Genomic DNA, 144179 nt, shown 5'->3' on the forward strand with positions numbered 1-144179 from the left:
ATCCATGCTGTGCACACTTATAGGGGACCTCCACTCCGTATCTCTCCTGCTTTCTGTTCTCTGTCTGTTTCTTATTCCATTCAGTGTTTGGTTGAGTTCTTTATCTCTTCCGTTGACTCAGGGTTTCAGGATTAACGTTTGCCTCTGTTTTACTTAGATTTTCAGGCCTTTGCCGTGGAGAAGCAGCTTTGTGCTTCTGTCAATAGTGATATGTTGGCTCTGCTCTCCTTTATTTTTTGATGAAGTCCGATTTATCAATCTTTTATGGATTGTAGTTTTAAGTTCTATGTTTATGAAATCTTTGCATAACCCAAAGTAACAAGATTTTCTTTTAGAAATTGTATACTTTTAAGATTTATATGAGGTTTAGGATCTATTTTGGGTGGTGCAGTTAAGCATTTAACTATCAGCAGAAAGGTCGGTGGTTAAAACACATCCAGAGGTGCCGTGAAATACAGGGAAGACAGTCCTGGCAACCTGCTTCCAAAGGTCACGTACTTGAAAAGCCTATGGAGTAGTTCTGTTCGAATTGACTCAACAGCAACTAACAACAAAAACAACAACATGATCTAATTTGAGTTCTTTTTTTTTAATTATATGATGGAAAGTATGATGGAAATTGTTTGCATTTGAGCATACGATTGTCCTAGCACCATTTGCTGAAAAGTCTATCTTTTGTCTACTGAATTGCCTTTGCACCTTTGTCAGAAATTGGTAGTCCATATATATTTGGGTCTATTTCTGGATCCTTCTGTTCTTTTGATCTATTTGACGACTTTTATGCAAATACCAGACCCCATTCATCAGCATAGCTTTATAATAAGTCTTGAAATGAGATATTATTACCATCCAATTTGTCTTTCTTTTTCAAAGTTGTCTTGGCTATTCCAGGGCTTTTGTATTTTGATTTGAATTTTAGAATCAACTTGTCAGTTTGTGAAATAGAAATCCTGCAGAGGTTCTGATTAGAATTCTGTTGAATAGATAGATCACATTGGAGATTGTTGTTATTTTAACAATATTGAGTCTTCCACCCTGTGAACAAGTTATACCTCTCCATCTATTTAGAAATTGTTTAATTTCTCTCAGCAATGATTTGTGGTTTTCAGTGTATAAGTCTTACACATCTTTTGTCAGTTTTTTCGCTACTTTATATATTTTAAAGTTAATGTAAGTGGTATTTCTATGTTCAATTTTCATTGTTTATTGCTAGTATATAGAAATACATTTCATTTTTATATATTGATCTTATATCCTGCAACTTTGCTAAAATCACCTCCTACTGTGACTAGCTTTTTTGTACATTCTATCAGGTTTTCTAAACGATCAAGATCTTTGCAAATAGTTTCACATCTACCTAATTGTCGTTTATTTCTGGTTGGCTTTTCTTTCTTTTATTTTTGGCTGATTGCACTGTTTACATCTTCCAGTGCAATGTTGAGTATATTAAAATATTTGAGTAACTCCCAAAACTAAATAATAATAAACACTAAATTTCAACTAAAAATGAGCAAAATATTTGAACAGATGTTTAACCAAAGGTGATATACAGGTTCATGCCTGCACATGAGAAGATGTTCAGCATCATTAGTCATTAGGATAATGCAATTAATAACACAGTGAGATGTCACTGCACACCTCTTGTTTTTGTTGTTAGCTGCTATCCAATGACTTCAACTCATGGTGACCTTACATATAATAAAACAAAATATTGCCTGGTCCTGTAATCGTCATGATTGTTCGTGTGTTTCTACACCAAGTTTTGGCAAGCATTTGAAGGAACAGGAAATTTTATACGCTGTTAGCAGGAATATAAAACTGCACAGCCACCTTGATAATCATTTTTGCATTTTTTAAAAAAAAATCAGCACTCACCGACCATTTTAGCCATTCCACTAATAGGTTCTTAACCAAGAGAATACATAACATGTGTCCAAACAAAAACATTTTCATGTATGTCCTGAGCAGTTTTGTGTTAGTTCAAAACTGGAAACAAACCAAATGCCCATCAAAGGGTGGATGGATAAACACATTGTAATATATCCACACAGTGGACAGCTACTCAGCAAAAAAAAAAAAAAAAAAAGAAAGAGAAAATTATCCATTGATGCACACAAGAAAGAAGGTGGATGAAATTCAAAAATAATTATGCCAAGTGAAAGAAGCTTCAGAAAACAGACAATGCATAGTGACTGATTCTATGCATATAGAACTAATCTTTAGCTCAATCACAGTTATGGTGATTCTTTCACTTGCTCACACCCTCACGTTTTGTAATACAGATCAAGCTGTAAAAGTTACTTGACACACTAGACCAAATGGGCGGCTCTTGTCCAGAGTCAGGATTAGAAGGCAGGAATCAGCAGAAGCTGGTTGGATGGACACGGAAACCCAGGGTGGAAAGAGGGAGTGTGCTATCACATTACAGGGATTGCAACTGGTGTCACATAACAATATGTGTATAAATTTTTGTTGTGAGAAATCAACTTGAGCTGTAAACTTTCACCTAAAGGACAATTAAAAAAAAAAAAAAAGCAGTTACTTGAGGAGGGGATGAAGAGAAGAGCTCTTAAGGTACCTAGGAATTTCTGCATCCTGTCTCCCCACATAAGGAACCCTCATGATACAGTGGTTAAGTACTTGGCTGCTAATCAAAAGGTTGGCACTTTGAACTCATGAGAAACAGATGTGGCAGTCTGCCTCTGTAAGGATTTACAGCCTTGAAAACCTCATGGGGCAGCTCTACTCTGCCCTATAAGGTCGCCATGAGTCAGAACTGACTCAACGGCAAAGGGTTTTTGGTTTTGGTCGTCCCACATGGAATCAATCACTAAACTGTGTTGAATTCCCTCTGTAAATCCTCTTCTAATTTGTACAGTATTCACCATGTAGTTTTATGTTCCCTTACTCTAGATTACTTTCCCTTCCTATTATAGCATCAGCTTCCTAACTAATATTCCTTCTAACCTCCTATTTTTTACTCTTTCCAATGAATTTTCTGCCCTGAAGAAATACTAGACTTTTCTTACTTGCAAACATAATTACCCTAAGAGTCAAGAACAGTGTCTAGTATCACAGTAGGCACTTAATAAATATTTGTTGAATGAAAGAATGAATGAGTGCTGGCCGTTCCCTAGATTAAAATTCTTCAGTAGCTCTGCATTTCACTGAGATTAAAATTCAAATTCCTAAGCATAGCCTAGTAGGCCATTCGAATCTAATTTATTGCACCACCCCAAGTAAAACTGAATACCTTAGCTGTTTTTTAATTAAATGCAGTTACCTAAAAACACCCTACTTTCCTTTGCCTCTGGATTTCATACTTATTACTCTAACTTCCTGCATCTTGCTTCCTTGCCCTTAATGGTTTGTTCTACTTATATTTCAGAACTCAGCTAAGAACTTTTCTTTAGGGAATTTTCACTGCCCCTATGCACTCCTCAGACTGCTTAAATATCTTTTCTATGCCTATGTACTCCCAGGGCACCTCAAGAACGGAGAGCCCTATTCTATTGATTCGCAAGTTCTTGCTTGCAACTTTTTTAGAATGAAGAGGTATATCTTGTCTATTGTCTTCATTGCACAGTCGCTGAACCATAGTGAGAATTCTATTCACATTCTTTTAATAATAACAGTAATAATAAACAGATTATTTTAACCCTTTTGTAATCTCTGTAGTAAGACTGGTCATAGGGAATAAGTCTGGGTTTGATAAAATATTACTTTGTACTTATCTATGAATCACACAAGCTTTACATTTAAAAATGAAAGGGGCCATCTAGTGTCCAAGGTTCTAGTTGTAAAGACAAAAAAATGAAGACTTAGAAAAATACATTGAACTAGACTTGGAACTGGTTCTGTTTTGTAGAATTGTTTGTTGCACTATCTTAAATTACCATTTCTTTCTTTCTTTATCATTCATTCAATCAATATAATGCATACTCCATGGATTATTTAATAATTTCTTATAGTATACCTTCTAAAAGCACAGACTCTAGACCCATACTGCTTGGGTTCAATACTGGCTGCACCACTTAACACTGTGTAATCTTGAACACATTGTTTTACCCCTCAGGTTTCTCAAATTTATAGTTGGCCTAATAGCAGTATCTACCTGATAACGTTTGTAAGGGGCACTTAATGGATTTAATGTAAGTTAAGCATCCTTACCCAAACCAGAGCCCTCAAGTCGATGCCAACTCATAATAAGATCCATAGTGCCAGGCATTAAAAAAAAGCATTACATAAGTAAAAAAGTTGCTGCTTATTTATTTAATACTTAGAAGAAGCTTGCTTATTTTCTATCTGGGTATAACAATTTAGGTACTTACATGGCTCACAAAACATGTGTATAGGACTTAAAAGGAGGCATTTTTGTCTGAATGAATTCAAGTTCTCTATATTCACTAGGTGTAGAATGATATAATCACATGGGAAGAATGTTAGTAGAAAAGCTCATCGAGTTTCTTTCTCCATAAAAACCTATGAATATAATAAATGATGCCTTCACAGCTGAAAATCAGCAAGCATTATACACACTCACAAAGTGGGTTAAGAAAATGTTTTTCCTTCTTATAAGGACGGCAGTTTAAAAGGTCTAATGATGCTAACTATAATAAGTAGTTAGGAAATGTTTCATCAAAAATACTGACCTATAGTCTTAGCAGGTGTTCGTTAAGTGTGGTAGATTTTGTTCTCAATAATCACTTATTCCCTTGTGATACCTACATATGTTGCAAGGAACAAGGTAGAAATAGATATTTCCCTGAAGGGATCATAGGCTGTGAAAAATAGCATGAATACTAGAGTAAATTTTTAAATTTCTTATTCATGAACACTGAAATTTAAGAAAGATACATATTTTATACATATATACTTACATATTTTACATATTGTATATATATACCTTTGAACCATAAAATGATTTTTTTTAAATGTCATTTTTATATAAACCAAAAACAAACCAAACCCGTTGCTTTTGAGTCAATTCCGACTCCTAGCGACACTACAGAACAGAGTAGAACTGCCCCTTAGAGTTTCCAAGGAGCACCTGAAAGGTCAAACTCACCACTGGAGAAAGATATGGCAGTCAACTTCCTTAAAGATTAACCAATTACAGCCCTGGAATCCCTATGGGGCAGTTCTACTCTGTCCTATAGGGTGCCTATGAGTCAAAATCGACTTAACAGAAACAGGTATGGGTATTATCTAAGAAATGATTTCCTCTATCCCCTTTATCCCCATCCATCTCTTTTAATCACTGGTCTCTGTATAAATATCTATTCTTGTCTTCTTATAAAAATGAAATCATACGATATTTTTCTTTTTGCAATGGACTTATTTCACTCAGCATAATGACCTCCAGATTCATCCACATTAAAATGTGTTTAAAAAACTCATCATTATTCTTCATGGCTACATAGTATTCCATTGTATGTATGGACCACATTTTGTTCATCCATTCATTCACTGATGGACACTTAGGTTTATTCCATCTTTTTGCCTTTGTGAATAGTGTGATACTATTGTTGTGCATATGTCTGTTTGCATATCTTCTATTAAATCTCTAAGTTATATAGTTAGAAATGGGATTGCTGGATCATAAAGTAGTTCTATTCCTAGTTATTCGAGGAAGTGCCATACTGTTTTCCTTAGTGGTTGTACCGTTTTAATAAACTGTTAAATGAATTTTAATAATATGCCATAATATCTGTAGGATAAATTCTCAGAAGTGGGTTTATGGGGTTAATAGGTAATCTCCATAGAAACAGGTAAGATTAATTTAAGTTTTCTATCAGTTAGTAACTGAAGAATTTAAAACAGAAAGTGAATAACAATCTTAGCGTCATCCCTCCGCCAGCACTCCCTGCTCTTTGTGCAAGTACGTTTTGCAGGGAGCTGGAACTCTCATGGCTGTTCGGAAGGTATTCACAGTTTCTGGTATATTTTTTCCTGTTCACGTATGTGACTTAAAGTGAAAATTTTCTAAACTACTGAAATATTTTCATCAGCAAATAGCTTATAAGAAACAGAGAAATCTTCCTGCCCAGGCCACACAGGAACGCAAGCATAAACAAGCGCTGCCTAAATTAGGTGTTTGGAGACCTGTGTTTAGCAGATGAGGGAAATTAGAAATTATAACACCTTTGTTTATATTTAAGGAGAAGCATCAAACTCTGTTAGCTGTGTTTATATAGTTAGCTTTAAGGCAAAGCCATTTTCCCCAAATAATGCTGAGTTCCTTTCAAAGTATCAAAAATTCTGAATAAATGTAGTTCAAATGAATAACTAATTCCTATTCAAGTAGCAGTCAAATAATATACTACCCACACTATTCCCAAATTGATTCTGAAGAACATCTCCAACTTACAAATTTTACTGTATAGAATTGTAACCCCAAACAACCAAACCCACTGCCGTTGAGTCAATTCTGACTCATAGCAGCCCTACAGGACAGAGTAGAACTGCCCCATAGAGTTTCCAAGGAGCACCTGGCGGATTCGAACTGCCGACCTCTCGGTTAACAGCCGTAGTACTTAACCACTACGCCACTAGGGTTTCAAAGGTATTGTAAAGGTGCATTTATATGCACTTATTGTGTTGATTTTCTTGCATCTAACAATGGGTGGGATATTTTATTTATTTTTATTTCTCACCATCTTCCAAAAGAAACTTAAAATAATAAAATAATACAATGAATTTTTCATGATATATTTGTAAATTAAACTGAAAATAATTTACAAAATATTATAGTATAATGCCAGAAAATGAGTAAGATTGTTCTTCATACTCCAAGAGCTGAAAAAATTAAATCTTATTACTGTATGATGCTTCAATCACTTTGTTCAGGAAATTGCCATTTATGTTTCAGGTATCCACGTTCTAGGCCACAGGATGGAGGCAGAATTGAAGAATAAAAGGGAAAACTTAGGCCAATTTTTACTGAAGAAAAGTTCCTGGGAGCTGCTACATAGCAGTTTTCACAAACGTTCCACTGACTAGAAATAAATCACTTGTCCACACTGCCAACCACAAGTGAGGCTGGAACACCTGTTTTCTATAGGACAACCCTTTTCCCAGATGAATATTAATAAGGTCAAACAGAAGAGGCCAACTGCTCTTGGGAGACAACCAGAAATTTCTGTCCCATGTCCTTAGTAGTTCTTGAGAAAATATTACATTGTATGTAGAGAGTATTTTTAAGGCTAGTTTTAATGCCAGTAGATGGGGTCTGCAAGTAATCATTTAACACTAGAGTATATCTTTCAGAATAAAATATTGTCTGTCTAACAGTTCCTGAAGTTCTGACAAAACAAGGGAGAAAACAAACAAAAAAAACATTAAAAAGAAATTCATGAAGCACCAAAAATTAACACGTTTGTAGGTTAAATTCTTCAAGAATCTGGGAGGATTTGCAGTAAGCTAAAAAGCTTGGCTGGGAGATAGATGTGGCAAGCTTAAATGCATTTTCCCATTTGGCCTTTACTAGGCTAACCAGGAAAACTTGCCACTATAAGTACAAGGTTTGAGCATTTATGCTCGTCTCTAAATCTCCAGATTCTCAGAAACTACAATTTCCACAAAAATCAAGGTGGTGAACTAGTCTGTGGTGCAGTACACACTGAGAAATAAAATTCTTACAAGTAAAACAAAAAGCAAACCAAACTCATTGTCATCCAGTTGATTTCTGACTCATAGCAACCCTATAGAACAGGGTAGATCTGCCCCACAGGGTTTCCAAAGACATTTTGGGTAGCGGCTGAGCCCTTAAGCACTGTGCCCTATGTAAAGCAGTAAAAACTTGATCACGGTACATGCTGGGAATTGTTGGGGTGTGTGTGCTTGTATGTGTGTGTGTGCTGTGTGTGTACTTGTGGGGATGGAGTTTGTTTTTATTTATTTGCTTCACAAGGTCATGAAATCATGGGAATAGGGATAAAGGTGTACCTCAGATCCGTAAAGTTGTGTTAGATTAATGCCTGATTGATCCTGTTAATTGGACCAGAAGCTGTGCATGTCAACTGCTTCTTTAGTTAAATGTCTAAGAAGGTAATTTTAATATTTATTCATTCAAATATACATTGAATAACTTTGTCGTGCACTGGGTAAACAATAGTGATCAATAAATGTGATGTACATCTAAATGAAAGATGTCATCCAGTTTGTTGGGCAAGAGAAAAATTAACCCTCTCTATCCAAATCTTTGCCTTTCAAATATTGGGAAAGTCCTGTACTAGATAGAATTTTTTAGTGGATATCATCACTCTTAGCAGATGATCCTTTTTTCCAGCTTCCTACACAAAAAGGAAACTAGCACTTGTAAACTTTCTTCTCTTCTTCCCAAACCTACAGTCTTAAGTGCACCCAGAGACAGCTTCTGCTTCTACCTTAAGCTCCTATCAATGATTTTTTTCTTTCTTTCTTTTTTGCACATCTTCCTGCCTTCTTAGGCATTGGTATTTTAATCATTTTCCATGGCCAAATTTTACATTCAAGCTCTGCCCCCCATGGCTCATTCTTATGATATTTAAATTTTAGTTTCTTTTTTTAAAAAACAATATGAAACTGTTTTTAATTTCACATCCATCCATATTTCCACCTTCTGCCCAAACTTTACTCACTCATCCACATGCTGTAATAAGGACTCCACACTCCTACCCCCACGTCTTCTACCAAAATTTCTCATATAAAGATGACTGGTAATTTCCCAGTCACTGAATTCAATGGCACTTTTCAATCCTTACCTTCCTTGGCCTGTGCTGAATGCATATTTTCCCATTATTCTCATTCTTTAAACACTTTATTTCCTTGGGTTTCATGACATCAAACTTTAAAAATTGTACTGATCTTGCTATCATCTGTGAAGAGAAAGTGTTGGTCTTTCTTGACTGTCATGGTATTCCTAACACTTGACAGAGCTCCTGGTACATAGCAAGCACTCTATAAATAATTGTTGAATCTAAAGTTGAATATATATATATATACACACACGCACACACTTATACCTTTTGCTAAGCTCTTTCTAGAAATTCATAGAAGAGAACTCCTGAATGGTTTGTACTTCACAATGATCATGGACAAACTATCAGGCATGTAGATCTCCTTAATGAGATATAAATTTTACCCACTTACTCAATCCCTCTTGCTTTAAAAGAAAGAAGAGTTGGTAATGAAGCATATGACCTAGTCTTTAATATCAATATACTTTGCTTCCCCTTCTTCTCTAGCAAACAAACTGATATTGATCCTTTCCCTGGCTTAATTAGAAATTTATCAAAATCTAATCTAGAATGCCTTTTTACATCAGACTTTCTATTCTAGTTGATAGAATATGATAAGAAGAAATATTTTTTTCCTCCAGGTGATAATAGAGTGGGAGACAGAAAATGGATACATAAACAAATGCATATGTAAGATCATGGTCAGTAATAATTCAATAAACCAAGGGCATGGTAATGTCAAGAGTATTTAGGTACATAACTGAGTAGATAAAGAAACTATGAAATGAGTTGGGAGAATCTTCAAAGGACCTTGATATTCAAATCACCATGTATGTCAATCTTAGTTGTGAGGTAGAAGAGTCAGTGAACCAGGTGTGGAAGGCGTTAGTGAAAGATGGAGATGGACTGGAAGTCAATAAATGCTAGCAGTCAGGAAAAGAGGAGACGTATTTGAGTTGGGGCTGGGAAACCCTCTGCTGAGTTTCCTCCTCATCTTCAAAAATGTGGATCTCGAATTTTCAGAAAAAGGTGAATGCCTACACTAATGCCTATTGTTACTTACAATCTAATGATATATTTTACCAGGAGATATAACAGACTTTTAGCTAAATGGAAGTAAGCAGCCTATTTTTTTTTTCTTGGTCTAAATGTAAATTAAATGTTGGTATTGCTCAGGAATTCAGGCGTTACTTTTTTATTGATTATTATGCAGGCATTACTCTGATTTCAACTCGCTAAAAAGATCTCTAAAATATATAAATGTATCTCTCTGTCTCGGTAGAGGACATGGAACATTAGAATATATCTTTAATAGTTGAAGATGTTGTAGTGCCTCTTATCATGATTCTGAGGATAAATTTATGAGCAGATTCATAGTGAGTCTGAGCCAACATAACTTCAGAATTGGTCCATTCAAAATATATGTTTTGTAGATAAAAAAAAAAAAAACATTTTTATCATTTGAGCGAAGCTGCAATAAAGAATACATTGAGCATTACATTTAATCTTTTAAATATATTTGCCTTTGGAAACATCTTCTAAGAAAATAAGAGCTTTTTAAAAAATCTGTACAAACTACCTAAATTTTAAGTGCATTCTATTAAAATGTTCCAACAGAGCACATGAGGAAAAAGAGTTATTTCCAGCTCGAGTCTTACAACATTTTGCTTCAAAACAAAAAAAACTTTAGGTATCAAAATATTATTACATTTTAATATGATCACACAATAATTTCAATTTTAATTCTGAAGAATGATAATGGTACTAGTGACATGAAGTAGAAATATTAGTCTAAATATGGAGAAAGAAAATGGGAAAATACATGAGGCTGGCAAACTTGTTCCTGATTAAAATGCAGAAAATATCTTTAGTTTGGGTAGTTTAACAGTTATATTGAAAAAAATACTCTCTAAATTGTTTCAGAATGTTCAATTTTAATACATTTCCTTGTTCACTGATTTTTTCCTATCTTTAGTCTTCTCACTGAACTGGCACCATAGAAATACCTCACATTATTGTTATTGTATTTCTTAATGGATTCCTTCTTCATTGAAAGGTGTTTGAAATTGCGGTTTGATTAAAAAAAAAAATTCTCTTCATTGATTTTTTTCTTCTCGTAATGTGAACCTGAAGAGAATTATGAACTTCTGAATTCTTTTACCAGGAGAGTTTACCTTACTTTTTTTTTTTTTTAACTATTCAATTTGATGTACGTAAATGCTTTCTGAAAATAATTGGACTTTTTTTCTTTTGAAAATAAAAATGAATTTACCTTATTATTATTAAGCAGGCATTCTTAATGGTACCCACATACTGAACCCCAATGTGTCAAGCACTATATCAAATGCTTTACATATCTGTAAATGGGTTCTTGGTGGGTACTCTAAATAAAGGCAAATTGAAAAGTTGCCCATTTAACAGTTCATAATTATAGCTATGTTGTAAGATAGAAAATGTCATGAACACCCTTTAAAAAGATTTGAAAATAATTTGTTTTCATTTTATAAAACAACTATAAAACCCATTTAAAAAAAAAAAAGTTGTCATTGAGTTAATTCTGACTCGTAGTGACCTAGATAAATTAGGCTATTTCTGCTTCCTAAAAAATACCTTCAGTTCATTGTTTGATAATCATGATGCTTCACAGATAGGCTAAGTGATTACCTCAAATTTCTGAGAGCATAAATTCAACTCAGAAATAAAGGAATCAAAGTGGATAGAATACATAACATGCTGCACACACTGTTGTTAACTTTGGTATAGTTCTTTTAATAATTTATACTTCAGGAGTATTCAAATATGTGTTAGGCTCTAAACAAATATTTAACTTTCTGATTAAAAAAAAAAAAAAACTCAGAAAGGGGAAATAACTCCACACAAAGGAGTAAGTCTCTGTAGGTATAACCTGAAAGAGGTAAGTTGAGGTAGAGTATAACACACACAAAAATCGTAAGTAGTGTTAGAATCTCAAAGCACAAATATATATACATATGTTGTTAGCTGCCATCTAACTGACCCTCGACCCATGGCAACATCATGCACAATGAAATCGAAGGCTGCCTGGTGCTGTGACATTTGCATAACTGGCTGCAAATTGGACTGTTATGATCCCTCGGGTTTTCAATGGCTGATTTTCAGAAGTAAATGGCCAGGCCTTACTTTCTAGCTCATCTTACTCTGGAAGCTCCACTGAAACCTGTTCAGCATCATAGTCATATGACTGGTGGGTGTTGGTGACATATGAGGTGCATTAGCTGGGAATCGAACCCTAGTCTCTCATACAGAAAGGGAGAATTCTACCACTAAACCGCCATTGCCATATATATACATACATGCTTGGTTTTATTTTTTTTTCCTTCAGCATAATACTTCACGAGTCTTTGCAAAGAGCCTCAAGTACGGCCGTTTGTGTGAGCTGCCACAGTATATTGGGTATGACACTCTCCTTCTCTGCACACCACCTTACATCCATCCTCAGCTATTGGATATTGTCGTTGTTAGATTCCCTCTAGTTGGTTCTGACTTATAGTCATCAAGTGCGTAACAGAAGAAAACACTGCCTGGTGCTTCACCATCCTCACAATCTTTGTTATGTTTGAGCCTATTGTTGCAGCCACATGTTAGTATAACCCTGACACACACCTATCTTGATTTTAAACTATGCAGTATCCCCTTGTTCTGATCAAACTACTGCCTCTTGATCTATGTACAGGTTCCTCAAGAACACAATTAAAGGTTCTGGAATTCCCATTCTTTACAATGTTATCAATAGTTTGTTATGATCCACACAGTTGAACGCCTTAGAATAGTCAATAAAACACAGGTAAACAACTTCCCGATGTTGTCTGCTTTCAGCCAAGATCCAACTGATATCAGCAATGATTTGCCTGGTTTTCCTTCTGGAATCAATATTTGATCCAGAATAGTATAATGGCTGTTAAGCCGTGTTATGCAAGTTTGGAACCTCCAAAAAAAAAAAAAAATATCAGATTATGAAAATGCAAAGATGCATTATTTTTTTGTGATTTCATGTTAGGCACAATCTATGCACTAGCTGGTTTTTATTTTAATTTTCACTTTTCAGTTAATACCTCTATTCAATTGGGTTTTTCTAATTTGAAACCTAAGATGACTTGCACAGATTAAATTCAGAACAAAATGTTTGCATGTTTAGGAGCAATATACAAGGCTCTGGAAATTGATGGAGCATCAGTTGAGACATTTCAACAAACAGATGCAGTACTGGAAGTGCTCACTCGTCTATGCCAAGAAATATGGAAGACAGCTACCTGGCCAACCGACTGCAAGAGATCCATATTTATGTCTATTCCCAAGAAAGGTGATCCAACAGAACGCAGAAATCATCGAACAATGGCATTACTATCACATGCAAGCAAAATGTTGCTGAATATCATTCAAAAGCGATTGCAGCAGGATTTGGACAGGGAACTGCCACAAATTCAGACCGGTTTCAGAAGAGGACATGGAATCATGGATATCATTGCTGATGTCAGATGGATCCTGGCTGAAAGCAGAGAATACCAGAAGGGTGCTTACCTGTGTTTTATTGAATATGCAAAGGCATTTGACTGTGTGGATCATAACAAATTATGCATAACAATGTGGAGAATGGCAATTCTGGAACACTTAATTGTGCTCATGAGGGGTCTGTATGTGGATCAAGAGGCAGTTGTTAGAATAGAACAAGGGGATACTGCATGGTTTAAAGCTAGGAAAGACTTTAAATATACCTATTCCTATTCAATCTCTATGCTGAGCAAATAATCTGAGAAGCTAGGCTATATGAAGAAGAACGGGTCCTTTAAATCAGAAGAAGACTCATTAACAACCTGTTATGCAGATGACACAACCTTGCTTGCTGAAAGTGAAGAGGACTTGAGGCACTTACTAATGAAGGTCAAAGATCATAGCTTTCAATCTGGATTACACCTCAACGTAAAGAAAACAAAAATCCTCACAACTGGACCAATAAGCAACATCATGATTAATGGAGAAATAATTGAGATTGTCAAGGATTTCATTTTACCTGTATCCACAATCAACGCCCATGGAAGCAGCAGTCAAGAAATCAAAAGACGCATATCTGCTTCTCTTTAAAGTGTCGAAAACCAAAGATGTCACCTTGAAGACTAAGGTGCACCTGACCCAAGCCATGTTGTTTTCAATTGCCTCATATGCATGTGAAAGCTGGAAAGTGAATAAGGAAGACTGAAGAAGAATCAATGCCTTTTAATTGTGGTGTTGACGAAGAATATTTGAATATACCATGGACTGCCAAAGGAAGGAACAAGTCTATCTTGGAAGAAGTACAACCAGAATGCTCCTTAGAAACAAGGATGGCGAGACTATATCTCGCATACTTTGGACATATCATCAGAGGGATCAGTCCCTGGAGAAGGACATCATGCGTAGTAAAATAGAGCGTCATTGAAAAAGAGGAAGACCCTCAATGAGATGGATTGACAGAGTGGCTGCAACAATGGGCTCAAGCATAGCAACGGTTGTGAGGATGATACAGGACTGGGCAGTGTTTCGTTCTTGTGCGTAAGGTTGCTACGTGTCAGAACTGACTGGACAGCACCTAACAACAATGACCTAACAACACATCCTCTTCTGAATTTGGCTTGAATTTCTGGCATTTCCCTGTCAATGTACTGCTGCAGTGTTTTTTTGAATTATCTTCACAAAATTTTACTTGCATGTGATATTAATGATGTTGTTCAATATTTTCCACACTTTGTTGAATCGCCTTTGTTTGGAATGGGCACAAATATGGGTCTCTTCCAGTCAGTTATTTAGATTGCTTTCTTTCAAATTTCTTGGCATAGATGTGTGAACACTTCCAGGACTGCATGTATTTGTTGAAATATCTCAATTGGTACGTATCAATTCTTGGAACCTTGTTTTTCTTCAACGCCTTCAGTGCAGCTGGGAATTTCTGCTCAATTACCATTGGTTCTCGATCATATGCTACCTCCTGAAATGGCTGAACATGGACCAGTTCTTTTTGGTATTTAGTGACTCACTGTATTACTTCCATATTCTTTTAATGCTTCCTGTGTCTTTCAATATTTTGCCCATAGAATTGTCCAATATTGCAACTTGAAGCTTAAATTTTTTCTTCAGTTCTTTCAGCTTGAAAAATGCCGAGTGTGTTCTTCTCTTTTGGTTCTCTAACTCCAGGTCCTTGCACATTTCATTATAATACTTTACTTTGTCTTATCTAGCCACCCTTTGAAATCTTCTGTTCAGCTCTTTTAGTTCATTATTTCTTCCATTCGTTTTAGCTGCTCTCTGTTCAAGAGCAAGTTTCAGAATCTCTTCTGACATCTATTTTGGTCTTTTCTTTCTTTCCTGTCTCTTTAATGACCTTTGATTTTCTTCATGTATGATGTCTTTGAAGTCATTCCACAACTTGTATGGCTTTGATCATTAGTGTTTGATGTACCAAATCTTTCTAGAGATGGTCTCTAAATTCAGGTAGGACATATTCAAGGTCATACTTTGGCTTTCATGGGCTTGTTTTAATTTTCATAAGCTTCAACTTGAATTTTTTTATGAGCAATTGAAGTTGTGTTCTGCACTCAGCTCCTGGCCTTTTTCTGACTGATAATATTGAGCTTCTCCATTGTTTGCCACAGATATGGTTGTTTTGTGCCTGTGTATTTCATCTGGTGAGTCCAACATGTATAGTTGCCATTTACATTGCCGAAAAAATGGTATTTTCCATCCTGGATCACCAGCATTGTTTCTGTCACCAAGGCCATATTTTCCAGCTACGGTTCCTTCTTGTTTCTAACTTTCACATTCCAATATCCATTTATTATCAATGCATGTTTGATCAATTCAAGACTGCAGAAGTTGGTAAAAAAAATCTTCAGTTTCTTCATCTTTGGTATTAGTGGTTGGCATGTAAATTTGAATAATAGTCATATTAACTGGTCTTCCATATAGTTACAAGTATATAGAAACTCACCGATGACTAGGTTATCGATCCTTATGTGTCCCATTTCATTTTTGATGACTTCTAGTTTTCCAAGATTTGTAATTCGTACTTTCCACATTCTGATTATTAATGATGGTTGCAGCTGTTTCTTCACATTTTGAGCAATGCCACATCAGCAAATGAAGGTCTGCAAAACTTGGCTCCATCTACTTCATTAAGGTTGACTCAACTTTGAGAAGATATCTCTTTCCCAGTCATATTTTGAGTGCTTTCCAACCTGAGGAGCTCATCTTCTGGCACTATAACAGACAGTGTTCTACTGCTATTCATAAGTTTTTCACAGGCTAATTTTTTTCAGAAGTAAACCACCGGGTCCTTCTCCCTAATCTGTCTTAGTCTGGAAGCTCAGGTGAAACCTGTCCATCATGGGTGACTCTGCTGGTATTTAAAATACCGGTGGCATAGCTTCTAGCATCACAGCAACATGCAAGCCACCACCGTAAGACAAACTCATCTGTCCCATCACTCAACTGTCAGTTTGTCATACTGTGGGGCTTGTGTGTTGTGTATTATGTGTACTTAGGAGGGTATCTCACTTATATATAACCTTAACTTCTGATTTTCATGGAGTCTGAGAATTCCATGGAGTGAAAAAAAAGGAATTGTGTCTATAATCATGTTCAATTTCTATAAAAATCAATTTAATGAAATTAGGTGTAGGGGATAGGCCTTAAAGAAACTAGATTACTGAATGATGAAGTCTGCCATAGTTTCCTTGGGCTGCTGTAACAAAGTACTAAAAACTGAGCAGCTAGTAAGAACATTTATTATCTCACAGTTCTGGAGTCTAGAAGTTAGAATTCAGGGTGTCAATCATGTGAATTCCTTCTGAAGGCTCTGAGGGAGGATCTGTTCCCTGTCTGTCTCCTAGCCTCTTGTGGCTTAGAGCTCTACCTCCTACAATCTCTGCCTCCATTGTCACATGTCTGTCTTCCCTCTGTATGTCTCCAAAAAAAAATCTGTGTTAGATTTCTGGGGTTGAGGTAACAAAAACCACAAACTGGGCGTCTTATAAGAACAGAAACTTACTGTCTCACAGTTCTGGAGGCTAGATGTGGGAATTCATGGTGTTGGTAAGTCCATGATCTCTATGAAGGCCCTGAGAGAAGATCCTTTCTTGTGCTCCGGCATCCCTTGACTTGCAGCAGCAACACCACAGCACCACAGGATATTTTTCCCTTTTTGTCTCTCTGGTTCTGTGTCTCCTCTCCTCTTTTATAAAGATACCACTCAGGTGGGATTAGAACTCTTGTTAACTGACAACATCTTCAAAGACTATTTCCTAATAAGGTTACATTCACAGGTACCTGGATTAGGACTTCAACCTATACATTTGAGAGACACAATTCATTCTGTGACAAAGTACAAAATACAAAAGTTGCCAAAGCCAAGGAAAACTGTACTTTAGTCATAATGCAATTATGTTGTAAGAGAGCAGGGAGTTCACATACCGCATAAATATTTATCTAAACCAGTTCCATTCAAACTTCTGCAAGAAGCATGGCTTAGAAAGTAAAGTTGAAGTAAAATTGTGAGGTAAAATTGAATAAATGGTAAGATTAAAGGTCAAGTAATTTCTGTAGTGGAACCCTCTCAGTACTGTATAATAAAACTATAAGCCCTAAATCACTAGGGTGTATCAGAGTATCAGGCACCTGTTGTGAACCATTTCAGATCCTTTTGGAGCCTCTTCTCTCTTATTCTAGCCACCCCCGAAGTAATAAGCTAAATGTAGGTGTGCATCTGCATTATGAAGGTATATCTGACTACCTCACCAAAGCCTTTCATCCCCCTGCTGTGAACTATCCCGGAGATGGGAAAACTTGAGACACCTGTTTGGCATCCATGTTTTTAACTGAGAAATATGGAAAGAATAACTCTCTATGGGCTGAACCTTTGATCAATGGAAGATAGAAGCTGATGAATGTATTTAACACCATTTTTTCCACATTCCCACCACCATGGACTGTTCTGAGATGTAGTTCAGCGATGTCTTGGCCTCTTTGAAGAAGATCTCAAATAATGGAGAATCAGTTACTCCTAAGGGCCTCAAATGATCACAGGTCAGATCTAAATTCATATTTTGGGTCTCCATTGCCCAGCTCCATTCATTTTTCTCTAATTTTTTTTTTAGAGTCTTTTTTTAATTTAGAATGTCTTCCTTTTTGTTCCTGGATTGGAAAATATATATATATTTTTGAAATTTACCGAAACAAACATGTCTATAACTTTGACTTCCCATGAATGTTTTTGCCCTGGGAAATAGGAATTTAACTAGATCATGTTGTAGTTATTTGCCCTCAATTCCAACTCATGGTGACCCTGTGTGTGCAAAGTAGAACTGCCCTATAGGATTTTCTTGGCTATCATCTTAATGGAAGCAGATTGGCAAGCTTTTTCTTCTGTGGTACTACAGTGTGGGTTCAAAACACCAACACTTAAGATAGTAGTTGAGTACAAACTGTTTGCACCATGTAGGGGTGTACCAGTTCATGTTGTTGTTGTTGTTATTAGGTGTAGTTGAGTTGGTTCTGACTCATAGCAACCCTATGTATAACAGAATGAAACACTGCCTAGTCCTGAGCCATCCTTACAATTGTTTTTATGCTTGAGCTCATTGTTGCAGCCACTGTGTCAACCCATCTCATTGAGGGTCTTCCTCTTTTGCACTGACCCTGTACTCTGCCAAGCATGATGTCCTTCTGCAGGGACAGATCCCTCCTGACAACATTTCCAAAGTATTTAAGACGCAGTCTCACCGTTCTTGCTTCTAAGGAGCACTCTGATTGTACTTCTTCCAAGACAGATTTGTTCATTCTTTTGGCAGTCGATGGTATATTCAATATTCTTCGCCAACACCACAATTCAAAGGCATCAACTCTTCTTCGGCCTACCTTATTCATTGTCCAGCTTTCACATGCATATGATGCGACTGAAAATACCACAGCTTGAGCCAGGTACAGCTTAGTCTTCAAGGTAACATCTTTGTTCTTCAACACTTAGAAGAGGTCTTTTGCAGCAGAATTACCAGTCCATGTAATTAAATCATTAAAGATAAAGATGAGAAAGAAAAGTTGGGTTTTAGATATGTGTTGGCCTATAACCTGAAACATCATAAGCATGTAAACTATGTATGGAGAAAAAAAAAAAAAAAGACACATTTGTGTAAATCAAGTTTAAGTGAAAAATGCATCTGTTCGATTAAAAATTCTTATCCTTCAAAGATAAGCTTGCTACGCTAGCCTACAAATTCTAAATTGTGCTCACATACAACAAAAAAAGTGCTCAAAAATACATCATTTAAATCCATTTTCTTATGGGTTTGCAAAGATCAACAATAAACTAAGCAAATTATAGCCTATTAGCTATTATGAGGGAAACTACATATATGTGTATGTATGTATTAAAATAACTTGGAGTTAACATTTTTTATTTTTGTCTATTTTTCTTAACAAAAACTTTTCTTAATATGAGCAAACTTAGAGTCAAGCATATTTCTTTTTTATATTTAGTGGGCATTTAAGCCTTCAGTGCCAGAACAATATAACTACAATTATTTTCCCCAAAGTTCTCATGATGTCTGCTGCTTTCGAACAGTAAAAACTGGGTAAAGGAAAGACAGCCTCCATATAAACTCTGAAAAAATAAGAAACATTCTCATGAGTACGTTTTAACATTGATATTGCCTCTGAGATTCCAAAAGATGAAGTGAAATATTTGTTACCATCTGCTGTCATTTTTAGTGCATGTTTTAGCTTATTCATTTATATATTCATTATATTCTTTACTGACTCACATGCACATACAAACATTTGTTCAACGTACATTAATGAGCCCTTCTAAACTTCAAGGTTCTATGCTTTTGTTATTGTATTTGGCAGCAACAATAAATAACATCTACATAATGCTTATCAAGTTTCAAGTACGCATTTCCAGCCCTAAATAATTCCTTTGTTTAGAAAAGGAACAGACAAGTCATTGTGATTCAGCATGGCATGTTAAATTAGATTTAGGTGGAAGGAAGGGAGGGATTTGGAACAAAGAAAGGCATGATCATCTCTACTTTGTAAGCTAGTTCAGGGAAGGTGGTAAAGACTTTTTTTGAGGGGGGGAGGAGGAGTGGTTACAAGGAAAACAGGTATTTGTAGGCTCAAAGTGTAGAAATAACATGATTTAGGTGATGAGAAGTTTTTTTGAACTGTACTTAAGTATTTCAAGAATTCTCCTTCTTCTGAGTCATCCCGCATAAGAAAATGAAGGCCCCAAAAGCTTTACTCCATCCATGTCATTAAGGTCGACTCTACTTTGAGAAGACAGTTCTTCCCCAGTTGTATTATGAGTGACTTTCAACTTGAGGGGCTCATCTTCTAGCACTGTATCAGACAATGTTCTGCTGCTACCCAGAAGATTTTCAGCAACAGTCAAGAAATCAAACAACATATTGCGTTAGGCAAATCTGCTGCGAAAGACCTCTTTCAAGTGTTAAAATCAAAGATGTCACTTCAAGGACTAAGGTGTGCCTGACTGAAGCATAGTGTTTTCAACTGTCTCATGTGCATGCAAAAGCTGGACAATGAATAAAGAAGACCAAAGAATTCATGCATTTGAATTGTTGGCAAAGAATATTGAATATACCATGAACTGTCAGAAGAATGAACAAATCTGTCTTGGAAGAAGTACAACCGCAATGCTCCTTAGAAGTGAGGATGGTGAGTCTTTGTTTCACTTACTTTGGCCCTGTTATCAGAGGGACCAGTCCCTAGAGAAAGACATCATGCTTGGTAAAATAAAGGTCACCAAAGAAGAGGAAGACCCTCAATGGGAGAGATTGACACAGTGGCTCCACCAATGGGCTCAAACGTAGCAATGATTGTGAAGATGGCACAGGACTGGGCAGTGTTTCATTCTGTTGTACATAGAGTTGCTGTGAGTCAGAAATGACTTGACAGCAGCTAACAGCACTAATTCAGGAACTGCTGCAATTGGTAGAGAAAAGTTTAGCCATTGAATGCTTATTTAGGAAGGTGATACACTCAAACTATCATTTTAGAAAGATCGTTCTGCTTGTACTATAGGGAAATCAGACAAAATAGGGTGTCGAAAATCAGAAGCCTACTGTTGTAAACCAGGTATGAACTGAAAATCATTGAAAAAAGGAAGAAGTAAAGAGGGTTGAGAGAAGTTGCTGAAATTTATAGTGTTAAAGCATTATGTTTGAAGGAATATGTGATTGTTTGAAAACTGGAATGAAGAAGAGTTGAATTCTAACTATGGCCAAGCTCTGTTCTTGGTAGGAAAGGGAAAACAAATGAACAGAAAGCAGATAGTACAAAGAAAATGATAGTAGATTAACTATATCAACAAATGTATTGAATGTAAAGGAACTAAGCATTCCAATTAAAAGAGAAATTGTCAGACACACTTTTTATACATACCCAGTTGTAGGCTGTTTACGTTAGACACACTTGAAAGATGTAAAAGATGTTGAGATAAAGTTCCAAGGTAGACTAATTGATGTGGAGAATGATCAGTGTAAGAGGAATTTACTGCCTTGGGGGATAATTAGTGATTCAAAGAGAAAGAGGAAAACAAAATTGTTATTGTTCAAAGATAAGGCAAGATAAAGAGTTGAGATTCATTCGTATGCTTCAATCAGAGAGAAGCAAGAGCCAGAAGGATGGCAACTAGAAAGGATTAAGCCGGGCTTTCACACTAGGAAGAAAGGTTTGAAGATTTTGAATCACAAAAATCGCCAAAGAGAACCTATGGATAACAAGGGAATATTTGAAGCATTTGAATTGTGGTGTTAGTGAAGAAAAATGAACAAAATCAGTCTTAGAAGAAATACAGCTAGAATATTCCTTAGAAATGAGAATGGGAAGATTCCAGCTTGTTTATTTTGCATATGTCTTAAGGAAGATTAATCACTAGAAAAAAGTACAGGGTAAATGAAAATGAAGAAAACCCTCTGTCATGGATTGAATTGTGTCCCCCCCAAAATGTGTATATCTATTTGACTGGGCCGTGATTCCCAGTATCGTGTGGTTGTCCTCCATTTTGTGATTGTAATTTATGTTACAGAAGATTAGGGTGGGATTGTAACACCTTTACCTAGGTCATATCCCTGATCCAATGTAAAGGGAGTTTTCTGGGGTGTGTGGCCTGCACCACCTTTTACCTCTCAAGAGCTAAAAAGGAAAGGGAAGTGAACAGAGAGGGGGAAAGCTCATACCACCAAGAAGGCAGAGTGTGTCCTTTGGACCTGAGGTTCATGCACCTGAGAAGCTCCTCGATCAAGGGAAGACTGATTACAAAGACCTTCCTCCAGAGCCGACAGAGAGAGAAAGCCTTCCCCTGGAGCCAGTGCCCTGAATTTGGACTTCTGGCTTACTGGACAGTAAGAGAATAAACTTCTCTTTGTTAAAGCCATCCACTTGTGGTATTTCTGTTATAGCAGCACTAGATAACTAAGACACCCTCAAAGAGTTCAATTAACATAATAGCCACAACAACATAGTCAAGCATTCCAATGATCTTGAAGATGGCACAGGGCCTGGCAAGGTTTGATTCTGTGATACATAAAGTCATCAGAAGTCATGGCTAACTCAAAGGCAACTAAAACCAACAGTATAAACTAAAATTTTATATTCATTATAATCTGTATACACGGTCTATATCATCATGAATTAAAGCTAAAAAAATTGTAAGCAAACATAAAATTTTGGTAATCAGTAATTCATAAATTATGGATGAAAATGTATATGGAAACTTATATGCACAAAAATATATTGCTCACCCCTCAACAAGTGACCAAAGATGTTGGTCTAGGAAAGTGGAACAAGGTGGTGATTTGAGAAAATCTATAGGGATGTCGGAATCCCTGGGTGGAGTAAATGGTCAGTGCGTTCTGCAGCTCACCTAAAATTTGGAGGTGTAAGTCCGCCCAGGGGCATCTCAGAGGAAAGGCCTGGTAATCTACACTTGAAAAATTGGCCAGTGAAACCTTAAGGAGCACAGTTCTACTCTGAAACACGTGAGCTTTCCACGAATCAGACAACTGAGAGGCTTTTAGCTATTTAATTGAAATCAATATCGATTGTTAATAACTTACACATTTAAGAGATTTCTGTGGAGAGTAACCAAAATTTTTCCTCCAAAGTCTACATCTAGAGGGTGTTAAGTCAAGTGCATAAAGATAGCTATTACATCAAAATTTGCAAAGAGCATATGACAGATTCAAATATCATGCTGTGGTGATTTAAAAAAGTCCCAGGATGGTAGGGTATCCTTATTCAGTCCTTCTGTCGCCCCATGTGGTGATAAGAAATTTGTTCTTTGGTGACAGTAAGTTTGCAAACTCTATCAAAGACAAATAGAACTCCTTTAGAATGGAAGGAGCTGCTGACAGCCCTCATTGCTGTTTTGAAAATATCAAAGAAATAGGAGGATGGATAACTTGTCCCAGAAAATATTTCTCTAGATTGCCTTCTGAAAGTAAGTGCTAAGAGTCAAGGAAAGAACACAACTGGATACAATCAAAGCATGTCAAATCACAGTTCTGCCTTTTCATACACTATACTCCAGTTAGAGTACCCAACATGCGCTAAACTCCTGCACAGGGCGATTAGAGGGTCTTAGAAATTTACATATTTGGACTTAAGGAAGGTTGCATTCATACATTATGAACACTGACATTAAAAATTTTATACAGGTTATAAAAATAAGTGTTATTTTCTGTGGCATTGGGATTTTGACATTCTGGCAGGGCCTGTGATGAAAACTGTGAATTGCCAGATGGATGGGTACATACCATCTTGAGTGACAGATTATCTTTACTATCTAGATAGAACTTAACATTGAAAAAACAGAACAAAGTGATTCTAGTTTCCTATCCATTTGCAAAAACCATTAGTGAAATCAAATTGTGAAATATTTGTATAGATCAGAAAAAGTCTGGAAAAGTCAGAATGTTGCCCATGAGAGATTTCAATTACTTAAATATTGGCCTAAATAGCAGCTATGCAGAAAACGTTAGAGTATGATTTTTAGAGAAAACTCTGTTTGTTCGTAATTCAATTTGATGAAGAACTATTCAGGAAGAATAGAAAGAAACAGTTATAGATTCTAAGGCTCTCAGCCAGGAATTATAAATAAATAAACATGAAATCAGTATCTGAGTGCATGATAGTAATCATAACTTATATATACATATATGTATATATATATATATATATAATCTCAATTTACAAACCCACTGATTATAAATGCTGTTTCATTTTATACATTTCTTACATTAAATTCTCTTCCTCAGGAAAGGCTATATTCAACTAAGTCCTCAGTCAATCCAATTTTGTATAGGGACAAGGCGAACTGAGTTAAGAGGGAGCTAAAAGAGAATAGAAGAGGGAGACAAAGAAAAGAGAGAGGGAAGAGAGAGAGTGAGAGAGAGAAAGGCAGACAGAATGAATAAGGTACTCCCCAGGTTACCAACGAGATTCCTTCCGAAGCTTGTCTTTAAGAAATTGTAGGTAAGTCAGACCAGCTGCATAAAGTTCTTATTTAGCCTTACTTTTTTTTTTTTAGTCCTTGGAAACTCTATGGAGCAGTTCCACTCTGGCCTATAGGGTCACTATGAGTCGGAATTGGGTTTTGGGCTTAGTTGAAGGAATGATTTGAAGTCTTTTCAATGATTTAAAAGCTGCATGTGCAGCAAAGGAAGGTGACTGTGATGAAGAATTTCTTGGTAGTAGGGATTGGTTCAATCATTTCAAAGAAAGGGCAAATTTATCTAACGTTAAAGGGCAAGTAGGTGTTGTCCGTAAGTCAAACATTCCTTGTAACCTGGGAACTGCCTGTATGTCAAGTATGATATTTGTTGAATTAAAAAGAGAGCCAAGTCTGGTAATAATTTTTACTTGTTGGTACCAAGCATCTTTACTAGGCCACCTTTTCCATTTTCTCTCCAAGTAGAATGCCCTTAAATTTTCATGTTTAGCAATCTTATTAGAGAATATACAAATGGATTTATTTACATGATTCTGTGAAAGACCTATCTGCTGTAAAATACTCCCCCAAGTATATTTATATTCTAATTAAAAAAAAAAAACCAAACCCACTGCCATCGAGTTGATTCTGACTCATAGTGACCCTATAGGACAGAGTAGAACTGCCCCACAGAGTTTCCAAGGAGCACGTGGAGGATTTGAACTGCCGACCTCTTGGTTAGCAGCTGTAGTACTTAACCACTATGCCACCAGGGTTTCGGTAATAAATCTATAAAACCAGCCCCTTCACCATCTTCACTATCATTGTTATGCTTGAGCCCATTGTTGCAGCCACTGTCTCAGTCCATCTAGTTGAGGGTCCTCCTCATTTTTTTGACCCTCTTCTTTACCAAGAATGATGCCCTTCTCCAGGGACTGGTCCCTCCTGATAGCAAGTCCAAAGCATGTGAGATGAAGACTTGCCATCCTTGTTTCTGAGGGGCATTCTGGTTGTACTTCTTCCAAGACAGATTTCTTCCTTCTTCTGGCAGTCCATGCTATATTCAATATTCTTCACCAACACCATAATTCAAAGGCATTAATATTTCCTCGTTCTTTCTTATTCATTGTTCAATTTTTGCATGCATATAAAGCCACTGACAATACCATGGCTTGGGTCAGGTACACTTTAGTCCTCAAAATGACCCTTTTGCTTTTTAATACTTTAAAGAGCGTTTTCCTAAACCAATATGTCATTTGATTTCTTGACTGCTGCTTCAAGAAATGAAGACATACCTTAGAGCATATCTGTAAAGTATTAAGTCCCCCCCCTTTGCCTGTCAGTTTGGCGTACTGTGGGGGCTTGTGCGTTGCTGTGATGCTGGAAGCTATGCCATCGGTATTCAGATACCAGCAGGGTCACCCATGGAGGACAGGTTTCAGCTGAGCTTCCAGACTAAGACAGACTAGGGAGAAGAACCCGGCAGTCTACTTCTGAAAACCATTAGCCAGTGAAAACCTTATGAATAGCAGCAGAACATTGATACAGTGCTGGAAGATGAGCCCCTCAGGTTGGAAGGCACTCAGAAAATGACTGAGGAAGAGCTGCCTCCTCAAAGCAGAATCGACCTTAATGACGTGGATGGAGTAAAGCTTTCGGGACCTTCATTTGCTGACGTGGCACAACTCAAAATGAGAAGAAACAGCTGCAAACATCCATTAATAATTATAACCTAGAAAGTATGAAGTATGAATGTAGGAAAATTGGAAATCATCAAAAATGAAATGGAACACATAAACATCAATATCTTAGCCATTACTGAGCTAAAATGGACTGGCATTGGCCATTTTGAATCGGACAATCATATAGTCTGCTATGCTGGGAATGACAACCCGAAGAGGAATGGTGTTGCTTTCATCGTCAAAAAGAACGTTTCAAGATCTATCCTGAAATACAATGCTGTCAGTGATAGGATAATATTCATACGCCTACAGGGAAGACCAGTTAATACTACTATTATTCAAATTTATGTACCAACCACTAGGGCCAAAGATGAAGAAATAGAAGATTTTTTATCAGCTGCTGCAGTCTGAAATTGACCGAACATGCAATCAAGATGCATTGATAATTACTGGCGATTGGAATGCGAAAGTTGGAAACAAAGAAGAAGGATCAGCAGTTGAGAAATATGGCCTTGGTGATAGAAACAATGCCAGAGATTGAAAGATAGAATTTTGCAAGACCAATGACTTCTTTATTGCAAATACCTTCTTTCACCACATAAACGGTGACTATACACATGGACCTCGTCAGATGGAACACACAGAAATCAAATTGTCTACATCTGTGGAAAGAGACAATGGAAAAGCTCAAAATCGTCAGAACAAGGCTAGGGGTCGACTGTGGAACAGACCATCAATTGCTCCTATGCAAGTTCAAGCTGAAACTGAAGAAAATCAGAGCAAGTCCACGAGAGCCAAAATATGACCTTGAGTATATTCCACCTGAATTTAGAGACCATCTCAAGAATAGATTTGACTCATTGAACACTGGTAACCGCAGTCAGACGAGTTGTGGAATGACATCAAGGACATCATCCGTGAAGAAAGCAAGAGGTCACTGAAAAGACAGGAAAGAAAGACAAGACCAAGATGGATGTCAGAGGAGACTCTGAAATTTGTTCTTGAACATCGAGCAGCTAAAGCAAAAGGAAGAATTGATGAAGTAAAAGAACTGAACAGAAGATTTCAAAGGGCCTCTCGAGAAGACAAAGTACAGTATTATAATGACATGTGCAAAGAGCTGGAGATGGAAAACCAAAAGGGAAGAACACACTCGGCATTTCTCAAGCAGAAAGAACTGAATAAAAATTTCAAGCCTCGAGCTTCAATAGTGAAGGATTCCGTGGGGAAAATATTAAATGATGCAGGAAGCATCAAAAGAAGATGGAACAAATACACAGAGTCATTGTACCAAAAAGAATTAGTTGATATTCAACCATTTCAAGAGGTGGCATATGATTAGGAGCCGATGGTACTAAAGGAAGAAGTCCAAGCTGCTCTGAAGGCATTGGCGAAAAACAAGGCTCCAGGAATTGATGGAATATCAATTGAGATGTTTCAGCAAACATGCAGTGCTGGACATGCTCACTCGTCTATGCCAAGAAATACAGAAGACAGCTTCCTGGCAAACTGACTGGAAGAGATCCATATTTATGCCTATTCCCAAGAAAGGTGATCCAACCTAATGTGGGAATTATAGACCAATATCATTAATATCACACGCAAGCAAAATTTTGCTGAAGATCATTCAAAAACAGCTACATCATTATATCTACAGGGAACTGCCAGACATTCAGGCTGGTTCAGAAGAGGACATGGAACCAGGGATATCATTGCTGATGTCAGATGGACCCTGGCTGAAAGCAGAAACTACCAGAAGGATGTTTACCTGTGTTTTATCGACTATGCAAAGGCATGTGACTGTGTGGATCATAACAAACTATGGATAACACTGCAAAGAATGGGAATTCCAGAACACTTAATTGTGCTCATGAGGAACCTTTATATAGATCAAGAGGCAGTTGTTCGGACGGAACAAGGGGATACTGATTGGTTTAAAGTCAAGAAAGGTGTGTGTCAGGGTTGTATTCTTTCACCATACCTATTCAATCTGTATGCTGAGCAAATAATCTGAGAAGCTGGACTATATGAAGAAGAATGGGGCATCAGGATTGGAGGAAGAATCATTAACAACCTGTGTTATGCAGATGACACAACCTTGCTTGCTGAAAGTGAAGAGGACTTGAAGCACTTACTAATGAAGATCAAAGACCACAGCCTTCAGTATGGATTACACCCCAACATAAAGAAAACAAAAATCCTCACAACTGGACCAATGAGCAACATCATGATAAACGGAGAAAAGATTGAAGTTGTCAAGGATTTCATTTGACTTGGATCCACAATCAACAGCCATGGAAGCAGCAGTCAAGAAATCAAAAGACGCATTGCATTGGGCAAATCTGCTGCAAAGGACCTCTTCAAAGTGTTGAAGAGCAAGGATGTCACCTTGAAGACTAAGGTGCGCCTGACCCAAGCCATGATATTTTCAACCACATCATACGCGTGTGAAAGCTGGACAATGACTAAGGAAGACTGAAGAAGAATTGACGCCTTTGAACTGTGGTGTTGGAGAAGAATATTGAATATACCATGGACTGCCAAAAGAACGAACAAATCTGTCTTGGAAAAAGTATGGACAGAATGCTCCTTAGAGGCAAGGATGGCGAAACTGCATCTTAGGTACTTTGAACATGTTGTCAGGAGGGATCAGTCCCTGGAGAAGGACATCATGCTTGGCACAGTACAGGGTCAGCAGAAAAGAGGAAGACCCTCAATGAGGTGGATGGACACAGTGGCTGCAACAATGAGCTCAAGCATAACAATGATTGTAAGGATGGCGCAGGACCTAGCAGTGTTTTGTTCTGTTGTGCATAGGGTCGCTATGAGTTGGAACCGACTCGACAGCACCTAACAACAACAAAGTATTAAGTGTGCAGTGTGATTAATAGTGACAATTTTATGCACCTGTATAGCCACCAACTAAAATACGATATAGAATATTTTCATTATTGCCAGAAAATCTCTTTATACCTTTCTGGTCAATACTCACTCCTCCAGAGGGGTTGTCTGTATGTCCTATCAGCTGCTGAGAGAGGAGTGATAAAATCACCGACTATGATAGTGAACTCATCTATTTCTCCTTCATCTCTGACACTTTATTTTACTTGATGCATGGTTAAGGTTTGTTTCTAAAGTTATACACATTTATGATTTTTATGTCTTCCTGTTGATTGCCCCTTTATCACTGTTTAATGTACCTGTTTATTTTTAATAATGAGTTCTATCTTGAAGTCTATCTTTTACAGTTAACATATCTTTGACAGCTTTCTCGTGAACATTGTTCTCAAAATATTTATTTCTATACTTTTCTAGTTCCTCCACAACTTTGCTAACCCTATGTTCATTTTTAACTATTCTAATAGGTATGTAGCAGTATTTTACTGTGGTTTTAATTTGCATTTCATAGTGACTAATGAGGTTGAACATCTTTTCATTTGTTTATTTGTTACTCATATATCTTCAACGATGAAGTTTCTTTTCAAATCTTTTGCCCCAGGTTTATTGGGTTGAATTTTGAGATACGATATGTCTTTTTTTTTTCAAATATATGATTTATAAATACTTTTTCTAAGTTCATGTTTTGTATTTCCATTCACTTGACAGTATTTTTCAAAGAATAGAACTTCTTAATTTTCTATAAAGTCCAATTTATCATTATTTTTCTTTTCTGGATTGTGCTTTTGGTGCTGTATCTAAAAATATATATACCTAATAATTTTGGAGGCCTGGTTGCGCAGTAGTTAAGAACTTGGCTATTAACCAAAAGATTGGCAGTTCAAATCCATCCGCCACTCCTTTGAAGCCCTATGGGGCAGTTCTACTCTGTCCTATAGGGTTACTATGAGTTTGAATTGACTGGACAACAACTGGTTTGGGTAATACCTTTTTACACAAATATCCTTTCCTATGTCGATGGCACTAGTTTTTTGTTTTTTTTTTTTTATGTTACCTTCTAGAAGTTTTACAATTTCAGGTTTTACCTTTACATCAATGATTCATTTTGAGTTAATTTTGGTAATAGTGTCAGGTACAGACATGTTTTGCCTAGGGTTACCCTTTTTTTTTTTCCAGCACCATTTGTTGAACAGACTAACATTTTGTCACTGAATTACCCTGTCTCTTTGTCAAAAATATTTTGTCTTTATACCCTATGGGACAGTTCTACTCTATAGGGTTGCTATGAGTCAGAAACAACTCAACAGCAATAGGTATGTTTTTGAATTGTTTATTCTGTTGATCTGTTTTTCTGTCTTTATGCCTATACCATATTATCTTAATGTGTAAGCTCTTTGGTATGAATTGAAATCTGTTCCTGTTAGTCCTCCAATTTGGTTCTTCTTTTTAAAATTTGTCTATTCTAGATCTATTGCATGTCCATTTTATTTGAATTGTAGAATCAGCTTACCAATTTCTGTTATGTGTAATCTAAAGATCAATTCTCTGAGGACTGACATGTTAACAATATTTAGTCTTCTGATCCATGAATATGGTATACATCTCCATTTGTTTTGGTCTTGTTTAAAGTGAGGAAATAAATAAATAATGTGAACCCTGCAAGTGCCAAGAAATACTGCCATGACAGAGTTTCTAATCAGTGATACAGAGAGGGAAAATTCAGGTAGAGACCAGCGAATACAGATTTGTGGAGACAGAGCTGACAGTTACGTAGTCCAAAGGAGCTAAAGCTTGCAGGACAGAGTACTCAAAAGTTGGAAAGAGGTAGAAAGTTGAAAATCTGCATAGGCTCCTTCTGGAATATTAGTAGTGTACTGCTGAGCACACGTGTGTGAGGAAAATACATGACACAATGGAAACAGCTACCCAAATAGATAAGAAGAAACAGTAACTAAAGCTCACATAGGGCTGAGAATATTATTGTTACCCAGGCTGGAAAATCTCATAATTCATACAGAATTGGATAATATACCCAAAAGGAACTTTCATCAGTAGCAGGGAAAAAATGAGCATTAGATTAAATGCTGCTTTTAATCCACCTAATAAGCATTTAAAACAAGACTCAAAGGGATCAAACAATTTCCAAGTAATGTAAACAAGTAGAAAAAAAAATCTCAAAATTTGTAAGACTACAAAAATTTCCACTTCCCAACAAGGTTAAATCTCACAATGTAATTTATTTAATCTGTCTTCTGTCTTTTTTAACATGTGGAATGCAGTTATTACAACTGTTTTAAAATTCCAGTAATTTGAGCATTTATTTTCATTCTGAGTTGGCTTTGATTGATCAATTTTTCTACTCATTATCAGTGGTTTTTCCTGTTTATTTGCATGCATATCACTCAAATGAAATTATGCCAAAAATCCTTCAAAAGCAGTTGCAACAGTACATCAACAGAAAGCTGCCAGAAATTCAAGCTGGATTCAGAAAAGGCCATGAAACAAAGGATATCATTGGTGATGTCAGATGGATTTTGGCAGAAGGGAAAGAATACCAGAAAGATGTTCACCTATGTTTTATTGACTATGCAAAGACGTTCGACTGTGTGGGTCATAACAAATTATGGATAACATTTCAAAGAATGAGAATTTCAGAACATTTCATTGTGCTCATGCAGAACTTATACATAAACCAAGAGGTAGTTCTTCAGAAAGAACAAGGGGATAGTGCATGGTTTAAAGTCAGGAAAGGTCTGTGTGTCAGGGTTGTATTCTTTCACTATATTTATTCAATCTGTATGCTGAGCAAATAACCTGAGAAGCTGGACTATATGAAAAAGAACAGGGCATCAGGATTGAAGAAAGACTCATAAACAACCTGCAATATGCAGGTGACACAACCTTACTTGCTGAAAGTGAAGAGGACTTGAAGCACTTACTGATGAATATCAAAGGCCACACCGTTCAATATGGATTACACCTCAACATAAAAAAAAAACAAAAAAATCCTCACAACTGGACCAATAAGCAACATCATCATAAATGGAGAAAAGATTGAAATTGTCAAGGATTTCATTTTACTTTAATCCACAATCAATGTCCATGGAAGCTGCAGTCAAGAAATCAAAAAATATATCGCACTGGGCAAATCTGCAAAAGATCTCTTTAAAGTGTTAAAAAGCAAAGATGTCACTTTGAGGACTAAGGTTCACCTGACCCAAGCCATGGTGTTTTCATTCTTCTCATATGCATATGAAAGCTGTACAATGAAGAAGAATTGATGCCTTTTAATTATGATGTTGGCAAAGAATATGGAGCATGATATGAACTGCCAGAAGAAGGAACAAATCTGTCTTAAAAGAAGTACAGCCAGAATGCTCCTTGGAAGCAAGGATGGAGAGACTTTGTCCCACATACATTCCACATGTTATCAAGAAGGACCAGTCCCTAGAGAAAGACATCATGGTTAGTAAAGTAGGGATTCAGCAAAAAAGAGGAAGGCCCGCAATGGGATGGATTGACACAGTGGCTACAACAATGCACTCAAGTATAGCAATGATTGTGAAGATGGTGCAGGATGAGCAGTGTTTCGTTCCATTGTACACAGGGCTGCTATGAGTTGGAACTGACTTAATGGCACCTAACAACAACATTTACATGCATAGTAATTTTTATTTAGGTAAATAACATTGTGAGCTTTATCTTGTTGAGTACTGGACATTTTTGTAGTCTTATAAAGTATCTTGAGTTTTTGTTGTTGTTGTTTTTGTCATTATTTTCTGAGACTTGTTTATGTTACACACACATGCTGAGCAGTGAACTACTAATATTCCAGAAGGATCCTCTGCAGATCTTCAGATTTTTTCTCTGTCCAGCTTCAACTCTAGAGTATTCTGCCCTGCTAACTCTAGCCACTTTTGTTCCCCTGAACTGTCAGATATGTCTCCTCAATTCACCATCCACTGGTCTCTGCCTTATTTTCACTCTCTGCATTACTGCTCAGAAACTCTGTCAAGGCAGTGTCCTTTGGCATTTGCAGGGCTTACTTCATTTGTTTCTTGTCTATCAGTAATCACTGCCTTTATTGCTTAGTAATCACTGTCCTGAATACAGTTATTTCACATACATTTTATCCAGTTGACTTGGTTGTTTCAGGTGGAAGGTAAAATTTCTATACTATTACTTGTCTTGTTTGGAAGTGGAGGTCTCTTGGTTTTTAATAGTAGAAATCCACAGAAACTAACAGCACAGACATTGAAAGTAGACCTTCTGGGTTTAAAACCTGGGCCTAGCAAAGTACCTTGAGGCAATTTCCTTGGATATCTATATTTCACTTACCTCATGTGTCCAACAAAGGTGACGACAGTAACCACTTCACTAGATAAATATGTGGATTATATGAGTGTATGTAAAGTACATACAGCACTGCATGTTTTATGGCAAACACTCAATAAGTACTATTTATTATCATTATTAGGCATAACAGTATAGTAGCTATTTTTATTGTTATTAGCTAAGTGAACAAAGTACAGTAAGACCTCTTTTGCAACTAAAGAGAGAAAATGAAAATGCATCAGTAACCAAGGTTATTTTCTTTCTCTCTGACACTGGATGTACCTGATACCTACTTCTGTATGTGTCTTTTGTTGTTGTTAGGTGCACTTGAATCAATTTCGACTCATAGCAACCCCATATGATAGACTAGAACTGCCCCATGGGGTCTTCTGTGTCTAGATTTTGATCTCTCCCTCTGAAAACCAGTTTTCTCTGTTTCCTCTACTTCTGGTGATTGTTACTAAACGCCACTGCCCTGGAGCTGTTGAAATTCTATGTACCAATGTAAAGCAATCTACCAACTTTCCAGAATTTTATTGAGAGAATGCAAATGATCCAGCTTACGTCCTGTGTTTATCACATGACAATTACCTATAGCCATTAAATACAAATGACTGACTAGGGGGAAGGAGAATTCTTAGATAAAAAATACTGACAGCTAAAGAGGTTTTAAGGGGTTTTGGTAGAGCAATGTTTAAGTGCTCAACTGATAACCAAAAGGCTGGCAGTTGAAACCTACCTAGTGGCTCCATGGAAGAAAGATCTCACAATCTCTTCCCTTAGAGATTTCCCTTAAAGATTACTGCCTAGAAAAGCCTATGGGACTGTTCTACTCTATCGTGTGGGGTTGCTATGAGTCAAAATTGGCTCAACTGCACCTACCAACAAAAAGAAGAAAGGTTTTACTATTGGGGATAAAGTTCCAGTCAAGACCGTAAAATACACATTAGATTCTTGCATCTGAGTGTGAAGGTAGAAGGGTGGAATGCTTCCCTTCAGAGATTTTGGGTTCTTTACAGCCTGAGATTTCCTAGTTAAATAATTTGAGGATCATAAAAGAACAGGGCTTGACAGATGAATTGGGCGTAATCTGGGAGGGGAGAGAAGGCCACAGAAGTGAGAAACTGTGCTTTCCATCTACTCAACAAATATTTCACTCCATATATATATATTTTAATTCAGCAAATCTTACTGTGAATAAATGTGTCACGACAGCAAAGCCTTTTCTTACTAGCTGTCTAATTTTTCAGATAGATAAGTGAACCTCATGAGTAATAATTAAGAAGCAGCAAACTTTAGCTATGTTTTTTTAATCATGAGAAGAGATTGAATTTCTCCCATTATTTGTTTAAAAAATATTGTTAATTGGTCTTTTCAAAAAGAAATGAGCTGTCATCCGTTAACGAACTTCTAAAGAGCAATTTCAATGAGAGTCAAAGTATGTTAATAGTATTCTTGTGGCGGTTAATTTTGTGTGTCAACTTGGTTAGGCTGTGAGGCCTACGTGTTTGGTCAAACACTAGTCTAGATGTTACTATGAAGTGTTTAAATGCGATTAAATCAGTTGGCCTTAAGTAAAGCAGATTACCCTCCATAATGTGGCTTTATCCAATCAGCTGAAGGTCTTAAGAGCAAAATGGGAGGTTCTTCCAGGGAGTATTCTGTGTCCTGACTATAAATAGATATTTTTCCAGAATTCTTTCTCTCTCCCCTCACCACTTAAACTACAGATTCTAGGGCACAAGATTGCTGGAATTTTCGGCCTGTCACTTAACCTACAGATTTTAGGCTTGCCAGCTCCCCATAAATGCAATAGTCTCCTCTTTCATTCTCCCTCAGTGTATATATATATATACATATGTATAAAACTGTTGTTCTTTCCCTAGGAAACACTAAGACATTCCAGGATGGTATACATACTGTTGTTGTTAGGTGCTGCTGAGTTGCAAATTGCCGTTTCTTTGTCCTTTGGAGCTGCTGGGTGGATTTGAATTTCCAACCTTTTGGTTAGCAGCCAATCACTTAACTATTTGCACAACCAGAGCACCTTTTTGTATATGTGTTAGGATCTGAGTTGGAGATTATAGACTGAAGCTGATTGCAGGTCTTCATAGGCTCCAGTCCATCTTGTAGATTTCAGCTTGTCTTCACAGGTTCCAATTTGTCCTTACGTCCTTCAGTTCACATCCATCTTCTTTTCCTAACCTCCTGCTTTGCGAACGTCAGGATATAGCACAAGATACAAAAGCACAGCCTCATATAAACTGTTTAGCTGGGTCCTACAATTGTATAAGGCAAAATCCCTTTAAAAATTATTGTATTATAAAGATGTGTATATATGAGCGTGTGTATGTACCCTAGTGGTTTCTCTTCTGTGAATAAGCCTTTACTGATATACGTTGTTATATTACTTGAGGTGATCAGGAAATACTTCTCTGATGCCATAAAATCTGAGTAAAGTAAGGAAATGAGGAATGAATAAGTATAAAGGATTTAAGGTGGATGTATGTTCAGTGTTTTGAAGAACTCCAAGGAAGCTAAAGTGGCTGTAGCAAAGTAATCAAGAAGCAAAAGATGAGATAAAAATATATCCAGGGGAAAATCTATTTAACTACTTGTTAGTCATGTTTAGTAGTCTGGCTCCTAAATGAAAGTGGAAGTCATTGAAGGATGCTGAGCTAAAGAGCGACGTTATCAGGTACATTTTAAAACATTACATGAGAAGACTTCCGCCTCTAGTTAAGATGGAAATCCTTGTGACAAATATTTCCATCAAGAGCAACTAAAAAACGTAGTTAAAAAAAACAACCAACCAAACAGCAACAAACAAAATTAACTATAAGATCTCAGAGAAAAGGAAGGTTGAGTTGGACTGACCTGCCATTTTTCACCCAAGGTATTAGACAGATTGATCAGCTATTCAGGGCAAGAGTCTAAGAAACAAAGCAGAAAACCAATGAAATACAGAACAGAGTTTTAGGCTGCCTTAGGGTACTGACATGAGAAAATTTAGATTTTGGGGAGCTCTCACTGATCCCCTGGTCCTATTAAAAACAGGTTCTCTGCTGGGACTTCTAAACCTGGGTGAACCAGATGTAGACCAAGCCTTAGAAAACTGAGCCCTCACTTTGAGTCAACTGAGTTCCTGATTGGATTATAATGAATCAATTCAAACCTAAATGACTACAGGGGACAAGGTGAACTACTCCTGGAAGGAGATAACATTATTCAGATCCTTGTCATTTTTGGTACAAATCTCCCAATATTCAATCAAGGGTTGCCACACATACCCAGAAGCAAAACCATAAAAAAAAGCAGACAAAAGAAAAAAATTCACAGATGACCTAGTACTTGGAATTATAGGGCATGGACTTTAAAATAACTGTGACCAATGTGTTGAAGAAAATAAATAACAAGAGAGAGAATTGTACCATTAAGGGGGGGGGGGAACTCTTAACTATTAAAAAATCAAATGAAAATTCTACAACAGAAAACAAAACCATAATTGATATTAAGAACCGCATGGAAATTTTCACATAAAATTGGGCACAATGAAAATGAGGGTTAATGAACAAAATTAAAGAGCAGACTGAAGCTTGAAGGAATAAGAAGATAGAAGATACTGAAAAGAGCATAAGAGATCTCTCCCACATGGTAAATACTTCTAACATACGTGTGCTTTGAAGTTGCAGAATTATGGGGCAGAAGCAACACTTGAAAAATAATGACTCTAGGAGATTTTTTTCCCAAACTGATTACAGTCATCAGCCTACAGATTAAAAGGACCCTGCTCACAATGACATGTGGGATAAATTATAAAAACAAGGGGACTAATTATTGACTATTACAAAGGTTTAGATGAAAGATTATGTAAATAAGTCAGCTGCGATAATGTGAAGGTGGTGAAAAGTAAGCTGATTCTGGGTATATTTCAAAGTAGAGCAGAAAGGGTTTGCTGATAGAGCAGGACACCAGGCTTTTGGCACGACAAACTAGAAAAATGGATCTGTGTTTCCTGAGATGGGAAAATTGCAAGATGATCCAAATGGAGTTTAAGGATGATGTAAACAATGTATAACAATACAGTTTCAGATCAAGGATAGGAACCCTATTAAGAGTAGGCAGCACTGATCAAAACCATCAGTCACACAATATAACCATATCACTTGTAAGCAGTTGTGGTCATAAAAAATAATCAAGTAGATAAACAACGACAACAAAAACCCATTGTCATCGAGCCCATTTCAACTCATAGCGACCCTATAGGCCAGTGTAGAACTGCCCCATAGAGTTTCCAAGGCTATAATCTTTATGGAAACAGCCTTCCACATCTTTCTCCTACAGAGCAGCTGATGGGTTTGAACCTCTGATCTTTTGATTTGCAGTCAAGTGCTTAACCACTGTGGCACCAGGGCTCCCATCAGATACAAGTTTCTAAAATGTATTATGAGGCAATGAATTAGAGGCTATTTAACTGAAAAAGCCATGATCTTCTGGAAGTCTGTAAGTAAACTTACAGTGTTTGTTTTAAATGGCTTTGATTTTTTCCCACTGGTGATAGAAACCTAAATGGAAAAATTATTCACTCTAACCATTATGGAGATACTATTTTATTGTTTTCCCCCACTTACAGTGTGCTAAAAGTCAACTACTAGCCTAATTGACATTTCTTGGCTGAGAATATGTTTTTAAATTCACTTATTCTTTTTTTATTTAATGTTTTTACAATTTTATTAAAATATGCCTATGAATGTGTTTTATTCTTTTTATTTTTTTGCTGCTTGGAATTGGAACAATTCTAAAATCTGGAGGTTCGTCTTTTATCAATTCTTGAAAATTTGTAGCTATTCATTGCCTTATTATGACTTCTATATTTTATCCTGCTGAGGATCTTATTAGATACACGATGAAATATTTCATTCAGGCTAACAAATATCTTTGAAACTTTTTACATTTTACATTTTTAAAAATCGCTTGGTTATTCGTTCTGAATAATCTAATTAAATCTACTATCCAACTGATAAGTTGTCACTCATGCTTCTCTTTTCTAATATCTAATCCATTTACTGATTTTTTATTTTAATAACTGTTTAAAATTATAGATCGGTTTCAATCTTTCTGTTTATTTTTCAGACTTTTCAATTATTTCCCAGTCTAGTGATATTAATCTTTTTCACATGTTGTATCTTTTGTCACTTCCACATGGTATTTTTTTCCTTATGAAGCATTACTTTTTCAAAATACTATTTTATTGCATTTTAAGCTAAAGTTTACACAATGCATTAGATTCCCATTTGACAATTTCTGTACAAATTTTTCAGTGACATTAGTTATCTTTCACAATGTGTCAACATTCTCTTTAATTGCGTTTCTTATTTTTCAGTTTCTAGTACTCAAATTTTCTAGTCCCCTTATCTCTTTATCTTTGCTTTAGAGTAATTTTTGATGTTTTGGTCTCATATAGGTGGTCTTTCAGTACAGAACTGTACTCATGGGTAATATCCTTTATTTTGTGTGTCACTCTGTTATTTTGATAAAAAGTGATCTCAGGGAATAGTTTCAGTTCAAAGTTTAAAGAGTACCTCAGAGAGGTACTCTTAGGTAGTCCTCTGGTCTCCACTGGTCCAGTAAATCTGGCCTTTTTAAGAATTTGAGTTCTGTTTCATGTTTTTTCTCCTCTTTTATCAGCATCCATATATCGTGGCCCTGATCAGAACCAAGTCAGTAGTGGTAGTGAGGAACCATCTAGTTATTCTGGTCTCAGGGTAGACAAGGCCATGGCTTGTGTAGGCTATTAGCCCTGTAGATCAGTTTCTCTTCTGAGACTTTGGTTTCCTTTTTACTCTTTTGCTCCTGATGAGTAGAGACAAGTAGCTGTGTCTTAGATGGCTGCTCTCAAGCTTTTAAGACATCAGACACTACTCACTTCACTAGGATGCAGAATATGAACTTTGTGAACTGTAATATGTCAGTTGACTGAGTTGTCCCATGAAATTATGATCCTAAGCCTTCAAACCTAGAAAACCAATCTTGCAAGGTGTTTGATTATGTCAAGAAGTATCTGTAATTTTTTCTTCTATGAATATAAGTACCCGCACACATTTCTCTACTTACACTGACATATAGATACCTCTATCTGTGCACATATATATATACATACATATATATCTATACCTACACTTACACCTATGTGCCTATATATGTATATATGTGACCATACACTAGTTTTTTGGTTATGTTGGTGTTGTTGCCAAATTATACATGTATAAACATTATTTTCCCACGGGCACTTCTTACTGAAATTATTTACTTTGGTCACTCTGTGCTCACTACACCCACATTCAGTGCTACTTTTCTTAGCACTAAAAATAACAATATCTACAATCTAGCATGTGAGCCCCCCGGTCCCCACCCCTTCATCATAACCACCAATGAACATTGGTCTTCTTACACAAGTGGGATCACAGTATTTGTTCTTATGTGATTGACTTAGTTCACTCAGCACTATGTCCTCCAGGTCCATCATGTTATAACATGTTTTGCAGATTCATCATTGTTCTTTAGGGTTGCATAGTATTCTACTGCATGTATGTATCACGATTTGCTTATCCATTCATCTGCTGATGGACACTTAGGTTGTTTCCTTTTTTTTGCTATTGTGAGTAATGCTGCAATGAACACAGGTGAGAATATGTCTGTCCATGTCTCTTTTATTAGCTCTGTAGGGTATACACCTAGGAGTGGGATTGCTGGATCATAAGGTCTACTTCTAGTTTTTTGAGGAAACACCATACCATTTTCAATAGTGGATGTGCCATTTTACGGACCCTGCAAAAATGGATAAGTGTTCCAATTTCATCACCTTCTACCCAGCATTTTTTGCTGTTTTTATTTTATTATTTAAAAAAAATATTATTAGTGCTATTTGAGCCAGGGTTAAATGACATCTCATTGAAGTTTTCAAAAGACACATTGCATTGGGCAAATCTGCTGCAAAAGACCTCTTCGAAGTGTTAAAAAGCAAAGATATCACTTTAAGGACTAAGGTGCGCCTGATCCAAGCCATGGTATTTTCAATCACCTCATATTGCATGTGAAACCTGGTCTATGAATAAGGAACACCAAAGAAGAATTGATGCCCTTGAATTATGGTGTTGATGAAGAATATTGAATATACCATAGACTTCCAGAAGAAGAAACAAACCTGTCTTGGAAGAAGTGTAGTCAGAATGTTCATTAGAAGCAAGGATGGCAAGACTTTGTCTTACATACTTTGGATATGGTTAGGTGTTGCAAGGGGTTTGGTTATGTCAAGAAGAAATCCTGGTGGCATAGTGGTTAAATGTTACAACTGTTAACCAAGAGGTTGGCAGTTCAAATCTGCCAGGCACTCCTTGGAATCTCTACGGGGCAGTTCTACTCTGTCCTGTAGTGTCGCTATGAGTCGGAATTGACTCGGAGGCAGTGGGTTTTGGGTTTTATATATATATATATATATATATATATATATATATACTTGTACCTACACTTACACCTATGTGCCTATACATGCATATATGTGACCATACACTAGTTTTTTTGTTATTGTTGGTGTTGTTGCCCTGGAGAAGGACATCCTGGTTGGTAAAGAAAAGGGTCAGCAAAAAAGAGGAAGAAGCTCAATGAGATGGATTGACAACAGTGGCTGCAACAATGGGCTCAAAAATAACAACTATTGTGAGGATGGCACAGGACTCAGCAATGTTTTGTTCTGTTGTACGTAGAACTGACTTGTCAGCACCTAATAACAACGGCTAACGGTCATAAGCATCTTTTTATGTTTGTTGGCTGCTTGACTGTCCTCTTTGATGAAGTTTCTGTTCATGGCTTTTGGTTATTTTATAATTAGGTTATTTGTCTTTTTGTTGTTGAGTTGTTGAAGTTTTCTATAAATTTTAGAGGTTAGGCCCTTATCAGATATGTCATTTCCGAAGATTTTTTCTGCCAGTCTGTAGGTTGTCTTTTTACTCTTCTGATAAAGCCTTTTTTGAAGAGCATAAGTTTTTAATTTTTGTGGGGTCCATTTATCTAATTTGTCTTCTGCTATTCGAGCATTTGTTGTTATGTTTGGTATCCTGTTTTTACAAAACGTTAGATCTAATAGTTCTCTCCCTGTGTTTTCTTACCAAAAAACCAAAACCAAACATCGAGTGGGAACTTCATAATTTTAGGTTTAACATTTAGGCCTTTGATTCATTTTCAGTTAGTTTTTGTGCATGGTGTGAGGTATGGATCCTGTTTCATTTTTCTGCAAGTAGTTATCCAGTTTTGCCAGCACAGTTTATTTAAGAGACTATTTCTTCCCCATTGAAAGGCTTTGACTCCTTGTTAAAAATCGGTTGACCATAAATAGATTAATTTATTTTTGAGTTCTTCATTCTATTCCTATGGTTTATGTGTCTATCGTTGAACCAACACCAGGCCGCTTTGAGTACAGTGACTGTATGGTATGTTATGATATCAGGGAGTGTGAGGCCTCCTGCCTTGCTCTTCTTCAATATTTCTTCAGCTATTCAGAGTCTCTTTTCTTTGCACATAAAGTTGACCATTAGTTTACATATTTCAGTAAAGAATGTTGTTGGAACTTGTACTGGGATTGCATCGTATTTGCAGATTGCTTTAGGTAGTACTGACATTTTCACTGTATTAAGCTGTCCAATCCATGAGCACAGAATGTCCTTCCATTTATGTAGGTCACCTTTAGTCTCTGGTAGTAGTATTTTATAATTTTCATTGTATAAGTCTTTTATGTCCCTGTTTAGGTTAATTTCTAGGTATTTAATCATTTGGGGGACCATTGTAAATGGTATTGTTTTCTCGATTTCTTTTCCAGAGTACATTTTGTTAAAGAAACTCAAATGATTTTTGAGAGTTGATATTGTACTCTGCAACGTTGCTGATTTCTTCTATTAGTCCCAGCAGTTTTTTGTGTGGAATTTTTAGGTTTTTCTAGGTATAGGATCATGCCATCTGTGAATAGAGATAGCTTTACTTCTCCATTTCTGATTTGGATCCCTTTTATTTCTCTTTCTTGCCTTATTGCTCTACCTAGGACTTTCAGTCCAATATTGAATAAGAGTGGTGATAATAGGCATCCTTGTCTTATTCCCTTTCAGGTGGAAAACTTTCAGTCTTTCTCCATGGAGAATAATGTTAGCCGTTTACACATATGCCCTTAATTATGTTGAGAAATGTCCTTTCTATTCCAATTTACTGAGAGTTTTTAACAGGAAAAGGTATTGGATTTTATCAAATGCCTTTTTCTGAATCAACTGATATGACCACATAGTTCTTTTCCTTTTTTTATTTATGTGGTGAATTACATTGATTGATTTTCTAGTGTTCAACCACCCTTGCATTCCTTGTATGAATCCTGCTTGATTGTCTTGTATGATTTTTTTAATCTGTTGTTGAATACTTTTAGCTGTATTTTGTTGAAATATTTGCATCTATATTCATGGGGGATATTGGTTTGTGATGTTCTTTCTTTTTCTTTTTTTTTGTGTGATGTCTTTGCCTGGCTTTGGTATCAGGGTGATGCTGGCTTCATAGAATGAGCGACAGAACATTCCTTCCTCTTAAATGTTTTTGGAGAGTCTGAGTAGAATTGATGTCAACTCTTCTCCACATGTTTGGTAATATTCACCACAGAGTCCATCTGGTCCTACGCTTTTTATCTTTTTTTGGCAGTTTTTTTATAGCATCTTCATTATCTTCTTTTGTACTGGGTCTGTGTAGATTTTCCCCCACCATTTGTGTTAGTTTAGGTAGAAAGTGTGTTTCTATGAATTTGTCCATTTCATCTGGGTTTCTAAGTTTGTTGGAGTACAGTTTTTCATAGTGTACTGTTATGATCCTCTTTATCTCAGTTTGATTTGTTGTAATTTCTACTGTTTCATTTCTTGGTTTGGTTGCTTGCCTCTTGTTTTTTTGTTTGTCAGTCTGGCCAGTGTTTTATCTATTTTATTGATCCTTTCAAAGAAGCAACTTCTGGTTTCTTTGATTCTTTCTTTTGTTTTTCTGTTCTCTATGTGTTTATTTCTGCTCTGATCTTTATTATTTCCTTTCTACCAGGAGCTTTGGTCTTTTTATGCTCTTCCTATCATCTTTTTTAACAGAGGCATTTATTGTTATGGAATTGCCTTTGAGTACTGCTTTTGCTATGTCCCAAAAGTTTTGATATGTTGTCTTTTCGTTTTTGATTTAAGTATTTTTTGAATTTCACTTTTGATTTCTTCTACGACCAGTAGTTTTTAGTAGTGTGTTATTTAGTCTCCATGCAATTATTTCAATTTTTTCTTTATTTTTCCTGTTGTTGATTCTAGGTTCATACCATTATGATCAGAAAAGACACTTTGTATGATTTAAATATTTTTAAATTTGTTGAGATTTGTTTTGTGCCCTAGCATATGGTCTGTCCTTGGGAATGGTCCATGTGCACTTGAGAAAAATGTGTATTGTTTTGACAATGGGTTGAAGTTTTACATTCTAATTGTAAAGTACCTTGTGTGTGTATGTGTGTGCCTGTGTGTTTATTTGGTGGTAGTACTATGAGACTGGTTTTAAGAAGAATCCCAAAAGAGTAATTTTGTGACCATATACCCAAAAAACAAACCCGATGCTGTCCATTCAATTCAGATCTGTGGGGATACCATGTGTTGTAGAGTAGAACTGCTTTCTAGATTTTTCTTAGCTGTAATCTTTACTGAAGAAGATCATCAGGCCTTTCTTCCAGGGCACCACTTGGTGGGTTCAAGCTATCAACCATTAGGTTAGTAGTTTAGCGGTTTGCACCACCCAAGGACATTTTGGGATCACAAAATGCAAAAGCCAATGAAGGCAAAAGCCAACGAGTAAGTGTAGAAAGGATAGGAATCAAATGGACAATCTCTTTATGGCCCTAAAGAAATAATCATGCCACCACTTTTATTGTTGTTATTTTATCTTTCTACACATGATTAAAATATGAGGAAATACAATATCATGAACCTCATCTTAGTCCCGTGGCCATCCCTAAGCTAGGGGAGCATTAAGGTTCAAATAATGTTCCTATCTAGACTAAACGAACTTAGAAAGGAGAAATATTATAACAAGAAGAAAGACAAAATCCTTAGAAAATAAAATAAAACAAAAGAGATAGCTATATATTGCTTATCAAATTTAGTTTAAGTACTGACATCTTTGTAAACAGTGATGAAAGGAAAGAAAAATAATGCTTATATTTGTTTAATTCACATTATCTGTTGTTCTAAGGTGCCATCCAGTCGGTTCCAACTCTTAGTAATGCTATGTACAACAGAAGGAAACACTGCCCAGTCCTGTGCCATCCTCATGGTTATTGATATGCTTTTGCCCTTTATTGCAGCCACTATGTCAATCCATCTCATTGAAGGTCTCCCTCTTTTTCACTGACCCTCCACTTTACCAAGCATGGTGCCCTTCTCCAGGACTGATCCCTCCAGATAACATGTCCAAAGTATGTGAGACATAGTCTTGCCATCCTTGTCTCTAAGGAACATTCTGGTTGTACTTCTTCCAAGACAGATTTGTTCCTTCTTCTGGTAGTCCACAGTATATTCAATATTCTTTGCCAATACCACAATTCGAAGGCATCAATTCTTCTTCAGTCTTCCTCATTCATTGTCCAGCTTTTGCATGTACATGTGGCAAATACCAGTGGCCAATACTTGTATGTTTCAGCTCACTAATGCCTAGAATATCAGTGTTTATGCATTCCATTACATTTTTTATGATTTCAAATTTTCCTACATTCATAATTTGTGCATTCCACATTCTGATTATTGATGGATGTTTACAGCTCATTTTACATCGTATACATCAGAAAATGAAAGTCCTGAAAGCTTGACCCCATCCACATCATTAAGGTTGACTATTTGAGAGACCACTCTTTCCTAGTCATATTTTGAGTACCTTCCAACCTGAGGGGTTCATCTTCAGGAAGTATATCAGACAATGTTCTACTGCTATTCTTAAGGTTTTCACTGATTAATTTTTTTCAGAAGTAGACCGCCAGGTCCTTCTTCCCAGTCTGTCTTAGTCTGGAAATTCAGCTGAAACCTGTTCACCGTGAGTGACCTGTTGTTATTGAAATACCTGTGGCATGGGTTCCAGCATCACAGAAGCATGAAAGCCCCCATAGAATGACAAACGAACAGAATTGTGGGACTATATTTTATCAGGTATCAGAAAAAGTGCTCTGTAAAATCGTTAAAAAGCAGTGCATACAGTAATTATTCCTGTTACTTATGCTTTAAAGGTTATTACAGGTAGAGACGTCAAGGAGGAAAAAAATTCAGTATCTTTTTCAATTTACATCCAATGAAAATGGACCCAAAATAATGAAAGACCTAATCAAATTTAACTGCTATTTTTACAAGTCTAATTTTTATAAATTTTAAACATTATGCTCTTTTAAAAGAAACTTAGGATGAACCCAATATGCTTCTTTGAAAAGAAAATCCTGAATTTTAGCAGAGAAGAGGGATACGTCTATGCCATCCTTTTCTGCGGTGTTAATACAGATTTAACCCAACATCTTCTGTAGATCTGGATATTAATTCAGTGATTAAGAAACTATGTCTCAGAAACTACAACAAAATATGAAATTTTATTTTAACTTTTCACTGAGCTTATTCTTAGATCCTACAGGTATTTTATTATACTAGGTGCTTATAGAAATGACAGTGGATTTAATAATATAATTAAAAAACTAATATTTTTATATTTTACTAAAATCTTTAAAAACTGCCTTCCAAACTAATGGCTCTTGTTTTTTATAGCACGTGATTATGACCCAAATGTGTGTGTGTTGTTTTAGTTAGAAAATACATTTTCATAGTTAAAACATATTTTTCAAAAGTATACTCAAAAGCTGGGGAGTATAAACAGTACAGAAACTGAACTGATTAGGTAATGCGACGCTGAAATGAGAAATAGATATTTCCTCAATGATATTTTTTTGTTTTTTCCATCCACCAATGTTAAACATGCAGAATGTTATTTGCTTTTTTGGATGCAAAGTTTTCATAAGGTTTCTATTTTTGTGTTGAGTTTTTCTTTTGATCTAATTCTAGTAACTTTTCGAAGAGCCTGATCCTGGTCTTCTGGACCTCCGTCAACTCCTTCTATATAGTTCGTACCAATTCTTTCCACTTGCTACCTGAGGCTGCCTAAAGCCTGTTTCAGATGAGGTGTGGCTATTGCTGTCAGCTCCATCTATATATTGTTGTTGTTGTTAGTTAGTTACTGTCAAGTCAGCTCTGACTCATTGCAACCTTATGTATAACAGAAGTAAATGTTGCCCAGTCCAGTGCCATGGTCATGATCTTTGATGTGTTTGAGTTCATTGTTGCGGCTACTGAGTGTCATTTATCTCATTGAGGGTTCCTTATTTTTGTTGACCCTCTGCTTTACTAAACATGATGTTCTTTTGTAGTGATGAGTCTTTCCTGACAACGTGTCCAAAATTAGCAAGATGAATTCTCGCCATCCTTACTCTTAAGTAGCATTCTAGTTGGATTTCCTCAAAGACTTACTTGCTTGGCCTTCTGGATTTGCATGTGGTATATTCAATAATCCACATAGTCACTATTCCACATATTCAATATTTAATAACTGCACACAAATGCATCTGTTCTTCTTCTGTTTTCTTTTTTTTCACTGTACAACATTCATGTGCATATGATTTTTGAAGTACATTGTCAGGCCTTTCTTTCTAGTCTGTCTTGGACTGAGCTCCTGTGAAACCTGGGTGACCCTACTGATATTTGAAATACTGGAGAGACAGCTTCCAGCATCAGAGTAACGTGTAAGCCACCACAGTATGACAAACTGACACACAGGTGGTGTCACCGATCATCTAAAATGTTAATGTTCCATTAACTGTCGTATTCTCTCAAGATAGACTGTCTGAAAGTGCACATTCATGTTTTACATGTGGCCTCATTATTCTGTTACCTAGACTGCTCATTAGCATCTTTTAGTTAAAAAGAAGGGAATGCAAAATACTTTCTCTACTACTCACTCATTTTTATAGAAATAAAACTCTAACTTAAATAGCAAAACATACACTTTATCTAGTTTCCATAATTTGAACATAATTTAAGACATGAAACACCTTGATAATATTTGAAGGGATCTTCACGTATTACTTACTCTAACTCTGATTTTCCTTTAGGTGTAACTAAGTTAAATCTGCTCAATTTTGTTTTGGAGTATTGGTAATAACTCATGGCTCTGGAATTGTAACCTTTAACTTCTGACATGAGAGAAATTTAGGCTCCTTCTTGTGATAAATTTCCTTTGTCCTCTACAATGTAAAACAGAGACCGTAGCTGTTTGGTACATGTACTCAACAGACATATGAATTTTCATGAATAGTTTTTTTCAGACTAAAATGGACTTTCATGAACTGAGAGTACTTCTCTTAAATTTAGTCTGTTGACCCTTGAACCTAGGTTTAATATTACTTGTAATTTATATTCAATTCTTAAGTTTGCTTAATGCCATTTTCTAACAAAATCGTATAGCCAGTATTTGACATAGTCTGTACCTCTTTAGGAAACCCTGGTGGCATAGTGTTTAAGTGCTACAGCTGCTAAACAAGAGGCTGGGAGTTCCTATCCACGAGGCGCTCCTTGGAAACTCTATGAGGCAGTTCTACTCTGTCCTATACGGTCGCTGTGAATTGGAATCGACTGGATGGCAGTGGGTTTGTTGGTTTGTTTGTTTGTTACCTCTTTGAAAGCGTTATGGCTCTATTTACAGACATTATCTCTTAAATTAACCTAGGCCAAATTTATCTGCTTTAAATGAGAATAATATTATTTTCCATGATGTTCAAAGAGTGCAATGGGTAGGGAAATTCTACTGAAGGTGCTTTTTTCCAAAAGGGACATCTCTTGCTGGCAGAAGTACTATGTAAGTACTTTCCCAATTTTTAGGTAATTAATTAGGAAAAGTTTAGATCCACAAAGAAAACTATTTCTGAAAATGTTCCCTCCTAACTTACATGTCTTATTCTCTTTTCCTACATATGCCTATTTACCCTTAACTGAAATAATTTAGATTTTTCTGTGTCCCAAATAGTGTGTACCACTTATTAACTGTGCGAACTTATACAAACCTTATCAGAAAAATGACCAGAACAATACTAACCTTTCAGAGCTGTAATTGAGAAGATTAAAAATGACAAGTCTATAAACCACCCAGCAAAATTCCTGAAGATATGTCCTTAGTAAGTGTTATCTCTTTTCCCTCATCACTAACACTCCCACTTAAGGGAAGGTGTGAATTTATATATAATCAGAATAGAGAACATGTAAAAGCTGCTGCACAAACAACACTCATGTGAGGTCACTAAAGTTTGAATTCAACATTTTGTCACCTAATGCATTTCAGCCTCTTTAATGGCAGGTGTAGTGCCTTACTTGTGTCTGTAGTCAGGAGCCATCTCTTAGCGTAGAGTCTTACACATATAAAAAAAAAAAAAAAAATTTTTTTTTAATAGAGGCAATAGAATATGTTCTCAGGATGAATCACCTTTACTTCTGCTGCTCAGAATGCTTTTGAATGTTATTTTACTTATTTAAATTTGTTATAAAAAACCATACACATATGATTGAAAGCTTCTCTTCTTCCATAACAATGGCTTAAATTTTTGTACCTAGCTCAGTTGCCTTTCTGAAAGCCCCAGGAGTATCTTCTGAGACATGCCTATATCACAAAAGTTTTAGGACTGGGAAGGTAAGGATGTAGCACAGATGACTCCACTATCCAGCAAGAGCAATCTTTTTATCTGAACCTGGATGACATTTCATAATCCTTCAAATAACCACTAATGATTGAAGTTTGCTCATGTTTTAATGGATCAGCATTTGAGTTGCCTGTGACCTATCTTTAGAAGCTTCGCAATGAATATCACTGTGATTTACTACATTATATGTAGTAAAAAGGCAACCTGTGCAGATAGCAAGAGGTCTACTGCATTTTTCCACAGACAGCACATGCGTTATATGTTTTTGCCAACTGTGCCATGTCACCCCCTGGATTATTTTCATAAATGTGTTATGCCAATTTTTGTTTTACATATTCTACATTTGTAAAATATTTTACATTTTACATGATGACTTCAATTTCTATTTCTGGTCACATGGGCACTTCACTTAAAGTAGGTATTGATTAAGTATTCACTGTTAGAGCAACAATGATATAGAAAATTTAACCTTTGTAATTTCCTGATAAAATATCATCATCATTCTCATGAAGGAGTAGTGGGACATCATGTTGAAGCCAAAGAGCTTGAGTGCACAAAAAAACTTCAAATTAGTAAGAAATGATCCTGAGACTAAAATTAAAAGAAAAATGAGTTGTTTATTTTTTATTGCTTTCACAAATTTAAACTGAAACATAATTATCAAAAGTAAAAATTTTGGACTATTTTTATATACATAAGCAAGAAATTAAAATGAGTAAAATGAAAAAAAAATGAAGAGAATGATACCATTTTATGTGTAACATAGGAGGACGGGTGAAAGATGCCAAAATTCACTTCCAAAAATGTCACAAAACATGTGCAATATGATTGGGCACACTATCCCAGCACTGTCTTACTTAATTTCATAATATCTGTGCTTTGTGTATGTCTGGGCACGTTATTTGCAAAAATACGTTACTTCTGTGTCACAATTTCTGCATACATAATGTGAAGAAGTTTACCAACAGGATTTTGGTTTCCTTCCAGTTATAATAGTTCATGACTCCTTAACTGAATCCCTAAAACACACCTTCAGTCTGGCTAAATGTTTGTTCAACTTCAAACACACATTTTCTTCCAGAGCAGCCCCTAAGGTATTGACCAAGAAAGAGGAAAAAACTGAAACTAATCTTGGTCAAATTTTGCCTTAACAGCCCAGCTGATATTTGTACATTTTAAAGCCCAATACAAAGTCCATACCCCTGAATATTAGAGCATGTTTTGCTGGTAGCTACATCCAGGAACACAAAGGCAAGTTAGGGCAAATTGACACATATTTTTTAATATAATTTCTCTATTAGTGTCTAAGAAGGAGTTAAATCAACTAGTATGTATTTTGTGATTAGTTAACACTCTGTGTGTTTCTGTGGGCTGCAAGATCTGCATAAGACACTTTTTCTTCTCATAGAGACCAGATACTCTAAATGGGAAGGTAAATCATATGTACATGAAATAGTGGATGAGAAAGAGAGAGAAAATGGTATTCTTGATTCTCCTACCTAGTGAAAACAGGGAAAAGATTGTGCAAGTCACTCCTATTGTAATAATTTTCTAAGATCTAAAACATCAAACAGAATTTCTTATTTTATTGAACGCACTTCTGTGATTAATAGCCGTAGCTATTTCACGAATAATCCTCAGAAAATATTGTCTGGTCCTCTCAGGCACTGAAAACTCATCAACTTGTGACTATTTAATATGAGTCGATCTTTGTCTTAATCACCATGGATTTTGCCCACAGTCACGTCTTCAGAAGTCAGGTGCCAGGGAAGGAGCTACATGAACAGATTCCAAGAATATTAATGAAGCCAATTTCCCACCCTCCTTCCAACTTGGTGTGTGGCCTCAGAATAAGTTTCTAAGTATTCTGCTACTCTATTTATACTACGTCTGTAAAAACTCTTACCACTTGTCTTTGTCCTTGTGATCATTTCCTTCTCCACAGTTCAATATCAGCAATGTTTTTTTATTTCACATTAAAAAAATAAAAATAGAATTCTATCAGTGTCTTTACCACATGTATTGATTTTTGATAAAAGTGCCAAAAGTTAGTGTGCACTTCCTTTATATGTTCACATGATCTGATGGTCTGCTAGTTCAAACACAAGTTACTTCTCTACAAATAATAGAATTTCTTAAGAGAATAGTATTATACTTCTTGGCCTTCTCAACAAGCAGGCATCTCTTCTCATTTTTAGACATCTGCTTTATTTCTCAAAGTCCCTGGATGATGCAAATAGTTAATGAGCTTGACTGCTAACTGAAATGTTGGAGGTTTGAGCCCACCCTGAAACACTTCAGAAGAAAAGCCTCGCTGCCTACTTCCAAAACGGAACCACATGATCATCTTTATTGATGAAGAAGAAAATCATCTGATAAATTTCAATGCCATTTCTTGATGAAAACCCTAAAGAATATTGGAATAGAAAGGAAATTCCTCAAACTCATTCAACATATGCATGAAAAGCCAACAGCCAATATACACTTAATAGAGAAGTACTGAGAGTTTTCCCCTTAAAACTGAGAATAAGACAAGGATGGTCTCCCCCACACCACTTCCATTCAATACTATATTTGAAGTCCTAGTCAGAGCAATAAAACAAGAAAAAGGAAAAAAAGTTATCCAGATTGGAAAAGAAGATGTAAAATTATCTCTATTTGTGGATGATATGTTCCTGTATATAGGAAATCCCAAAGAGTTCCCAAGAAAACTTCTAGAGATGATAGAGAAATTTAGCAAAGTTGCAGGGTACAAGGTTAACAAATAAAAATCCGTTAGGTTTGTATACATCAACAATGAGAAATCTGAAAGGGAAAGTAAGGAAATCATTTCATTTATAAAAGCGTCTAAGGGAATAAAATACCTAGGAATAAATTTAACCAAGAATGTGGGGATTTTTACAATGAAAACTACAAAACACTGCTGAAGGAGATTAAAGAAGTCTTAAATAAATGGAAAGATGTTCTGTGATCATGGATTGGAAGACATGATATTGTTAAGATATCTATATTATCCAAAGAAATTTATAGATTCAACTCAATCCTAATCAAAATTCCCAAAACCTTCTTTACAGAATTAGAAAAACAATTCTTAACTTTATATGGAATGACAAGAGGCCCTGAATTGCTAAAGCAAAGTTGAACGAGAAGAACAAAGTAGGAGGACTCATACTTCCTGATTTTAAAACATAGTCTGCAGTCACAGTAATCAGAACAGCTTGGTACTGGTATAACAATAGACACAGATCAATAACCCAATCATAAAATGGGCAAAGGACTTGAATAGACATTTCACCAAAGAGGATCCTTAAGTGGCCATCAGAGTGATGTAAATCAAAATGATAATGAGATACCATTTCACTCCCACTATGATGGCTAAGATTAAAAAAAAAAGAAAATAACAAATGAAAATCCAATTTTCCCAGCACCATTATGGAAAGACTTTTCTTTCCCCTTCGAATGGACTTATACCCAAATCAGTTCACCATAGATGTGTGGGTTTATTTCTAGGCTGTGTGTCTACTCAAAGAATGTAATCAATGTCACTAAATGGTACATATAGAAACTATTGAATTGGTGTGTATTTTTCAGTGTATATTCTCAACAGCAACAAAATAAAGAAAATAGATATGTATCGCCGTGAGTCAGAGTTGATTCAAAGGCAATTAACGGAGCTTTGTTTCTAGAACATAGATTGAATACTGTCTGTTTGCCGGGTATGGAACTAGCCAATGAGACTACAGAGTTGATTAAGGAGGCATGGTAGGATTTCGTATTCAAGAATTTTGCATTTTGTCCTATGGCTTTTCAGGAGTTGAAAAAACTCTAAGAAATTTTAAAACAGATTTAGATAAGTTAGACACAAGCATGCATATGAAAGTGGAATTTGATAGGAGCAGTGTTGAAGGTGGATTATCAAAGTAACCAACTATTGAATAGTCTAGGGGAAAAGAACTAGGCTTGAACAGAGGCAGTAGGTTTGGGGATAGAAAAGAGTTATTAGATTTGAGATATACTTAAAGAATTGAATCAACAGGTTTTGGTAATATTCTTGAATGTAAGGGATATTGATTATGAGTTTGTAAAACTATGCATAGATTTTAAAGAATAAACAAGCGTATTCAAGGACAAAAGACCAATTAATTATCTATCTATAGAAACAGTTTTCAGCTGATTAGCTGCTCACATCAGATCACAAAAGGAGAATGATTACATATTAACTGTCAAACCACTGAGAATCATGGCTTAGCCAAGATGACACATAACCTTAACCATCACAGGACTGTTCTAAATATAGCCAACACTTGAAGAATTTACAAATTTAACATTCTAACAAGACGCAGACTTTAACAGCAAATAAGCTAAAATGCATTTTTAAAAGTCATTACACTTTCAATTAACTCTGGAGGTAGATTTTTGAAACCCAATGCTTTATACTTATTTTTTTTTGTAGTCTTTCCTCTCCCCTCCCCCCCCCCGTGGCTTTTTTTTCTCCGTGCTCTCTATATGTTTATGTTTATTGTTATTATTCACTAACGTAATGTTAATGAAAACAACATGTCAAGTGATAGGTTTATTCAACGGTTTTGCTGACATGGATTTAAAAGAGGACTGATTTTGTAGGACGGACTGGATTAATACCTGGCATTCCTGCCTTGCTCCCACATTTTAATGTGTTCTCAGATCAACCGCAAAAAGGAAATATGAGCTCCTTCACAGGAATTTAAACTTGGATAAGTAACAGTGGTTAATAAATAAAAATGACCTGACATTTATTACAGAATCCCACTCTTACTTATGGTTTTGGCTTTAGTTCACAAAGCACGTGACTCGCTCCTCCTGATAAGATGCTGTCTCCTCTAAACTGCAGCTCTTATCTTTTCTTACCTGATGTGGGAGGAATTTTCTGTGCTTCAATTCATTGCGAAATGTGCATCTCTCTCCCATTAACATCTGTTATAGTCTGTCTTTGCCCTACTGCTTATCAGGGGTGCCTGGTGTATTTCCAAGATGAAGAGTTGTACTTTCTTCTTGCTGCTTACTGCAGACAGTGAATTTAGGCAACACCTCTATGGTGCCAATAATCTTAGAAATTTTGCCTCTGAAAAGTTTTTAAAAGTTGGCTCCAGTAGAATAGGACGTACAGCAGGACTTCCCATGTGGGAAAATAGTCAGTTACAGACACAACTTCTGCTCACATGTTGTTAGATGCTATGGAGTTGACTCGGATTCATGGAGACCCCATGTACATGCAGGACTCATCAGTGTTTCATTCTGTTGTACATAAGGTCACTATGAGTCAGACCTGACCTGATGGCACCTAACAACAACAACAATCATGTACAACAGAATGAAACATTGGCAGGGCCCGCATCATCTTCACTACCATCTACAACCATGTACAATAGAATGAAAATTGTCAAGGCCTGTACCATCTTCCCTATCATTGGTATGCTCAAGCCCATTGTTGTGGCCAGTGTGTATTTTGAGTGCTTTCCAACCTAGAGGGCTCATCTTCCAGTATTATATTGAACAATATTCTGTTGTGATCCATAGGGCTTTTATTGGCTAATTTTTTTAAGTAGATTGTCAAACTTTTCCTCCTAGTCTGTCTTAGTCTAGAAGCTCTCTTGAAACCTATCCACCACGGGTGACTCTTCTGGTATTTGACTTACCGGTGGCATAGCATCCAGGATTGCACATTCCGGCAACATATAAGCCACCACACTATAACAAACTGACCAATGGTGGCAGTCCAGTCATATTCTAAGTGGCTTATATCAATTTTCCTAATTTCTAATTACGCGCTGAATAGGTTGATTTTATTGATCATTATAACTAATGACCTTCCAGCATCCGACATTTCCCTGTAACTTTGTAATGTCTTCACATTGAGAAATTGGGATCGCTTTTACTTTGAGCGACACAATGAAGTCAAAGTGATTGGATGCCACTTGGAGCTTCAGTCTATAAAGGGCACAAATGCTTCTCCTCTGTCTATATGACCCCTCCCTGTGGCATGATGAAAAGCTTGGGCTAGCCTTCAGGAGGATACAAGACTACACGGAGCAGAATTGAATGAGCAATACGAAGGCCATCCTAGATTAGCAAGCCCTCAGTTGATCTGCCAGCTGCACAAGGGCACATGAGAACGTTTAATCAAGATAAACCAAGCCTGGGCCAGAATAGTAGTATGACCCAACTAACCCATAGACTCAGGAGCAAAAATTAGCATGCAATACACATCAGTGATTTTCTCCTCTGTTCAGTTTTTGGTCTGTAGTGAGAATGACTGTCTGAACTGACAGCCTACTGGTTCTATTTTGCGTGGGAGAAAGGAGGAGAAATGGAACTCTGTGAGTGTATGTGTATACTCATGGGCATACATCAGGACAAGAGGAGTTGATTCTAGGCAGTGGCTGATTTCCTGTCAACATATTTGAAATCAAACAGAGATTGTCACCCAAAGATAAATTTCCTTCTAAAGAGCATCCTGTATACTCTAAATGAGGAATTCATTTTACTTCTAAACATCTTTGAAACTATTTTTGAAATTATATCCTTGGATTTATTTTTCTAAATGGACACATATCCTTCCCATTTTTTTTCCATTTCATAAAATATGTCTTTACAAAATCTTAAAATGAAAGTCACCACATACAAAATATCCTTCTCCAATCTGTAGGTTCCTATCCTGTGCACAAGAGAAGAGAAGGCTGTAGAAATTTCGTATGTCCTTGTTCTCCCAGCTTTGAGACCTTGGGAAAGTAATTTAATCTTCTCAGGCTAAGTAAATTTCCTAATCTGCAAAGTGGAAAGAAGAATGCTTGTCCTGACTTCCTTGGAGAGTTTTTATAAAGAGCAAGTAAGACAATACATGAAAAACTCCTTGAAAACTACATTGTGCTTAAAAATATCTAATGGTCATGACTATACCCATAATGTAAATTATCATCTCGGAATGCCCTAGACCTTTATATCTAAAAAACAAACTACTGTATGTCATTATATTTCATGGAAATCCAGAATAGTTCTGAAGATTTCTTCAAATTCTTAGGGGCTGACAACCTCCTTAAATTTTCTTCTATAAAAGCACTCATAAAACTTAGGTTCTTTCTCATTTTTTACATAGCTAAATAGTAAACCTAGTCATGCAAAACATTCATGAGTGTAAGAGTTTTAGTGAAGATTCAATTGGGGTGATCTCCTGAGTAGGGAAAAGTTAACACTGTAACAATCAAATTATTTGAATTCATCGCTATTCATCCCAGGTTCTTTAAGTGTTCTCTGAGTAAACAGCTGGAAACCCTGGTGGTGTAGTGGTTAAGTGCTACGGCTGCTAACCAAGAGGTTGGCAGTTCAAATCCGCCAGGAGCTCCTTGGAAACTCTATTGGACAGTTCTACTCTGTCCTATAGGGCCACTATGAGTCGGAATCGACTCGACGGCAGTGGGTTGGCTGTTGGTTGAGTAAACAGCTATAGAAAAAAACGCCACTGATTATTTCTCCAGGTAGTCCTATACATCACATATCCTTCCCTCTTTGCTTGAATGCCCTCTTTGTCTCCTTCAATAATTCAGAAACAGAATAAATTATTCTCTTAGTCTCAAAAAACACCTTGTCCATTTTCCTTTATGTCTCGTGCTTTTCAGAAACACTTTACTCATCAAGTCTTACATTATTTCATGAGATATTGAGACATGGTTAACTGTGCTAGCAGAACAAAAGAGCTGTTAAAAGATTACCATCTAGAAGTTGGGTAAACAGGAACCACACCTTGTTAACATGAAATAAGGTTGAAACAACCCACGAATTATTATCTCCTACTTAGTGTTTTTCTAGTTCTTTCCCCCTTTACAGGCTCCTGCATGTGCAGAAGAACAAAGTGTGACCGCTGTTTAACCTTCTTTAGCCCTCCAAAGATGGTGATGTAGTGCCAAAGATCAGTGCACTTGCACTATATTCCATAATAAGTGATGCCAAGGGCTGCCGAGAGGACTCCATCTTGAATATCAGTGGGTTCCATCTTGGATTCCAGATGCATGTGACCGAATTAACATGTACCACCACTCTGAGAAGTACCTGCCCCTTGAAAGAAGCTCGCTAAATATTCATTACTGTATTGTCTGCACTGAACCCATATAAGCCCTAGCCTTGCTTCCCTTTTTGAGTCAGCCTTTTTTTGGAAAGGCTTAGATCCCCGCTGACTCCTTTTGCTTGACTCAAGCAAAATAAAGCTTTCTGAAGATAAAGTTTGTCTTTCATGTGTATTCTTACTCAGGAAAAGATAAGGACCTTTTTTGTCAGATTGGGGATTAGTAATAGTATAACAATGCATTTTCCAAAAAATAATACATTTCCTTCCTGCCTTAGTTTTCTAGTGCTTCTGTCACAGAAACACCACAAGTGGGTGGCTCTAACACACATAAACATATTTTCTCTCAGTTTTGGAAGCTAAAAGTCTGAATTCAAGGCAGCTGTTCAGGGGTGGGGGGAAGGCTGTCTACTCTAGAGGAAAATCCTTGTATCAGCTTCTCTGGCCCTGACACTTTTAAGTTCCTTGGCAATCTCTACATAGCATCTATCTATCTTTCCCGAAATTGTACTTATTTATCTCTGTGACTAATCTGCTCTTTTTAGTTACCAAAAGTTTAAAACACACCCAAAACCGATATGGTCTTGTTAACACAACAAAGAAAAATCCATTTCTAAACAGTATTAAATCCATAGGCATGGGGATCAGGACTCCAGCGCACATTTTGAAGGAACACAATTCAATCACAACACTTCCCAAAAGTAATCCTCATTTTATCTGTTTAATACATATACATATAATTTATATTTTCGATAACGTTAACTGAAAACTATAATACATCTGACTTACTGTCTAAAATGTTAACTAAATGATATTATTACCCTCATTTTCCTTTTGAGGATACTGAGTCAAAAGGAAATTAAATCCCTTGTTTTATGTCAGGCAACTAGTAAATGGGAAAGAAGATTCCAAAGATAAGAAGCATGCTTTGTATCTTTATTCTTAATAATTACACGTAATATTTGTATAGAATTTATTAGACTGTTAATGTATTTTAGAATAAAAATGAAGATTTGACCACAAGAATGAATAGAATGTATGAAGCAAAGAACAATTCATTAGTTCTACATCAGAGGACAAAGATGTTTACTGTATACTAGAAACATTCCTTCCTGCCTCTTCTTTTTTTTTACTAAATTTTTATTGTGCTTTAAGTGAAAGTTTATAAATCAAGTCAGTCTCTCATACAAAAATTTATATACACCTTGCCATGTACTCCTAATTGCTCTCCTGCTAATGAGACAGCACACCCCTTCCCTCCACTCTCTATTTTCATGTCCATTTGGCCAGCTTTGAGCCCATTCTCATCTCCCCTCCAGACAGGAAATGCCAACACAGTCTCATGAGTCTACTTGGTTCAAGAAGCTCATTCTTCACCAGTATCATTTTCTATCCCATTGTCCAGTCCAATCCCTGTGTGGAGAGTTGGCTTTGGGAATGGTTCATGTCTCAGGCTAGCAGAAGGTCTGGGGACCATGACTACCGGGATCCTTCTAGTGTCAGTCAGACTATTACGTCTGGTCTTCTTACAAGAATTTGGGTCTGCATCCCGTTTTTTTTTTTTTTTAATCCCACTGCTCTCCTGCTCCCTCAGGGGTTCTCTGTTGTGTTCCCTGTCAGGGCAGTCATCGGTTGTAGCTGGGCACCATCTAGTTCTTCTGGTCTCAGGCTGATGTAGACTCTAGTTTATGTGGCCCTTTCTGTCTCCTGGGCTCGTAATTACCTCGTGTCCTTGGTGTTCTTCATTCTCCTTTGATCCAGGTGGGTTGAAACCAATTGATGCATCTTAGATGGCCGCTTACTAGTGTTTAAAATCCCAGACATCAATCTCCAAAGTGGGATGCAGAATGTTTTCTTAATAGATTTTATTATGCCAATTGATTTAGATGTCCCCTGAAACCATGGTCCCCAAACAGCCATCCCTGCTACACTGGCCTTCGAAGCATTCAACTTATTCAGGAAACTTCTTTGCTTTTGGTTTAGTCCAGTTGTGCTGACCTTGGCTGTATTGTGTGTTGTCTTTCCCATCACTTAAAGTAGTTCTTACCTACTATCTAATTAGTGAATACCCCTCTCCCACCCTCCCTCCCTCCCCTGCTCTTAACCATCAAAGAATATTTTCTCGTCTGTTTAAACTATTTCTCGAGTTCTTATAACAGTGGTCTTATACAGTATTTGTCCTTTTACAAAACTGACTAATTTCACTCAGCATGATGTCTTCCAGATTTCTCCATGTTATGAAATACTTCACAGATTTCATCCTTGTTCTTTATCGATGCATAGTCCATTCATCCATTGATGGGCATCTTGGCTGCTTCCATCTTTTTGCTATTGTAAACAGTGCTACAATGAACATGGGTGTGCATATATCTGTTCTTATAAAGGCTCTTATTTCTCTAGGATATATTCCAAGGAGTGGGATTGCTGGATCTTATGGTAGTTCTATTTCTAGCTTTTTAAGGAAGTGCCAAATTAATTTCCACAGTGGTCGTACCATTTGACATTCCCATCAGCAGTCTATAAGTGCTCCATTCTCTCCACGACCTCTCCAACATTTATTATTTTGTGTTTTTTGTATTAATGCCAGCCTTGCTAGAGTGAGATGGAATCTCATTGTACTTTTGGTTTGCATTTCTCTAATGGCTAATAATTGTGAGCATTTCCTCATGTATGTGTTAGCTACCTGAATGTCTTCTTTTGTGAAGTGCCTGTTTTTTCTTTTGCCCATTTTTTAATTGGGCTGTTTGTCTTTTTGTAGTTATTGCACTTTCATGTAGATTTTAGAAATCAGGCGCTAATCAGAAATGTCATAGTTAAAAACTTTTTCCTAGTTTGTAGGTAATCTTTTTACTCTTCTAGTGAAGTTTTTGGTTGAGTATAGATGTTTGATTTTTAGGAACTCCCAGTTATCTAGTTTCTCTTCTGCTTTGTTGGTAATCTTTTCTATACTGTTTATGCCACATTCCTAACATTATCCCTATATTTCCTTCCATGATCTTCATCCTTTCAGGTTTTATATTTAGGTCTTTGATCCATTTTGAGTTAGTTTTTGTGCATGGTGTGAGGTATGGGTCTTGTTTCATATTTCTGCACATGGATATCCAGTTACGCCAGCACCATTTGTTAAACAGACTGTCTTTTCCCCGTTTAACTGACTTTGGCCCTTTGTCAAATATCAGCTGCTCATATCTGGATGCATTTGTGTCTGGATTCTCAATTCAGTTCCATTGGTCTAAGTACCTGTTGTACTAGTACCAGGTGTTTTGACTGCTGTGGTGGTATAATAGGTTCTAAAATCAGGTAGAGTGAGGCCTCCCACTTTGTTCTTCTTTTTCAGTAGTGTTTTACTTATCCAGGGCCTCTTTCCCTTCCATATGAAGTTGGTGATTTGTTTCTCCATCTCATTAAAAAATGTTATTGGAATTTGAATCGAGATTGTATTGTACCGATAGATCACTTTTGTAGAATAGACAAGTTTACAATATTGTCTCTCTACACATGAGCAAGGTATGTTTTTCCACTTAGGTAGGTCTCTTTTAGTTTCTTGCAGTAGTGTCTTCTAGTTTTCTTTATTTAGGTCTTTTACATCGCTGGTGAGATTTATTCCTAAGTATTTTATCTTATTGGGAGCTACTGTAAATGGTATTGATTTGGTGATTTCCTCTTCAATTTTTTTTTTTTTGTTGTTGATGGTGGTGTAGAGGAATCCAACTGATTTTTGTGTGTTTATCTTGTATCCTGAACTCTGCTGAAATCTTCTATTAGTTTAAGTAGTTTTCTGTGTATAAGATCATGTCATCTGCAAAAGAAGATACTTTTGCTTCTCCTTGCCAATCTGGATTCCCTTTATTTCTTTATCTATTGCTCTGGCTAGGACTTCTAGCAGAATGTTGAATAAGAGTGATAATAAAGGGCATCCTTGTCTGCTTCCAGATCTCAATGGGAATGCTTTCAGGGTCTCTTCATTTAGGATGATGCTGGCTATTGGCTTTGTATAAATCCCCTTTATTATGCTGAGGAATTTCCCTTCTATTTTGCTGAGAGTTTTTTATCATGAATTTGTGTTGAACTTTTTCAAATGCCTTTTCTGCTTCAATTGGTAAAATCACGTGATTCTTGCCTTTTGTTCTACTTATATGATGGATTACATTAATTGTTTTCCTAATGTTGAACCATCCCTGCATACCTGGTATGAATCCCACTTGGTCATGGTGAATTATTTTTTTGATATGTTGTTGAATTCTATTGGCTAGAATTTTGTTGAGGATTTTTGCATCTAAGTTCATGAGGGATATAGGTCTGAAATTTTCTTTTTTGGTGGTATCTTTACCTGGTTTTGATATCAGGGGTATGCTGGCTTCATAGAATGAGTGTGTGAGCATTCTGTATTTTTCTATGCTCTGAAACACCTTTAGTAGTAGTGGTGTTAACTCTTCTCTGAAAGTTTGGTGGAATTTTGCAGTGAAGCCATTCGGGGCAAGACTTTGTTTGGTTTGGAGTTTTTTGTTTAACTTTTCAATCTCTTCTTTTCTTATGGGTCTATTTAGTTGTTCTACCTCTGTTTGTGTTAGTTTAGGTAGGTAGCGTGTTCCTAAAAATTCATCCATTCCTTCTAGGTTTTTGAATTTGTTAGAGTACAATTTTTCGTAGTAATCTGATATGATTCTTTTAATATCAATTGGGTCTGTTGTAGTATCACCCATCTCATTTCTTATTTGGGTTATTTGCTTCCTTTCCTGTTTTTCTTTTGTCAGTTTGGCCAATGGTTTATCAATTTTGTTAATTTTTTCAAAGAATCAGCTTTTGGTCTTGTTAATTCTTTCAATTGTTTTTCTGTTTTCTGTTTCATTTATTTCTGCTCTAATTTTTATTATTTGCTTTCTTCTCGCACCTGAGGGTTTCTTTTGTTGCTCTGTTTCTGTTTATTCAAGTTGTAGGGATAATTCTTTGATTTTGGCCCCTTCTACTTTTTGGATGTCTACATCTATTGTTATAAATTGACCTCGGAACACTGATTTCGCTATTTTCCAAAGGTTCTGATAGGAAGTGTTTTCATTCTCATTGGATTCAATGAATTTCTTTATTCCAACCTTAATGGCTCCTATAACCCTTTCTTTTTTGAGCAGGGTGTTGTTCAGTGTCCAAGTGTTTGCTTTCTTTTCTCTGCTTTTTCTGTTATTGATTTCTACTTTTATGGCCTTATGGTCAGAGAAGATGCTTTGTAATATTTCAGTGTTTTGGCGTCTGCTAAGGCTTGCTTTATGACCTAATAGGTGGTCTATTCTAGAGAACATCCCATGTGCACTAGAAAAGAAAGTAAACTTGGCTGCTATTGGGTGGAGTGTTCTGTATATATCTATAACGGCAAGTTGGTTAATTGAGGCATTTAGATCTTCCGTGTCTTTACTGAGCTTCTTTCTGGACGCCCTGTCCTTCACTGAAAGTGGTGTGTTGAATTCTCCTAGTATAATTGTAGTGCTGGCTATCTCACTTTCTAATGCTGTTTGAGTTTGTTTTATATATCTGGCAGCCCTGTCATTGAGTGCATAAATATTTAATATGGTTATGTCCTCCTGGTATATTGTCCCTTTAATCATGATGTAGTGTCCTTCATTATCCTTTGTGGTGGATTTAACTTTAAAGTCTATTTTGTCAGAAATTAATATTACTACTCCTGCTCTTTTTTTGGTTGTTGTTTGCTTAATATATTTTTTTTCCATGCTTTGAGTTTTAGTTTGTTTGTGTTTCTATGGTGTGTCTCTTGTAGGCAACATATAGACGGATCATGTTTTTTAATCCATTCTGCCATTCTCTGTCTTTTTATTGGTGCATTTAGTCCATTTACATTTAACATAATTATGGATAAGTATGAATTTAGTGCTGTCATTTTGATGTCTTTTTTTGTGTGTTATTGATAGTTTCTTTTTCCCACTTAATTTTTTGTGCTGAGTAGATTACATTTATATATCATGAATTCCTTATAGTCATTGTTGATTTTGTTTCTTCTGAGTCTCTATTTTTTTTTTTGTATTTTATTTTGATATGTAGGATAGTTTGTCTCCTTTGTGGTTACCTTATTATTTACCCCTGTTTTTCTAAATTTAAACTAAATTTTATTTCTCTGTATTACCTTGTCTTCCTCTCTATATGAAAGATCTATGACTACATTTCTTAGTCCCTCTTTGTTGTTTTAATGTTGTCTTCTTTTACATAATAACATCGCTGTTTCACTGTTTTGAGCATTTTTTTTTATCTTGGTTTATTTTTGTGATTTCAGTGTCTTGACATCTGATTTCTCTGTCCAATGTTCTAGTCTTGGGTTGACACCTGATATTATTGATTTTCTAACCAAGGGACTCCCTTTAGTATTTTTTGTAGTTTTGGTTTGGTTTTTACAAATTCCCTAAAATCTGTTTATCTGGAAATTGCTAATTTCACCTTCATATTTAAATGACAGTTTTGCTGGATATATGACTCTTGGCTGGTGATTTTTTTTTTTCAATACTTTATATACATCATCCCATTGCCTTCTTGCCTGCACGGTTTCTGCCGAGTAGTCCCAGCTTATTCTTATTGACTCTCCTTTGTAGGTGACTTTTTGTTTATCCCTAGGTGCTTTTAAAATTCTGTCCTTATCTTTGGTTTTGTCAGGTTTGATTATGATATGTCTTGGTGTCTTTCTTTTCAAATCTACGTTATGTGGAGTTTGATGAGCATCTTGGATAGTTATCTTCTTATCTTTTACTATATCAGGGAAGTTTTCTGCCAACAAATCTTCAAAAATTCTCTCTGTATTTTCTGTTATCCCTCCCTGTTCTGGTACTCCAATCACTCGTAGGTTATTTCTCTGGATAGAGTCCCACACGATTCTTGAGTTTTCTTCATTTTTTTAAATTCTTTTATCTGATTTTTCTTCGAATATATTGGTGATATATTAACTTGAAGATAATATGTTATCTTCAAGTTCACAAATTCTGCCTTCCACTTGCTCAGTTCTGCTCCTCTGACTTTCTATTGAGTTGTCTAATTCTGTAATTGTATTGTTAATATTCTGAATTTCCAATTACTGTCTCTCTATGCATTTTGCAGCTTATTAATTTTTTCATTATGTTCTTGAAGAACCTTCTTAATTTCTTCAAGTATTTTATCCTTCCTGATGTCTTGAAGAGTTCTGTTATTATAGTCTTTGTATTCTGCATGCGATAATTCCAGGAAGGCACTTTCGTCTAGAAGTTCCCTTGATTCTTTGTTTTGAGAGGTTATTGAGGTGATCATGGTCTGTTTCTTTATGTGACTTAATATTGACTGTTTTGTCTGACCCATCTACAAGTTATTGTATTAGTTTATTTTATGTTTGCTTACTGTACTGTAGCTTCTTGCTTTGTTTTGTTTTGATATGCCCTAATGGGTTGCTTGAGTGAGCTAGCTTGATTATTTTTGCCTTTGAAGCTTTGACGTCCTATCACAAGATGGCTAGAGATGTTATCATGTATATCAGTCTATGAGTCCATTCACATTTCTCGTATGTTCAGGTGTCCAGCTATCTGGTCATCAAGAGTGTGGTAAAGTCTCTGTCCTACAGTCTTAGAGGGGCAGTGGTGATTGGTGTAGGTACCAGCGTCTGGTTTCAGCAGGAGGTTGAGCTCTGAACAAGGCAAGGGACTAAGAATTGTCCTCAAGTGTGTCTGAGGAAAGTTCATCCCTGTTCCCTAGAGTGTATAGGTGGGTGGGTTCTGCAGACAGACCATGGTCATCCAATGCTTATGGTCATAAGTACTGAGAGGCACCAGTTATCCTTGGACCCCTGTCATGGGTGGCTGGGTGATCTGAGTGGAGCCACCAGTCCTTAGGCCCCTGATGTGGGTAAGTGAGGACCCTGTTTAATTGGCAAAGCAGTTTCAAGTATCGAACACCCACCTCTCCACCACATAGGTGAAACAGTTGTAGTCTGCCAGTAAGGGCCTATTCTCCCAACATAGGCTCACAGAGGTCCATGCAGATGGGAAAGGTAGTCAAAGTCCATGGACCATTTATGCCTGGGCAGGAGAAGCTTCTGTCCAGCACTCCCCAGGTTAGTGGAGCTGGCAAATTATCTTTCCCCCCAATTGTGATTTTATTCCTTCTCCAAGTCCAGGAGAGTGTTTCCCAGTACTCAACAGGGCCTATCTCAAGCCCAGGGAAATCAACAGCCTCTTAAGCTGGTATGGGGGTAGGGGGGCATGGTAAAATATATGCAAGTACTTAGCTTTTGCTGACAGCACCGTTCTTCTCTGGTTCTGGAGGTGTGAGTAGGCTGTGCGTCTGGCTATTTCTCCCTGAGGAAACTGTGGCTGTACACTACTACCAACCTGCTGCAGCTGCTCCTGGGAATGGTGCCTGAGGGATCCCAGTGATTCAGGTCCAGCAACTCCTCTCTGCTTCTGAACCATCTCTCACTCCCCTGCCACTCAGTCTGTTTTATAATTTTGCCTTTGATTTTCAGTGCTCCTAGCTTGTCGTGAACATAATCATGTCACTTGTTTTTTTTCTGGTCTTTGTTGTAAAGGGGATCTCCAGGAGCATCTGTCTCCACCTCCTTCCTTCCTCTTTAAAACCAAACCAAACCCATTGCTGTCATGTCAGCCTTTGTCATTTACACCATCTGAGTGTAAAAAGAAGAATTAAAACATTGAAAAATGAAAATCTTCATGCATATTTGCTGTTTTTGGTTCAGAAAGTTTACAGATGTACAGTTTCACACCTAGTTCATCTGAATTAAAAAAGTTATAGAATTAATAATGCTTTAGCAGAAAACTCTACAATGAAGATTGACTCTTCAACCATTGGTCATAACTCAGTGCTATTAAAGTGGATCCTGGATAATGCTGCTTAAGTGATGAGACTACGTAGTGCATATGGTCAATGGCCAATGAACATTTAAATACAAATAATGGTTTACTATTAACTAATCAGTTTTTAGAACCCTGGTGGTGTAGTGGTAAGAACTCTGGTGCTAACCAAAAGATAGACAGTTCAAATCCACCAGCCCCTTCTTGGAAGCTCTATGGGGCACTTCTACTCTGTCCTATGAGTGGGAAGCATTTGTACGGCACCTAACAACAACAGTCAGGTTTCAAGATAATAAAATCAATAGGTGATGAGTAACTGCTAACATAAGAGCATACATTACAACTGAAGCCCTGGGAAGTTTTGTTTTGACTTACAAAAGGATAAGAAGTTTAGGAGGAAGTGAGTTTAAGAAAACAATGGTGGAATAATTTAGAAAAGAATGGTGAGAATGGCAGCACATCCTGAAGAATGTAATCAATGCCACTGAATTGTACATGTTGAAAGTGTTGAAATGGTGTATCTTTGATTGTGCATACTTTCACCAAAATTAGAAGAAAAAAATTTTTAAAGGCACTTCAGATATTAACACTATTGCATTAAATATTTTCTCCTACCAGCATTCATGATCACAAATTTACTTCCTCAAAAAAAAAAAAAAAAAAAGAAAACTCTATAGAGGAAGAGCTTATAAAAAAAAAAAAAAAAACTGTGCTAAATCTAATGAAATGGACAAATTCTAGAACTATAACGTGAAAAAATTCCACTATGGGAATTATTTCATATTTGTCAGTGTTTTATTATGTTCTGTTTCTAGAGTTTGATATTAAGAAAAAAAAAGACTTTCATTAGGAAAAATATTGACACACTCAAAAAAAAGAAAAAAAATGCATCAATGAAAATTGCTTAAATTTCACTGAGAGAGAAAAGTTCTATCACTAACATTTCCAAGCATTTCTTTGTTTTATAAGTATTAGACTTCTAATTAATCCAAATAATTGAAAGATGAAAACTAATTATTTTAAATTTATTCCCATGGGTTCAGAATTTAACTTTCCTTTAAAAGAAGGGAGGTCAGGATTTAATAAGGATTGCTTTTTAAAAAAATCCTGATCTCCCTTTTTCTCTATAGATAATAGGTAATTAAATGGATATACTAAACCCAACCAAACTCTTTGCCATTCAGTCAACTCTGACTCATAGCGACCTTATAGGACAATGTAAAACTGTGCCATAGGGTTTCCAAAGAGCAGCTGGTGGACTCAAACTGCCAACCTTTTAGTTAGCAGCCTAGCTCTTAATCACTATGAAATGAAAAATAGAGATTTCTTGTTTACAACATTTTTTCAAACACACACACATAAATTGTGCTAGTTGGCAAAAAGACTTTAATTTACTTGACTAGAGCCCTTCAATGTAAATCCATTCCTTGGCAGTATAAAGATATTAAGATGTATTATATAAATTAAAACTACATATATTACTATAAATTAGGGCTTACAGTAATTAATTTGCAAAGGGAGATTTTGCTTTCAGCTTTTAAAATTTTTTAAGTCCCTGTTTCACCATCTCAATAGTAGTAACTCGCTTTTGACAGAAGGTGCATCTCAACCTGGTCTTGTATAGAGTTATGATCTTTAGTTCCTGCCATGGATTGAGTTGCATCTCTCAGAAATATGTGTCAGCTTGTATTGTGTGGTTGTTCTCCATTTTCTGATTGATGTAATTTTCCTATGTGTTGTAAATCCTAATCTCTGCCTGTGGTTAATGAGCAGAGATTAGATTATGATAAAGAGGATTAGGGTGGGATATAACATCCTTACTTAGGTCTCATCCCTGATCCAATGTAAAGGAAATTTCCCTGGGGTGTGGCCTGCATCACCTTTAACCTTGCAAGAGACAAAAGAAAAGGAAAGCTAGCAGAAAGTTGGGGACCTCACATCACCAAGAAAGCAGCACCAGAGCAGAGCACATCCTTTAGACCCAAGGTCCCTGTTCCAGAGAAGCTCCTAGACAAAGGGAAGATTGATGGTAAGGGCCTTCCTCCAGAGCTGACAAAGAGAGAAAGCCTTCTCTTGGAGATGACACCCTGAATTTGGACTTCTAGCCTATTAGACTGTGAGAGAATAAACTTCTGTTTGTTGAAGTCATCCACTTGTGGTATTTCTGTTATAGCAGCACTAGATAACTAATAGAGCCCCCTAAGTTAATACATGGTTTATCGTTTTTGGGTGCCCATGAGTTGATTCCAATTCATAGCGACCCAATGTGACAGAGGAAAGACGGTTTTCTTGGCTGTAATCTTTATGAGAGAAGATCGCCAGGTCTCTCTCCCGCAGTGCAAGTGGGTGGGTTTGAACTGCTAACTTTTCAGTTAGCAGTCCAGTGCTTAAGCATCTTGTGGCCATGGCTGCTTAACATGTAGTTTAAACAATGAGATTTGATATCACTAGAAATAATAGGTTTAGGACTCTGGTTCATGACTAATGCAGCTAAAGAGCTTGATCATTAGGCATTTCAAAAATGTTTGTTGTATGAATGAGTTACTATAATTGGGTCATGGACATTTCAAGTTCTGAGTAAACTGAAGTATAATGACGCAATTAAAATCACCAGAATCAGTGGAAATGTTACATTTCTGTACGGCATTTGGATATATTCTACCATTAGTTTATGGAACAAACTAGAGTTTGTAACCCCATGTAAATTGGTTTCAACCTCAGCTCGACTTTATTAGTTTGTCAGTTTTAAGAACTGAACTGTAAGTATAAAAAAAAAAAATAGACTGAGAATATTCATTTCCATTCCATGAAATATTAATTCCTATCCCACAAGGAAATTAATTCCTCTACCACAGGGCTATGTGAGAATTAAATCAGACTGCCAGAAGAACAAATAAACCAGTCTTAGAAGGAATACAATCAGAATGTTTCTTCAAAGCCAGGATTGCGAGACATTGGCCACTCACTTTGGACTTGCCATCAGAAAAGACCAATTGCTAGAAAAGGACATCATGTTTGATAAAGTAGAGGGTCAGTGAAAATGATAGAAACTCTCAATTAGATAGACTGACACAGTGGCAACAACTTGGGCTCAAATATACCAATGATCATGAAGATGGCATAGAACTGGGAAACGTTTCATTCTGTTATAGATAAGGGCACCACGAGTTGGAGCTCATTTGAGGGCAACTAACAAGAACAAAAATCTTATTTAATGCAATGTGTGGTATTCATATTTATTGTGCCTATCAAGTGCCTAGTACAGCTTATGGCATGAAATTAATATTCAACATCTTATAGCCCTTATCAAAATATTATCAGATAATAACCAGATGTCTAGCACTTCACATATGTGGAAGATATGGATCTATAGTACTTATTAAAGCAAGAAAGCTAACTCAACATCTGCAGGCTCTAGGAAATGTGGTATTTTCATTCTTTTCTGTCATCTGGTAAAATATTTTAGCTTCCTCAGAGTTGGGGCTGTATGAGTACTGGTCTTTTCTTATGAAACTGTCAAAAGTTACTAAATTAAGTGATTGTTCTCTTGGGATAGACAGACAGTTCATGGCCAAGAATAATGGTGCTGTCTTAGTTCTTGCTCATTTCCCTTTCGAGAAGAAGGGTTTTTTTGGGGAGCGGGGCGGGGGGCTTGCACTGGAATCTACTTTGTGCTGGATTTTACATCAGCAGTGCAGTGTAGCATGTAAAAGCCAAATCATGTGCTCATCATTTACAATTTGGCCTTAGGCATATGATTTAACTTTCCTGCGATTCAGTTTGCTCATCTCTACTGCAGGGATCGTAACAGTACATACCTAATAGTATTGGTGTGAAGATTGCAACAGGAAAATGCAGTTTGTGTACCTTCTTTAAAACAATCTCTGCTATTAATAAACATTTTACAAGCAGTGTTCATATGTTTAATTTGATTCTAAATTATCTTTTGATAAATTTTAAATCAATCTGTGTACTTTGCAGCTATTAAAATGATGCCATAGGTATATTTATTGACTTAAAAAATTGAATATATTAAGTTTAAAGAGAAGGATATAAAACACTACATAAAATATAATCCTATTTTTGTAAAAGTGAATACACATATACACTACATATGCACAGGAAAGTAGGGAATTACATTCCCTAGATGTTGATAGTGATTTTATCTAGCTGAGTAAAATAATTTTTATATGTAATATACTTTTAATATAAAGGTACCACTTATCTCATTAAAGTTTACATATATATCATATATATTATAAGTATATATACAAATATATATATATGTATATGCCACCCACTGCCATCAAGTCTATTCTGACTCATAGCGACCCTATGGGACAGGGTAGAACTGCCCCATAGAGTTTCCAAGGAGCGCCTGGTGGATTGAACTGCCAGCCTTTTTGTTAGCAGCCATAGCTTTTAACCACTGCGCCACCAGGGTTTCCATAAATATATATATACATATATACATATACATACACATGTATAGAAACCCTGGTGGTGTAGTGGTTAAGTGCTACGGCTGCTAACCAAGGTGTCGGCAGTTCAAATCCACCAGGTGCTCCTTGGAAACTCTATGGGGCAGTTCTACTCCGCCCTATAGGGTTGCTATGAGTCGGAATCAACTCGATCACACTGGGTTTGGTTTGGTTTATATATATATGTATGTGTGTATGTGTATATATGTATGTATGTATATATATACATATATAATAATCAATGGAGAGAATTTTTAGTAGCTTTTCTGGAGAAAACACAAATATGTGAGTTTTTCCATTCAAGGTCCTCCATTAGTAACCATAGGAGATGTCAGGAGCTACATTTGAAAATAAATACTAAAAAATAATGTTGAAATTCTCCAGCAAATTTATCTTTAGCCTTCCCCGCTTAGCACATGATGAATATCTAGTATTAGGGAAAAGTGATTTATTATCAGTTCAAAGAACAACCATTTCAGTTTGCATTATAAACCTTGTTTGATAGCTTTCTGATTTATATTAAACTTGGCCTGTGGGTTTGTGCTAATATGCATAAATGAATTAAATATATTGCATAGATTAAGTAACTGTAAGGAGCCCTGGTGGCACAATGGTTAATCTCTCAGCTGCTAACTGAAAGGTCAGCCAGTGCCAATAATTGGAAACTCAACAGGGCATTTATCTCAACAGGAATTTCTACTGAGATTTTTTACCAAAATTTTTTGTTGTTCCTCAGACAATATAATGCAGAACTTTGACGATCATTGTGAAACTGGCCATGGGAGTGATTCAGTTTTCTATTTTATAGCATTAGGCAAGAATTAACTTAATGAATAATGCCAGAGAGTGCATCTAACAATGCTAAATAATATGTGCATTCTATTCTCAATTCAGAAAATATTATGACTAATTTCCACATAATTTATCAATCTCTTTCTCTTGCTTGAGAAAGATTAATTGCCTAATACGAGCTAGGCATTGTTCTAGATATTGAGAAAGAAAGAGGAAATAGATTAAAAAAGCCTAAATTGAAAGAGTTCGAAAATTGGGTAGCTAATCATTGAAAAGTTAATTACATTGTAATTTGACAAAGGCTAGAGTAGAGATATTAATATTATATCACTTGAGCACATAAGAAGGATCAAGTGACTTACGGAGGGCTTCATACCCATTGCTGTCGAGTCGATTCCAACTCATAGCGACCCTATAGGACAGTGTAGAACTGTCCTATATGGTTTCCAAGGAGCAGCTGGTGGATTTAAATTGCCAACCTTATGGTTAGCAGCCATAGCTCTTAACCACTACACCACCAGCATTTCCAAAACTATGGAGGGCTTCATAGAAGAGGAAAAATAAACTGCAAATATTATTGCCTCTACTTTGGAATATATTATCACTTTCTATCTGCATTGCTGCCACTATCATTCTGTTGTTAGGTTCCTTCGAGTCAGTTCCAACTCATAGTGACCATGTACAATAGAAAGAAGCACTGCCTAGTTCTGTACCATTCTCACAATTATTGCTACGTTTAAGCCCATTGTTGCAGTGACTGTGTCAGTCCATCTCATTGAGGGTTTTCCTCTTTTTCACTGAGCCTCTACCAAGCACGATGTCTTCCAGGGACTGGTCTTCCTTGATAATATGTCTAAAGTATATGAGAAAGACTCTCCATTCTCAGTTCCAAGGAGTGCTCTGGCTGTACTTTTCCCAAGACAGATTTGTTCACTCTTCTGGCAGTATATGGTATATTCAATATTCTTTGCCAACACCGTAAGTCAAATGCAATTACTCTTCTACAGTCTTCCTAATTCATTGTCCATATGAAAAGGCAACTGAAAATACCATGGCTTCCGTCAGCTGTACCTCAGCTCTAAAAGTGACATCTTTGCTTTTTAATACTTTAAAGAGGAGTTTTGCAGCAGACTTGCCCAGTGCAATTTGTCCTTTGACTTCTGGACTGCTCTTTCTGTGGGTGTTCACAGTAGATCCAAGTAAAACGAAATCCTTGACATTTTCAGCCATTTCTCCTTTTTTCATAATGTTGCTTATTGGTCCAGTTTTGGGGATTTCTTTTTTTTTCTTTATGTTGAGGTGTAATCCATACTGAAGGCTGTAGCCTTTGATCCTCGTCATTAAGTGCTTCAAGTCTTCTTCGATTTCAGCACGTTTTTGTCATCTGCATATTGCAGTTTGTTAGCGAATCTTCCTCTAAACCTGGTGCTAACTTCTTCATATAGTCTAACTTCTTGTATTATTTCTGAATTTACAGATTGAATAGGTACGGTGAAAAGATACAACTGATTTTAAATCACACAGTATCCCCTTGTTCTGTTATCCTCTTTGTCTATGTATAGGTTCTGCATGAGCACACTTAAATTCTGGAACTCCCATTTTCACAAAGTTATCCAAGATCTGTTATGATTCACACAATCGAATGTCTGCATAGTCAATAAAAAACAGGTACACATCTTTCTAGTATTCTCTGCTTTGAGTCAAGATTCATCCGGCATCAGCAATGACATCCCTCAGTCCATGTTCTCTTCTGAATCAGGCCTGAATTTCTGCCAATTCCCTGTCAAAGTACTGCTGCAGCAGCTTTTGAATGATCTTCAGCAAAACTTTACTTGCATGTCATATTAAACATATTGTTTGACAATCTCCACATTCTGTTGGATCACCTTTCTTTGGAATGGGCCCAAATGTGGATCTCTTCCACTAGGTTGGCCAGGTGGCTGTCTTCCAAATTTCTTGGCATAGGCAAGTGAGCACCTCCAGCATTGCAATGGTTTATTGAAACATCTCAAATGGTATTCCTTCCATTCCTGTAGCCTTGTTTTTCACCAATGCCTGTTGGGACTTCTTCATTCAATACCATCAGTTCTTGATCACATGCTACCTCCTGGAATGGCTGAATGTCGACCAATTCTTTTTGGCACAGTGATTCTGTGTATTCCTTTCATCTTCTTTTGATGTTTTCTGGATTGTTTAATGCTTTCCCTTTGTTGTTGTTGTTAGGTACCGTTGAGTCTATTCTGACTCATAGCGACCCTATATACCACAGAACAAAATGCCGCCTGGTCCTGTGCCATCCTTACAATCATTGTTATGCTTGGGCCCATTGCTGCATCCACTGTGTCAATCCATCTCATTGAGGGTCTTCCTCTTTCCCAATGACCCTGTACTTTACCAAGCACAAGGCCCTCCAGGGACTGATCCCTCCTGACAGCTTGTCAGGTATAATGACTCTGTGTATTCTTTCCGCCTTCTTTGGACGCTTCCTGCATAGTTTAATAGTTTCCCCCATAGAATCCTTCACTACTGTAACTCAAGGCTTGAATTTTTTCTTCAGCTCTTCCAACTTGAGAAACACGGAGCATGTTCTTCCCTTTTGGCTTTCTATCTTCAGCTCTTTGCACATGTCATTGTAATACTTTACTTTGTCTTCTCAAGCCACCCTTTAAAATCTTCTGTTCAGTTCTTTTACTTCATCAATTCTTCCTTTTGCTTTAGCTGCTCAACATTCGAGAGCAAGTTTCAGAGTCTCCTCTAACACCCATCTTGGTCTTTTCTTTCTTTCCTTCCTTTTTAGTGACCTCCTGCTTTCGTCATGTCTGATGTCATTCCACAGCTCGTCTGGTATTTGGTAATTAGTGTTCAACTCATCAAATCTTTCCTTGAGATGGTCTCTAATTTCAGGTGGGATGTAATCAAGGTGGTACTTTGGCTCTCTTGGACTGCTCTGATTTTCTTCAGTTTCAGCTTGAACTTGTATATGAGCAATTGATGGTCTGTTCCACAGTCAGTCCCTGGCCTTGTTCTGACTGATGATATTGAGCTTTTCCGTTGTCTCTTTCCATAGAAATAGTCGGTTTGATTCCTGTGCATTTCATCTGGCGAGGTCCATGTGTATAGTCTCCGTTTATGTTGGTGAAAAAATGTATCTGCAATGAAGAAGTCGTTGGTCTTGAAAAATTTTATCATTCAATCTCTGGCATTGTTTCTATCACCAAGGCCATATTTTCCAACTATTAATCCTTCTTCTTTGTTTCCAACTTTCACATTCTAATCACAAGTAATTACCAATGCATCCTGATTGCCTGTTTGATCAATTTCAGATCAAACAGGCAATGCAGAAGCTGATAAAAATCTCCAATTTCTTCATCTTTGGCCTTAGTGGTTGGTACATAAATTTGAATAATAGGTGTATTAACTGGTCTTCCTTTGTAGGTGTGTGGATATTATCCTATCACCGACAGTGTTGCAATTTAGGATAGATGTTGAAATGTTCTTTTTGATGATGAATGCGACACCATTCATCTTCAAGTTGTCATTCCTGGCACAGTAGACTATATGATTGTCTGACTCTAAATGGCAAATACCAGTCCATTTCAGCTCACTAATGCCTAGGATATCGATGTTTATGCATTTCGTTTTTAACTGTTTCCAATTTTCCTAGATTCATACTTCATACATTCCACATTCTGATTATTAATGGATGTTTGCAGCTGTTTCTTCTCATTTTGAGTTGTGCCATATCAGCAAATGAAGGTCTCAAAAGCTGTACTACAATCATGTCATTAAGGTTGGCTCTACTCTGAGGAGGCTTCTCTTCCCCAGTTGTCTTTCGAGTGTCTTCCAATCCGGGGGCTCATCTTCTGGCACTATATCAGGCAATGTTCTACTGTTATTCATAAGGTTTTCACTGGCTAATTCTTTCCAGAAGTAGACTGCCAGATCCTTCTTCCTAGTTTGTCTTAGTCTGGAAGCTCAGCTGAAAACTGTCCTCCATGGGTGACCCTCCAGAATCTGAACACTGGTGGCATAGCTTTCAGCATCACAGCAACATGCAAGCCCCCACAGTATGACAAACAGACACGTGGTGGGTTTTCCCTTTATAATCCTTCAATATTGCAACTTGAGGCTTGAATTTTTTCTTTAGTCCTTTCGGCTTGAAAAATACCAAACATGTTCTTCTCTTTTGGTTTCCTTACTCCAAGTCTTTGCACATTTTACTAAAGTTCTTTACTTTGTCTTCTTGAGCTATGCTTTGAAATCTTCTGTTTAGCCCATTTACTCCATCATTTCTTCCATTTGCTTTAGCTACTCTATGTTCAAGAACAAGTTTCAGAGTATCTTTTGACATCCATTTTGGTGTTTTCTTTCTTTCCGGTATTTTTAATGACATTTTGCTTTCTTTGTTTATAATGTCCTTGATGTCATCTCACAACTTGTCTGGTCTTCAGTCACTAGTGTTTAAAGAGTCAAATTTATTCTTGAAATGGTCTCTAAATTCCGAGAGGATTTTGTCTAGGTCATACTTTGCCTCTTGCAAACTCGTTTTAAATTTCTTTAGCTTCAACTTGAATTTTTATGTGAGTAGTCAGTCCCTGGCCTTGTTCTGACTAATGATACTGAGATTCTCCATCATCTCTTTCTACAGGTGTAATCCATTTGATTCCGGTGTATTCAGTCTGGTGAGGGTCACTTGTATAGTCTCTGATTTTGTTGTTGAAAAAAGGTATTTCCAATAAACAGGTTGTTGGCTTTCCAAAATTCTACCATGTGATCTCTAGCATCATATTTATCACCAAGACCATATTTTCCAACTATTGATCCTTCTTCTTTGTTTCCAACTTTTGCATTCCAATCACCAGTCATTATCCTTGCATTTTGATTGCATGTTTAATCAATTTCAAATTGATTAAAGTTGGTAAAATCTTCAATTTCTTCATCTGTGGCATTAGTGGTAGGCACATAAATTTTCATAATAGTAGTATTAACTGGTCTTCCTTGTAGGTATATGGATATTATCCTATTACTAATAGCATTGTACTTCAGGACAGTTCTTACAAAGTTCTTTTCGACAGTCAGTGTGGCACTGTTCCTTTTCAATTTGTCATTCATAGAATAGTAGACCATATGGTTGTCTGACTCAAAATGGCGAAGACCAGTTCGTTTTAGCTCACTGTTGCCTAGGATATCAAACTTCAAGTGTTCTATTTCATTTTTGACAATTTCCAATTTTCTTAGATTCACACTTTATACATTCCACTTTCCAATTTTTAATGGATGTTTGCTGCTGCCTCTTCTTGTTTTGAGTTATCCCACGTTTACAAATGATTCCAGGTACTATCAAATGCTGACTGTGTTCTCATAATGGCCTCTCATCTGGCTCACTGTTGCCCCTGGTAAATGCCTACCAACCAAAGTAACCCTCATAAAAAATAAGACATGTAACTAATTTGTATAAAATCTTCCATTAATTTCCCAAATGAGTAAAATATGCATCTCTCAGTATAAAAAGAGGAAGAAGAAGAAAAAAAAAAATCTGTTGCCATCTAGTTGATTCTGACTCTTGGCAACACCATATGTTACAGAGTAGAACTACTCCATAGGTTTTTCTTGTCTGTAGTCTTTGCTGAAACCAAGTCTTTCTTCTGTGATTTTTCTGGTTGGGTTTGTATCACCAACCTTTTAGGTTAGTAGTTGAGTGCAAATCACTCAAGCCATCCAGAGACCTCAAGTACTGAATATTTGTTGAATGAATGAATGGGTGGGAATTTGGAATTTGCTACTGAGCCAGGTGAGGGAAGATCATACCAAACTGAAGAAACATATGTGTCATAGATTAAAATTGTACAAGGTGAGGGTGAAATTTAAAATATTTATCAAACAATATGACATGACCATTGACTGACCTGAATAGATATCTGACCAATCAGATTTGTCATTGACCAAACAACCATACCAGTGAATACCAGTTGAATATTGCACCAGCTGAGAAAAATGATGTTTTTGGGGATGATGTCAAATTATTTTGGCTGGAATTGAGGCATGTGATAGGGAATGGAGGAAAATGAAAATGGAGAAGTAGACTGGATCTCAAGTTATGATATGGCATGCTAAGGGGTCTATTCCAGAAGGCTAATGAATTCTGACTTTTTTTTTTCCTTCTAGAATCATAGAAATGGCTGATTTTATAGACAGTAAGGTATCTTGCAAATTTCTCCATTTGAAGATGAGGAAATGTTAGTCTCCAAACTCCACACAAACAGACACTCTCAGGACCTGGACCTTAACACAAGTATCCAGAATCTCTGGCCAGCAACTAAATTCTGTACGCTCACAAAGCCCATTGCCTTAATGGTCCAAAGCCATTAAGTCAATTCTAACTTACAACTGCCCTATAGGACAGAGTAGGGCTGTCCCAAGGGGATTCCAAGGCTGTGAATCTTTGCAGAAGCAGACTGTCACATCTTTCTCCCCTGGAGCAGCTGGTAGGTTGGAAGCACTAACCTTTCAGTTAACAGCCCAGCACTTTTACCACTGCACCACCAAGTCTCCTTAAATTCTGTATACTTTAGCTAAATTTCTTAGTGTTAGCAATGGCTTCAACAGTTAAACAGAGCTGTCTTTCATTAGACTTTGAAAACAACAATTTAATTTACTATAAAACCCACTGCTGTGGAGTCGATTCCGACTCATAGCAAACTTATGGGACAGAGTAGAGCTGCCCCATCGAGTTTCCGAGGAGTGCTTGGTGAATTTGAACTGCCAGCCGCTTGGTTAGCAGCTGTAACACTTAACCACTACTCCACCAGGGTTTCCGAGTTTACTGTATGCCTATATATTTAAATGGCCCATAGTTTTCTTTTCTTTTTTTTTTTTTCAAGTAAATTATAGGCAAAATGGCAGACAATAAAATTTTTTTTTTTTTTTTTTTTTTTACCATGTAATGAATGGTAGTTCAAAACTAACTAATCTATCCTCCCAAAAATCCTAGGAAATGGGAGCCCATTATTATGCCCATTTTATGCAAAAGAAAGTAAGAGCTCCTCTAAGATAACATACCTGGTAAGTTTTACACTCAAGGAAAGGTGTTTGAGCTGTAGAGACCACACTCTAAGACTGTATAATAGGGCCGATATTCCAAAAATGACAGCTAAGTGATTTGTGGAAGATTTAGGAAAATTGGGCTTACACATTTTATTTATTTAACTTTGTTGTTGTTGCTACTTGCCATCAAGTCTATTCCAAGTCATGGAGACCCATGTGTGCAGAGTAGAAAGGTTCAATAGAGTTTTCAAGGCCGCAAAATTTAAGAAGCCGATCTCAAGGTCCGTCTTCTGAGGTACTTCTGGGTGGATTCAAACCATCAACCTTTTCGCTAGTAGTAGAGTGGTTAAACTTTTATGCCACCCAGAACTTCCTTTTAACTTTAGTGACACACAATATATAATATTATATAAAAAAAATTTTTATATACTATTATATAAAAATATTATATAGTATCTATTAAAATAGTTATGTTATTTATATTCTTAGTACATGTCGTTAATTATTAAAATATGTAATGCATCTAGATAAATGAATTTTTATGTCTATTATTATACCAGTATAATGCTATTTTGTTAGAGTTTTGGGGTTTATTTTGATATTGAATATTTTTCCTCATTACTCAGCTTTCCTGAATTTCCTTAGCTAATCTCATGACTTATCCTTCAAAACAAGCTTTAAAATGAATTTGTCAAATCCTGTTTACCCCAAAACACAAACCTAGTAATTCCTGTATTCACAGTGACACCTTATTTAACCTTATTGTTATCAACAACAAATTACTAATAACAAAAATTCGCAATATTATTACATTAAATAACAAAATATCCAATAACTTAAAATATGATTTTGACTTTTTGAAATTTATTTACTTTATTCCAGAACAGTAGACTAATGTGTGTTTTTAATTTTACTGTTTAGCCCTCTATTCCTTCCCCCTGCCCAATCCTTACTAACCACTTTCTCTGGTCTCGATGGATTTTCCTATTTTAAATATTTCATGAAGTGGAATCATATAATATTTGGCTCTTTGTTTCTAGCTTATTTCCCTGAGTATAAAGTTTTCAGGGTTCGTTTTGTAGTGGCATATACCAGAACTTCGTTTCTTCTTATAGCTGATTGTATGTTTATATACATTTTATATCTATTGTACACATATATCACCTTTTATTTATCTATTTATTTTTTAATACGTATTTGGGTTGTTTCACCTTTTGGCTATTGTGAATAATGACACAATGAACACTGGTGTACATGTGTCTTTTTGTGTTACTCTTTTCAATTCTTTTGGGTACATACCTAGGTGTGAAGTTTCTGGGTTATGTGGTAATCCTGTATTTAACTTTTTTAGGAACCTCCAAACTCTTTTCAACAGTGGCTGCACCATTTTATATTACCACCATAAATGCATGAGTATTCCGATTCTCCATGTCCTCACCAATAGATTTTTATTTTAAAAAATAAATAAATAAAAACTTTTGTCTATACTTTCACATCTTCAATATGCCCCTATGAGAAACTAGAGCCAGGTAAGTTCCTTCCCAGTGGTGCAGGGGGAAATGACCAATTTTTCTCTGCTCTCATGTTTGGAACATTTTGAGTTGACAGTAATAAAAACCTAAATTGAACTGGCTTAAACACAAAGGGAAAAACATTTTATAGTATATAACGTTTTATAGGATACAAGGTTGCTTCATAGGACCTAAGGACAGAGCTGGGTCTCAGAACCAATGGGAAATAAGCTAGCAAGTCTCTCCATCTTTCATATTTGCTTCTCACTGCTGGTCTGATTCATTTTTCATCTACAGACAAACTATCTTCCAGAATAAAAGCAGAAAAATAGCTGCCACCAAGGTCTCTTGAGTTTATATGTCATCTATCAGGCAAAAAGCCAGAACCTTCTACTCTAAATTTACATTCCTATAGAATGTCACTGACTGGCCCAGCCTTGATCAGCTTCTGAATCCTGAGCCGATCAGATATAGCCAAGGAAAAGTAGCGCAACTGTGGATTGGGGAAGGTATTCTTTCCTAAAAGGACAAAGAAATGTGTCTAGGGAACCATGTCACATTTTTTTAAGCCCATAATATTGAAGTTACAGTCATAACACCACAGAAATATATTGACATAGATACCTACTATAATTGGACAGTAAACATCCAGGAGTTATCATCAACATTTGGTAAAATTTCTTGCATTTAATAGACCCTCCATAAATATTTACAGGATTTATAGACTCTATCTCTGCTCCTCCACTAAATGCAAATAGGGAGAATACTGATCAATATCAAAAATATAATGGGTAACAATATATTGTGATGCTTAATAATGGACACCCTTTGTGGAACTCCCAGAGTGTAAATCCTGGATTTGCTTCTCAATAGATGTGTAATCTTAAGCAAGTAATTCACCTCTCCTTATTCCTCAGTTTTCGTAGCTGTGAAGTGGTCAATATATTATCATCACTTCACAGGTCTGCATGAGTATCACATGAGGTGAATCATGTAAAACACTTGGAAGGCTGCAAGTGTCCAGTAAACGTCAGCTGGTGTTATAATTGTCACTAGATATTTCAGTGAATCGCCTTACCTGTAAAAAATAGGAAGCTAACAAATTTGTGGTTTTTGTTTAATAATATTGACTATTTCAAAGCCGTAATAAAATTGTTCCCTTTATAAGACATCTTAGGCTGGTTCTCTAGAGAAGCAAAAACAGTGAAGTGTCTATATATATACACACACACACACACACACACACACACACACATATGTACACAGCTCAAGAATCAGTATACAATCACACATCTGGCCATTTCTCCTTCCAAGCGAAGTGAACCATCGGGTACACTGTTGGAAGTTCTGCTCACTGGGAGGACTTCTCTTCACTACTGTCCTTAAGGGAGGTCCCAGAAAGGGAGTGTAGTGCTGCTGCTGTCCACTTTTTGGGTGGTGCCTGTATATCATGCTGAACCATCTGTAAACCAGGCATGATTTTTCTCTTCCTTAGTCCATTGATTATAAAGAACTCCCCATGAGGCCATAAGAGCAGACTGGGTGTTGGAAGATAATGTGATAGGAGTGGAGACCATGGACATTTGGGCCACTTCCTCATGCAACTTACTTGTATCTTCAGGTCCTGCTCGGGTGCGATCTCTTATATACCACTTCTATTTAATGATGGAGTGCTGTTGTGCATGTCCAACTTTATGGCTCTCTGAGCCTGACAACACCCAGTTCATAACGAGCAGATCAGGCTGCATGGTGACTTGGTGGCCCATGGTTAAGTCTCTACTAAGGCCCAGTAACAAGCCAAAAACTGTTTCTCTAAAGGAAAGTAGTTATCTGCAGAGGATGGCAGGGTTTTGCTCCAAAATTCTTAGGGTCTGGGCTGAGATTTACCGATAGAGGCCTGCCAAAGATTCCAAACAGCATCTCTATCTGCTACTGATACTTCAAGTACCATTGGATCATTCAGATGGTATGGTCAAAGTGGCAGAGCCATTTACATGGCAGCTTGAACCTGTTGCAGAGTCTTCTCTTGGTCTGGGTACCAGTCAAAACTACCAGCTTTTTGAGTCACTTAATAAATAGCCCAGAGTATCACACTCAAATGAAGGATGTGTTGCCTCCAAAATCCAAAGAGGTCCACTAGGCATTGTACCTCCTTTTTAGTTGTGAGAGGGGCCAGATGAAATTACTTTTCCTTCACTTTAGAAGGAATAACTCAGCTGGACCCCTAGAAATTTTACTGAGGTGGAAGGTGCCTGAGTTTTTGTCAGGTTAATTTCCTACCCTCTAACATGTAAACGTTTTACCAGTAAGTCCAGAGTCATTGCCTTAGTCATCTAGTGATGCTATAACAGAAATACCACAAGAGAATGGCTTCAACAAAGAGAAGTTTATTTTTTCACAGTAAAGTAGGCTAAAAGTCCAAATTTAAGGTGTCAGCTCCAGGGGAAGGCTTTCTCTCTCTGTTGGCCTTCTCATCAGTCTTCCCCCAGATTAGGAGCTTCTCAGGTGCAGGGACCCCAGGTCCAAGGGACACACTCTGCTCCCGGCACTGCTTTCTTGGTGGTATGAGGTTCCCCTGTCTCTCTGTTTGCTTCTTTCTTTTATATCTCAAGAGATTGCCTCAAGGCACAGTCCAATCTTATAGATTGAGTCCTGCCTCACTAACACAACTGCCACCCACCCTCCCTCATTAACATCATAGAAGCAGGATTTAAAACATACAGGAAAATCACACAATATTGGGAATCATGACCCAACCAAATTGATACACACATATTCCGGGGGGACATAATTCAATCCATGACAGTCATTGACACTTCTTCCTTACTAGGTCCAGTCAACATAATGTCATCAGTGTAATGGACCAGTGTGATGTCTTGTGGAAGGGAAAGGAGATCAAGCTCTCTGTGAACTAAATTATGACATAAGGATGAATAGTTGATATAGCTCTGAAGTAGGACACTGCTTATCCTGGTCCTTCAAAACAGGTATGGGGAAAAAGGCATTAGCCAGATCAATAGCTTCAATTAATAGGTGTATTAATTAATAGCTGTGTTAATTTTCTCAACTAATGAAGCCAAATCTGGAACAGCAGCTGCAAGTGGAGTCACCTCTTTGTTAATTTTTTTTGATAATCCACTGTCATTCTCCAAGATCCATCCTTTTTTGCACAGGCTGAATAGGAGAGTTGAATGGGGATGTGATGAGCATCCTTCAAGTCCTTGATGGTGGCAATAATTTGGTGTTCAAAACCGCCAGGAATGCAATACTGATTTTGGTTTAATATTTCTATGGGTTGAGGTAGTTCTAATGGCTTTCACTTGGCTTTCCTACCATAACAGCCCTTACTCCACTTGTCGTGGATCCAATGTGGGGATTCTGCCAGTTGTTCAGTTTATCTATTCCAATTATGCATTCTGGAACTGGGGAAATCACTACAGGATGGTTTCAGGGACCCACTGGACGGACCTATTATAAGATGAGCATGAGCTATGACTTCATTAATAACCTGACCCCCATATGCCCCCACTCTGAATGGTGGGCCACAGTGATGTTTTGGGTCTCCTGAAATTAGTGTCAGTTCAGAGGCAGTATCCTGTAATCCTCCAAAAGTCTGATTATTTCTTTTTGCCCCAGTGAGCAGTCACTCTAATAAAAGGCTGTAGATTCCTTTGGGGAAGGCTGGGAGAAAGATTAACAGTATAAATTTTTGGTAGTGTAGTGAAGTCCTTTCTCAAGGGATCCGGCCTCCACTTCATTCAAGGATTTGTGGGTCCGTAAACTTACTCAAGTCTGGGAGCTGGTTGAGGGGCCGTGACCCTTTATTCTGGTGATTCAAGTTAGACTTCTGTTAACTTGACCTAGAATTCTTCTTCTTGTACAGATCAAGTAAACATTTAGTAGATTTCCCATATATTTCACTCCTAGGGACACCATGACTAAACAGCCAAGGCCGTAAATCCATACATGGCAGATTATTCTGATTATTGCTTTGAGTCCACTGTCCATTACAGTAACCACACCCATTTGTCTTTGTCAGTTGAGTGTCACCACATGGTCTCTACTACCACAGAGTTCTATCAGCCCCATTGTTGTTGTTGTTGATGTTATGTGCTGTTGATTTGGTTCTGACTCATAGACACCCTGTAGCTGTAGTTAGGTGTCTCAATTCATTTAGGTCAGTTCCTACTGTCAAATCTGACTTACATAAAATAGCAATCACAGCAATCTGTAAGGATGCTGGAACTCCCTTCATAAATCTGTTCCTCGCTGTTGTGGTAAAAAGTGTGTCCTCTGGACATTCCATGGTTGGGTCTGTGGGTCGAGAGATAAATCCACTCTAACATACCAATTTCCCTAAGCCTTTAGATGCATTTTTCTACAGTACATCAAGGCAAGTCTGGTGCTTCAACTTAATTTAGTGTAGGCCACTGCATAACCCATGCTTCAACAACCCAAACAAATGAACTACTAGATCCTTTTCTAACCTCTTGAGCTGAAACATTGAATGAAGAACCTGTGCTTAGTGGGCTTATATCAATAAACTTAGACTGATCCATCTTTATGTTCCTTGCGACATTATACCACACCTTAATAGCCATTCCTACATGTATTACCTAGGCTTCTATTTGTACATATTAGAAAAGTCAAGCAGTTCTTTTGGAGTGTAGAGTACCTCAGTGGTAGGGGTGTGTTTCGAGAGTGTAGAGTACCTCAGTGGTAGGGGTGTGTTTCGAGAACATTCAGCATTGTCTTGTAAGGCATCTGCCTCCAGCAATGTCCTAGGCAATGACTCAGACAAAGGCTTTTTAGACACAGCTTTGTTAACCTCATCAGATGGGGGTGGATGGACTACCGGTTTTACTGGGAGGGTGGCTTAGCAGACAAAGAAGGAGTAATCTCTTCAGATGGCAGTGAGAGGGCTGGTTCTGTTGGCAGGGGTGATTCAACAGAATTAAGGGGCTTAGCATCCCCAGCTTGTTGATTATCTGCCCATATGTCCCCATTCCAAATTTTAGGATCCCATTTCTTCCCAATCAATGCCCTCACTTTAACTTCAGATACCATTCAAGGTTGGGAATTCAGTTGGTGTTGTAATTCAGTCACTCTTACAACAAGACTCTAGGTTTGGTTTTCAGCAACTTCAGCTCTGTTACTACAAGAAATAAAGTTTACTTTCAAGGCACAAGTGAAGATTTTGAAGTCATTTATGCAGCACTTGAGCTTTGACTCTGAAGCCCTGAGGTCATCTCTTTCATCACTTTGTCTAGTGAAAGCAAGACCAACCAACCAGCTTCCTCATACTTCTCATTATGACAAAATTGTGGAAAGGTATCAAACATGTGATCACCCAGAGCCTCATCTCTCACCAATACCTGATCTAATAGTGGTGATATTTTGTATATTTGTATTGCCACCTCATGCCATGGATTAGCCGTGCTGTCTTTTACTACTGGAAGCAGAGTCATTGACATCTTTAAGACTAACCAGACCTGAGAACCAATTTAGAAAACTCATCCTTACAATTTTGTTTCTCTAGAACCACTCAAGGCATCAAATATCTTAGACTGGCTTCTCTAAAGAATCAAAACCAGCGAAGCATCTGTGTACACATAAACACACACATATACGTATGTGTGTGTATAGAGAGGGATTTATATTTAGATCAAGGAAATGGCTCACACAGTTGTAGAGGTTCAAAAGTCCCAAGCCCAAGGGTCCAGCTGAAGGATTCTCCCAACTCATGTAGCTGTAGGGGTTGATGAATCCAAGATCCAGACCAAGGAAGCTGATGAATCACAAGATTTGCAGGTTAGTTGCTAGTTCAAACACCCAAAACTGGAGGTGAGATGAACAGGAGCCAGCTGCAGAATCCAGAGTGAGCAAAAGCCCAGGAGCCTTGCCAGAAAGTCCACCTATATTGGATGCTTCACCCCCAGGGAAACTCCCCTTCAACTGATTGACTACTCAAAGCAGCTCCCATCATGAAGGTGATCACATTATATCAAATCTCAACATGGAGATGATCACATCATTATATGATTGCTAAAGTACATCATAACCGCCAAACCACTGAGAATCATGGCCCAGCCAAGGTGACACACAACCTTAGCGATCACTTGAGACAATTGGAATGAAAGCAGACAATTGTGACAGACCCAGGTTGAATTTTTTTTCAAGTTACCTTCTGAATTTAAGGGCTAATTTTATAATTAAATTAAAAACACAGACACACAGACACACACACTCACACACACACTAACTGGGAAAGTTCAGTTTGAACTTATAATTGCAAAAACTTGAAACTGATCAGGCACTTTGCTGAGGCGAGTAAAATTTGTGAACAACTTTTACTTTTAACACTATTTTCTTTTGTGGTTGTTGTTCTTTATTTATTTATCTATCATTTTTACACGAATGTCTGTTTGGGGACAGTTTATGCTGTGGTGTGCTATATCTTTCCAGAACTCATTTTCTACAATGTATACTTCTTAGTTGAAAATACATAGAAAGATCAATAGAAGAAAGTGTAACTTTTACAAGGAAGAGGTTTTTATGATTCATGTCTCCCTTTTCTTTAGCAGAGACTATTCTAAGAAGTTATTTGGGGATTTTTATTCTCAGTTCACCACAATAAAGTAAACTTCTGGAAAGTTACACAACCACCTATAATTATTCCTTTTTCAGGACCGATACCTGAAATGGTGCTTCGACTTTTCAATAACAGAAATGGCACTCAGACGTGACAGTGCTAACATATTATTACCTGTGTGGCCTATTCTGATTAACCAAAAAAATCCTGGATATCTGTACTCAAATGTCTCTACATAAAATGTTTTACCCAATGCTATTTTGTCCAGTGGACAGTGGGCAGATATCTGTCTAATAACTCTGCCTATGTGGTATGTAACATGGTACTACATATGGCCAGGAAATTAAGGGCTTTGGGCCATTTTGGAATGACAGGTAAAATGAGCACTGTGCTTTCTGAACCCTGGGCTTTAAATGGAAACAGAAAAGATGAATCACAAGTAAGTGTCATAATTGAGGCTTGTACAGCTTCTAGCATTCAAAGGAAGCCTAGGGGTGGAGCGGGTACAAGAAAAGTTCAATATCATCGATTTGTAAAAGTGATGGCACATAAAAGAAACAGCATCCTTTGAAAACTTTCACTAAATTTCTCACTATGTGTATTTGGAAGAATTTGCTTAGAAAAGTAATCAGCAAAATATATTTAAAAAGGGATTTAAAAGTGGAAGTAGTGCTTGCAACATCATTGGAAACCATGATGGTGTAGTGGCTAAGTGCTACAGCTGCTAACCAAAGGGTCAGCAGTTCAAATATGCCAGGCCCTCCTTGGAAACTCTATGGGGCAGTTCTACTCTATCCTATAGGGTCGCTATGAGTTGAAATCAACTCGATGGCACTGGGTTTGGTTTGGTTTTTGGTAACATCACTGGAAAGATGGAGAACATTGAACCTAATTTTTAGGTTCACTGTTGACTTTCAAGGAATCAGGAAACTGTAGGCATTTTGGGACGGCTCTATTGCCTGCATTTTAAGTAGAATGATTCCCAAGAGAATGTCCAAAAGAGCTGTAAGATCTCACATTTGCTGCAGTCCATGTATTGCCTGATGCTGCCTGAAGAATAATTTTTGCTTTTTTTGCTCCTTCTGTATCTCACCTGAGTCCTCTCATGATCAACATAATATGAATCTTTCTGATAAGAAAGTATAAAAATATAATTTCCAACATCTGGTCTCCATAACGTAAAGGCGTACAATAAAGTTAGTGGGAATGATGCTAAGATACCAACAGATATCTGTCCATAGATATTTCAGTTTGTGTTTTTGTTTTTAAATTTCCTAAAGAATTTGCAAGAAATTTGTAATGACCATTGAATAGGCACTACTTATGTTTTTGGTTATGAAGACTGAACCTAGAAGAAATGACTACTGCTTATACGGTCTCATGCACATATTTTATCTTTCTGCATCTCTGTATGTTCATTTGTAAAATGAGAAAAATAGCATCAATCTCATAAGAATGTGGTGGGGATTAGTTATCAATATATAAAAAATGCTACAAATAGTAGACAATGAATCATTTTTCAATTTTTTTTAAAATACTGTTGTGCTATTTCCCCTATGTATACACAAAGACACATATGTAAGGTCAAAAATTGGTACTTGGAGTATTTCTTATCTTGATGCCTATGATTTGAATGAGAAAAGAGGAAAGAGGACTGAAAGGAGAGAAATGTTCAGACTTAGTGAAATGTAGATAACAGGATTTAAACTACTAATAAAATGGTTGAGTAAGGCCCCATTTCACTCTGTATTTTCCCCTGGACTCCTGACTTTCTCCAGTGGGGGAAAAAAATGCAGACATGAATTAAATTATGTTACTTAGAGCCATAACAAAACAAACAAACAAAAACCTCATGTCATGATGCTAGTTTGCTTAAAAGAGGAGTGATAAAAAATGGAAAACAGGAGTACTTTATTTACGCAGAAGTACACATCTCCATCCTAGCTCCATAAATGGCTGTCAGTGTAGGAAATTAAGAAGTTGCTACAGAAAAGATAACTTTGATTTAGTTATAGGTCCATCACTAAATAGACTAAGAGGGACTAGAAGATTAACAAGCTCCCCCAGATTTCCTGGATGAGAATGATCTATAACCCTCTGACAATTGATGATGTGTGTATAACCTAAGATAAAAATAAGAGGTAAACATAACTCAGACTGCATTACAAAGTATTCTTAGCACATACAGGCAGGCAGATTTGAGGTATGTTTACACAGTAATGTGATTCCAGTACATATCTGGTTAACAGGTTATTAGAATCAGATAATTGCCTTTGGAAGAATAATACTTTAAGTATTTTGGATTAATCTTATGACAATCATTGTTAGCACTAGTCATCATAAGTTTATTTTATGGATAGTAAAACCCTAATCTCTCTCTTCTAATAGGATCCCTGGCGGTGTAGAGGTTAAGTGCTATGGTTGCTAACGAAAGGGTCGGCACTTCGAATCCGCCAGGCGCTCCTTGGAAACTCTATGGGGAAGTTCTACTGTGTCCTACAGGGTCGCTATGAGTCAGGATCGACTCAATGGCACTGGGTTTTTTGGTTTAGAACCCTAACACATTAATCTTTCTTGCTCCTAATTCTAAATTTTACTGTCAAATTGCAAACTATCCTCTGTTTTTACTATTTCACATTAACCTTTTATTTTATGTGATAATAAAAATTTATGTGTGACTATTCTAAAATGTCTAATTGGACTAATGTGCTGTTTTAAAAAAAAAGAAATGAGAGAGTATATGTTTAAGGACACTGGTGGATATTTGGATATTCTTATACTAGAGAAAACACATTTCAATTATCAAAAATTTACTCAAATGTGTTTGTCCATTAATTGAGGTAAAATAGCCCTAAAGAATGTAAGAATTAGAAGATCTGGAATTTCTTCTTGAAGATGTATATACATGCTAGAGCTCTCATACATGGAGCGTTACACTTTTGCAGCTTCTAACTTAACTATTCAAATGAGCTTCCTGAATAATAAAGTTAACAGAACCACCATTCTTTATAAGAAATAACAGTGATTAAGGTTTAAAACCCCCCATACATCAGTCAGTTTGTCATACTGTGGGGGGTTGCATGGTTCTGTGATGCTGGAAGCTATGCCACCAGTATTCAAATTCCGGCAAGATCACCTATGGAGAACAGGTTTCAGCTGACCTTCCAGACTAAGACAGACTAGGAAGAAGGACCTGGTGATCTACTTCTGAAAAGAATTAGACAGTGAAAACTTATGAACAGCAGCAGAACATTGTCTGACATAGTGCCGGAAGATAAGCCCTTCAACTTGAAAAGCACTCAAAATGTGACTGGGAAAGAGCTGCCTCCTTATAGTAGAGTCAACCTTCATGACGTGTATAGAGTCAAGCTTTCAGGACCTTCATTTGCTAATTTGGCATGACTCAAAATGCGAAGAATAGCTCAAATATCCATTAATAATCAGAACACGGAATGTGCAAAATATGAATGTAGGAAAATGGGAAATTATCAAAAATGACATAGAATGCATAAACATAGATACCCTAGGCTTTAGTGAGCTGGAATGGACTGGTATTGGCCATTTTGAATCAGATGTTATGTAGTCTACTATGACAGAATGACAATTTGAAGAGGAACGACATTGCATTCATTGTCAAGAAGAACTTCAAGATCTATCCTGAAATACAACTCTGTCAGTGATAGGATAATATCCACACGCCCACAAGGAAGGCCTGTTAATATGACTATTATTCAAACTTATGCACCTATCACTAAGGCCGAAGATGAAGAAATTGAAGACTTTTACCAAAGTCTGCAGTCTGCAGTTGATCAAACATTCAATCATTGATAATTACTGGAGATTGGAATGCAAAAGTTGGAGACAAAGAAGAAGGATCAGTAGTTGGAAAATATGGCTTTTGTGATAGAAATTGTGCTTGAGATCGTATGAAAGAATTTTGCAAGACCGACTTCTTCATTGCAAATACCTTTTTTCACCAACATAAAGGGTGAATATTCACGTGGACCTTGCCTAATGGAATACACAGGAATCAAATCTACATCTGTGGAAAGAGAATGGAAAGGCTCAATATCCCCATTCAGAGCAAGGCCAAAGGCTAACTGCAGAGACGACTATCAATTACTCATATACAAATTCAAGCTAAAACTGAAGAAAATTAGAACAAGCCCACAAGAGCCAAAATATGACCTTTAGTATAACCCACCTCAATTTAGAGACCATCTCAGGAATAGATTTAATGAATTGAACACTAATGACCAAAGACCAGAGGAGTTGTGGAATGACATCAAGGATATAATATATGAAGAGGGCAAGAGGTCGTTAAAAAGACAAACAAGAAAGAAGAGACCAAAATGGATGTCAGAAGAGACTCCGAGACTTGCTCTTGAAGGTCGAGTAGCTAAGGTGAAAGGAAGAAACTATGAAGTAAAAGAAATGAACAGAAGAATTCAAAGGGTGGCTCGAGAAGACAAAGTACAACGACATGTGAAAAGAGCTCAATATAGAAAATCAAAAGGGAAGAACACACTCTGCATTTCTCAAGCTGAAAGAATTGAAAAAAAATTCAAGGGAGTTGCCATATCGAAGGTTCCTAGGGGGAAAATATTGAATGATACAAGTATCAAAAGAAGATGGAAGAAATACAAAGAGTCACTATACCAAAACGAATTGGTCTATGTTCAACCATTTCAGGAGGTAGCATATGATCAAGAACCGATGCTACTGAAGGAAGAAGTCCGAGCTGCGCTGAAGTCATTGGCAAAAAATAAGGCTCTAGAAATTGATGGAATACCAATTGAGATGTTTCAAAAAATGGATGCAGTGCTGGACGTGCTCACTTGTCTATGCCAAGAAATTTGGAAGACAGCTACCTGGCCAACCAACTGGAAGAGATCCATATTTATGCCTATTCCCAAAAAAGGTGACCAACCAAATGTGGAAATTATCCAGCAATATCACATGCAGGCAAAATTTTGCTGAAGATCATTCAAAAAAGCCTGCAGCAGTATATTAATAGGAAAGTGCCAGAAATTCAAGCTGAATTCAGAAGAGGCCAAGGAATGAGGAATATCATTGCTGATGTCAGATGGATTCTGGCTGAAAGCAGAGACTACCAGAAAGGTGTTTACCTGTGTTTTACTGACTATGCAAAGGCATTGGATGGTGTGGATCATAACAAATTATGGGTAATATTGCAAACAATGGGAATTCCAGAACACTTAATTGTGCTCATGAGGAACCTGTACATAGATAAAGAGGGAGTTGTTCTGACAGAACAAGGGGATACTGTGTGGTTTAGTCAGGAAAGGTGTGAGTCATGGTTGTATCCTTTCGCCATAGCTATTCGATCTGTATGCTGAGCAAATAATCCGAGAAGTTAGACTATATGAAAAAGAACAGGGCTTCTGGATTGGAGGAAGACTCATTAACAACCTATGTTATGCAGATGACACAACCTCATCTTGCTGGAACTGAAGAGGACTTGAAACCCTTACTGATGAAGATCAAAGACCACAAGATTACACCTCAACATAAAGAAAATGAAAATCCTCACCACTGGACCAATAAGCAGCATCATTATAAATGGAGAAAAGATTGAAGTTGTCAAGGATTTCTTTTGACTAGGATCCACAATCAACATTCATGGAAGCAGCAGTCAAGAGATCAAAAGACCCATTGCATTGGGCAAATCTGCTGGAAAAGACTTCTTTAAACTGTTGAAAAGCAAAGATGTCACCTGGAAGACTAAGGTGTGCCTGACCCAAGCCATGGTGTTTTCAATCATCTTTAATACTGGATGGTGAATAAGGAAGACCAAAGAAGAATTGCCACCTTTGATTGCGGCTTTGGAGTAGAATATACAGTGGACTGCCAAAAGAAGGAACAAATCTGTCTTGGGGAGGTACAGCCAGAATGCTCCTTAGAAACAAGGATGGAGAGACTAAGTCTCGCATACTTTGGACATGTTATCAGGAGGGATCCGTCCCTGGAGAAGGACATCATGCTTGGTAAAGTAGAGGGCCAGCAAGAAAGAAGATGAACTGACACAGTGTCTGCAACAATGGGCTCAAGCATAACAATAATTGTGAGGATGGCACAGAACAGTGTAGTGTTTCGTTCCACTGTACTTTTCAGAATTTTATTTAGTTAACATTTCAGCAAAGATTCTAAGATGCATATTAGTCCTTTCCTTAGTTATTCAATTTTGTCCAAACCTTTACCAATTCTACATATTTAAAAGAGTTATCTTTATTTGCAACCTCCTTGATTGCTCTCTGCTTTTAGTGACTTGAGTTAGTTGTCCTAATTTAGCACTATCAATTCCTTTACAAGAAATGTATGCCGTAGTCTGCTATCTTGCTTATTAACTTATTCTAGTCCATTATTAAATATGTTTGTATTAAGCTTATCTTTAAGAGGCAGTGAGGTATAGTGAATAAGAAGTAGTGTGGTAATGAAAATTCTGGGGTAAGAGAAGCTTGTGTCTTAGACTTCACCAGCTATGTGATTTGACAAATTACTCAAATTCTATTGTCATCTTTAAAATTGAGAAATTAATAACATCCATCTATCTCATGGTTTTGTTAGGTTTTTGTTAGGATTAAATGAGAAAATTCATGTAAAGTATTTAGAACAGTGTGTGGTGCCTAGAAAGTGCTCAACAAATGGTAATTCTGTTTTATAACATTACATATTTATATACTCTGGAAACAGAGCAAAACAGTGCAACATTTCAAATATACAAAAAGTCTTGTCAAATAATTATTTATTAAGAGCCAAAGATCAATGGCTCTTTCACTGATGTGAGTGTGTAGAGCTGAAACATAAGAATTAATGGGAAAGGAAGAAGTCGAGCGATGGGATTCTCCAGGACTGCGGGTAATCCACAGGTCATAATGAGTATGATCTAAATGGCATGCATGTGGACCATGTAGTCTGATGTATCTCAGTGGGGCAAATGAAAAGACCAAGAATCACCCACTTAACAATCTTTTCTAGACTTTGTAATCATGTCCACTCTGATTTTTGAATTACTATAAAGGAGAAACTTACTAGTATATTTATGAACTTAAAAATTCATAGAAACTTATATCTAAATTATTTATTCTCACAAATGAGATTCCTGTGTCAAATCGTTGATTGATCAAACTCATCAGAATCAAACCATTTTTTCATGATATTACTGTGTACTCACTAATCAATTATAGCTTATGGAATATTGCTTGAAATAGGGGGTAACTCCAGGCAAAATATTTCAAACTCAATTTCACCTTTTTTTATTATCTTTTCCCCTATATTGATTTTGTTTCTTATCTAAAACTGAATAGGAAAGAAAACCTATTAGAAATTAAAGCCCTGGATATTTACATGCCTGTTTCAGAATTCCATTTGCTGCTTTGAAATGTAAAGTGTCCTGAAGTCTGGGGACCATTGGAACATACTCTGGTTTCCTTGGTGTGTCATCAAACAATTCAGAAGGAATAAATGCAGGATCTACGGTATGATAAACATATGGACCTATCTCAAAAAAATTTTTTTCTGAAGATTTAAATAGACTATTAAAGTGTACAAATAAGAATTCCTGCAAACATAAATAACATGTGAGCAAAATTATGGTATCATAAGCTAAGTAAAATTATTATTTGATTATTATTTTCAGTTAATAATGGATACACAGTTTGTTGTACTGTGGGGGCTTGTGTATTGCTGTGATGCTAGACGCTATGCCACCAGTATTCAGACACCAGCGTGATCACCCGTGGAGACGGGTTTCAGCTGAGCTTCCAGATGAAGAAAGACTAGGAAGAAGGACCCAGCAGTCTACTTCTGAAAACCATTAGCCAGTGAAAACCATATGAATAGCAGTAGAACACTGTGATATAATGCTGGAAGATGAGCCCTGCAGGTTGGAAGGCACTCAAAAGATGACTGGGGAAGAGCTGCCTCCTCAAAGAGTCAACCTTAATGACGTAGATGGAGTAAAGCTTTCGGGACCTTCATTTGCTGATGTGGCACGACTCAAAATGAGAAAAAACAGCTGCAAACATCCATTAATAATCGGAACCTGGAATGTACGAAGTATGAACCTAGGAAAATTAGAAATCATCAAAAATGAAATGGAATGCATAAACATCAATATACTAGGTATTGGTGAGCTGAAATAGACTGGTATTGGCCATTTTGAATTGGACAATCATATAGTCTACTATGCTGGGAATGACAACTCGAAGAGGAATGGTGTTGCATTCATCGTCAAAAAGAATGTTTCAAGATCTACCCAGAAGTACAATGCTGTCAGTGATAGGATAATATCCATACGGCTACAAGGAAGACCAGTTAATATGACTATTATTCAAATTTACTCACCAAATACTAGGGCCAAGGATGAAGAAATAGAAGATTTTTTATCAGCTGCTGCAGTCTGAAATTGATCGAACATGCAATCAAGATGCATTGATACTTACTGGTGATTGGAATGCAAAAGTTGGAAACGAAGAAGGATCAGTAGTTGGAAAATATGGCCTTGGTGATAGAAACAATGCCAGAGATAGAATGATAGAATTTTGCAAGACCAACGACTTCTTCATTGCAAATACCTTCTTTCACCAACATAAACAGCGACTGTACCCATGGACCTCACCAGATGGAACACAAGGAAATCAAATTGACTGCATCTCTGGAAAGAGATGATGGAAAAGCTCAATATCATCAGTCAGAAAAAGGCCAGGGGCTGACTGTGGAACAGACCATCAATTGCTCATATGCAAGCTCACGCTGAAACTGAAGAAAATCAGAGCAAGCCCACGAGAGCCAAAATATGACCTCGAGTATATGCCAGCTGAATTTAGAGACCATCTCAAGAATAGATTTGATGCATTCAACACTAGTGACCGAAGACCAGACGAGTTGTAGAATGACATCAAGGACATCATCCATGAAGAAAACAAGAGGTCACTGAAAAGACAGGAAAGAAAGAAAAGACCAAGTTGGATGTCAGAGGAGACTCTGAAACTTGCTCTTGAACGTTGAGCAGCTAAAGCAAAAGGAAGAATTGATGAAGTAAAAGAACTGAACAGAAGATTTCAAAGGGCCTCTCAAGAAGACAAAGTAAAGTGTTATAATGACATGTGCAAAGAGCTGGAGATGCAAAACCAAAAGGGAAGAACACACCCAGCGTTTCTCAAGCTGAAAGAACTGAAGATAAAATTCAAGCCTCGAGTTGCAATAGTGAAGAATTCCATGGGGAAAATATTAAACGACGCAGGAAGCATCAAAAGAAGAAGGAAGGAATACACAGAGTCATTATACCAAAAAGAATTAGTCGATATTCAACCATTTCAAGAGGTGGCATATGATCAGGAACCGATGCTACTAAAGGAAGAAGTCCAAGCTGCTCTGAAAGCATTGGCGGAAAACAAGGCCCCAGGAATTGATGGAATATCAATTGAGATGTTTCAACAAATGGATCCAGCGCTGGAGGTGTTCACTTGTCTATGCCAAGAAATATGGAAGACAGCTTCCTGGCCAACTGATTGGAAGAGATCCATATTTATGACTATTCCCAGGAAAGGTGATCCAACTGAATGTGGAAATTATAGAACAATATCATTAATATCACACACAAGCAAAATTTTGCTGAAGTTCCTTCAAAAACGGCTGCAGAAGTATATCAACAGGGAACTGCCAGAAATTCAGGCCAGTTTCAGAAGAAGACGTGGAACCAGGAATATCATTGCTCATGTCATATGGGTCCTGGCTGAAAGCAGAGAATACCAGAAGGATGTTTACCTGTGTTTTATTGATTATGCAAAGGCATGTGACTGTGTGGATCATGACAAACTATGGATAACACTGAGAAGAATGGGAATTCCAGAACACTTAATTGTGCTCATGAGGAACCTTTACATAGATCAAGAGGCAGTTGTTCGGACAGAAAAAGGGGATACTGATTGGTTTAAAGTCAGGAAAGGTGTGTGTCAGGGTAGTATTCTTTCACATACCTATTTAATCTGTATGCTTAGCAAATAATAAGAGAAGTTGGACTATATGAAGAAGAACGGGGCATCAGGATTGGAGGAAGACTCATTAACAACCTGCATTATGCAGATGACACAACCTTGCTTGCTAAAAGTGAAGAGGACCTGAAGCACTTACTAATGAAGATCAAAGACCCCAGCTTTCGGCATGGATTACACCTCAACATAAAGAAAACAAAAATCTTCACAATTGGACCAATGAGCAACCTCATGATAAACGGAGAAAAGATTGAAGTTGTCAAGGATTTCATTTTACTTGGATCCACAATCCACAGCCATGGAAGCAGCAGTTAAGAAATCAAAAGATGCATTGCATTTTGGGCAAATCTGCTGCAAAGGACCTCTTCAAAGTGTCGAAGAGCAAAGATGTTACCCTAAAGACTAAGGTGCGCCTGACCCAAGCCATGGTATTTTCAATCGCATCATATGCATGTGAATGCTGGACAATGAATAAGGAAGACCGAAGAAGAGTTGACGCTTTTGAATTGTGGTGTTGGCAAAGAATATTGAATATACCATGGACTACCAAAAGAACGAACAAATCTGTCTGGGAGGAAGCGCGGCCAGAAAGCTCTTTAGAGGCAAGGATGGTGAAACTGCGTCTTACATACTTTGGGCATGTTGTCAGGAGGGATCAGTCCCTGGAGAAGGACATCATGCTTGGCAGAGTACAGGGTCAGGGAAAAAGAGGAAGACCCTCAATGAGGTGGATTGACACAGTGGCTGCAACAGTGGGCTGAAGCATGACAACGATTGTAACGATGGCTTAGGACCAGGCAGTGTTTTGTTCTGTTGTGCATAGGGTCGCTATAAGTCAGAACCGACTCAACGACACCTAACAACAACAACAAACAAAATAAGAACCTAATTGTTATAATTTTATCCCCACTCTCCTTTTTTTTGAAACGGAGGTAGCAGATTGTGTTTACGAAGTGACTGAAGCAAATAATAACTGTAATACGAGTTAGTACTTACTAAGGGCTAACTGTGTCAAGCACTGTTCAAAGCACTTCACATCCATTAATGAAATAACAAACTTATGAGTATTTTGGTAATTACTGTTAGTAAGCAAAGTCGTTAAGAGGATGGACTTCTAAACCACATAATTTGGGTTAATATCCCAGCTTTGTCTATTTTTAGTTATATGACATTGAGCAAATCAAATGGCTTTCCTGTGCCTCAGAAATCTTCAGTACAGAGATAGAATTCAAACCCAGGCAAGCTAACTTTAGAAATCTTGTTCTAAATTATTCACCACTCTGTTACACTGTGCAAAAATTTTGCATGTATCTACCAGTGACAAACATGGTCATAAATAATTCAGAGCAAAATGAAATGTGTGTAGATGAGTCACTCTTTCTAAACAGTAGAAATATATGTTTAGGTTTTTGTCGTTGCCTAAACTGAACTTGGAATAAACTTTAAAACTTTTTAAATTCTGCCAGAAGAGATATTAAAGTGTCTGCGCTAAAATGCTATATTACCATGTCATCCCAGAATGTTGATTTTCTTTAAAAAGATACTGGCTCTGGCAAAATTTGGCCAATAGTGATGAACTATTTAGGAAGGTAACAAGAGTGGTTTATTTTCTCGAATATTAATAAAACTTAAGCATCAGATATGCAGAAAGATTACATACCAATATAAGATACATTAAAATAATTACAACTAACCATTTCAATATCAAAATTCATCATATACAGGTAGTCCCTGACTTACTACAGGGTTCTTTTACCATGACTCTGTCATAAGTGAGCTCTGATGTAAGTCAAATACGTCTTTTTTTTTTTAGTTTTCATTATTTTTGCTTTTTATTGTCAGTATTTTTATAAATCATATCTTTGAACATCTACAAGTGAACTACTGAGAATGATAACATCAGCAAATTATGCAGTGAAACATTGTGTGTAGTATATATTAATAATGATAAGATGTACCAAACAAAGAAGAAGGTAGCAAGTGTGATTCTTCATAGTATGTTGTAGGTCCAGAACTACCTATAGATGCTTCATGCAATGCTTTTGTTTCTTTTTTAAGTAAGCAAAACCAATATGATACAGATATTAGGTATTATTATTTGTTATGACTACAATGTATATCCCTCATGTCTGTCAGCATATCGTACTGTGGAGGCTTGTGTGTTGCTATGATGGTGGAAGCATTGCCACCGGTATTCAAATACCAGCAGGGTCACCCATGGCAGACAGGTTTCAGCTGAGCTTCCAGACTAAGACAGACTATTAAGGAGGACCCTGAAGTCTACTTCTGAAAATAACCGGCCAGTGGAAACCTTATGAATAGCAACGGAACATTGTCTGATATAGTGCTGGAAGATGTGTCCCCCAGGTTGGAAGGCACTCAAAGACAACTGGGGAAGAGATGCCTCCTCAAAGTAGAATTGACCTTAATGAAATGGTTGGAGTCAAGCTTTCGGGACCTTCATTTGCTGATGTGGCATGGCTTAAAATGAGAAGAAACAGCTGCAAACATACATTAATAATAGAAACAAGGAATGTATGAAGTAAGAATCTAGGAAGATTGGAAGTCATTAACAATGAAATGGAACTCATAAACATTGATATCCTAGGCATTAGTGAGCTGAAATGGACTGGTGTTGGCCATTTTGAATTGGTCTACTATGCAAGAATGACAACATGAAGAGGAATGGCATTGCATTCATCTTCAAAAGGAACATTCCAAGATCTGTCCTGAAGCACAATGCTGTTTGATTGATAATATCCATACACCTACAAGGAAGACCAGTTAATATGACTATTATTCAAATTTGAACACCAACCACTGAGGCCAAAGATGAAGAAATTGAAGATTTTTACCAACTTCTGCAGTCTGCAATTGATCAAACATGCAATCAGGATGCACTGATAACTGCTGGAGATTGGAATGCGAAAATTAGAAACAAAGAAGAAGGATCGGTAGTTGGAAAATGTGGCCTTGGTGACAAAAATGATGCCAGAGATTGCATGATAGAATTTTGCAAGACCAACGATTTCTTCATTGCAAATACCTTTTTTCACCAACATGAATGATGACTATACACTTGGACCTCACCAGGTGGAACACACAGCACTCAGATAAACTACATCTGTGGAAAGAAACGATGGAAAAGCTCAATATCATCAGTCAGAACAAGGCCAGGGGCTGACTGGAGATCAGATCATCAATTGCTCATAGGCAAGTTGAGGTTGAAACTGAAGAAATATAAAACAAGTCCACGAAAGCAAAAGTAGGACCTTGAGTATATCCCACCTGAATTTAGAGACCGTCTCGAGAACAGATTTGAACAGTTGAACAGTTGATCAAAGACTAGACGAGTTGTGGAATGACATCAAGGACATCATACATGAAGAAAGCAAAAGGTTATTAAAAAGATAGGAAAGAAAGAGAAGACCAAAATGGATGTCAGAAGACACTCTGAAACTTGCTCTTGAACGTCAAGTAGGTAAAGCAAAAGAAAGAAATGTTGAAGTAAAGAGGTTGAGCAGAAGATTTCAAAGGGTGGCTCGAGAAGACAAAGTATAGTATTATAATGACATGTGCAAAGACCTGGAGATGGAAAACCAAAAGGTAAGAACATGCTCTGCATTTCTCAAGCTGAAAGAACTGAAGAAAAATTCAAGACTAGAGTTGCAATATTGAAGGATTCTATGGGGAAAACATTAAACAACTCAGGAAGCATCAAAAGAAGATGGAAGGCTACACAGAGTCACTATATAAAAAATAATTGGTCTATGTTCAACCATTTCAGGAGGCACCATATGAGCAGGAACCAATAGCACCGAAGGAAGAAGTCCAAGTTTCACCGGCGGCATTGGTGAAATCCAAGGCTCCAGGAATTGAGGGAATACCAGTTGAGACGTTTCAACAAAGAGATGTAGGGCTAGGAGCGCTCACTTGTCTATGAAAAAAGATTTGGGAGATAGCTAACTGGCCAACCAACTGGAAAAGATCCATGTTTATGCCTATTCCCAAGAAAGGTGAATGTGGAAACTATCAAACCATATCATTAATATCACAGGCAAGTAAATTTTGATGTAGATGATTCAAAAGTGGCTGCAGCAGTAAATCGACAGCGAAATGCCATAAATTCAACTCGAATTCAGAAGAGGATGCAGAATCAGGGATATCAGATGGATTCTGGCTGAAAGCAGAGAATACCAGAAAGATGTTTACCTGTGGTTTACTAACTACGTGAAGGAATTTGACTGTGTGGATCATAATAAATTATGGACAACATTTCAAAGAATGGGAATTCCAGAACACTTAATTGTGCTAATGAGAAACCTATATATAGATCAAAAGGCAGTTGTTCAGACAGAACAAGGGAATGCTGGTGGTTTAAAGTCAGGAAAGGTGTGTGTCAGGGTTGTATCCCTTCACCATTCTTATTTAATCTGTATTCTGAGCAAATAATCCAAGAAGCTGGACTATACGAAGAAGAACAGGGCTTCTGGGTTGGAGGAAGACTCGTTAACAACCTGTGTTATGCAGATGACACAACCTTGCTTGCTGAAAATGAAGAGGACTTGAAGTACTTACTGATGAAGATCAAAGACCACAGCCTTCAGTATGGATTACACCCCAACATGAAGAAAACAAAAATCCTCTTAGGTGGACCAATAAGCAACATCATGATAAATAGGGAAAAGATTGAATTTAAAGATTTCATTTTACTTGGATCCACAATCAACGCCCATTGAAGCAGCAGTCACAAAGTAAAAAGACATATTGCATTGGGCAAATCTGCTGCAAAAGACCTCTTTAAGTGTTAAAAAGCAAGCATGTCACTTTGAAGACTAATGTGCACCTCACCTAAGCCACGGTGTCTTCAATCACCACCTGTGCATGTGAAAGCTGGACGATGAGTAACAAATACAGAAGAATTGACACCTTTGGATTGTGTTGTTGGAGAAGAATATTGAACATACAATGGACTTCCAAAAGAATGAACAAATCTGTCTTGGGAGAAGTACAGCCACCTTGTAAGTCAACAAGAGGCAAGAGAATAGCATGTCCTTTGGATCTGGGGTTCCTACTCTGAGAAGATCCTCCACTGGAGAATATTGATGACAAAGACCTTCCCCCAGAGCTGACAGAGAGAGGAAGACTTCCCCTGGAGCTGGTACCCTGAATTCAGACTTCTTGATTCCTAGAAACGTGAGAGAATAAATTTCTCTTCGTTAAAGCCATCTACTTGTGGTATTTCTGCTATAGCAGCACTAGATAACTAAGACAGCAGGTTAATAGAAACTGCTCAGTGGCATCGCCCGTCAAGAGATACCCAGGGCACATACCATGCCTCCAGTACCTTAGATATGCCTCCGAAAATTCTGAAGTTATTTGCTTGGTCTCTAATTGGTATTGCTTCCAATGAAATGGGCTTCAGGTTTACATTTTTGACATGCAAGTTGGTAAGTCATAAATAAGTACTCTATGAAACTCAGGATCGTATCTATTGTTGCCAAGAATAACATTCGTTGTTTATGAAGATCTAATGGTAAGACATTTCTTAGATTTTAACTCTATGAAAAATGATTTCTTTCCTAAGCAGTTGTTTTTATATTTTTCTTTAGAGTACTGTAAATAATAATAACAAAATTAACAGTTTTTTCACTTACTATGTGAGTAAATGATTCTATGTGCTATACATGTAATAATTCATTGAATTCTCACAGAAAGCCTATGGAATAAGTACTATTATCATCTCTAAGGCAACATGGTTGTGATATTTATTCTAAAATAATTAAGGAAACTGAAAAACACACAAGGTTTAAAAACAACAACAAGATAAAATAAAAGTAAGAATAAAATTAGGGTGAATAAAAAATATATGTGAGAAAAACAATGCAAAACCATGCCATTGTTTCCTGTTCATTTGCAAGAACTGAGCAGAGACTGGCAAGTTGTCAAATCCATTACCCTTTATCTATTTCTGCATGGATCTTCTTTGGAAAACTGAAGAACTGATCCTTTTGAATTTTGGTATTGGCAAATAATATTGAATATACCGTAGACTACCAGAAGGACCAACACATCTGTCTTGGTAGAAGTACAGCCAGGATGCTTCTTAGAAGTGAGGGTGATGAGACTTCATCTCACTTTGGACATGTTATCAGGAGGGACCAGCCCCTGGAGAAGGGCATCATGCTTGATAAAGTAGAGGGTCAGTGAAAAAGAGGAAGACCCTTGATGAGATGGATTGACACAGTGGCTGCAACAATGGGCTCAAACATAGCAACGGTTGTGAGGATGGCACAGGACTGGGCAATGTTCTGTTCTCTTGTGCATGGTGTCACTATGAGTCAGAACTGACTCAACAGCACCTAACAACAACAAAAATATAACTAGCTACATTTCTCAGCTGTTCTTGAAGTAAGGTGAGAACATGAAGTAAGAGTGAGGTCTGACCAATGTAATGTGGGAGAAGTGAGGTATGGCAATTCAAGCCTGGGCCCTAGCATCCTTGCTTTCCATCTCCCATGCTCCCTTATCCGTTTGTGTTCTTGTCCAGGGCAACCTTGAAAGCCAAGAATTGCAGACAACCAAATCTCTATCAGCCCAAGTCCCTGAATATTGGTGCACACAGCAAAGGAGGGAAAAAAGTGGTTCTGAAATAGCCCTAAGTATAAATGAACTAAGCACAAAAGCAGTCTATTAAAAGTGATTCTTAAGTGTGGAAGGCTCAAAATCACATAGTCTGACACTGTAGGCAACAAATACTAGGCCTAATTTGGGCACACCTTTAAGAGCTCCCACAGCAGTCCTCAGGAGAACCCTTTCTCTCAACTCAGCAGGGATTTATGTGTTTCACCTTGATAAGTGCCTGCATGTAGATCTCCTATGCTTCTGTTCAACGGCAGAAAAAACGTGTACGTGAAAGTCATCTGGGAGGCTGTTTGTGGTAACATCTTCTTTTGAAAGTTAAAGAATCTAAGTAAGTAACATTCCCAATTTGGAATGCATGAGACACAGGAAAACAATGGACAAACCCAAAGTTTTCCTGCAAAAAAAAAAAACACAAAAAACAATTTTATGTATGCTGCGCTAGAAGCAGAGGAAAGGGGGGTGGAGGAGTTGTAGCAAGGGAGTTGTATAGTGTATTTGTTTGCAATTGGTGCCTAACACATTACCACAAAATTAGCAGTTTAAAACAACTTTCATTTAATACCTCGTAGTGCATTTTTTTCTTTCTTAGTGCATTAGGTCAGAAATTCTGCACAGTGTGACTGGGTTCTCTGCTCTGGGTATCACAAAGCTGAAATCAGGTGTTGATGGGACTTAGATTTGTCCAGGCGCTTGAGGGGAAGAATGTGCTTTCAGGCTCATTTAGGTTTTTGGCAGATTTCAGGGACTTGCAGTTGTAGAACAAAGTTCCCCAATTCCTTGCTGACTATCCAAGGGCCATTTTCAGCTCCTTCAGGTTGCCTGTATACCTTGCCATGTGGTCCCATCCATCTTCAAAGGTGACTAGGGAGAAACTCCCTTGCTAGAAGTAGAATCAATCTCATGCTTTGAATATCTCTTCCTTCTCTTTTTCTGATCTTCAGACCCAGATTTGAAGCACTCATGTGATAATGTCAAGTCCACCTGAATAATCTATTTTACTTCAACAGACTTGAGACCTTAATTACATCTACAAAATCCCTTCATAACAACAGCTAGATTAGGATTTGAGTGAATGACTGGGAGAAGTTGTGTGTATACAAAAAAACAGAAAACAAAACAAACTTGTTGCTGTCAGGTTGATACATACTCACAGATAACTGCCCCATAGGGTTTCCAAGGCTGTAATCTTTACAGAAATAGACTGCCACATTTTTCTCCCACGGAGGGGCTGGTGGGTTTAAACTGCCAATGTTTCACTTAGTAGCCAAGCACTTAACCATTTTGCCACTAGGACTCCCTGTGTGTATACCAGGGGTAAAGAATTTTAAAGACCATCTTAAAATTCTGCTGACCACATATAGCATGGAACAAAGCCAGATGCCACTCAACTGGTTTCTACTTATGACCACTCCATGTGTGTCAGAGTAGAACTGCACTCTGTAGGGTTTTCATTGGCTGATTTTTCAGAAGTGGATGAACAGACCTTTTAGTATGGTTTGAATTGTGTCCTCTAAAAATATATGTTGTAATTCCTAATATCTGTGCTTGTGGTTTGGAGCCCTGGTGGTGCAGTGGTTAATTGCTCAGGGTGCTAACCAAAAGGTTGGTAGTTTGAATCCATTAGCCTCTCTTTGGAAGCCCTAGGGGCAGTTCTACGCTGTCCTACAGGGTCACTATGAGTTGGAATCGACTTGATGGCAATGGATTTGGGTTTGGTTTGGTATGCCTGTGGTTATAATCTCATCTGGGAATGGGTTATCTTTATTATGTTAATAAAACAGGATTAGTGTAGAGTGTGCCTTTAGTCAATCTCTTTGGAGATATGAAAGAGATTAAATGAAAGCTAGCAAGCAGAGATGGGGGAAGAGAGATGCCAAGACACATGCTGATCTTCAATTAACCAGGAAGCAGAAGCTGAAGAAATAATGACCTTCCTCCAGATCCAACAGAGAAAGCCTTCCCCTAGAACCCGTGTTCTGAATTCAGACTTCTTGCCTCTTAACTGTGAGAAAATAAATTTCTGTTTGTTATAGCCACCCACTTGTGGTATTTCTGTTATAGCAGCACTAGATAACTGTCATGGATTGAATTATGTCCCCCCAAAAATGTGTGTATCAGTTGGGCTGGGCCATGGTTCCTGGTATTGTGTGATTTTCCTGTATGTTGTAAATCCTGCTTCTATGGTGCCAGTGAGGGAGAATGGGCAGTAGTTGTTTAGTGAGGCAGGACTCAACCTACAGGATTAGGCTTGAGTCAGTCTCTTGAGATATAAAAGACAGTAGCAAGCAGAGAGAGAGAGGGATCACTTACCAGAAAGAAGCACCAGGAGCAGAGTCCATCCTTTGGACACGGGATCCCTGGGCCTTAGAAGCTCCTCCACCAAAGGAAAATTGAGGACAAAGACCTTCCACCAGAGCCTACGGAGAGAGAATGCCTTCCCCTGGAGCTGACGCCCTGAATTTGGGCTTGTAACCTACTAGACTGTGAGAAAATAAATTTCTCTTTGTTAAGGCCATCCACTTGTGGTATTTCTGTTATTATAGCAGCACTAGATGACTAAGACAATAACTAAGACACCTTTCTTCAGACGTGCATCGAGGTAAACTCGAACCTCTGCTCTTTCGGTTAGTGGCCAAGTATGTTAACCTTTTGCACCACAGAATAATTTGAAGCTGGAAAAATATAAACCACTTTTTCCTGTCAACCTGTGAAGCCTAGAGCACATTTGTAACTTACTTTTATCGACAGTTAAGAATCACTTCCTTTTAATTCTCCACACTAAATTGAGTCCTAGCTTTATTATTTCTTCAACTTTCTTTAATCTAAATTTCATCACTATTCATTTTATCCTTGGTATTATATGCAAGGAGCCCTGGTGGTGCAGTGATTAAGTGTTCAGGTGCTAATCAAAAGGTCGGCAGTTCAAATCCACCAGGTGCTCCTTGGAAACCCTATGGGGCAGTTCTTCTTTGTTGAAAGGAATTGGAGAATAAATAGATTTTTTTCTTAAGGACTCCATTTCTATGATTTTTTTTTTTAAGAGTATGCATAAAAAAAGTTATCTTACCAAGTGGAATATAAGTCATATAAAGAAAGTTGAAAGAAATATTAGATAGTCTCTCTTAGAGGAAAAAAAAATGTACAAAAGTGTGTTTAGCAAAGGCTACAAACTATCTTCTCTCTCAAAGCTCTTTGAAAATGAGATAATCACCTACTCCCCCCCTCCCAAAAAAAGACCCTTTTCCATTGAGTCAATTCTGACTCATAACTACTCTATAGGACACAGTAGAACTGCCACATAAGGTTTCCAAGGAGCAGCTGGTAGATTTGAACTGCCTACCTTTTGGCTAGCAACCATAGCATGCCATAGCTCTTAACCACTGCACCACCAGGGCCCCCAAATAATCACCTAGTTGATACAATTTAGCTATTGACCTTAAAGGTGGAAGGGAGTTCTAGAAAACCAATTTGCTTCTATAGCCCTAGAATCCTGTTAAAATTATGATTTAACTATTGGGTAACAATTAGCAGAATGGCAATAAAATACAGTGTATTAAAGTATTTGAAAGTCCATATGTAGTAGTTTTGTAGTCCCTAGAAGTTATGTGAACGTTAATGGAATACAAATGAAATAAATATGAGGTCTTTTAAAAATATACTGAACATATACCAGATAACTTTCAAAAAGTAGGCACGGAAACACTATCTTTGAGCCCTTGAAATGCTCATTTATTCTTGAAAACACCAAAATTACATTTCAGTTTAAAGTGTCTAGTGTCTTTCTCAATTTAAAAATCACAAGAACTGCATGCCTCAGTAGCATTGCTCTATGGAATTAGATACTGTGAAGTGTCAAGTTGAAAGAAAGGTTGTGATTGATGGATGTGCATACCATCATCTTTCCAAAAATGCTCAATCTTTCTTCGTTTGGGAGTAGAATCATTTTAGCAAGTATTATGCTCTGCTAGTAACTTAAAAAAAAAATCTGGATATAGGATTTCCAAAAGTCATCATACATTCTTAAAAATAAACTCTATGTAGAAAAAAAAAAAAAAGCTTTCCAGCATCTGTATAAGCTAAGGTGGTGCGTAACTCTCCTAATAATTTCCTCCTAATAACTAGTTTTCATTAAAAGGTGTGTGTATGTGTGTGTGTGTGAAAGAGAGAGAGGGAACATGTACTAAATATGTTGGTTTATGTGTCTGTAAATGAGGTGAACACTTAGAGGACATCCCAATAGTATAACTTTTTGTTTAAGCCATTTGTCAATACGATGGTCTTCTTATGTGGGTGATGTATTGCTTTTCTTTGGAAGATGGACTTTGGTATCAGGAAACATTTAGGCTTTGCTATGCTACATAACACTATTCAGATTTCTTTGGAAAGCTAAGCAGAAAATAAAGTATAAGGTCTGAGGAAAATTCCCTTAAAAAAAATCCCTGTTCATTATTGAAACGTAATCACTGCAATTTGGAGCGTATACTTTTCAGGTGACAGCAGAAACTTCAGAGAGTTATTCGTTACATCTATTTCAAAGTAAATGATCACTGACAATACAGCTTCCAGAAAGTAATGACAGAGGATGGTCCGGGTCCAGCTATGAGTGTCCAAAAGCTCCCTTTTAAGTTTGATAATTTCATGGCAAACTTAAAATATAGAATAAACCACTTATTAACATTTTTTTTCTAAATATGTTTTCAGGACTTTAAAGTATTTAAATATGTATTGAGTGTGTGTGTGAATGTGTATACACACATATATACATGTGTCTATGTGTGTGTGTATATATAGATATAGATAGAGAGAGATATGTATGTGTGTAATCAGACCAGTGCAAGTACCATAGTTAAATTATTGATTTTAGCAAGCACTTCATAAGTATATTCCTGAACTAAAGGTTAAATATATTTTTGTAATGGAAACAGAAAAATAATTCCTAGTAGAGTGAATTGTTTTTTTTCAAAAACATAAATGATGAAAAATTATTATTTTGAGAAGTCACTGATTGTTTTCTTTCAGTTTTAATCAGCAAATGGTGTAAGAAATACAGTAACTGTCTATATTATTTAATACAAATAACTGGATTTGAAATTCATCCTTGAAATTTTAATCTATTAGAATTTTAAAGTCTGGGTCTCACCTTCCATAACAATGCTTAAAAAAAAAAAATTACACAGCTCTCTAACAGAAATGATTTTCTTTTTTGAGGTCCCGCTGCAATATCAGGATCACAGTAATCCTTCCACCTCCAGCCCGCACCTTCGAATCTTCCGTTTCCTTTCTCTTGGCCTTTAGTTCGTAACCAGATGTAAAGATTTTGGTGAATTCTACTTCTCTTTTCCTATTTCTGTTCTCAAAATTCTGGTGGCTGTTAATAATATTCTCACTAGATCCAAAATTTTATCTGCCTCGAGTTAGTACTTTTAATGATTTCTTAAATCCATCCTTTTAAATAATTCTTTATTTTTACCATTTTGCTTTGACGAGCTTTAATTTAGCCATATTTTCCTTTGAAAAAACACTGACTATGATAAAAATCATCACCTTTTTTTGGATTATGCAATGTTTCTAAAAAATTGACTTTAATCCATAGTACATTCAAGCTTCTAAGGTATTTTGTTGTTAGCTGCTTCGAAGTCAGCTCCCGACTCTTGGCGACCCAATGTTTTACAGAGTTCGGCGGCAACGTAAGGGTTTTTTTTTTTTTTGGCTGTAATCTTTAAGGAAGCAGTTCACCAGGCCTTTCTTCTGCTGAGCTGAGGGTGGGTTTGAACTTCCACTCCTTAGACTTTCAGACCACTGGAAACTGCTTGGGCCACCGAGGTTCCTAAGGCATTTTGAAGTCATTTAATCAAGTTATGGCAGATGCTTTTTTACATGCTATATGATGGCAAAGCGTGTGTGTGTATATACATTCCCATTATATATATATAATCTTATTCAGTCCTCACCACAAATCCATAATGTAACCCAGAAACCCAGTGCCATGGAGTTGATTCCAACTCATTAAAAAAAAAAAAAAAAAAAATTCATAGCAACTCTAAAATGTAGTTACTGCTAATCTCTTTTACTCTGCAAATAATTGAGGACAGGGAGTTTATTTAACACATCCGATAAATGGCTCTCTTACTCCAAACTCTTTTTTTTTTTGTCTCTCCTATCTTATTGCCTGAAGATATGTGTCCATGCCCATGATACTCCAGGCCCAGAGGGTGAAAGGACTTCACCAAGATTAAGGAGTTAGTTTTAAAGATCAAGATGAGATTAGGTGCCAAGACAAAAAATCTCTGAGTTCAGTTTCTAGCTAGTATCAGGCACCGTGCCTGGCATTGGGGGGACAAAGATAAATGGCACACATTCCCTGCTCTTTAAGGGATCTCAGTGTGCTGGGAGATAGAATTATACTATTAATAAAATAGAGTATGTGAATAGTGAACTCTATGGGAGCAGAGGAGAGAGGCCCTGGTGATGCTTAGGGAAAGATGGGGAAGCTTTTATGTGAGAGGAGATAGTTTGAACTGGGTTGCAGAAGCCTGAGCATGAGTTTTGCAGACAGAATGGAAAGTATATTTCAGGAGGAGAGAAAGGCTGGTGCAAGAAGAAATTGAGACTGAAACATGGAGATAAAACTGGCACAGTACCTTGGGAGTTGATTGTAAAATGTTTTAAATGCTGTACTACAAGCCAGGGGGTTTACACTTTAGGTAATAAGGATGGGAAACCATCACACCTCTTTTCTTTTTCTTTCTTTTTTTTTCCCCCCAGAGCTGTAGCATTTTGTAGTTCATAGCCTGAAAGATAACATCGGAGTATTGTGAAGTATAAATGTTAAATTAAGTCTATATTCATAAAACTGGGGAAAATAAATTCCAGGAATGCCCCTTAAGGGATATAAAACAAATATCTGATTTCTTTTCTTTTTTCAGCTCTTATCCTAGTAAAGGCCTGAGCTTAGCAGAAAATGTTTTCATCGTTTCTTTCATAAAATCTGTCTTTTTTAATGTCATGGAAAGCTCATTTCCTTAGGATGTGTATCTATCACCACCACCAGTAGATTCCAACTCATGGTGAACTCATGTGTGTCAGTGTAGAACTGTGCTCCACAGGATTTTCAATGGCTGATTTTTTGGAAGTAGATCACAAGACTTTTCTTTAAAGATGCATTGTTGTTGTGGATTTGAGCAGCTGAGTCAATTCTGACTCTTAGCGACCCTGTAGGACAGAGTAGAACTGCCCCATAGGATTTCCTAGGCTGTAATCTTTACAGGAGCAGATCACCAGGCCTTTTCTCCCTTAGAGCAGCTGGTGGGTTAGAACCGCTGACCTTTCAGTTAGCAGTCATGTGCCACCAGGGCTCCTTTCAAGGTGCCTACAACTGCTTAAAACACATTTTCAATATCTAGCTTTAAAAATGAAAAGAGTTTAAAGAAAATTGAGCTTCATATGTAACTACAGACGCATTATTCACATATTTCATCACTTTGTAAACTTTTCCTTGTTCGATGTGGAATGTTTGAGGCATGGCTTTAAAATCTTGCTGACTCAGCAGTCATTGCTCTAACTAGTAGATTATTCCTTTATTGTCAAGCAATTATGACTGACATAACTGTCTGGGTGACTCTATTAATCATTAAATATAACTGGCAGCTCCTTCTGGTCAGATGCATAATTAATATTTTAATATGGCATTTTTGTTTAAAGATATCAGCAGTGCCATACTGAGTCAGACTAATGATTCATTTGGGCTAACATTTAGATTCTGACATTGTTGTCCAAGGCTGCCATGTGTTTTTTTCTCCCTAACATCAATAGGTGAGCTTCCTCATCCAAAAGTAAATAATTAAAAAAAAATAAGTCAAGCTTTTTTGTACTATTCCTTAGTAAATTTGTCTAACCACCACTTGAACATGAGTGTAAAGGAGACATTTCCTTGAGAAAGCTTGAATAACAGTTAATTGCTTCCAAGCCTAATGGTCCACAATTCCTGTCAGTTTGTCGTTTGTACTGTGGTGGCTTGGGTGTTGCTGTGATGCTGGAAGCTATGTTACCTGTATTTCAAATACCAGCAGTGTCGCCCATAGTGGACAGGTTTCAGCAGAGCTTCCAGACTAAGACAGTCAAGGAAGAAGGATCTGGCCATCTAATTGGTCAGAGAAAACCTTATGACTAGCAGCAGAACGTTGTCTGATGTAGTGTGGGCCAAGCAGTGTTTCATTCTCTGTGCAGAGGGTCTCTATGGGTCAAAACCGACTCCACGGCATCTAACAACAACAATAACAAAACCAAATGGTATAAGGAAGTGGAATAATTCATAATCTGTATGGCCCTAGGTGATTAGGACCAAAGACAGAATGAGCAGAAAAAAAAAAAGATTTCAGTTTGTCATAGGGAACATTTTTAGAAATATTGACTGGAAATAGCCTAAGTTGGTGAATTAGGGGAGGTTATAATTTGGCAGGTGTTCTGTAAAGAAAATTAAATGTTAGATGGCTGGCCTGAAACAATCATTGGCAAGCAGGGAGAATGGGCTCAAGGAATATTACTGCTTGCATGGTTTGGAAAAAAATCCCTGGTGATTATAATATGTCTAATCGCCCCTTTTCCAAGCAGTCAAGAACCGCTGAAATTGGTCTAATAAAATTATTTAATTCTCTGACTTAAAGTAACACATTGCATAAATATATAATGCTTGACTTTTTCCCCTTCTAACCGGCCTAGATTTAACAATTTCATAATAGTATTTGGAGATTCGGGGGGAAAAGTCAAAGCTGTTTTGAACCTTCAAACCACTGCCCAAATGTAATTTTTATAAGAAGATGGTACTGATTATATCCACTCTGAAGTCTTCATCTTAAGTCAACACAGAGACTTAATTTTTCAAATACATGCATGTAGGAAGATTGCTAATAGGTACTATTATAGGCGTAGGAGTATCTTCAATTTTAAATATTTTTATTATCCCAATAAAATTGCACTTCCCTTCTGGTGCAGAAGACCAAACTTTTAAACTTAGCACAGATAAGGTGAATTCTTCATCATAAACTGTCTACTTTGATATGTCTCTAGGTGCTGAAGGCAATTATTAAGAGAATTATCATTTTTGAAATAAACGTTTAATAATGACACTTGCATTCTGTCATTTGAATTTCTCGTTAAAAAAGAAAACTTGAAAATGAATTGACTATAAAGTATTCTTTTTTATTTGCAATGTGAGCTCTGAATTAATCCATCGAAGGGAATATTATGCTTCTTTGTTTTGATTCTTCAATTAAGGATTCATCATCCATAAAGAATCGTCATTGTCTTAACATTCATCAGTGGTTATTTCATCAAACAATGCATGATGAAACTGTTAGGTTAAACAAATTATAATTAACTCTACAAGGAAGCAATTTTTTTTTTTCTGCTTATGAATTAGCATATAACTACTCCCTCTACATTTTAATCTCATTAGTAAAAACTGAACCTCCAGTAATAGGTTTTATTTTTAACTCCAGTATTAGGTTTTTCTAAAGTATGTTTTAGAAAAGATTTTCGTTAAATATATAGTGCTACTTTAAGTACTACGTGAACTATTTTTTAATAACCTGCAGATTTACTGTGTCTACCTAATTATGTGCGTTCAGATTATGTCTTCCTGGTAAATGGCCAACATGTTGGCATGGATATTCAAAGAGCTACTGATGACAGGGGAGCAGAGATGGTTTGGTGCTCAGACCATGCAGCCGGTGCTAAGAAATTCCACTAAAAGAGCTGAGACTTTCCTAGAATACATGATCTCATCCTCTTCAAATTCTATTTGAACAGATTTATTTTTGCTTAAATTACAATGGCATATTAATACATTAATTAATCTCCAGAAATGAAGGTCTGAGGCGACGTAATTCTTTCCACAGTTCTCCAAGAATGAACTACATTGGGAGACACTAAACTTAATGAAGATATTTGGATCTTAATGTGGATTAAAATATGATGTAGGAGTTGATTTAGAATTATAATAAAGCATGTCATACAATATTAACTGTACTAGAAAACAAATGAGAATGCTTGGTATTATTTGTGAGCCCTGCTCAACAAGTTTACACTCAGCACCGTGAATAAAATTTAAATGGGTTAATAATGGAATCAGAATATTTAGCATTACTGTAAATACTGTTTTAAATGTCAAGAATGCTTTGGAGAAAGTAGGGGAAAGGAGATTGACATTAGAGGCCAAGGATAAAGGAGAGAAATATGTAAGTATCTAAATTGCCTGTTAAATCCTGTTCTCCCATACCACTTCAGATTTGACCAGGGTGTCTTCTTTTCACTTCCACGCCTCCACTCTATTCTTAGCTAATAGTTATCCAAACCCAAACTAAGCCCATTGCTGTTGGGTCGATTCCAACCCACAGCAGTCCTACCAAAACCTAAAGTCATTGCAGTCAGTTGATTCCTTCTCGGAGCTACTTTACAGCATAGAGTGGAACTGCCCCATAGGTCTTCCAAGGAGCAGCTAGTGGGTTCGAGCTGCAGATCTTTTGGTTAGCAGCCAAGCTCATAACCACTGCACCATTTAAATACCCGTATTACTTTTTCTGTGTCTTTCCTAAGACAATTTTTTTACTTTTTATTGTAATATTTTATGTACTTTTCTTTTAAACATACATTCTTGAAGATTATAAAAAGGCTTGATCATCATTATAAACCCTATAATGATTATCACTTTCCTTTGTACATAGTTGATTATTAATATATGGTAGAATAAATTAACTGAAATGGAAATGTATCCAAGGAGCTCTGGTGGCACAGTGGTTAAAGCTCTCAGCTGGTAACCAAAAGGTCTGTGGTTCAAGCCCACTGGAGAAAAGATGTGTGCTTTCCTAAAGATTTACAGCCTTGGAAACCCTATGGGACTATTATACTCTGTCCTATAGGGTCACTGTAAATAGGAACAGATTGGATGACAGTGGACTTGGTTTGGTTTGGGTTGAGAATACATCCATAAAATATTGAAGAGATACAATTGAGAGTACTTGGGATCTCTTTGGAGGTGCATCAGAGTTGATTCTGAAATTAATATCAACAAATACTTCATTGTAAGGAAAAGGATGCACTTATTACTGACGTCTTTAGTAAAAGTTAGAGAAATGTCAAAACGTTTTGGATATAGACTAATTTGGTAATATCTTTTTGTTGCTTACTTTTGAGAAAAAAATAATATTCAACGGTAATGGTTAGGGTGAATGATTTTATCTTCCCCTTGGAATGACTACCTTTGAAATCATGGCAATTACTACTTTCCATAATTGATGATTACAATAGCAAGAAATGGTACTTTGTACCATGACCAATGGAGCAGAAACACTGGATTCAATATCCATATAACAATTACATAGGGAAAATCATCCTAGTGAGCTAGAAAGAGTGCAGATGTCAGAGTTCAAGCCCTGACTTCTCCATTTATGGCTCACATCAATCATTTCTCTGAGTTCCTGTTTATTCATCTTTAGAATGAGATCAACCACATACCTTTCAAAACTTACCCTTTATTAGGATACTAAATAGATAAACATTATTTAAATGACTTATTAACTAGTGGTATTAAGAATGACAGGCAAACGTGACTGCAGGTCTACATAACGTTTGATCAACTCTCAATAAACGAAACCCTGGTGGCATAGTAGTTAAGAGCTACGACTACTAACCATGATAGGTCAGCGGTTTGAATCCACCAGGCAGTCCTTGGAAACTCTATGAAGTAGTTCTACTCTGTCTTATAGGGTTACTATGAGTCAGAATTGACTCAATGGCAAGTGGTTTTAATGGTATGGTTATGTACAGCGTGCCTCATAAAATGAGAATATTGATGTAAAATTATTTCATTATCTTGAATATGCTGTATAATGTAAGACATTTGAGGAATTACAATATTAAACCTATGATATTAAATTGAGTATAATAAATTTGTGCAAACTTCATAACAATAGGTTAGGACAATTTATTTTTTTTAATTAAAAAAGGCAGATGTCTCTATTGGTTTCAGTAACCTTGATTATATTTTATACAAATCCGCTCTGCTATAATCAGGGAAGATTTCACCTATAGATTGAGGATATTCAAGAATCATTATTATGAATTATTTTAGGGGTGATAAGGATTGAGTGTGCAAAAGAAAGTCATCATGTTTTAGAGCTACACACTAAAGTATTATGGATTAAACGATGTGGTGAATACAATTTGGTTTCATCACGAAAATTTTCAAACATACACAAATATGAGAACACGGTATAACAAACTTTATATATTCATCACCCACCCTCAGCAATTATTAACACATTGTTAATATTAATTGTTAAGAAGAACTGATGACTTTGAATTATGGTGTTGGTGGAGAATATTGACTATAACATGTGTTGCCAGAAGAACGAACAAATCTATCTTGGAAGAACAGCCAGAATGCTCTTTAGAAGTGAGGATGGTGAGACATTCTATCACATACTTTGGACATGTTATCAGGAGGGACTGGTCCCTGGAGAAGGACATCATGCTTGGTAGAGGGTAGCAAAAAAGAGGAAGACCCCCAATGAGATGGATTGACCCAGTGGCTGCAACAATGGGCTCAAACATAGCGAATGTTGTGAGGATAGTGCAGGGTCAGGCAGTGTTTCATTCTCTTGAACATAGGGTCGCTATGAGTCTGAACCAACTCAATGGCATCTAACAATTCTGTTTCATCTATATGCACCCAATCTCTTTTGTTTTCCATTAAATTCATTTAAATTAAAACAAAAAAGACAAAGAAGGGATATAATTGAATTTGATTTTTGATGATTTTATTTTTCTGTACACTACCTGGAAACAGGTATTTCTCACCTAAAAGAACATCCAGTTGAGGTCTCCCCATTATGAAGCTGAAAAGAGTTTTTGAAAATTTACACTATGGAAAAATACTGAGTAAGACAGAGGCATCAGATATATACTAGCACCACAAGGATCTGAACTTCTTGCCCTGATAGGGAGAAGCAAAAGTACAAGGAGAAAGTTAGAATGAAGCTGAGGTGGAGAAATGAAGCAGTAAGGACTAGAATAAGGATTGTAAGCAACAGCAATGATGGTAATAATGAGGTATATGGATATACATTAGAAACCTGGCTTGTAAAAAGGCTTGTAAAGCATATATAAAAATGAAGACAGACATGTAACAAGAAAGCAGACATTTGAATTACAGTTTAAATAAGGTCAGAATGGAATCTAAGAAGTGAGCCATTTCAAGATCTAGAAGACAGAAAAAGTCAATTGGGCCTTGCACCTGTTTTCCCATCATAGCAAATTAATGCATCACTGAGGTATAATTACAAAATACATCAAAAGGCATTCCTATGTAACTGTTTACTTAAAACATATATCTTTAGGAGCTCTAGTGTAACATTTTTTTAAAGAAATTTTCATTTCCATTTTATCCATATTGTAAATTTAATGATATACTTTCCACTAGAAAAATATATAACTACTTAAAATTACAGGGCTGAAATTCATATGAATAATTAAGTGGTGGACCAAAAACCCAAACTGAACCTGTTGCCTTCGACTTGATTCTGACTCATAGAGACCCTATAGGACAGAGTAGATATGCCCCATAGGGTTTCCAAGGAGCATCTTGCGGATTCGAACTGCGAATCTTTTGGTTAATAGCCAGGATTTTAGCTGCTGTGCTACCAGTGCTCCTAAGTGGTGGAAAAAAGGTGGAACCAGGGTTTATATATAGGCAGTTGTAACTATACTATACTTACTCTCACTTATGATGGTATGGCAGATTAGAGATACTAAAAAGTGCTGCAATTATCTGAATGCCAAATTAAAAAAAAAAAAAAGATGTCTTGAATAAGAACAAATTAGTTTAAAAATCATGGGAATGATCAGCCCCTCTGTCATAAACAGCTATAAAACAGGGCAAAATATAAAAGGCAGCACAAATTCTTGAAAAAAGGGAAAGTTATAAAATGAGCCCCGTAATGACTCCTACTCTTGGCCAGGGACAATTTCCCAACTGTGATACAGCAAGTTATAGCCCAAGCAGCATGGTGGTTCTATTGCTTTAAGGAAGAGAGAACACTCTCAGCAAGCTGAAGATGTTAGTATCCTTAGGGCCAGACAATGGAGAGGAGTAAGTCCCAGAAGTCTGTGTGTTCTCTGTAAGTTTTTGGCCTGGGTGTGGCAGTGAAGGTACAGGATAAGGCCAAAAGAGGCTTACCAGAGAGTGGCAGCTAAAAAAGGACAGAGATACTGAAGGTAGAGCCTTGAAAAGGAGAGAACATTCAAGGAGAAGACTGAGCCCTTTAACAGGCATATAACACCCCAAGAAGCTATCTGAGACGTTAAAAAAGAAGCATCTAAGGTATAAGAACCACGCTTTAGAGCAAGGCCTTGTCTGTTGCTGATGTTACGTCAATTCTGACTCATGGTGACCACGTGTGTGCACAGTAGAACTGCTCCATAAAGTTTTCTGTGATCTTTCAGAAGCAGATTCAGGCCTGTCTTCTGAGCTACCTTTGACCAGACACATAGAAGAAATTGGTTTTGAAAGTTGAGTCCAACCAAGTTAGAATGAAAGGATCGGAAAAGCCTTGGGTGTTACACAGATCAGACCTAACAAAGCAATGAAAATAGAACTTAAACCATCCCCCTTCATAGCCCCGAGACAAATAGCATTCCAAAGTTGGTGAGATTGCAGAGCAAATGGATTTTTCTACACTACTGATGGAGGTGTAAAATTATTCAACCATTTCAACATGTTTTTTGGGAGTTTCTAATGAAGGTAAATATACAACTCCTCTCTGACCTAGTTTGTCCACTCTTAGGTATATATCCAAGCAATATAAATGCATTTGTCCACAAAAAGACTCTCAAACTAATTTCCAACAGTTTTATTCATACTAGCACAAAACTGGAAGCAACCCCTATGTCTCTCAACCTGTAGACTGGATATACAAACTATGTAATATTCATATAATGGGGTACTATTCATCCATGACAAAAGTACAGTGCACTGCCTTGTCTAGCAGCATGAATCAATCTGTTCAGACAACATGAAAAGTTGAACCAAAGAAGTCAGACAGAAAAATTACATACATATTGTATCATTCCATATACATGAAGTTCACAAATAAGGAAAACTCATTTATGGTGATAGAAATCAGAAGACTGAAATAGAAGTTGCCTCTGAATTAGAGGAGAGTGATACCAGGAAACTTTGTGAGGTAAGGAAAATGATCTGAGTCATGGTAATACAAGTGCATATATTCGTCAGTTTTCCTAAGTCTGAACAATTAAGATTTCTGCACTTTGCAGTATATGTTATACCTCAATTAAGTGTTGCCGGTTTTTTAATTTGTATTTCTTTTTAGTTAAAAAAATTTTTTTTTAAATACTGGAATCTAAATAGATGTGTCAGATAATTATATAGTTTAATTTACATTAGTCTGTACACATATTTTTCAAAGATTACCTAATGTATATTTTTTGGTGCCTGTCATGGATTGAGTTGTGTTCTGCAAAAATATGTGTCAACTTGGCTAGGACATGATTCCCAGTATTGCATGGTTGTCCTCCATTTTGTGATCTGATTATACTCCATTTTGTGATATGTTGGAATTCCTAACCTTGGTTATGCCTGCGGTTGGAGCCTGGTTGCATAGTGGTTAAGAGCTCAGAGGCTAACCCAAAGTTCAGCAGTTCAAATCCACCAGCTGCTCCTTGGAAAACTTACAGGGCAGTTCTACTCTGTCCTATAGGGTCACTATGAATCAGAACACACTCACTCCACAGCATGAAACAGCAACAACATGCCTGTGGTTATGGTCTCATTTGGGAGTAAACTGTCCATTCTGTTAATGAGACAGGATTAGGTCATGTTAATGAGGATTAGGGTGGGATGCAACAACCTTACTCAGCTCACAGCCTGATCCAAGGTCATGGGAGTTTCCCTGGGGTGCAGCTTGAAGCACTTTTATCTTACAAGAGATAAAAAGAGTGAGAAGCAAGCAGAGAGACAGGGGCCTCACTTACCACCAAGAAAGGAGAGCCAGGAGTGGGACATATCTTTTGAACCTGGGGACTCCTGCGCTAAGAACCTCCTAGGGGAAGACGGATGCCAAGACACAATGAGATCTCCACAGTACTGAAAGGAGACAAGGACCTTCCCCCAGACCTGACAAAGAGAGATATCCTTCACCTGGAGCTTGTGCCTTGAGTTTGGACTTCTAGTCTCATAAACTGTAAGGCAATAAATTGCTGTTTGTTAAGGCCATCCACTTGTGGTATTTCTGTTACAACAGCACTAGCTAACTACGATAGTTCTTATGTTAGAATCACGTATTTTTAGATATAGAAGGTAAATTCAGTCTCACCTAATCCAATCCCATAATATTTTAGGTAATGAAAATGAAGTGCAGCGTAGTTAATTAACTTGAACCAAACTAAATATCAAATTAAGACAGAAATGGGGTTCTTATCCATTTCTTGACTTCTCTCATCTGTTTTTCTTTTCCATAATACCATAAAATCTCTTTTTAAGTATTAAAAAAAAAAAAAAAAAAAGGCAGGTAGAAGAAAAATAAAATAAAAAAGAACAGTTTCACATATGTTGGGAGGAATTTCACGAAAAATGTGTATTTTAGGCTTTGGTGATTACTGGCAAGGTTGAATTAATCAAAGTAAAAATGTGATAATATCAATCATTAAAAATGAGTATACAAATGAATTTCAAATTATGAGTACAAATTTCCAAAAAATAAAAATATTTTGTTCTATTATCATGAGAAATGTATATTCCTTTCTATGTTTTCAAATTTTCAGATTATTGGGCACTTATTAAATTATCCTTCTGTGATAAAATGTAATTTCATGCTCAACATGGAATCTTATTTCAGTGTTGAATATAATTACATTATTGTAGTGAAAAGTATCATTTACAATATACACAACTGTACATGTACTTTAATCTAGCTCAATTTTTAAACTAAATGATGGCTAAACTTATGAACTTGCTAGATGGAAATTATTTAGATTTCAGGAAGAAAATTTTCCAAAACAAGCAAATTAAGCAATTAAACAAATAGAAAAACAAAAAGTTACAATTCATGCACTGAAGGAAGTTAGAAAAAGCCTATGTATTACCTTGTGAATTAAAAGTGCTTCTCAATTTTAAATTTTGAATGAAAGACTATAATTTTTGTAAAATATAAACACTCTAAGTTTTCCACATCTGTTATTTCTAGCATCCTTGTACATTCTTTATATTAGAATATATATATTTGAGATATAAGCAAAGCAGATCAAGCACGAAATGTTTTCTTTTGCTCATAAATCCAACAATTTTTCTTAATTGCTTCTTACATTCCAGATAAATCTTTCTGTTCTCCCATCTTTGTCCTCATTCATTTGCTATAAACACCTTCAATCCTTCCCCTCTGGAGCAATGGTGAATGAAGAAAACCCAAGACACAAGGGAAAGATTAGTACAAAGGACTAATGGACCACAGCTACCACAGCCTCTACCAGACTGAGTCCAGGACAATTAAATGGTGCGTGACTACCACCACCAACTGCTCTAACAGGGATCACAATACAGGATCCTGGACAGAGCTGGAGATAAATGTAGAACAAAATTCAAACTTAGAAAAAAAGAGCAGACTTACTGATCTGACAGGGACTAGAGAAACCCGGAGAGTATGGCCCCCAGACACCATTTTAACACAGTACCGAAGTCACCCTGAGGCTCACTCTTCAGCCAAAGATTAGACGGGCCCATATCACAAAACGAGACTAAATGTTCACACCAGCTCAGCATCGAAGATGAGAAGGCAGGAGGGGACAGGAAAGCTGGTAACGGGGGACCCAAGGTTAAGAAGGGGAGGGTGTTGACATGTAGTGGGATTAGCAACCAACGTCACAAAACAATGTGTACTAATTGTTTAACGAGAAACTAATTTGTTCTGTAAACCTTCATCTAAAGTACATTAAAAAAAGAGAGAAAAAAAATTTCTTCAGTCCCCTTTGTTTTTGAATTCTTTTCATTTCATTCCTTTAACTGAAAGGATTAACATCTATCAGTCTATAATAGTCTTTTCCATATATTATAAGTCATATTCTCTCCTTTTTAAACACATTATCAATTTAATCTTCATTAGATTTTAGGATCCTTGGGGCAGGTGCTCTATTTTTTATTTTTTCTCCCACAGTTCCTACATTTACAATGTTGTGACATTGATTACATTCTTTGGGTTGTGCAACCATCCTCACCTTTGTTTCTGAGTTGTTACTTCTCCATTAACATAAATTCACTACCCCTTAAGGTAGTGAGTTTATGTTATCGAGTTACTGTTATCAATTTGATCTCATACAAATAGTTCTTAAAAGAGCATAATTCTCAAGGCAGATACTTTTACTAGTTAAGTTAAACTATTGTTCGGTTTTAAGAAAACTTCCGGGGACGTTTTTGGTTTAAGGTTTCAAAATTATTTCGAGCAGTAGTTTCAGAGGTTCATCTAACCTTCATGGCTCCTTAAGCCTGGAGTCCATGAGAGTTTCAGATTCTGTTCTACATTTTCTCCCTTTTGATCAGGTTACTGACAAAGAATCTTTATCAAAACGTTCACTAATGGTAGTCAGGCACCATCTAGTTCTTCTGGCCTCATGGCAAAGGAGGTTGTTGTTCTTGAAGGCAATGAGCCGCACATTCCATATCCTCCTCCTAACCCCGACTCTCCTTCTCCCTCTGTTTCTCCTGGTGAACAGAGACTGATTGTTGTGCCTTGGATAGCTGCTTGCAGGCTTTTAAGATGCCAGGCGCTATGTGAAGAAGTAGAAGGTAGAACAGAAGCACTAAACACATTTTTAGGGCAATTGAATTGGATGTCCCATGAAACCATAACCCTGAACCTCCAAACCTAGGAATCAAATCACATAGGGATTTCAGTTGCACATAAGCAGCCTCAGCAGCTCCTCTTCTTTTTTTTTTTTTGTTCTTGTTGTAAACATATCTATCCACAACTTTGGCCAGTTCAACATTTTACAGGTGTGCAACTTATTGACAGCAATTACAATAATCGGCTGTGCACCCCTGCCCTTAATCAATGCAACCTTTCCAGGGGCTCTATTTTTTATTGCCCTGGCATCTTCTAATTGCTCCATGTCACAGGCTCTGCACATGCTCTCACTTTGACTTAGCGATTACCGGTTCTCATTGATGAGTTGTTCAGTGTAGAAATAATTTAATTCTGGAATCATGGATTTTCCTCATGGATGTCTCATCAAATTTGTACTTAACTATTCTCTTTCTAGGAGCCCTGGTTGCACAGTGGTTAAGAACTGAGACTGCTAAACAAAAGGTCAGCCATTCAAATTCACCAGCTGCTCCTTCGAAACCCTATGAGCAGTTCTACTCTGTCTTACATGGTCACTATGAGTCAGAATCTACTCACCAGCAGCCTGTTTGGATTTTATTCTCTTTCTATGGTTCACTTTCAGCCCTGCTGTAATCTTGTTCCATTTAAAAATATTGCACTATGATATATGCTGCATGCTACTTTGCTTGCATTTTTGTTAATTAATATGCTCGAAGGGTTTTACCATTTTTATTTGATATTGCAATGCACTGATAATTATAGCATACAATTGGCTGAAGAATAATCTACTTGTCTCTAACAAGACCACATGAGCAAATCATCAAAAAGTTCAAACATGATATACATAAAAAGTTACTTGTTCACTAAGCATAGAGAAGATCTGGGAAGTTATAAAATCATAAACTAGAGTTAAATTGTGGGCCATGACTCTTCAGATTAAACTAGATAATACATTCAGAGACAAATATGAGGAAAAGAGATTACAAAGTTATGGAGTACATTTAAATAGTATCAGTTAGAGTACTGATAGGAAATAAATGATACGCTGAAATCACGATAATTTCAAGGTTTTTTTACAAAGAGAAAATTTACGAAAATATTGGGAGAATCAGTATGCAGGGTGCAGTGTTGGGGCTAGTAACAGCTGTTACCATACTCTTGACTCAAAGAGATGAAGGAAAGCAGTAGTTACAAAACCTAAGGAGAAGGTCATGTAGAGGTGGCCCTCTCTAGAAGACCAGGGCCCTTTGGTTAAGAAACATCTTGGACCTCACAGAGAAGCAGCAGCTGGGAAATAAATACTCAGACCTCAACTTCCTTTCCCTCTGCTCTTCTGCTTGGACTCTCTCCTCAATTTGCTGAACCCAACCAGAAGTACAGGGCCTAGGAGCCTTTTGATATGGTCCACGCAGATACGCTTCCCACAGCACGGAGTAGGGTACAAAGAGATGGAAAATGCATACGAACGCACAAACAGAAGGTTTCTACCAAAGACATTTTTTATTAAAATTTTAAAGAACAGAATTAAGATTTCTCCAGGAATTTTCATGTGCTCTCCATGATTGTTCAATTTAAGCCCTTTTTTACAATTTTGCATGAAAATTTTATTATTTTACATTTCCTTTTATTTTTATGTGATTCTGTCCCACGTACATACACATTTCTTAATTTTGAAATGTTTAAGAGTACTTCTTTATTAAAAAAAACTAGAATAATCACAAAGAAGTTTGTATTATGATAGAGAGTGATCATAAATTGTCTCGCCATAAAAATGTCATTTTAAAATATTTTCATAATTAGAAACCTGGACAGTTAATATTAGGGTTCAACTGCATAAACAATAACAACAACCCTAGCACAACAGTGGTATAAACAATATAAAAGTTCTTTTTTCTTTCACGTAAAAGAGATCCAGATGGAAGTAGTCCAGAGATGGTAAAGACATCAGGCACCAGCTGATGCACCCCTTTCCAGATCACCTCTCCACCATCCCCACAGTGCAGCCCTTGAATTCATAGTCCAAAAAGGCCGCTGGAGCTGCAGTCATCACATCTGTTAATCACATCACAGGAAGCAAGAGAGAGGAAGGGAAGAATATGACCTTGTTTGAGGCCTAGGTTTTGTAAACCAGAGGTTTATGCAATTCTGTGGCGCTTTTTGTGAAAAAGAACACAATATCACAAATATCAAATTAGTATGAAAGTGAGTAATTATTTAGAATTAGAAAAAATCATAAAATAAGATGTTATAGGTTATAGCTACACTTCCCCACAAACATTGGCTACAAACACAGGAATTCTAATAAATTCCATTCCATGCAATTCCCATACAAAAAAAGAAAAGACTGTTAGTGCATTTGTAATTATCTATGCTGCATTATCTATGCAAAGGACCTCTTTAAAGTGTTGAAAAGCAAACATGTCACCATGAAGACTAAGGTGCAGCTGACCCAAGCCATAGTATTTTCAATCGCATCATATGCATGTGAAAGCTGGACAATGAATAAGGAAGACCGAAGAAGAATTGACAGCTTTGAATCATGGTATTGGTGAAGAATATTGAATATACCATGGACTGCCAAAAGAATGAACAAATCTGTCTTGGAAGAAGTACAACCAGAATGCTCCTTAGAAGCAAGGATGGTGAGACTGAGTCTTACATAATTTGGATATGTTATCGGGAGGGATCAGTCCCTGGAGAAGAACATCATGCTTGGCAGAGTATAGGGTCAGCGGAAAAGAGGAAGACCCTCAAGGAGCTGCAGTGACAGTTGCTACAGCAATGAGCTCAAGCATAGCAATGATTGTAAGGATGGCACAGGACCCCGCAGTGTTTTGTTCTGCTTAGGGTCATTACGAGTCAGAACCAACTCAACAGTACCAGACAACAACAACAACAACATGCTGCAGTATAAAGGCGATAGCTTTTGTGTTTCCTAAGCAAACTAAGAAAACTTAATCTCCTGCTCATAATTCTACATGTGTGATGACAGAAAGAATTTTCCATAGACTAGCTCTGCCTGCATACATTTCAAACCTTGTTTCTTGTCCATTGCCTGTAAACTTCCAGCTGGACTGCTTCCATAGGGCACATTCATATTACAACACACCTCTGATCCTATAGCTTGTGTAGTGAATGGGTGAGTTGGCACAGGAACTGGAAAAGGATTCATTGTAGTCATTCCCATAGTTGGACAGCTAGCGATAACTGCAACTATATATATCTATATATCTATCTATCTATCTATATATATATATATACACATATACATATAAACCAAACCCAGTGCCCTCGAGTCGATTCTGACTCATAGCGACTCTATAGGACAGAGTAGAACTGACCCATAGAGTTTCTAAGGAGCGCCTGGTGGATTCGAACTGCTGACCTTTTGGTTAGAAGCCGTAGCACTTAACCACTATGCTACAAGGGTTTCCATATATCTCTATCTCTATATCTCTATCTCTATCCATATCTCTATCTTATCTCTCTCTCTCTTTCTCTCTCTCTATCTTTATCTCACATATTTAACCTAATCCCAATATATATGCAACTTAGCTTTCTTGTAGTTCAGAGGCACTTAAGTTAGGGTCCTTGAACAGAAGTCAGTGGATTCATAAATGTTCATAGTTTAAAAAAATACAATTGCCTTTCGACTAATATCAAATTGCAATTTAGCATTGTTGCATTTTATAAAAACAGGTAACAGACGACAACGAAATTAGCGGTATGTGACTTTGCCACCAAAACACATCACAAATATTTTCACATCATATAATGATTATTGCAGACATTTGGGAATATCATTTTTGCTCATCCTCAAAATTATGATACTTATTAAATTCATTATTTAGATATTACTTAATGAGTTAATACAGGAACATATATACTACTATTTTAATATGTTGATAAATGTATTTTAATATAGTTATTTGTTGGATTAAAAACATAACTCTTAAGAAGAGGGTGCCCCAGGCTTTACGGAACAGCTAAAGGGTACGTTGTTGTTGTTGTTTTTAGGTGCTGTAGAGTCAGTTCCAACTCATAGCTATCCTCTGCACAGTAAAACAAAACACTGCGTGGTCCTGCGCAATCCTCACAATCGTTGTTATGCATGAGCCCATTGTGGCAGCCACTGTGTCAATCCATCTCATTGAGGGTTTTCTCTTTTTCACTGACCCTCTGCCTTACAAAGCATGATGTCCTTCTCCAGGGACTGATCTCTCCTGGCAACATGTCCAAAGTAAGTGAGAAGTAGCCTCGCCATCCTTGCTTCCTTCTAAGGAGCATTCTAGTTGTATTTCTTTGGAAACAGATTAGCATAGCTAGATCCTCAAAATTCCTTATGTCATACAAATAACACCCAACAGGAGGTAAAACGTGACACCGAGGAAGTTAAGGTGGAAGGACTTAGGTTTGTTAACCAATATGGCACAAATGTTTTATTTTTGCACATTTACAAAAACATACACCATATTGCTAAGGCCACTGCCAGGGCCCATTCACATCAGGATGCTAAACTTAAGCTTTATAAGCTTTAAGTAAATTATCCTATAGCAAGAGCTCTGTGGTGAGGAGGCTTCCCACATGCACACGTAATATATATACCTGTGTGTCCTTCAATGAAGCTTAGTCTCATGATCAACAACTAATAGCAGGAGAAGACCTTTTATCCTTGGTCATAATATGCTCCTCTACAAGGTGAGGTTCTTGTGACAAGGAGGAAGGGAGGTGTTGAAGTGGGGTAGACAAATGTCCGCACCAAGAGCCAGTGCTTGATTTTCACAAATTAATTTCATGTATTTATTCCACAAACATTCATTGAACTTTTACCCTGAACTGGGCACTGTTCACACAGTTTTATTAAATACGTACCCACCTACGATTCTGTGGGAGAAAAGACCTGGCCACCTGCTCCCAAAAAGATTACAGCCTAGGAAACTCTATGGGGCAGTTCTACTCTGTTACACAGGGTCTCTATGAGTTGGAACAGACTGAACAGTACACAACAACCACCACCACCATAATTTTACCAGAATCTGGGCCAGTTATGTTATTCTAAATCAAACTGTACATATTTCTTCTTACTAGCCTTTTCAAAAATATATATATGATTTATATAATTTTAAGTTCAAATAAGTTAAGGATTTTTTTTTTTTTAAAAAACCTCATTGGTGTCATTAATATTTTTAACGATTATTCTAAGTACAGCCAAAAAACAGCCAGGGATGGAAAATTAAGAATTCATGGAAATTTTCTTGTTGTTGTTAGCTGTCAACCATTGGCCTTGTGTCATCCCCATGGTTGATTACGGATATGACTGTTGTGATCCATAGGGCTTTCACTGGCTGTTTTTTGGCAGTAGATCACCAGGCCTTTCTTCCTAGTCTATCTCAGTCTGGAAGCTCCACTGAGACCTTTTCAGCAACATAGCAACACCCAAGCTCCACTGACAGATGGGTAGAATCTGTGCATGAGATGCATTGGCTAGGAATTAAACCTGGGTTTTCCACATGGAAGAAAAGAATTCTACCACTGAAGCAGAATTTCCCCCTTATTAGAACTACCTGCCAACCTGTTACCATTGAGTTGATTCCATCTCATGGCAACCATACATGTTACAGAGTAGAACTACTCCATAGGGTTTTCTTGACTGTAACCTTTATAGAAGCAGATCACCAGGCCTTTCTTCCATGGCACCACTGGCTAGGTTTGAACTGTCAACTTTTAGGTTAGTAGTCAAGCACAAACTATTTGTGCCATTCAGGAACTTTTTATTGAAATCACACCTTCTCTTCATTTATTGACTATCTCATTATCTGATATTTCACATTTGCAACAATAGTTAAAACCTATGATTTGACTATTTTGCACATTAATAGTGGAAGTCTGACAGTAATGAATGTTCATGTAAGAGGTGAAAGTAAGGGTGCCTTTGATAGTTAAGGTTATGTGTTAATGTGGGAAGGGCATGATTTTCAGTGGTTCAGCAGTTATGTAGTGATGTAATTTGCCAGTTATGTAATGATGTAGTTATCCTCCATTTTGTGATCTGATATAGTCATTTTTTTTGCAGAACATCAATTCACATAATGACGTGATCTTTGGAACCGAACCATGTCCATAAGTGAGGAGACAGTGTAGTTAGGATAAAATCTATTGATGTTGCTTTAAAATTGGAAAGAGATGAAAATTATACTTCCAAAATAGGAATGAAAGGCACTGAGGACTGATTGGACTGGCTATTGGTGAATGGTGAATGTAGATAACAGTACTATTAAATGATAAAAGACTTAAATAGGAAGTTACTGCATATCAGTTTAAGGTAAGAAAAAAGTAAGGATTAAACATTTAAATTATTTAAGCAATATAAAATTACTTAGTGCCTGGAAGAATATGAACTTAATACTTATCTGCTATTATTTTTATTATAAGGTTGTAAATTAGTGTGCTACTCAAACCCATGAAGCAAGTCAACTGACATTAAATTAAAGTCAATTTTCCCATCGAGAAAGAGAGTCATTTTGATAAAAAGAAAAAGAAACAGGACCTGCTCAGAGGAGACATACGCATTCAGTTTTAGATATGCCCGATGTTGTCTCCCAAAAATACAGCCAAAACACATATATACATGACAAAGTTGAACGTATTTCTCACTGCACTAAGGCAGAGCAATAACACAATTGTCTTAGTAGAGTCTCAGAGCAGAAACAGTAACTCTGAGATGTCTATGAGATTTTAAAGTCAGTCTTTCAATTCAGAGATGGAGTGCTGTGGTGGGGGATTTGGGGAATTGGCTAAGATTGGGTAAAGATCATGATATAATGGTTAATGATGGGTGGATACAGCAAGGTGAGTGTGTTGCAATTAGAGGTCAAAGAGTCTTGGAGTGTAAACTGCCCTTTGAGTTTTCTATCGAAGAGTTGGTGGGTCTTTTAGACATTATCTGGAATGAACACTAAAGTTATTTGTAACATTTATATTCCTGGACAAGAATCCCCTGGAAAAATAAAGTTATGTTGATGAAGATAATACAACCAAAAAAACAAAACCCATGGCCTTAGAGTTGATTGTGACTCATAATGAAAATAATAGAGTAGTAAATTCATGTTAATGCAGACAGTAATCTCTGTAGATGGTGTGTAGTCCCAGGTTGTATTGGTTTTAAAACTATGTTCCATGTCTTAATAAATCTATCTATAGATAGGTTGGAAGGGCAGAAGATAGTAGAGATATCTTAGATTCAGAGGGTATTCTGTAGCTGATAATATAGAAAGAATTATTAAAACAATGCTTAGAGGCATTTCTTCCTAAGTTACCCATTGCCATCAAGTCGATTCTGACTCATAGTGATCTTATAGGATAGAGTAGAACTGCCCCATGGGGGATCCAAGGAGCTCCTGGTGAATTTGAACTGCTGACTTTTTGGTTAGCAGCCAAACTCTTAACTACTACGCCACCGAGGTTTCCAAGGGGGTATAGTAAGAGCGAGTGCAAGAGTCATGGATGCAAACTAGGGGAAGAAAATTTAAAGCTAAAAGAGAGTGGATCAAGGGCCTACAAAAAGAAAAAAAACAAAAAAGTAAAAGAGGTTAATGAATTAAGACTCAAGAGAGTAATGTTATAAAAACCAAGGCTGGTGGGGAGGGTTTTTGATTCTTTTTTTGCTTTCTTTATCTATAAGCACTAGGATATTTTTTTTTCCTTTAGTAATAAAACTGTTCTACTGTAAAATATAGTAACATTGTTATAAAATGTAATAATACCAGAGAGAGATTGTGATTTCCATTCAGAATATAGTGGTAGAGGAGAATCTAATGTCAATTGTGATCAGTTTAAAAATGAAGCAAATAGAAAACAACCGTCTACCTATGTACTAGAATTGAATCCATAGTTAATTCAAAGATTAATTACTGGATGAATGAAAGTATGAGACTTTCTTCACAATTAATTCCACTGAGACAGATTTAACCAGTAAAATTTAATCAAATTAATCATGGATCTGAAGATTTTACATGAAGAAAATTCAACTAAGTTTTCCTCATAAAATGCAGATTCTTTGATAACAAGACCTTAATGTTTACTCTTTATTATGGCCTAGGGACTTTTACTTATGTCATCTAAATATCTCTGAAAAATAACCATTGCTAGATCCATTTATACAAAGCAGAACATTTAAACTCAGGACAATCAACTTATTCAAGGTATCACAGGTGGTAAAATCAAGATTTAGATATAAAGCTGAAGTTCACGTTTTTGATATTTCACCAAATTTTGTGTGTAAGCTTCTCATTTTCTTAAGAAATAGCAAGTTCATATCCTGTGCCTAAACTCTATTCCAAAAATTGGACGAGGCGTTGTGTTGATAAATGATTGGTTTTTCCTGAGAAGAAATGTCCCAGTCAGCACTTTCCAGGATGATCAGCAACATGATGGCAAAAAAAAAAAAAAAATACTTATCCTACAGTTTGTACCTGAAAATTACATGAATAGTGCCTTAAAATATACATTAGAATCTGGAAATCACTCTTGTGATTCAAATATTTAATAGTATTTTGGTGGAGATAGAAGTAAAATTTATGAAATGCATTTATGGTCTTGAAAGCAGGAAAAGAAGTTGGAAGAAATACACAGTCACTGTACCAAAAAGAATTGTTTGTCATTCAACCACTTCAGGAGGTAGAACTTGAACAAAAATTAATGGTACTGAAGGATGAAATTCATGCTGCACTGTAGGCATTGCTGAATAGCAAGGCTCCAGAAATTGGCAGAGTAACAACTGAGATACTTCAACAAATAGGTGTAACTCTCAAAGTGCTTCCTCACCTACATCAAGAAATTTGGAAGAAACCTACCTGGCCAACTGACTAGAAGGGTTCCGTGTTTGTGCCCAATCCAAAGAAAAGTGATCAAAAGGAATGCAGAAATCATTGAACAATACCATTAATATCACATGACTACAAAATTTTGCTGAATTTAAAAACGGGCATAGCCATACATGGACAGACAACTGCCAGATATTCAAGCAAGATTCAGAAGATGAAATGGAATGATGGATATCGTTGCTATATGTCAGATGGATCTTACAGCTATTGTGTAAGGCAGAAAATGTTTACCTGTGTTTTATTCACTATGTGAAGACATGACTGTGTGGAACATATCAAATTTTGTATAATATTATGAAGAATGAGAATTCCAGGATACTTAATGGTGCTCACACAGAACATGTACATAGATCAACGAGGAGTTGTTTGAACAGGAAAGGGAATACTGCATGGTTTAAAATTGGAAAAGTACGTGGCACAGCTATATTGTTCCGCCTTATTCAATTTATATGCTGAGCAAGTAATCTGAGAATCTGGAGTGTATGAAGAAGAACATGGCATTAGGATTGCAGGACGGCTCATTAGCAACTTGTGATGCACAAATGACACACCTTTGCTTGCTGAAAATGAAGATGACTTGAAGCACTTAATGATGAAGGCCAAAGACCACAGCCTTCTGTATGGATTACACCTGAATGTAAAGAAAATAAAAATCCTCACAACTGGGCCAATAAAAAACATCACGACAAATGATGAAGAAATTGAAGTTGTCAAGGGTTTCATTCTATTTGAATCAACAATGCACATGGATGCAGTGGTCAAGAAATACAATGTCATATTGCATTTGGCAAATATTCTGCAAAATACCTCTTTAAAATCTTAAAATGTAAAAATATCATTTTGATGACTATGGTTTGCCTGATCCAGGCCATGATCTTTTTAATCTCCTTACAAGCATGTGAAAGCTGGATGGTGGAAAAAGGAGACTGAAGAAAAATTGACACAGTTGAGTTGCGATGTTGATGAAGAATATTTGATATATCATAGACTGCCAGGAGAATGAACAAATCAGTCTCGGAGAAGTACAGCCAAAATGCTACTTAGAAGTGAGAATGGTGAGACTTCGTCTTGCTAACTGTAGACAGGTCATTAAGAAAGATCAATTGCTAGAAAAGGACATCATGTTTGGAAAAGTAGAGGGTCAGTGAAAAAGAGGGAAACCCTCAATGAGATGGAATGTCACAATAGCTGTAACAATGTGCTCTGACATACAATTGATTGTGAGAATAGTGCAGGACTGGGCAACATTTTGTTCTGTTGCCCATAATGTTACTAAAAGTCAGAGCCAACTTGATGGGAATTAACAACAAAACGCATTACCTACATGGGACCTGAAAAGCCTGTAGTTAAAGTTTTTTTCCTTTCTTAATTGTAGATCAAGAAGTTGCTACCTAAAAGAGTAAAAATAAAAAGGATAGGAGTAAGGAGATGAGAGATGTATTGCCTCCACCCTTAGCAATAAAAAAGAGAAAATAGAAGGTCTTCTATCAAGAAAGGTAATTGTTACAGGCTTTAGGGATAAGGATCATGATTCTTTGGGGCATTTCTGAAATCCTATTACTTTGTCATTTTCATCATAGTGACTATTTTTTGTACTGTGTTTCTACACAGTTTTCACTTGAACATGTCACCCAACTTTCTCATTCTTCTAAGTACACTTGCATACAAACAAACACACTTCTTTTAATAAAAAAATCCTTTTTTTCTTGTGAGGGATCAATGTCATCTAACGTGAATAAACCTCTTCCTTCTCCTTTAAAAGCAAGAGTGGTCACATAACCTAGGATTGATGATTAATTTTTCTACCTGGCCACATAAATGGCACAAAAGTACGTGATATAAGAGAGGTGAATAAAATTTCTCTCCTAAGCTTGTCTGTCAAGCTATGGATTTTCTTTGGCTTTTTGAAGTTGACATCAATTTCAGAGGATACAAGCCAAGGTGTTTACTGTCTACTATGTGGAACAGAATTTGGCAAACTTTTCTGTAAAGAGCCTGATGGAATATATTTTACATTTTAGTCTTTGTGGGCCATATGGCCTCTGTTTTAACTACTCAACTCTACCAGGGTTGTATGACAACAACCATAGACAAAATGTAAACAAATGGTTATAGTAGTGTTTTAGTAAAACTTTATTTACAAAATCATGTGGTGAGCTGAATTTGACCAGGGAGTCATGCATAGTTTTACAACACCTGGTGTAGAATCCAAGTAGGAAAGAGAAAAATCTTGATTGTATCATATGATCTCTTGAATCCGTTTGTATCTAGAACTGATGCAAATTGTTGTAATCAGAGCCACGTATAGAAAGAGAGAGACTGATAATATTATTCGAGATTTGTTTTAGTTACCCACTGTTGCATACCAAATTACTCCAAAATTTAACAGCTTGAAAAAACACACAGTTATGATCTCATCGTTTCTATGTGTCAGGGATCTGGAAGGGTTTAGCTGTTGATTCTGACTCATGGTCTCTCATAAGCTTTGACTCAAACTGTAGAACCTGCTTCCAAACTCAGTCAAATGGTATTTGGCAGCCTTCGATTCCTAGAAGACTATTGACTGGAGACTTCAATCGCTCACCTGTAATATTTTTATATCATGGTATCTGTTTTCATCCAATCAAGTGATTCAAATGACAGAGACAGAGTGCATGAGCAAGAGAGAGGTCAAGGCAAAAGACACAGTCCTCTATAACCCAGCTTCTGAAGTGACATACCATCATGTCTGCTGTATGTTATTGGTCATATAAACCAACTGTGGTGCAGTGTGGGAGGAAACTACAGAAGAGTGTAAATACCAGGAAGCAAGGATCATTGGGGGCCATCTTAGAGACTGGAAACCACAAGATACTAAATGCATCCATGTTTAAATACGCCTGAAGTCTTTCTTGAATTTTCAAGGTAAGGTAACAAATATATATACATATTTTTTTTGGGGGTGGGGTGGGGATGGCTGCTGTTCCTTATGATTAAGATTTTTGTCTGTTATATTCTATAAACCTGAATGTGGTGGTCTGAAGGGAAGAAGGTAATCAAGGAAGGGATAGGTTGGGGTGGTGGACAGATGAGTGCTTATTGTTCTCCACAAGTAGCCACTTGGTGATGTGGAGGGGGCATCAAGAAATAAGGTTTGGGCAGCTCTGAAAAGGATACAAATTAAGCTGATTTCCTGATAGCAAAGAAGACAAAGAAAGGTTTCATATTGAGCTATCTCTGATCAGAGATGAGACAATCGGAATAGAATTAAATAAAACCCCATGTCAGGTAAGTTTGCTTTCCACACAGACTCAAAAAGCAGAAAAAATGTAGGAATCAGGAAAAAATAATTCAGAGAAATTGTACAAGGTAATGAGACTTCACTGGGCTCCAATAAAAACACTGAAACTACTCAAGAATATCTGAATATCGAAAAATTTGGGCATGAAAAATGTATGTTATTACGACATAAAATGCATTTGCTATATAACAGCTACAGCTACGCAGTGATTCAGGCTTTCTTAGGAAACCTGAATAAATCACACCAACCAGGGCCAACATAAAACACAGTTATAAAATAGGAATATCATTAGGATTTTGTCTTATGGCAATAAATCACTTTAATAAAACTGCTGTTACAAATGCATAATGAATATAAGGTATTTTTTTCCCCGTGAGTTGTTGAAATGAACCTCCTTGTATGAACTAGATATAAAAAGATTCTAAATATCTGAGATACCAGAAATATATACATATACATACATATTTTTAATATTGGGAGGTGAAGAATTTTAGCTGTATGCATTTGAGTAAAATGAAGGGTGTTAATAATAAAATAATACAAACACAAATATTCAAATATTTGCTCCTAGTTTTACTAAAGGTTATAAATCCAGGTATACACCTATACATGTGTTAGCAACAACAAAATTCTTCTGAATTCTGAAAAACTCTTCTATATGCATTGTTTACTCATATAAACATAAACCCAGTCCAGTGCCGTCGAGTCTATTCCGACTCCTAGCGGCCCTATAGCACGGAGTAGAACTGCCCCTTAGTGTTTCCAAGGAGCACCTGGCGGATTTGGATACAATCAAAAATATAAACGCCAACTTCACCAGCTTAAAAAAATAAAATAAAATGGCAGACAAAATATAATATTGCATTCAACATATACAAATTTAATTGACCACAAGTAAATTTTACACTATCAACAAAATTAAGGATTCTTGATGCAATGGGCCATCATTGCATGTATGTAAACATGTATTCCAAATGAAACTATTTTCCACTCTATTTGAGTAACAAAACTCCTCTTGTTCACATCAGAGTGACTTTATGGTTGACAGGTGTTCTTGACTCAAACCAGAAGCGAACTTCCATTATAGGAAGAAGGTATCTTAAACCATCATAGTGGTGAACATAAGTTATTATTGAAATGTACACATTTTCAGTGCCATCTATTGGTAGAAAGAAGATTTTTACGTAGGACTATTTCATTTACATATTTGTAGTTATAGATGTTGTGTGAAGCAGTAAAATAAATATATCTGAAAAGTGTGAACTACTTTGAAAGGTTTGAAAAATTAGTATTAGATTTGTTCATTTACTTATTGTCATTGTTGCTAGGTGATATCGGGTCAGTTCCGACTCATAGTGACCCTATGTACAACAGAGCGAAACAATGCCCAGTGCTGCGCCATCCTCACAATCGTTACGGTTGAGCCCATTGTTGCAGCCACTGTGTCGATCTTTATGGAATTTACTTATGGAATACGAGAAATTGCTGTGATTTAAATAGGTGAGTGGGTAAAGAAAACTATTTTTGCATAAATTGTTTTAAAATAAATTATTTTAACTTTTGTGATAGTCACATATTTGTTTTTGGTTTGTTTTTATTTGTTTGGAATGAAATATAACTACTCTTTTATTTCATATGCCTATATTTCTCTAGTAACTAAAAAGTGTTCTTTGTTAAAATATTATATTTACATAGAAATTTGAAAAATTAAGTAAAAGAAAACAGTTGCCAAAATATTTGGAGATTCAGTGAGAGATTATTTGAAAGTTTGCACATTTATTGATAGTTTATGATTCATATCATATCCATAAAATGTCATTTACTATGCTATTATATATAATCTAATTGCACCATTTGGTACAAAGTTTTATCTGCTATTGTAATCGTATTTATTTTTATTTTAAAGCTCCCTAATAATTCATAGAATAAAGTCTGAATTAAAATGCAATAATAAGTTATTGGTAGTGGCACTTGGCAGGTAAGACTGAGGCAATTTCTTTTTCTTTTGCTATTTTTATAATTTTTAGGTATGTATACTACTTTTTGGGTATAAAAACTACTTATAAAATTGAAATAAACAACATTATCAAATTAGCTTGTAATAATTTAATAAAAATAAGCACAGTAACTAATAATGAGAAATTATGTTGTGTCTTCTAAATTAACTGGTACTATAAACCCAATTAGTTTTTTTCTTCTTGATACTTAATTTTTGGAAGGCTCATTAGAGCCTTTTTGAGTGCCGCTATGAGTCAGAATTGACTCAAGAGCACTAGCTTTGGTTTGGGTTTGATGATCCCTCCTGGATCAAAGGGAAGGAAGAATTGAAGAATTGAATCCCTCTCCCCTATGCACTGGGGTATGGGTCCCCTATCTCTGCCTTTGCTATCACGTGTTTACAGTGTGGAGTTTCACCACTGTCCTGACCAAGATCTCCCATAACGTGTGTAGACCCCAGGGAAATACTTTTGTAGGTCCCCTGTCCATATAAACACATTGATTTAGAAATGTTTTACAGCATCAAGGTCCCATGTCAATGAAGGTTTAGAATAATGGGTGGAGAAGAGGCACTTATATATTTATCTCCCAATTAGAACACAAAAAAATTCTTCAGTGTCCAGTCATTATCTCTTCCTGTTCATGTCCAGTAACCATCCTCTCAAGTTCTTTATTGTCAAATGCACTGTTCCTGACGAATTTTATTTCATTTTTCCCCAACCATGAGAAAAAAACATAACAATACTCTTATTACTTACAATGTCATGGCTTGTCACAATCTATTTACATTGGAACAATTGAGTCTTCTTGCCTTTGTAGTTCCTCAATGCCGTTTATTTAATGCTGATTACATCATTACTCATACTACTGCATCATCCATCTTGCCACCATGATTATTGGCATTTAATGACTCTCTCAAGGGCTGTTACTGTGCTTCATTGATAATGACAACAAATCCAAGTCTTAGATTATGCAGGAAAATATAAGTGACAATTCATATTCTGGTCATGTTAAATTTAATCTTGGGGTTGAAACATTATAAACATAGAACAACACATTATTCAACCATGTCTTCTCTTGAACTTTTTAGGTCATAATTATTGCATTCTTATCATGTGATCTGTCAATGTTGGCTGAGCTTTTGTCTTCTATAACATCACCAACAGCAGGCATCCTTTAACTTGTATGTATTACCCACAACTAACATCCAGGGTAGTCACTCCAAACCTTCCACAGGCTTCATAAGAAGTGTTAACCCATCTTCTGTGAGGGTTTTCAAAACCTTTGTACTAATGGTCCTTTACTATGTGTTCCCTCCTTGCTTCCCAGGAAGAGTTTTGAAAACAGTTGGAGAAGATAGATTCAGGCATTCCAAGATAGGTTCACTGGTTGGCTAATCAGTTGGCTAATGAAGGAGCTCATGGAGGGATTGGAGTGACTGCCATAGAGAAACACAAGGTAAAGGATGCCTGCCATCAACCTCACTGACTTTAGGTGCTATAAACAGAGGTGAGACTATACTCACAACATGGGTAGGTACTAAAGTTCAGGCCTACGTATATGGCTCAAGCATATATACAGAGAGATGACTATGAGTAGTCCAGATGCCTGAACATATCTTACGTCCAACTTAAGTGAGATTCACCCAAAATCGGTGTGGCAGCACCACTCCGATAGCCTAGAATCTCTCATAGATCTTGTGAAAGAAAAACCATGCCAATCAGAAGAAGTCAGCTCACTGGGCCATCCTCCTAGAAACTAATACTAGATATGGGTTCCCAGGGCGACTCCTAAGGGATAAGTTCTGGCATACTTCAGGCATTGGTTGAGCCCATATGTGGGGTACAGAAACAGAGAAATCCCCAGAGGGGATAAATAAGGACCAAGTATGACACAAATTTGGTCTGGTTTTGGAGCATTTTGCCCATATGTCACTGCCACTAAGCCGGTTTTGGCAATGAAAAAAAAAAATCAATGAAGCAATCCCAAAATGCTGGGTCCTCCTGAGGTGCAAGGCCAGGGAAGAGGCCCAGCTTGCCCAGGTCTGAGCACTCTTCAGACTCTGGTAAATGTTAAGTGATCAATAGAAATGAAACTTTGTTGACTTCCAAATTTTTGCATGCATTAAGAAAGACAATGCGGAATCAAACCCATTTTTTTCTAAATTCCATTTAGCCATTTAGGCAACAAAAGTCTTGGACTTGCAAATGCAACAGAGTTGAGAAGATCAAAGTGTATCATATTTTTGTCCCTAAATATTTAAGGAGTAGAAGATATCCAACTCACAGATAATAGTTGTGCCATAGGTGTGTTGAAAGCGGGAATGGGAATTGACAGAAAGATGTAGGAAGTCTAGATAGATAGATAGGACTGTAGATAGAGTTTGCTTATTTCTAGAATTTTTTCTGCTTTTTTTTAATGTCTCTTACTTTTTTCCCATTGCTTATCCAAACCATGCCATTTTAAAAGGGAGTGGCATGAAGTATTCATTGATAAACATTTACATCAATATATGTTTTCAAAAGGATGTCAAAAAAAGGAGTCATGCATATTTAAAAAAATGATGACTACCAGAAAAGAGCATTTTTATTATTGTGCGTATTTTGTTTAAGGATGTTACTTTAGAGCAAGCTTCTCTGATATAAAGAAGTAGACTACCTGGGCAGCAGGGAATGTAGAGTTACAAGTTATCAGTTATAGGCAATATTCTAATGACTTTGAACCAGCAAATTCTCTTAGATATCTCCCTCTCATATTTACATCACTTTCCAAATTTAATCTTGAAAATAACACTGGTGAGAAAGTGTAGAGGTGTTCAAGCTGTTGAATTAAGAAAAAAATGTAGATGAAATCACTGGCCCCATAGTGGAAATTTTTAGGCAATGAGCAGACATGTAACCAACTATCTGTTGATAGCTCAAACTGACCTTCTGTGTATAAAACAGCTTTTCTTTTGTTTGAAAATGGAGATTCTCACAGTTCAATACTTATTAAAGATGGTTCATACCTTAATACATTCACTGGGCAAAAGGTGTGTGCATGGGGTGGGGGTTATTTGGTAAAATATTCTCACAATTGTTGCTATGCTTGAGACCATTGTTGCAGCTACCATGTCAATCCATCTCATTGAGGGTCTTCCTCTTTTTCACTGATGCTTCATTTTACCAAGCATGATGTCCTTCTCCAGGGACTGATCCTTCCTGATAACATGTCCAAAGTATGTGAGACAAAGTCTCATCATCCTTACTTCTAAGGAGCATTCTGACGGTATTTCTTCCAAGACAGACTTGTTCATTCTTCCAGCAGTCCATGGTATATTCAATATTCTTCACCAACACTGTAACTGAAATGCATCAACACTTCTTTGGTCTTCCGTATTCATTGTCCAGCTTTCCCAAGCATATGAAGCAATCGAAAATACCATGGCTTAAATCAGGCACACTTTAGTCCTTAAAGTGACATCTTTGCTTTTTAACACTTTGAAGAGGTCTTTTCCAGCAGATTTGCCCACTGCAATGCGTTCTTTATTTCTTGACTGCTGCTTCCATGGGTGTTGATTGTGGATCTGAGTAAAATGAAATCCTTGACAACTTCAACCTTTTTTCCATTTATCATGATATTCTGTATTGGTCCAGTTGTGAGGATTTTTGTTTTCTTTATGTTGAGCTATAATCCATACTGAAGGCTGTAGTCTTTGACCTTCATCAGTAAGTGCTTCAAGTCCTCTTCACTTTCAGCAAGCAAGGTTGTGTCACGTGCATATCAAAGGTTGTTAATGAGTCTTCTTCTAATTCTGATGCCATATGCTTCTTTATATAGAATTATTTGCTCAGCATACAGATTGAATAAGTATGGCGAATGGATGCAACCCTGACACACACCTATCATGATTTTAAACCACACAATATCCCGTTGTTCTGATCAAACTACTGCCTCTTAGCCAATGTTCAGGTTTGGCATGGGCACAATTAACAGTTCTGAAATTCCCGTTCTTCACAATACTGTCCATATTCTCAAATATGTAATCTTTTTATATTCTCTGTTGTACATATGGGATATTGCACATACACACACATATCACACAAATATACACACAAACTTTAAAAAGTAGTCACTGGGAGGATAAAGAGACATTTCATGGAAACTAAAAAAAGGAAGCACAGTTAAACTTATGGCAGAAACATGGAAGCTGGGGCATAGGCTTTCGTTAGGGGATTGCTGCTGAGAACCAATTCCAAAATTAGAGAAGGTGGGATGGGAAGGCATCCCTTAAAATGCCCCTTATATGCTTGTGAAAACCAAAAAATACGTTTTCATGGTAAGTTTTCATTTTAAATACAAATAGGAAAAATATGACTAAGATTTAAAGTATTTGAATTGGTGAATTATAATCATACTATTTCTAGAATAATGAAAACTGATTGCATTTAGAAATGGCAGATACATCAACATCTTACCGCTACCCATGGTGTCATAATGCCCACAGAAACATCTAAAGACAATGGTAGAGAAGGCAAGGTTCACATACAATCATGCAGAATGACCCAGGGTATAATGATACAAATTACTATGTTGCAACTACATTGGATCTCACTTTTCAGGACTTGGGACATTTGTTCGATCCATGTGTTTAATCAATTCATTCATTCCGTCAACCTGTATTTGATTCCTATAATGTAAAGGAAAGAGTTGTTGTTAGGTGCCATCTAGTGAGTTCTGACTCATAGCAACCCTAGGTACAACAGAATGAAACACTGCCCAGTCCTGACCCATCCACACAATCTTTGTTATATTTGAGCCCATTGTTGCAGCCACTATGTCAGTTCATCTCATTGAGGGTCTTCCTCTTTTTTGCTGACTCTCTGCTAAGTATGATGTCCTTCTCCAAGGACTGATCCTTCCTCATAACATGCCCAAAGTACATGAGACAAAATCTCCCCGTCTTCACTTCCAAGGAGCACTTTGGCTGTATTTCTTCCAAGAAAGACTTATTCATTCTTCTGGCTGTCCATGGTATATTCAATATTCTTCATCAACATCATAATTCAAAGGCATCAATTCTTCTTCAGTCTTCCTAATTCATTGCCCAGCTTTCACATGCATATGAGGTTATTAAAAATATGGTTTGGATGAGACGCACTTTAGTCCTCAAAGTGACCTTTTTGCTTTTCAACACTTTAAGAGGTCTTTTGCAGCAGATTTTCCCAATGCAATACATCCTTTGATTTCCTGACTACTGCTTTCATGGGTGTTCATTGTAGATCTAAGTAAAATAAAATCTTTACAATTTCAATCTTCCATCCATTTATCATGATGGTGCTTATTGGTCCAGTTGTGAGAATTTGTGTTTTCTTTATGTTGAAGTTTAATCCATACTGAAAGCTGTCATAGTTGATCTTCATCAGTAAGTGCTTCAAATCTTCTTCACTTTCAGTAAGCAAGGTTGTGTCATCTGCATATTGCAGGTTGTAAACAAGTCTTCCACCAATCCTGATGCCACATTCTTCTTCATATAGTCCACCTTCTCAGGTTATTTGCTTAGCATACAGATTGAATAAGTATGGTGATAGGATGCAACCCTCATGCACATCTTCCTTGGTTTTAAACCATACAGTATCCCCTTGCTCTGTTCAAACAACTGCCTCTTGGCCTATGTTCAGGTTCTGCATGAGCACAAGTAAGTGTTCTGGAATTCCCATTTTTCACACTGTTATTCATAATTTGATATGATCCACACAGTCAAATGCCTTTGCATAGTCGATAGAACACAGGGAAACATCTTTTGGTATTCTTTACTTTCAGCCAGGATCCACCTGACATAAGCAGTAGTATCCCTCATTCCATATCCTCTTCTGAATCTGGCTTGAATTTCTGGCAATTCCTGGTTGAAGTGCAGATACAACTGGTTTGGTGGTCTGCAGGAAAACTTAACTTGTGGATGACATTAATGATATTGTTCAATAATTTCCTCATTCTGTTGGATCACCTTTCTTTGGAACGAGTATAAATATGTTTATTTTCAAGTTGATTGGCCAGGTAGATGTCTTCCAAATTTCTTGGCACAGTCAAGTGAGCACTTCCAGGGCTATGTCCATTTGTTGAAACATGTCAATTGGTATTCCTTCAATTCCTGGAGCCTTGCTTTTGACAATGCCTTCAATGCAGCTTGCACTTCTTCCTTCAATATCATCAGTTCTTTATCATATGCTACCTCCTGAAATGGTTGAATGCCCACCAATTCTTGTTGGGACAGTGACTATGTTCATTTTTTTTATCTGCTTTTGATGCTTCTTATGTCACTCAATATTCTGCCTGCAGAATCCTTTAAAATTGCAACTTGAGGCTTGAATTTTTTCTTCAGTTCTTTCAGCTTGAGAAATACTAAGCATGTCCTTCCCTTTTGGTTTTCTAACTCCAGGCCTTTGCACATTTCGTTATAATATTTTACTTTGTCTTCTTGAGCTGCCTTTTGAAATCTTCTATTATGCTCTTTTACTTATATTGTAAAGTGAATTAAAAAATTAGATAAGACCTCAACGTTTTCCACTTACATAGGCCACTGTGTGTGTGTGTGTGTTTACAGAAAGACAGAAAAACTTCTAGCTTTTGTTACCACGGTATAGATCCAACTGTTAGAGGCCCTATAGGTTAGAGTAGCACTGCCCCATAGGGTTTTCAAGGCTGTAATCTTTAATGAAGTTGACTGTCACATCTTTGTCCCATGGAGCAGCTGGTGGGTTTGAACTGCTGACCTTTTGGTAAGCATCTGAGCACTTAACCACTGCACCACCAGGACTCCTCACTGATAGCATAGCATAGCAGATAATAATGGAGTCTTTTTTTAATGACTTCTGCAGCCTCTTTCAAAAATAAATTTCAGAATCCTTAGCATAACATTTGTAGATTTTCTTGACCTCACCCTAAGTGAATATTGATCTTATTCAGTAAGGAACCAGGACAACTATGGCTGATGTCATAGGATCCTTTTCTATATCCACAGTTTGATTTAAACTTCTTGCCTCTGAGATCTACTAATGTATTTTGAAAATGTATCACATTTCATAATTACAAATTAATTTATATAATTTTATTATGTTAAACTTCACTTCCTTAAACTTAGTACACAGTATTGTTCAAAAGGCAGTCGATGAAATAAATAAATAGTGTTTATCACATCCTACTCTTTATGTTGCTTTATTTATCTGCTATCACAATATTATATGCTTCTTGAGAACAAGGGTAAATGGTTTACTGGTATCCCTGTATTCTCAGCATGTACCAAATGCCAGGGACATTTTTATACCTTCAGTCAATTTTGTTCAGTGAGTGATTTTATATACATGATTATCTTCCCTTCCAACAGAGGAAGGAGACTTCCCTGACAGATTTGCACATTTTCCAGATGTTCACATTGCTAATTGGTCACATAGTCAGGAGGCATCTAATAAGTATTGGTCGACAATATTTCAGAGGGTTATATTAAAATCAATATGTGAATTATTCCTGACAACTCCAGATGCCTGAAGTGTTTATGAGTAGATATTTCATGAATGACACAAAGAATTTTAATGCGTTTGTGATTTGACTCATCAGAAAGTCAAGTCATTGGTCATCTTTACAATTCCCACAATGAATGACTCTAACTCATGCATAGAGGCAGTTATAGTGACTGTCACAAAATATGATCAATCATTTAGGAATTAATTTCAGTTAAATGTTCACAGATAAATTAGATCACTGGTGCCATTTGGGTATCTGTTTTGCCTCATCACTTTTATGGCTTCTCATATCTTTTTGTGAGGCATGTAAGCTCTTTGCCTGTGAATTCAACCGAGTAAAACAGACCACTTTAGACACACTCACGTATTCACATCTTAGGGGAAAAAATCATTAAACTACTCACTAGTTGAATGCAATTTCACATCATGCAAGCTTACTAGGCAACACATTTATTCAGCCTAATGAACTATGCTCTGATTTCTAACAGAAAAACCCAGAAGCCAGCTGATTTTCACAGTCAATAACAATTTACAAATAAAAATCAATCCATTTTTCTTGACTAGATGGCAAAACACCATCCAAGTGTTTGATTTTAAACTTTTTTTTTAAAGCAGAACATTTTTCAAATTTCAATTTTTTTTCTAAAACACTTTAAAGCTGTTCTTCCT

Source organism: Loxodonta africana, chromosome 5, assembly GCF_030014295.1.
Source record: "Loxodonta africana isolate mLoxAfr1 chromosome 5, mLoxAfr1.hap2, whole genome shotgun sequence".
Classification (NCBI taxonomy): domain Eukaryota; kingdom Metazoa; phylum Chordata; class Mammalia; order Proboscidea; family Elephantidae; genus Loxodonta; species Loxodonta africana.